Raw genomic sequence first — 144,179 nt, 5'->3', positions numbered from 1 at the left:
TATCCATTTGCATTAATTTTTATGAAAGGAGTAAGGTCTGTGTCTAGATACATTATTTTGCACGTGGATATCCTTTTGTTCTACTACCACTTGTTGAAAACACTGTCTTTAAATCAGTGTGTTGTCTGTGCTTCTTTATCAAAGATCAGTTGACTGTATTTATTTGGGTCTCTTTCTTGGCCCTCTGTTCTGTTCCATTGATCTGTCTATTCTTTCACAAATACCATACTGTCTTGATTAATGTAATCTTATTAAAAAGTCTTGAAGTCAGATTCTGTCAAACCTTTACTCTGTTTTTCTTCTGTAATACGTGTCGGCAATTCTGAGTCTTTTTTGCCTCTCCATATAAACAGTAACTTGCTGGGCTTTTGATTGGGATTTTTTTTACTCTAAAGATCAAACTCGGAAGAAATGACATCTTGGCAATATTGAGTCTTCCAATCCATAAACATGGAATATCTCTCCATTTAGTTTTAGTTTTTCTTTGATATCTTTTATCAAAGTTTTGTGATATCAGAGTTTTGTAGTTTTCCTCATGTAGATCTTTTTTATAGTTCATTATATCTAAGTATTTTATTTTTGGGGTGCTAAGGTAAATGGTATTGTGTTTTTAATTTCCAATTCACTTGTTCTTTGCTGGTATATAGAAAAATTACTTTTACCTTGTATCCTGCAATCTTGCTATAATTACTTGTTAGTTCAGGAGTATTCTTTGTTGATTTTTTTTTTATTATGTCTATAGATAATCATGTCATCTGAAAAGATAGTTTTGTTTCTTCTCAATCTATATACTTTATATCTCTTCTTATCCTATTACATTAGTTGAAACTCTCATGTGATATTGAAAAGGAATAGTAAGAGGGGACATAATTGTCTTATTCTTGATAGCAAGTGATTTTAAAATAAAATATTTCTGTTTTATTATGTTACTGTGATGAATTACATTGGCTAATTTTAAAATACTGAACCTGGTATAAACTTGAATATATGTGTGTGTGTGTGTGTGTGTGTGTATAATTTTATCATTTATCACCAGAATCTTCCTAAAGAGCAAAACACAGAGCATATTTAAGATGCTGAATCTTTCTAACGAGGTTCCACCTAGACTTAATCAATTTGCTGTTCTGAGTTTTAAGCTTAGAATTTAGACTTGTATCCATTTGTACTTTAGTAAAAATTGTATCTCACAAACTCAATTGATTTTAACATGAACCAAATCTCAGTCTCCAGTTTAACAAATATGTCATCCAGTCCTAAATGAGGTTACATGAATATTGGCTGGCTTGTACAAGTGAATTTAGATGAATTTAGATTCCCATTGCTCAAAGACAGAAGATTCCTAGATAGCTAGGATCTTAAAGGCTTGTGTTTTGGGCTTGGAAGTTAGAACGTCATGTGTTGGCAGTCTAGTAGCATTGCGTGTGATTTTGCTCAACTGGAAAACAAAAAAATTTTTTTTGAGAATTTTTTTTTTCTCCAACTACTTCTCTAAAAAGTTTCACATGATAGGTAATAACAACCCTATTTTTGGCACTAGAAAACAAGATATATTTCTCAGTTTTAAGAAAGGGGAGTCAGATTCCTCTCATCATTTTTATGCCTTTTTTTTCATTGTAACTGAAGTCTAATTTACACAAATCTATGATATTTAGTTTTGTGTTTGATAACATGCTAAGTTGAAAGCTTTAAAATATGTGCTGTGTGTACCAATGATAATTTACTCCATCAAGATTTTATTGTGTTTTTCAGTAACCTGGAGATACTGTTTTTAGGAAAAGTCCTAGGAACAGTCACTGCTCTTCCCGCTTTATTAATTATATAGTAGGAATTTGAAATGGAATATAGTAAATTTTGGTTGTATAAAGTGGAAATTAAGTTATTTACAAACATGGTTTTACCAGTTAACAAACAGAACAAAATCACTAATCTTGGAGGAACAATAAAATGCCATCCTCACTATGGTAGCATTAGATCCTGTGTTCTATCTATTATATCTGGTGGTCACTCTTTTGAAAAGCAGGTGCTTCAGATGTCTATTTGTTTGCACTTAAAGTAGACAGAACCCCAATCTCAACCAAGTGTTGACAGAGCCTGTACTAATTTTAGACTACTGGTTCAATTGGTATAACTGTAATAAAACTTGCACTGAATAATCACGGAAGACGAAGAGTCTGTTTTATTAACCACTTACTCATGGAGTTTTCACTGCTTTGGCATAAATTACAAAAAAACTTTTTTCCCCCAAATGTGAGATGACCTAGATCTCAACACTTCGTTTAAGTTGCAAAATGTGACATATATACAGAAAGATAGATTATTGTTAAAAGGTGGAAGAAATTGTATACATATTGTCAAATGTTCCTCTTTGAAAATTGAATCAAATTCCTTTCCTACCAGCAGTGCACGGAAGTGCCAGTGTCTTAAAAATTTGCATACTACTTAGCCCAAATTTCACTTCTAGGAATATATCCTTGGGAAATGAGCAAAGAAGTGTTTGTTTTAGGATGTACTTTGCTGTGTTTCATATAGAGATAAAAAATTGGAATTTCAAAAATATGGCATTATTAAAACAAATTCTGAGACATCCATGAAAACTAATATTATATAGCTAATCAAAATAATTTTCAACGTCTTTTCCTCTGTTTAATTCTGACATAGAAGGTACTCAGTCAATACTACTTGAATTAATATAAAGTAAATATATTCTCCATCTGTGTTTCCATTTTTTCTTTCCTCAAACCATACTCAATGCTATTTGAGTAAACTCAGTATCCTTAAGGCAGAAGCTGTAGAAGAGAAAAAAAATATGAATGATTTTTGTGTGACAAACAATTATTATTTAAATCCAAATAGTATGACAATGTAATTGCCTTACTGCAGATTGTTGGCAGACACAGATCTAGAACCCATTTTTATCCTTGTGATTTTACCAAAATAGTGTCTCTTTTCAACTCCAAAATTAAGGAGAAAAGATCCTTTCAAGTCTAGCAAATTGATGCACCACTAAAATTAGAGGCTATCCATATGTAAACAGTGGTCTAATCCCTCCTGGCACTGAGCTGATGGGAAAGATTTTGCTTCATACATAATTTGTTTAGTATTCCTGAGCCCCCTGTTTTTCTTTCCCAAGTGAGGGTGAGCAGATAATTCCTATTTTGCACATCTTTATTAATCAAGCAAAACTGGGGAACAGATGTGCGATTCTTTAGCAGTTATGGGGAAGACAGAAGGAGAGCCATAATTTTTAGGCTTGTCGCTTTAAATGATGCCCATGAGACACAGCATCAGAGACAGAGCCGTTGAGATGCAGAATCCAAATGGCAACCGTATATTTTAAAGGAAAAGTAAATAAGTTGTACTTCTTTGCTGATGTGCATTCATTATGAAGTAATGTATGTATATATTGCTGTTAGTTGTTGACTAGAAGCCAAAGGAACTTGCTCACAGGTTCTTCAGATATTCTGTTCCAATGGAGGGTGCAAAAAACACATACTTTAGCTGAAGAAAACCATCCTTTTAGATAGTTTTAAACAACTAGTATTATTCAAATATGGATCTAGAGTTTGGAGGGTCAGGATTAATTGGCCTCTAGAGCACATTTAAGTATATGGTACATTGATTCCTCAGTTACCAAATTGTGTTTTGCTTAATAATAATAGTTTTAAACCAATTATCTTATAAGAATAATTGTAGTTAACATAGCAATCTCAATCTTCAGTACTTAAACTTTCAAAGATTGAACTATTTAATTTTATGGAGCACCTTGAAACATTTTTATTATTTTCAATAAATATATTAAGGCTAGTAAATTTCTTGTACTAATAAGAAATACTTCAATCATGTTTAGTACTGAATGCAACATATATTTTATATACTGTAGGGGACAAAAATTAAATAATATATTTAATTTAAGGTTTCTACTTTTATGGAATTTGGAATATTTTCTTTAAATAAAATGATTAACCTCCTTTTTATTTAATGTAAATCCTTGCCCCCAGTATATTAAGTATATCACATCTCAATATTAAATCAAGATATAATAAGCACTCATAACTTAATATTTAAAATAATACTTTCTTTAGAAATCTGTATTAAAACTTTCTATGATCTATTGTATATGTTTTATAATTCAAAGTCAAGACTCTAGTTCCAAACATTTCTACCACCAAAAATTCTTTTTATTAATTTTCACTATATTTCTAAAGAGTCTGTTAGTTATATTATTATGTTATTTGCTTTCACTTTATTATTCCAAAACTACTATTAGTGAAAATTATAAATAGTTATCAGCATAACATAAAAGCCCTACTATGTGACTCACAATGCCTGGGTCCTGGGATTGCTTGTGAATAAGACAATTTTCACGTTCTCTAAAGTTTTTGACGTAGTCATTTTATGCCTGCCCCAAAATGTTGTACTCCAGGGGAATTCCTAGGGTATTTTGACTTTATAATTCTGCTAAATATAAACCCACACTCAAACAGGTTAATGATCTCTTGATGTTCTTCCACTTCCCATATGAAACATCCAAGGAGTTCATCTTCTTTCCAAAATAGCAATAGTTTTAATAGATTTAAATTTTGTAACTAGAGTAATGGAAATAAAAACAAAAATAAATGGGACCTAATGAAACTTAAAAGCTTTTGCATAGCAAAGGAAAACATAAACAAGACAAAAAGACAACCCTCAGAATGGGAGAAAATATTTGCAAACGAAACAATGGACAAAGGATTAATCTCCAAAATATATAAACAGCTCATGCAGCTCAATATTAAAAAAACAACCCAATCAAAAAATGGGCAGAAGACCTAAATAGACATTTCTCCAAAGAAGACACAGATGGCCAAGAGGCACATGAAAAGATGCTCAACATCACTAATCATTAGAGAAATGCAAATCAAAACTACAATGAAGTATCACCTCACACCAGTCAGAATGGCCATCATCAAAAAATCTACAAACAACAAATACTGGAGAGGGTGTGGAGAAAAGGGAACCCTCTTGCACTGTTGGTGGGAATGTAAATTGATACAGCCACTATGGAGAACAGTATGGAGGTTCCTCAAAAAACTAAAAATAGAATTACCATATGACCCAGCAATACCACTCCTGGGCGTATACCCAGAGAAAACCATAATTCAAAAAGACACATGCACCCCAGTGTTCATTGCAGCACTGTTTACAATAGCCAGGTCATGGAAGCAACGTAATTGCCCATCGACAGACAAATGGATAAAGAAGATGTGGTACATGTATACAATGGAATATTACTCAGCCATAAAAAAGAACGAAATTGGGTCATTTGTAGAGACATGGATGGACCTAGAGACTGTCATACAAAATGAAATAAGTCAGAAAGAGAAAAACAAATATCGTATATTAACACATATATGTGGAATCTAGAAAAATGATACAGATGAACTCGTTTGCAAGGTAGAGATAGAGACACAGATGTAGAGAACAAACGTATGGACACCAAGAGGGGGAAGGGAGGGGTGGGATGAACTGGGAGATTGGGACTGACATATATACACTAATATGTATAAAACAGATGACTAATCAGAACCTGCTGTATAGCACAGGGAACTCTACTTCACCTAACTGTACAGTAGAAACTAACAGCATTGTAAAACAACTATACCCCAATAAAAAATAAATAAATAAAATTAGTAAGAAGTGTTCTTTACTTTTTGGGGGTAATTAAAATGAAACATTTTTTGAAATTTGGAATCAGTAGTCAAATCTTTAGGATTTATGACTTTAATAAATCACAAAAACAACAGAAACAACAACAAATGCACTGGTCTTTCCTATATGGTGGGTGTATACATTTTATTTTTATTTATTTTTTTATTGGGGTATAGTTGCTTTATAATGTGTTAGTTTCTACTGTATAGCGAAATGGAGTTCCCTGTGCTATACAGCAGGTTCTTATTAGTTATCTATTTTATACATATTAGTGTATATATGTCAATCCCAATCTCCCAATTCATCCCAACCCCCTGCCCGATACACGTTTTAATTTTACAATTTGCTTTAAAACTTTTGGAAAAATATGGCACTGGAAAATATACTTTTGAATTTATTTATGTATTATTACACAAATATAAGATATATGATATAGTAAGTAAAATATATGATAGAAAATATAAAATAATAAATAAAAGAAGAAAAAAATAAAATTATCTCTCAATTTCTCTTTGTGAACAGGGCCACTGTTAACATTTAGGTAAATTAAATGATTTTCCTTGTAATTGCTTATTTTAATACAAGGTGTGATATGTATGTGGATATTCTTTATTTTTAATATATTATATCATGATATTCTTTCATTTAGCCATGTTACAATAATGATTAAAAACCAGTTACAGCAAAACTATTTCAAGAGTTTAACAGGCTAAAAAGTATTTCATATTACAATCTTTGTGAGCATTGCTATTGTGAGCATTGCTATTAATATAACTGTCTTGTCGAAACTTGGCCTCTGTTCACTGGTGCCAAATAGAAACAGAGAGACAGATTTTGGGGTGAAGTAGAAAGAGTAGCTTTTATTGCTTTGCCAGGCAAAGAGGGCCACAGCGGCTAATGCCGTCAAGACTGTGTGACACACCCTGGAGGGGGTAGTAAGGAGTCTTATAGTGTTAAAGGATCAGGGAGTGATCAGCTTGTGGATATTCTTCTTATTGGTTGGTGGTGAGGTAATTGGGAGTCAGCATCATCAACCTTTTGGTTCCAGCTGTTCTGGGGTCTACATGTTTGTAGGCACTAGACAGTTAACTTCTTCCACCTGGTGGGGGTTTCAGTGTCTGCAAAACAGCTCAAAGATGTGGCTCAGAATATTATCTATAGTCCTTGAGGAAGAACTAAAGGTCCTTGACTTCATTTAATGGCTACAGTATTATTATTTTGTGTTGCTTGACTGTTTTCCTTTCTTTCTGCATTGTCTCACTTCTCTGATTAAACTTATTCTTTGACTAAAGTTTTTCTGCATACAAAAGGCAAGTGGAGGACAGGGGGTGGGGAAGGCCTCATAGGGTCCTGCTCAGTTACATTATCATAGTTGAAACTAAAGAACAGAGAAATTTTTAGAAGTTAGATTTATTTAAACATGTTGAATGAATATCTCTGTGTGGTTGCGGTTGGTGAGTATGTGCTGTGTGACACATTTGGGGTATGTGTAGGTTTAATTCACTGTAAAATATGTATAGTTTGTCACATATAAAATTTTCTTGGGGTAGGGGAGCTGTACAGCACCTTAAGAAGAAGGCAGTGCTTCTTTTGAAGAGCAAAAACTAAATTCAAGAGCACCTCATGAATGCTGACCATAGAGAGAAGTACCATAATCATGAAGCCACCATAGAAAGAGAAGAGAAGGGCGGCTGCTTAAAATGATTGTTCCTGGTTATAATCCAGCTAGTTTTCACAGGAGCAACTCTACATAAAATAATCTAACCCAGTAGGAGCCAAACTTTTCATTTAATATGCTTAATGTGTGCTTATAGTAATAGTAACTATAATGATAGCTGACATTTGAGTATTCTAATCTAGCCCATATTTGCATGAATTAGCTCACTTAACACTCATAAGAACCTGTGAGATAGAAAATGTTATTTTAATTTGCATAATCATGTATAAGGTGTGTGTATACTGTTATGCAAATGAAATTACATATATGTGTGTACATACATATACACATACATATATATGTACACAGTTAGTTATTAGTTGCCAGATTATTTTTATTCTCTGTCTCTCTCCCCGCCATCAGTTTTTTGTTACTTTAAATTTAATTTTAAATATGTAAAGTATACATACCATAAAAATTCAAAAGATTCAGGGGGTGTGCAATGAAAAGTAAGTTTTCATCTCACAACTACCTTCTAGTCTCATTTACCCTTCTCAGGAATTCCCACAGTTGCCAATTCTTTTTCAAACATTGATGCATGGCTGTTAAGTGGAGCAAGAGAAACTATTCAGTTCAGGTTTATAGCAGTCATTGAAAATAATTTGAAGCAAGTCTAAGATCACACAAAGAGGAAGTGAAAGACCCATTGTTTGAACCCAGGTCTTCTGAATTTGTACACTGTTAATGTTAACTGGTCTTCCACCTGACCCTATTATAAGCTACTGAAAACCCCATGAAATGAAGAAAAGCCTCAATAAAATAGCAATTTCAAAATGCACATTATAAAATAAGATGTTTGTTTCATTAATCATTCAATATCTAGTGTACTGGGATCTAGTTCTTATTGTAAATAGTGCTCTGTTTAAAATTCAACACACAGGAACACATTCTGTTCCTTCTCCCTCTCTGTTGCAGAGAATTGTAATGTGCCTTAAAACTCATAAAAACATATTTCACTTACCAATACGATAAATGCATTTATATTTCTTTTACACAGTAAATCCAGGTACATTATTGAAAATTAGAAAAAGAAGTGACAAAAAGTCACCAGAATTCCTCCACCCAAAGATAACCACTGTTAATATTTCAATGTTTTTATTATTTATAGGCATATAATTTACATATAGACATACATGTCTTGCATATTTTTAAGTAAATTTATTTAAATATTATGGTGATTTTAAAACTTTGTAGCATGTACTTACTCACATGCTAATTTATTTTAAAGATATTTTCCAGTAACTAAGTATAGATCTTCATATTTATTTTAATGACTACACTAATCCATTGTATGAGTTACATATAAATGTAAACACCTAAGTTTATTTAGTTTGGCCCAGAATTTTTCTTTTACGTGGTGCCCATTTTTGATCTTGTGTTCAAAGAGATATTGGCTTCATACAAGGAATTGAGTAATGTTTTCTCTTTATTTCCTTGAAGACTTTGTATGACAGTTGCATATTTTTTTCCTTAAATGTTTTTATATTTTTATATAAAAATATCTAATCCTACTGGTGCTAGAAAAAAACAGATAAGCTTATTAGAGCCTTCTTTTCTCACAGATTATAACTGGAATTGCTGGACAAAACACAACTACTTGAAAATTCTGAATCAGGCATAGTTGGAAGGAAAGTCAAAATTTGGAGAAGCTCATGTAAAGTTTCCGATTTACTTTTTTAATGCATTTCTTTCAGTCCTTTGATCAGAGGTTGATCAGTATGTACACTGCTATTAGGCAATCTGGTCATCAATAATTCTGAGAGAAATCTCCATTTTTCTTGCAAGAGGACCAGGAAAGTGGGCCTTTGAAAGATGGAGGATGTAAAGGAGATCTCCATTTTTCTTCCTATCTTTTTATCCTTCTGTTATCTCTCCTGCCTGTGCCCTGAAGATAGAATCCAGGCCTAGAGCTGTGGCAGAGGCAGCAGGCAACTGAAACTCCAAGAAAAAACTCATCTTTCTAGCCAGAAGAAATGGCAGAAAAGGCCCCTGTGGACTAAATTATGTTGAAAGAATCCCCATTATTTTTTCTCTCTTTTTGTCTCATAGAATTGGTAAAAGTGCAGGCCCTATTTGTCAAGTTACAAATGTGGCACCAGTGCATTGTATAAGAAATCCTAGACAATTCAATAAAATAGTAAAAGTCATAGAGATTGCAAACTAAAACTTTAAAACTGTGTATCCAAAAATGAAATGATTTTTTTCTTTTTTTTTTGCGTAGGAAATCTCAAGGAATCTGTGAAAAAATTCTTAAAAATAGTGAGTTTAGCAAGGTTGTAAGATACAATGTCAGTATACACTAATCAATTTTATATCTGTAGGCTAACATGGAACAATTGCAGAGAATTTTTATATAAAATAACATTTACAATGGGCTCAAAGAAACATGAAATATGTGTGAATCTAACAAAATATGTGTGTGATCTATGCTAAAAGTTATAGAACAATGAATCAATCAGATTTATCTAGGTAAAGGAAACAATATAACATGTTCTTGAACTGGAAGGCTCAATAATATTACGAAGTCAAATCTCTCTGACTGATCTGTAGATTCAAAATACAGGAGACCTCTTATCTGTGGTTTCACTTTCCACAGTTTCAGGTACCCACAGTCAACTATGGTATGAAAACATTAAATAGAAAGTTCCAGAAACAGACAATTTATAAGTTTTAAATTTTGCACCATTCTGAGTAGCGTGATGAAATATTGTGTCATCAGGCTCCATCCTGCCCAGAACATGAATCATTCCTTTATCCAGTGTATCCCACCCTTTAATCAATTAGTAGCCATCTCACTTATCAGATCAACTCTCATGATTGTTGTAGGACTTGTGTTCAAGTAACCCTTACTTTATTTAATAATGGTCCCAAAGTGCAGGAGTGATGAAGCTGGCAATTCGGATATGCCAAAGGGAAGGTCTAAAGTGCTTCGTGAAATAGTGAAAGTTTTCAACTTAAGGAAAGAAAATTATATGCTGAGATTGCTAAGTTCTATGGTAAGAATGGATCTTCTATCCATGCAATTGTGAAGAAAGAAAAAGAAATTTGTGCTAGTTTTGCTATGGCACCTCAAACTGCAGAAGTTACTGCCACAGTGTGTTGTAAGTGCTTAATTAAGATGGAAAGCGTATTAAATTTGTACAATAACATATTTTGAGAGAGAGAGAGAGACCACATTCACATAACTTTTATTGCTGTATATTGTCAGACTGATCTGTTTTATTATTGTTATTAATCTCTTTGCCTAATTATAAATTAAACTTTATCCTAGATATGTATGTATAGGAAAAAAACAGTACACATAGGGTTTAGTATTATCCAAGATTTCAGTCATCCACTGGGGGTCTTGCAACATAAGTTTTAAGTTTTCCTTCCAATCCTTGCACATTACTACCCACAGATAATTATTGTTCTTCCCAGAAACCATGTACATGTTCATCATATAATCATGTCCCTGGGTGAATATCAGATACTAAGCATGATGGACAAAGGTTTATATACAGATTGGTTATGCCTTCTGTCTCAATCTATGGTGTATCTAACAGATGACACTGGCCTTGAGATCTTCTATTAGGAAATTCATTTCCCAAAGAAGATTGTGGTTTAGCCACTAAAAAATAAATGATTGTCAAGGAAAACATTACTCTGTCCTCTTTTTTCTTTCCCTTTTCTAGTAGAAACAAGTTTTAAAGCTCATATTTATAGCTTTAACTCTGAGGCATATTAACATGGTATTCACTTCTCATTTATTCTTTAAACATCTGGCTCTAATATTTGGTTTGAATTGGAGAGGAAACTGTGCTTTATGACAGTGGGACCTAAATGTGTGTGTGTGTGCATGTCCCATTTAGATTTCCCTACTTAATGATTGCTTTAACAAAAATATACTCCATTTACCACACTAGATAAGCCAAAATTGATTTCTGCCCCTTAAAATGTAAAGACTCATATAGTTAATGCAGTTTTGCTATTAGTAAAGAAGAGGCCACTATTCCCATTCAACAACTGAAACAAAAATTGAATTCATTTTGCTTCCAATGCAAAGGGATGGTGAAGTGTTAAGAAATAATTTCTCTGAAGCCTCAGACTGATAGTATAGTATAGGGTTAGAGCAGTCAGGAGTGCACGGATTACAGGACTTCAGAAGTGGCAGTTTTTTGTGATTTATTCACTTTTAACAACAGAATTAATTACTCCATTGTAGCTATTACTGTGTGGCTGACTTTCAATATGATAGGGTATTGGTTATTGACTGGCTTTCAGAAGCTTGTGTTCATTCTGATGAGAGGTTGACATTAATCAATTCTGGTGGGTTTATAGTCAGTTCTGGTGGTCATACATTCCTGTGACCAAAGAACCATCAGTATTTTCCTTTTTTGAATTTGGAGCATAAAAACTGTATAGAGTTTAGAGTACAGAAAACAGTTCAGACTTTCAGAGTCGATTAACAGAATCAGAAAATGGCCTGGTTCCTGGATTTGGCATTTGTGGATTAGGAAATTGAGGTGTAGCCAATTTTAAAAGATTATAAATTTACTAGTTAGAATAAATTTTTTAAAATGGTTATTATCTGCCCAGTACTCTGGACAGTTTTTCACCTAGTTCTGTTCAGTTCTATTCTCTTCTTAAGGAACCGCACTGACAGCAGGATGTATCCAGTATTGGGAGACCAGGTCCTCTGCTCAAAACATCTTCCCCTGCCAACTGTTTGCCTGCCTCAAACTTCGAAAAAATCTAGAAATGTTAAAGTCCACCACATCACAAATATTGTCCGTTTAAGTTTGTTAAGTGTTATGTTGGCTTAGCAAGTCAAGAGCATGGAGGAGAGAAACGGCATTTTGCTTTTGAAGAACTTGGGCAAAGGGAATTTTTGAGAACTTTTTCTGTTAAGATATCTCTATATCATTATTTTTAAAAATTATATATATATAAAAATATGGAAAGGGCTAGAATCAACATCTTGCGTGTTCTTAGAGCTTCAGTGTGGTATAGTTTTATACAATAAAGGCCGTCATTACCAATATATGCAGTCATCGACATTAAAATGTTTGTATACTATAAGAATTATTTTTACAAATACTTGTTTTTAATTTATAGCTCATTGTTCCATAAAAATGATGGTAGATTAATCTTTGGAATTGCAGACAGCAGCCAAAAAACCTTATTTGAACTCCAGTATACTTGAAGTGCTATTATAGCAATAGCATTATTTCATTTATTTATAACTGCTATTTTAAAATGGTTTCCATTTGGACCTGCATTTCGAGTTACATATCAAGAAGCCAGAAGCATTGTGCAATACGTAGAATTTAATAACAAGGAAAGCACTCCACTTCAAAATTTGTGTAATACCACTACAGCAGTACCTGGGAAAATGTGAAACCTTGAATACAGTTATCAAAACAAGAATGAGTGAAAACCAGTGAACTCCCACAACCACATGTGGTTGGTTGGAGCATGAATAATGTATAACTCTCCCCCTTTCTTTGGTAATGACCAGAGAGAGTAGGAAGGGCCTCCAATAAGCTAAGGAACTTGTTATAACAAAGTCCAAATTTTCTTTTCAGATTTCTATCCCAGTGGACCTTAGTCTTTAATGAGTTTACAAGTCATGTAAAGATGATTAAAGTATAGATTTCTCAGCTCTAATTTCTGGAGATACTGAATCTATTGTCTTAGGTTTGGTCTGTAATACTGCATTTTAGCAAACAATCTAGATGATTTGGACACAATTTTTATGAAATGATATCTCTACTTATATTACAATATATATTGATTGACTATCATTTCTATGATGCTCTGAATGGGGAAGAATAGAAGTTGGGATAATTGGTAAGGATTTTCATCTCAAAGCAAGATACACATTCTGATTTATTCCTAAATTGAGTATATTTTAGGCAGAAACTACTTACTGTTAAGTTTTTAATGTCTGTGTTTTTGACTTCCCAGGACTTAGGTGCAACAGATTTAGTAGATTTTTCAGAATTAGTGTGCCATTTTGTACCTTATCTAGACAACCTGATAATGAAGAAGTATTAAGGGAACAGATATTTTTACTGCCCCGTTTTCCAACAATTGTTAACATCAAGGATTAACAAAAGATCAATCCTGCCTTTGATCTTATATCTAAATTTCATCCAAATTCATATCTATTGATTCACCAAGTAATATTTCTCAAAGTAAGAGTTGCAATCATTTTGAATTATCTCAGGAATAATGTTAGCAGAAAGAATGAACATATCCCCATTAAATCAGAATACAAAGTAAGTTTTCTATATTGAATGTAAAAAATCTTTTAGACATCTGTTTGGAAAAAAAAAAGGTTTTGGAAAGATTTAATTTTATCTCTAAAGCCCAAAGAAAAAATAATTGGGCTAGATTCTAAAGGGCTTTTATTCCGTGTAAACAACTAACATTATCAGAGGTTGAAAATTTTATCCTTAAAGTGGCATTATACCATAAGACTCTGACTCTCAAGCTAGAGGCATGTAATTGAACATTAGATCAAAAATTATTAATAGCTTATCATTTGTCTGGAAGCCCCAAATTCGTTTTTTAAACCTCACTTCTGTAAGACATATCTATACAACAGTAACTAAAATGCTGCTTCTTGGAACATAAAGGAAAGTGCCTTCCTTACGGTCCAGTTTTTGAAAACTTACAGTTCAATAGGCTTTTGGAAGTATTCCATTTGAAGGTGTATAATGTTTATGAGATGAACATTATAGGAGTAGGTGCTCTATTGTTTAAATAATTTGAAATGGAATTGATCCAAATGATTCCAGCAAAGAAGTTTTAAGGAGGAGCCATTTAATTATCCTCCTGAGAAAACCTGAATTGCTTCAGAAATCTGTATTTTTGAAAATTTAGTGAGACATTGAGTTGTTTTGGGGAAGGTTTTTTTTTTTTTTTTTTTTTCTCCCTGCCCTATGAGGAATGCAAAGTGCTCTATCATCTAATTTCTGTTAGTTTATCAGCAGTGCTTTGGTGTTAAATCTATAGCCAAAAGTTGAAAAGAAACATTCATTCATAGTCGGAGCATATCCGAAACAAAGCAAGGTCAAAACACAGCTCTTTTGATATTTATTGTCTTTTTAAGGACACAGGTTAACGTTTCTATCCCAACTAATTTTTTTGTAATGATGAAAGATTTTTTAAAAAATAGTGATTTCTGTGTATGTTATTAATTGTAATTTTCAACTGGCGAAATTGGAGAACAGAGCATCACAATCTTCCCGTAATTACCCTGTGGCAGATGGAACAACAAGAACCATATCTTCTGCCAATTAACTATATTTTTCTTAAATTATGAGTGCTTGGTTGTTTCAATAAATGTCATGGTTCCTAAAAAAAAAAAAAAGGTAAAAAAAAAGGAGTAGAAGGTGTATAATGTTTATGAATACTTAGTAATACAAACTGAAGTTGGGGAATTTTTTTAGATGTATCTGATGAATTGAACATTACACTTCAAAGCATGAATATTAAAGAAAGGTCTTGGATTACTTTTCCATCTTGGAAAGATAGTTAAAAAGGGGTTTGACACTTGATGATACTCCAGAGTATGTATCTCAACCTCACTACACTTAACTCCTACCATTTTCCCTAACCACCAAGTGTAAATGCAAGTTTCTATTTATTGGGCTCTGACCCCTTGTTTTCTAAATATTCTAAAATCAATTTGATTTCTTACAATGAAGATTTGCACAGTTTTGATGAGATAATGTTGACTCCTGGAAATCATTTTTTTTAATTCTCGGTACACCATCTTGCAGCAATTATAACCAGGGTTTTCTCTTCAGTAGGACACTCAGATCCCATTAGTGGCAAACAATTTCTTGTGTGGTTATTTCTCCAGTCAAAGATAATTTGATTGTAGTTACTAGACTCAAGCTAATGGTGTTTACTAATCTGTTTGCTGCAAGTGATAAACCAAAGGAAATAATGCTGACAGAAAGATATCAGCACAGATTATGAGAAGCCAGTGTACCATACAGCCCAGCCTTATCTGTTTTTTCTTTCCTCTTAATAGCGGAGGGGAATGCACTAATACACAGAAAGCCACAGTTGATTTTTGAACATATTACAGAGTTTTAGTTCATCACACATCATGCACATTATATCGGATAACATTCATTGCCACTTCTTGAGGTGGATTAATATTTACACATGAATTAGCAATTAAAATTGTAGGGAGAGGAATGGAGTCTGAGACTAGCTTTCTGAGAACTACTCAACAGATAAGCTTTGCTGCACCTTTCTTAGTCATCCAGAAATATTGAGCCATAACAAGCAGAGCATCCAACGCTCTCCTCTTCTCCAGTTAGTTTTGGCCCTTTCTGATATGACTCATTTAAAAAAGGCTCAAATTGGCCTTATGCATTTTACATTGGTTATCGTAGCATATAAAACCTGATACATGTGTTATCAACCATACGGGAAATGGACATTAGTTTATCTATAACTAGTTTCTAAAAATAAATAAAAATAGATCTTCACATATTGTATTACTGTAAAACAAAATAGGTAATAATTCAGCTCACTACCAAACATGAAAATTACTTTCCAGTTACAGGCTTTGGAATTTAATTTATTCTTCCATTTTTGGAATGGAAGATGCGTCTATGATTATTAAGACTTAGATTGTATTTGAGGCAGTAAAAATACACATAGTCATGCAGCAACATTAGATTTATTTCTTTAGCCTCGTCCTAGGCAAAAGTTGCTACCTGGTTTCAGAGCAGCGATCTTTCCCCCAAAAGATGCTAGACCCATAGACTTGTGTTTAAAATGTGGCTCTGCTAAACCCATCATTTGACTTGGGGCAAATGTCATGTGGATTTTTTAAAACTCATGCTCTGGTGCCCATTTCCTCATCTCTTTCATCTTTCTCATGGCAAATTAAGGGCAATATCATGTATCTTACATCTTTACTATCTCGATATACCTAATTGGTAGGTGCTTATTTAGCGTCATGCCTAATACATAGGAGATACATATACATGATAATTTCTTCAATATTCCTTTGTCCTCCTTTCTCTATTACAATTTAACCTCCAAAAGTAAGTCAGAATAGTTCCTTAGACTTGGTTTAATTTATGGTATCTTTAAATTAAAATATTTTTCTGTTTCCCTAATAGTCAATGCCACCTTTCCCCAAAATAGTAACTATCCATAACTTGCTGAATGGTTAACTATCTATATTTCTTGTCATTTTAACAACTGTAGAATGTCATACTGTTTATTGAAATGAAGTTTTCCATTCAGTAGTGTAAGAACAATCATATATTCAGAGAGGGTTTTATTTCCCTGAATCTTAAGATAGTAAGAAGACTCTTAAGTCTAGCTACAGGTGGATGGTAAAAACAATATATCAGTATTTGCAATCAAAGTCTTTGTTTATGGAGACTAACATATAATATGAGGATTAATAAGCATATCATATTGATATAACATGTATTCATAATAACACCAGTATGAATGTTACAGAGCTTATGATGAGGATATGATCAATAATTACATTGACTCAATGTCTATAATGTGTTAGTTGCTGTGCTAGAGTCTCAAAATGTCTTATTTGATTCTCACAACTATCCTATGAGTTAGGCATTGCATCAATTTTAAATATGAGAAACCAGTTTTGGCAAGTTTATCTGATTTACATGACAATTAGAATAAGTGAAGAGTACAGGGATAAAAGGCAAGTCTGCCTCATCCCATTGGATGTGCTCTTTCCACTGAGCCACATGGCCTACTATTGATAGAAGGATCGTGCTTTCCTTAACTCTTTAAAGAAAGGGAGCTGTGTGTTACCACTGTTATATTCCCAGAACCTAGCATAATTTCAGGTATATATTAGATGTGTTCACTATCTTTTTTTGTTGTTATTGTTGGATGAGTGAGTAAATAAATGCACCATTTTATCTCTTGCATTTAGCATAAGGTCTTGTCTTAAATGATCAATAACTATGCTCTGAAATTTTACTCATAATAAAAATAAGTTCTTGATTCAGAACATCAGTTGGATATGGGTGGAAGTCATATGACAGTACTCATGAAAAAGCCTCCTGGCCAAGCTCTGGTCCAGTCTCCTTCCCCTTGCACACATGTCCCTCCACCATCTATGTCAGGTGGAAGTTTCAAGCAGAACCTACCTGCAAGCACAGTGACAACGAGCATGCTGCCTTCTGATGCTGAAGGGAAGGGTTTCCTCCTATTTGGAATATTTCTGTGACATATATCTCAAATATTAATCATCATAATGTCTCCTCTGAACTTATGAAAAATCTCATTTTCTTCGAAGAATGTTATGCAATAATTATGTTTATTTTATGTTTTAGATTTATCACATATTTCATAATTGTGTACCAATAAAAGTTTAAGTGCAGCTCACACTGAAATACGTTCCTCTCAGTATCTGTCTTGGCATATTTTACATTTTTAATAATATGATGTTTAGTAAAAATGTGCCACAGGACCTAAATTAATTTGAGTAAAATTGATCCATAGGCAACCATCAACTTAGAAGCACAGCAAATGTTTCTGCCATCCCTCCTTTTCAGTTTTTGAAGATCATTACTTAGGGCAAATACTTACAATAAAAATTAATTTTTTTTAAACATCTTTATTGAAGTATAATTGCTTTACAATGGTGTGTTACTTTCTGCTTTATAACAAAGTGAATCAGTTATACATATACATATGTTCCCATATCTCTTCCCTCTTGCATCTCCCTCCCTCCCACCCTCCTTATCCCACCCCTCTAGGTGGTCACAAAGCACTGAGCTGATCTCCCTGTGCTATGCGGCTGCTTCCCACTAGCTATCTATTTTACATTTGGTAGTGTATATATGTCCATGCCACTCTCTCACCCTGTCACATCTCACCCCTCCCCCTCCCCATATCCTCAAGTCCATTCCCTAGTAGGTCTGTGTCTTTATCCCCGTCTTGCCACTAGGTTCTTCATGACCTTCTTTTTTTTCCCTTAGATTCCATATATATGTGTTAGCATACTGTATTTCTTTTTCTCTTTCTGACTTACTTCACTCTATATGACAGACTCTAACTCCATCCACCTCATTACAAATACCTCCATTTCGTTTCTTTATATGGCTGAGTAATATTCCATTGTATATATGTGCCACATCTTCTTTATCCATTCATCCGATGATGGACACCTAGGTTGCTTCCATGTCCTGGCTATTGTAAACAGAGCTGCAATGAATATTTTGGTACATGACTCTTTCTGAATTATGGTTTTCTCAGGGTATATGCCCAGTAGTGGGATTGCTGGGTCGTATGGTAGTTCTATTTTTAGTTTTTTAAGGAACCTCCATACTGTTCTCCATAGTGGCTGTATCAATTTACATTCCCACCAACAGTGCAAGAGTGTTCCCTTTTCTCCACACCCTCTCCAGCATTTATTGTTTCTAGATTTTTTGATGATGGCCATTCTGACCGGTGTGAGATGATACCTCATTGTAGTTTTGATTTGCATTTCTCTAATGATTAATGATGTTGAGCATTCTTTCATGTGTCTGTTGGCAATCTGTATATCTTCTTTGGAGAAATGTCTATTTAGGTCTTCTGCCCATTTTTGGATTGGGTTGTTTGTTTTTTTGTTATTGAGCTGCATGAGCTGCTTGTAAATCTTGGAGATTAATCCTTTGTCAGTTGCTTCATTTGCAAATATTTTCTCCCATTCTGAGGGTTGTCTTTTGGTCTTGTTTATGGTTTCCTTTGCTGTGCAAAAGCTTTTAAGTTTTATTAGGTCCCATTTGCTTATTTTTGTTTTTATTTCCATTTCTCTAGGAGGTGGGTCAAAAAGGATCTTGCTGTGATTTATGTCATAGAGTGTTCTGCCTATGTTTTCCTCTAAGAGTTTTATAGTGTCTGACCTTACATTTAGGTCTATAATCTATTTGGAGATTATTTTGTGTATGGTGTTAAGGAGTGTTCTAATACTGTTCTTTTACATGTAGCTGTCCAGTTTTCCCAGCACCACTTATTGAAGAGGCTGTCTTTTCTCCATTGTATATTCTTACCTCCTTTATCAAAGATAAGGTGACCATAGGTGCGTGGGTTTATCTCTGGGCTTTCTATCCTGTTCCATTGATCTATATTTCTGTTTTTGTGCCACTACCATACTGTCTTGATTACTGTAGCTTTGTAGTATAGTCTGAAGTCAGGGAGGCTGATTCCTCCAGCTCTGTTTTTCTTTGTCAAGATTGCTTTGACTATTCAGGGTCTTTTGTGTTTCCATACAAATTGTGAAATTTTTTGTTCTAGTTCTGTGAAAAATGCCATTGGTAGTTTGATAGGGATTGCATTGAATCTGTAGATTGCTTTGGGTAATATAGTCATTTTCACAATCTTGATTCTTCCAATCCAAGAACATGCTTACCTTTGTTTATAATACAATTGTGCATTTATGTTATTTATTTTTAAGTTAATGTTTATGTTTAACCACCGGTTCACAGAATTTCTAATTATATAACGGTTGGCTCTTGCAAGTCTATACAGGCACACCTCATTATATCGCACTTCACGTTATTGTGCTTTTCACAAATTGAAGTTTTGTGACAACCCTGCATCAAGCAAGTTTATCAGCACGACAGTATTTGCTCACTTTGTGTCGCTGTGTCACATTTTGGTAATTTTCGCAATATTTCAAGCATTTTCATTATTATCATATTTATTATGGTGATTTGAGATCAGTGATCTTTGGTGTTACTACTGTGACTTGCTGAAAGCTCAGGTGATGGTTAGCATTTTTTAACAATAAAATACTTTTAAATTAAGGTACGTACATTGTTTTTTAGACATAATGCTATTGCACAGTTAAACGACTACACTGTAGTGTAAACATAATTTTATATGTGCGGGAAACTAGAAAAAAAAAGTGACTCCCTTTATTGCAGTATTTGCTTTATTGTGGTAGTCTGGAACCTACCCTGTTATCTCTGAGGTCTGCCTGTACAAGTCAGCTACAACATACCACTGGTACTATAAGAGTGTTTAAAAAGTAATTAAAAATAAATAAATAAATAAACAAACTCAGTGTAGATTCAGAATACATCTCAATAAAGCACTCCCTATTACCAGTGGATCAAATTTTCAAATAAGATGAAAAAGTGTTTTTCATCCTTGTCTGTGGAGTTATCTTTGACTTACATAAGCTATTTAACTTAAACTTTCTAACCTTATGAGGGAAGATTAAAACATGATAATGACAGAAATTTGGTAAATGTCACATAGCTAGTCAGTGGGAGACTCTACTTTTGAACCCAACTTTCCTTTATTTCAAGGGCTATGATTTTTAAATTTTTTTATTATTATTTTTTTTAATCCCACACTACCTTGAGACATAAGAACAAGGACATGAAGATGTACTTAGATGCAGAGCCATTTTCTAAAACACAGAATTAACTATGGCACAGTTAACTGTAAAAGCATGACATAATCAAATATGAAAAAAAGCTATGAATTTTCTAAAGTCTGGTAGTCACAAGCACAATCTCAACTCTTCAGTGATTTTAAAATAAGGGTAATATAGGTTGACTCATTAATTTTCAGAAAACATATTACCCTATCTGGGGAATTAGCTGGACAATTAAAGGGAAGGGAAAGCTAATGATCAATCTTTCTTTTCTCCCAAAGTTTAACATAATTTAAAAGAATAAACAGCTTTCCACTTCAGATCCTATTGCATTCCCTTTCTTGCAGCTAAGTAAGCAAAGTTTGTTCATCAACAGCTTTGCCAAATATCCTTTCTTCCAGTCCCCATGGAGTCGCAAGTTGGGTTCCCAGGAAAGCTAGCTCTAAGGTGGAATTTAGTTTGCAGGAAGTTTATATTAAGGAAAACTTGGGATCAATACCAGCAGAAGGGAGGAGAGAGCAGGAGTGGACAGAGGGAGAGGTCAAAATGTGATGCATTTGTAATAGCAGATGTGCCCAACTTCTTACCAAGTTTAGAACTAGAATGACCCTTCAGAATTGTCCCAAATTGAGGCAAGATGTTCAGATTTATGTTCCCTCGTTGATCTGTTGTGGTATGTGTGACTTTGATCAAGGTGGCTTTCTGCAGCAGAGGTAATTGCTGAAAGGGCTGAGAGCTGAAAGATGCCTGCTGACAGACACCAGCAGTGGGATTAACAGGTCCTTTAGTGAGGAGGGATCTGGGTGACATATCAGAGTGTCTACTATCTGTCATCATATTCCAGTCAGGCCTTACACTGGCTATTACTGCCTTTCATGGCCAAACGTATTTTCTATTTTTCCTCCAACAAAACCCTTTCTCTACCCTGCTGCTCTTGTTTTCACTGTCCCCTCATTTCTCCAGTCCTTTTTCTTCTGCCCAACTTTTCTTCATCTCATTTCCTGACCAAATACTAATCTCAAGACATGCAAGATTTGTCTGGCCCATTTTGATTTCTGAATCATCCCTGCAAAATCACATTCTGTAGTTTCAAAGATAGTCTCAATTGCAAGTAATTATACTTTTCCCCCCCATGAAAAGGTATTTTATTAAATATATAGCAATAAAACCTAATTTGCATTTCCTTATGAAAATTTTTTTATATGTATCAAATCAAAAATGATAGATTACTTTTAAGGCTATTTCATTGACTTTACCATTATGCAATATGCCCATTATAGTTCACACAATATTACCAATAAATAATTTCATATTCAGAACTAAGATAAATTTCACAACTATTGTCAGGTAAGCCTAGATTATAAACCATTCTCAGGAAAAATAAGATGTTGTCCTATACCTCCTTTGTGTCATAAGTAGCTCCTAGAACAATACTAGACTCACAGGAATAATTAAAACAATCTCTTTTTAAATTTATCAAGTTTCTGTTAGGACTATAAAGTGACACACAACTGAGATTCTTTCTGTTCACAAGAATGGACTCCCAAGCAGAAGAATCTGTAAGGGTGATTTTCTGATTGTTTTCTTAACAGTAAGTGCAGATCAGGAAAAATCACCTGATAGGCCACCTTCTGACTACTTTAAAGAGAGTATTTCTCAAAGAGAGAGTGTCAAGATGCATTTCATGTATATTAGTGCAGAGTCTTTTGAGAAGAAATAGACTTGTACTCTGGTGAATCCTGCATCAGTGACAGCCTTTGCTCCTAATGCTAGCAAGGGATTAAATGCCACTTTCCCATGAGAAGTGTCCTTGGTGTATTTCAATATGCAGCATATCCCGACCAAGAAGGTTTTAGGAAGATAACAGTGCTCTGCAGTAAGCTGACTCTCCTGCCCTCTTATAACACAGAACACATTCTGACAAAAGGTGAAAGAAAAAGAAAGAGCCTTAACAGTTTGTTCAGCTCCAGAGCTGAACGTATGTAATACCTCCATTATTTTCCTGACAGACCTGGGATGTGGACAATTATGAAGTCATTCAGTGTGATGAAGATGCACCAAAAGTGGCCTCTCTTCTTAAAATGGAATATTAAGAAAATGTAAAATAACTCTAATCCTGATAGAAGCTGTACTACCATTTTAAAAAGTTCTCTTTGTCATATTTTAAAAACTAGAATTCTCTACACCATAAAATACTATAATATTTTCCAGTTTATACTTCCTCTATATGGTTTATTTGCTTACTGTTTAGTATTCTTCGTGAGGGTTGAAGTTGAGCAAATATACAAGCTGAACTTTTGAATGTGTTCCAGCTCCTCCTTTTTTAAGGTATTTAAAAGTTGGTTTGTGCTTACAAAATTGTGGTAAGAATTGAAAGCCCTTTTCTTTGGGTTTTCTTGCCATGTCTTAAAAGTTTCAAATGTACCCTGGAGCTGCCACTGGAAATTGAATATTTCATGAGAAAGAGCAAAACAAAGTGAAAAGATTAAAATTAAGATACTTCCCAAAGTCCAATGTTGCAATTTCAAATGCAGTTTAATATGATAAACATGCATCTATATTGCAACACTTTTCTCCTCTCTATAGAATCTTAAATTGGTATCTTTGAGAAACCTTGGTTGAGAAGAATACATTTTTATTTAAATATATTATACCTAATATATTTTGCTACTCATCAGCATTCAAAAGGAATTTTTCTGTTGTGGGATAAATTGTAATTCAGATGATAAACTTTTGGATTTCTTGTTTTTATAACACCTAAATTATGCATATTTTTGTCAATACAATCCATCACATAGTGATATGTAACAAATAATGTTTCAATATATAGCCAAAAAAAATCATGTGTTCTGTCCAATTTGATTATGCAAGGAACTTGTGCTACTTAGGGGAACATTTTCCAGTATCAACTCAACAGTTTACTATTTAGTACTGAATTTGAAAGGTTTTATAGAAATGAAAAAATAAATATTTGTGCGTTTGTGCACGCATGTATGTGTGTTTGACCTTAATTCAGTAGATGGTTGGTCAAGTTTAAAATGTAGAGGCTAAATTTGGAGAAAGTCATTATTATTAAAATAGAGAAAACATTTATGTTCTCAACATAAACATAGGAAAAGTATATGAAGAATAAGTAAACCTAATTTGATTATGTATTCTACCCTTTGACGGAGAACAGCAAAGGCTTGTTAAAAGATAAATGTAGATTCCCTTTTTGTTGTTGTTGATTGTGTGTACCTCATATTAATGGTTTGAAAGATTTGAGTCACTGAAGTAAATGCATTTAAGTTTAGAACTCCGTTTCTTTCCTAGCTAGGAGAATTTAGAAAACAGAAATACGGAAAACCACATAAGATAGTTTGGAAATATTTAAGTTTTGATTTGTTTGAGGAAAGCAGAAGTAACCCAGAATTTTCCAGGCGTTTGCATCAAAACTATTCTGAAACCCAGAGGTTCCTACGTTATATTTTCAGTGATTAATCTATTGAGGCTTTGCCATGTATTAATTACTATTGTTGGATACTGAATAGTTTTGGTTACAAAAAGTAGACCCTACTCTGCTTTAAGGGAAAAGTGTATTATCAAAGGATATTAAATAATTTGTAGAACTTCTGGAATTCTCTACAAGTCAGACTTGGAAGCTATAAAGTAAAAACAAAAACAAAAACAAAAACAAAAAAAACCAATAAACCACAAGCAAGGAATTCTGGAAAGGAATTTAGTGATGAGGCTGAACTACAGCTTAACCACTCTTAGGTTGCTGCACTTTTGGTTATGTTGGCTGTTCCAGTATAACATAGAAGGATGGAGCTTTTTTTATGGAAAAATCAAAGTTTGATTAGACATAGATTCCAAGTACAAGTCTTGTGTATTTTGATATCAGACACATATCTGTTTACTGGATTCCTGAGGTTAGCTATGTATGATTCTTTTCTCAAATATATATAGAAATAAATCAGAAATAAGTATTATGAACTCCCAAAATATACTTTTTAAATAATAATTATCATAGTAATAGTAATAGTAGAAGCTACCAGTTACTGACTACTTACTGTATACCATTTGTTCTTGGTTGATTTGTGGGTCAATAATTAGTATTAGGTAAAAGTACAAAGTGAGAAAGATGATTTGAGCTTAAGCATAATGTATCATGTTTAATGAAATACACATAAGCTTGCTTCAAATACTTCTTGCTTTAGTGCCAAATATTGGCTTCAACATTTTTTACCTGTGAACTAAGTAAATCTTAGTTATTGTGCTGAACCTCAGTTTTCACAACTAATAAGGAAAACAATACCTGCCTTGTAGGAATTTTGTGATTGTATGGAATTTAATGTAAATGCTCAAAAGAATGTAACACAATGTTAGAAATGTTTATCATTAGTTATCATTATTCCAGAAGAAGGTCCAATGATTATAGCAGAAGAAAATGTCCAATATTAACCCAGTAAAATGTAGACATGTTTCCCTGTCTGAATTTTGATGATGAAATTAATATGCATGTCTGTGTACTGATTTTTGAGGTAATTTTCTACCCAGAATGGTAGGGAAAGTATAAAATAAATAAAAGGCCTATGCTGTGTAAACCTGTGCCAAGATAGATTGGTATGTAGTTAATATTTTAATAAGAAGGGCATGACTGGAAAAGCTGTAGGATTTAAATCACCTGGTATTTTTTGAGTAAGAATGAGAATAAGCGAGATGGAAAGATTATCGTTAGTGTACAGATAGATGAAGACTCTGAAGTTTAGGAGATGTTAATTGACTTTGCCAAAGTCATGCAACTAATACATGAAAGAACTTTGGCTAAAACTCCAGTCTATATAATTTAGCATCCAAACTCCTTACCTAACTGTGTGGGTCAAAGAATCTAAGGATATGCTCTAAGGAATAAAGGTGGGGGGCCCCAATTAGCAACATACTAAATGCACATCAGAGTTATATATTAGCTTTGTCTTAAGTTGGAATACTCCAGAATCAGATTGTGGGGCAAAGATGTAAATTTAAATAGTTTATTTGCAAGGTGTTCCCAGGAAGCACCCACAGGGAAATAGAGAAGTTAGGGAAATGAAGAAAACCAGTAAAGTGTGTGTTAACAGGCAGATTACCACTGTGGATAAATGAGGCTCAGTCCAGCTGGGGAAACTCTGCAAGATAGTATGAAACACACCTCAGAGTTCCACCACTCAAAGACTGAGGTGTATCTGCTATAGCTTTGATGTAAGACTTGTTCTTCATTTGATAGTAGTTGATAAATTTTTGATAAAAAATAAGACATTTCTATTTTTAGTTTTTTAAGCAACCTCTGTACTGTTCTCCATAATGGCTATACCAATTTACATTCCCACCAACAGTGTAGGAAGGTTCCCTTTTCTCCACGCCCTCTCCAGCATTTATCGTTTGTAGATTTGTTGATGGTGGCCATTCTGGCTGGCATGAGGTGATACCTCATTGTAGTTTTGATTTGCATTTCTTTAATAATTAATGATGTTGAGCACCTTTTCATGTGCTTTTTGACCATCTGTGTGTCTTCCTTGGAGAAATGTCTATTTAGATCTTTGCCCATTTTTTGATTGGGTTATTATTATTATTTTTTGATATTGAGCTGCATGAGCTATTTGTACATTTTGGAGATTAATCCCTTGTCATTTGCTTTGTTTCCAAATATTTTCTCCCATTCTGAGGGTTGTCTTTTTGTTTTGTTTATGGTTTCCTTTGCTGTGCAAAAGCTACCATATGACCCAGCAATCCCACTCCTGGGCATATACCCAGAGAAGATAAGATAAAGGATAAATGGATAAAGAAGATGTGGTACATATATACAATGGTACATATATAGTCAGCCATAATAAAGAACAAAATAATGCCATTTGCAGCAACATGAATGGATCTAGAGATTGTCATACTGAGTGAAGTAAGACACAGAAAGACAAATACCATATCACTTATATGTGGAATCTAAAAAAAAGGGCACAAATGAACTTTTTATAAAACAGAAGTAGAGTCATCAATGTAGAAAACAAACTTATGGTTACCAGGGGATAAGGGTGGGGGAGAGATAAATTGGGAGATTTGGACTGACATATACACACTACTATATAAAAAAAATAGGTAACTAATAAGAACCTGCTGTATAGCAGAGGGAACTCTACTCAGTACTCTGTAGTGGCCTATATGGGAAAAGAATATTAAAAAAAAAAAAAAGTGGATATATGTATATGTATAACTGGTTCACTTTGCTGTACACCTGAAGCTAATACTATGTTGTAAATCCACTATACGCCAATAAAAATCTTTAAAAAACTAAAGTTATTACAAAATAAAAAAATAAGATATTTCTAAAAATATACTTCGAAAACTATTGACATAACTGTGATCAGCATAGGCTGTTCATACACTAGACTCTTAATGTTAGTCAAATTAATGTTTGCCTATCTTATAATCAAAGGGGATCTAGAAACCAGTCTGTCCTGTGAGCCAGCTGATACCCTGTTGTGCTGAGGTTGGTGCTGAGTTTGGTTCTGGCTTCTGGACTCAACCAACTATTGGCTCTGACTTTTCGCTCTATCCCATCCTAATATCTGCTGCAAAAAGTATTCTAGAGGACACTGGCCTAAACTGGGAAGGTGTGAACTGGCTAGATTAGGGAGGGAGATAGGTGGCAGACTCCTCAAAGCCATGATGTCCTAAAACAGGAATGTCCTCAAACTGGACTGTAACCTCAAGGAAGGTGTTGGAGCAGTTGATGGCGTTGTGTGTGTGTGTTTGATATCTATAAGCACTTCCTTTGCTATCTTCCTACTGCGCGCCTTCTGTACCAAATCTCTCCCTATTTGCTCAGATATCATATTCCCCAACGAGTAATAGGCAAAAAGCAGGTAATCAGCTAAAGGGTCCTTTCAGAATCTACAGTTGGACTGAGTTTGGGGGGCTGACCTTCAGGAGTTGCAGGACCTGAGGGGGCTGGACCCAATTCACAAGCCACTTCAAGTCCACAGCTGAGACGGGCTTGACTCCTCCCAGGTCGCTTGGTATATGTTGCTGGTGACAGGACCAAGGCTAAACAGGGCCAAACAGTACAGAAGTGTTTCTGGGTCAGTACTTGGGTCCATGGTCGGCAAGTCAAGTGGGTGAGAGCCTGCCTTCTCCAGTAGCTTCTCTAAGTGTCTCTCCTTGGTCTTGGGCTGCACCGAGGTTTCACAAACTCCTACTTGTATCCTAAAGCTCCCACAGTACACTTTCATCTTTGCACTGATGCCAAATTATCGTTGTTGAGGGGCAATACAAGCGGGTGAGCAGGGGACTTCTCTGGTCATCTCGCTGATGTCACTCCTCTCACATGAAATACCTGATTGTTCCTTTAACGGGACAAGTATACTCCCAGCCCAGGTCTTTAAATTTTCTCCCTTTCTCTTTCTTCTTCCTGAAACAGCCCTCCCCAGATATCTGTAAGAAGCTTGTCCTCACTTCATTCAGGTCTCTGCCCAAACGTTATCAGAGAGAACTTCTGGATTAATCCATATAAAAGAGTACTCTGTCACTTTCTATGCCTTTACTCTGCTTTTTCTTCATATAATTTACTTATTTAATATTGATGGATTGAATTTCTTCCTATAGAAAATTTAAAATCTGTGAGTGTGGAATCTGTCTTGTTTTCTGCCATATTCTGCACATTGAATGAATGGATTTTTTGTGTGTGTGAGGAGTAAACAGAATAATCATGTAAAAATATTACCATGGTGCCAGTTGCCCCATTCAAATTGTGCCTCTTTTTTGTTTAAAGTAGGGGATAGCCTTATAGCTCGTGGGCAAAATCTGGCTCCTCACCTGTTTTTATAAATGAAGTTACTGTAATACAAGCACAGCTGTTTGTTTATGTTCTGTCTATGGCTACTTTCCTGTTACAATGGTACAGTCGAATCCCTGTGACAGAGACTATGTAGCCTGCAGAGACTAAGATATTTATCTATCTGCCTGTTTGTAATGAGATAATGATACTTATTATCTGCCCCTTTAAGAAAATGTTGGCTTTTTATCCACCAAGGAATGAAATGCAGGAGTGGACTGACTGAATGAAGGAAGTAAAAATGAACAAATGAATGAATGAATGCATGAATGAATAAGTGAATTAGTGACTCTCAGGCTTACATAGATAATGATGACAGCTATTAATGTGAATCCCTATTTGACTCTTTGGAATCGAGTTCAAAGTAAGCAGACTTCTCAATTTTAACAAAATGTGAAGTTTTATCCCTTGCACATTTAAAAATAAGACGTTATACTAGTTGAATTTTCAGGCCCTGAAGTTGAGAATTTGCCAAAAGTCACAGAGCAGGTCAGGTGCAGAACTGAGGCAAGGTCCAAGGTGTCTCCATATGTAGCCCATGTCTTTCTCAAATATATATCTGGGTGTCACTGACAAAAAATAAGCCATTTCAGCACTTATCCTAAAAGTCAGTTAAAACTTGCAAGGCTAGGATTGTCAAAATGTTGTTGGCAATACCCTTTTCAATTAGTAAAAGTGGATATTTTATTTTTTTTACAAATTTATTTATTTATTTATTTATTTTTGGCTGTGTTGGGTCTTCGTTGCTGTGGGCAGGCTTTCTCTAGTTGCGGCGAGCGGGGGCTACTCTTCCTTGAGGTGTGTGTGCTTCTCATTGCGGTGGCTTCTCGTTGCGGAGCACGGGCTCTAGGCACATGGGCTTCAGTAGTTGTGGTACGCAGGCTCAGTAGTTATGGCTTGCGGGCTCTAGAGCACAGGCTCAGTAGTTGTGGCACACAGGCTTAGTTGCTCCGTGGCATGTGGGATCTTCCCAGACCAGGACTGGAACCCATGTCCCCTGCATTGGCAGGCGGATTCTTAAACACTGCACCACCACAGAAGTTCTAAAACTGGATATTCTAAACAGAAGCTTAATTTTTAAATGTTTTCTTTGATGAGGTAAATGTGCTTTCATGACTAAGCTCTAGTAAATGAGAGTGGTATTTTTGTATCTTCTTGATAAATTGTACACACTGGAAAGCATTCCCTGCCCCTCCCTTTGAGTAGACTGATGTTTGGGCCATTTTCGTTACTTCTAGGCAAAAGAATGCAGATTTTTCCCTGTCTACCCAAGTGAGAAAATATCAATGTTACTCTATAGAAGAAATAAGTTTTTATTTAAAAAGGAGCATTGTGAGAGGAGTCAGGAAGCTGGATTCTATTCCTGGCTTTTCTGTAGTGATCTTAAACAACTGTTAAATATACTTTTTTTAAATAATTACCATATTTGTTTTTATTTTCAGTCAACATACAGTATAATCCCTGGTACACAGTTGATATTCATAAACACTTGTTGAGAGAATATATAGAAAACATAGAGTTTATGGTTAAAAAAAGAAAAAGAGGGGAAATTTTATGTACGAGATAGAAACTTGCATAATTAAGAGGAGGTTAATAAGCCTTACAAAACAGGTCAAATGTGTTTTGTTGTTACTGTGTTTTGTTATGTTTTGAGGTTTTAAAGGCATTTAGGTGGAGCTACAGCTGTCAACATTTGCTTACTGGGAATAGGATCAGGGCACATCCATGGGAACATATGGAAAATTCTCCGTTATTTAAACCATGGTAAAGAAGAGACTAAATATTACACCTGACCACCAGTCTAAAAATTACTCAAGTTACTGTGCATCTAAAACACCACTATTATATCCTCTGAAGTGGTGAATGAAGTCAGAGTACTTCTGTAGAGTGAAAGGAAGGAGGGTTTTGTTGGTCAGAATTCTTACAGTTGCTAGTGAGAGAAACCCAACTCGAAATAGAATAAGTGGAAAGAAGTGGGGGTGAGTTGAAGTTTACTGCCTTACGGAACTGAAAAATACAGATTTGTTCTTGTCTTCAGAACTGGATGAGCCCAGGTGCTCAAATAATTTGTCCGGGAAGCTCTGTTCCTTCCATAGCTTAGACCTACTTTACTTTGGGTTGACTTTATGCTTAGGGAGTTCTCTCTATGTGGTAGTTCCAGGCTCATTTAATCAAGGAGAACATGTCACACTCTCTTGTCCAATCATTCTTCCAGACGTGAGTGTCTGGCTAAGGCAGGAGTAGAGCAGATGCATCTATTTTCTTTGGGAATAAAAAAGCAGCTTCCTCGTGGAAAACTAACCCTCTTAGTTAATGTGATGATTCCTCTGGATATGTGGAACAAATATTCCAACAATTTTGATGGAATTTTCAGGACTTCCAGTTTCTGATCTGGTATGTAAGAAGCTTAGAAGCATAGACTAGAATGCCTCTCACTAGAGCCAGTGGCTCAAGTCATTCTCACAGAGCTACAGCCATATGATTTGAATGAAAAAAAAAAAAGACATTGGAGAGTAAATGAGCTTTTTTCTTTCCATTGGAGATTAAAAAATGTATCTATTTCCCCAGTCTGCATTCACACACTTTCTTGATGCCTTCTTCATTTTATTGTCATGTTCTTTAACTCTTTTTCAAAGCTGGATATCATAGTTCTTTTATCTTTTTATTTTACTGTTTCTGAAAACCAGGATTTTTTAACATGTCTTGTATTAAATTGAACAATCTGAGTAAAATTCAACATGCATGAAAAAAATATCCTAAATCTGAGGATGGAGAATTCAAAATAATGACTGAGGCTTTTTTCACTTTCATTAATTATCAGTGTGTTGAGGACCATTTTTCAACTATTGCTTCTTTAGTCATTGTTCTTAAAAGTAGTATTATCTTTAATTAAGGTGATTGACCTGAATTAATATTTTTATACATTTCACTAACATCACTCAGGAATAAGTAGCATAAATGTGGTATGATTTCTGTCTCAATCTCTTTTCCTTTTCTTCTGTTTTAAAATTGCTTTAATTTTCTATTTACATGCTGCATTAGTAGATATGGGTTAATTCTGTTGTTTTTTTCCTTGTCAATCACGCCATATCCCAGATTGATGATGTTAATTCCACAGGATAAAAGAAAGCACTGGACTGCAATTTGGGTTTTATAAAACACACACACACACACACACACATTCCACATGTGATGGAAGTAGGCCTGGGAATCTGGCAGGCTGTGTTATTGTTCTTGACATGTTTAGCATATTTGCAGATATCATGCATAATGCCATAATAAGGTGATCACATTTTCAGGTAACCAGGAAATGAGAGAAGTAACTAAGTTGAATGATAGAAATAAGATTCAAATGCTTCATTATAATCTGGAATGATGTGCCATATCCCTATGAATTTCATTTACATTTTAACTATTTAAGGCAGTGACAGTAAGCCCGGAAAAACAAAGCAAATATAGAGGATGGGGGAGATATCATTTAAGAGGTGACCCTGTGAAGAAGAGTTGAATGTACATCAGTGATTTGATGTGGCTACCAGGGAAGCTGAGTATGTCTCAGGCCACTGTTTTTAGATATTTTGGCTCTGATTGGGATGGAAAAATGCCTGACACCGTGTTTAGCTCCAAGAATCATTCCTTAAATAATAATCTGATAGAGTGAAACACTGGCAAAGGAAGGGCATTAATTAGTGAAGGAACGCAAAAATAACTTTCTTGGGTTTTTAAAAATTTGTTTAGAGAGAGGGCTCAGCAATAAGACTGCCTGAGGTCAATTCCCAGGTCAATCCCTTGGGGACTTTAGTTTAGTGAATGGGTCAGAATATATAAGAATCTTGGTGCTTCAGATAACCCACATACTCAGTTTTCCTCATCTGTGAAATGGGGAAGTTACGTTCCCCAGAGAGTGTTTGTTGGATGAAACATGAAAATGCATCACACATACCTAACAAGTTTGATATGGTCAGTGAAGGTTAGCTCCTATTGTGTGTTTTTTTTTTAATAAATTTATTTATTTTATTTTTTATTTATTTATTTTTGGCTGCACTGCGTCTTCGCTGCTGCACGTGGGCTTTCTCTAGTTGCAGCGAGCAGGGGCTACTCTTCGTTTTGGTGCGTGGGCTTCTCATTGTGGTGGCTTCTCTTGTTGCGGAGCATGGGCTCTAGGCACGCGGGCTTCAGTAGTTGTGGCACACGGGCTTAGTTGCTCCGTGGCATTTGGGATCTTCCCGGAACAGAGATCGAACCTGTGTCCCCTGCATTGGCAGGCGGACTCTTAACCATTGCGCCACCAGGGAAGTCCCCCTATTGTGTTTTTTCTTCTCATTATAATAATTATTGAAGGAAGTTAGGGAAAATGATTCTCCAAAATATAAACAGCCTCAGAAAGTTATGTGCCCCTCAAAAAATCATTTCAGCCCTTGAAATTGCCCACAGCAGCTAATAGCAGCTACACCAGTCTCACCCTTTAACCCAATATGCTGTACTCATGTAATTTTTTATGTATACTTTGACATGAAAAATGTTGGGAAGTGTTTTGAAGATAAGAAAAAAATGCTAAAAATAAGTTATTTTGAAATAACACTGTAGCATTCGTGTAAGGAATGATTTGGTTGGGGATGGTTAAGAGGAACATGGGTTAGGGTGGTGAGTTCTTAGTATAACTTCATGTCAATATTATTGTAATATTCAAAGTGGTGGTAAAGGTGATAGATATGGCAGGTTTGAAATTCTGTTGGTGGTGTTTGTATTATTCCACTACAGCTTTTACAAGTGGACTTCAGTTCTCCCAAACAGGGAAAAAAATCATATAATCCAGGATTAGGTATTTCAGCAACTTCTTAACTCTCAACAAGTTATTTAAGGCACATTCAAATGTAGAAAATACCTGTAATAGAATTGGCTTGTCAGCTTCAACTGAGTTTACTTATTCACTCTTTTTTTTTTTTTTCAGAATATGCGATCTTGCGGTCACTGCGTGTAGCATACCAGCCATATGTATTTAAGCAATTGAATGAGAAGGGGGAACTTAAAATGTCCCACTGCTAAGTACTAGGTGCTTTAGATGTGTGATCTGATTCAATAATCACAACAGCTGAGGAGTCAGACCTCTACTGTAGTGTGTTACTTACTCAGGGATCCCCAGTGAGTAGAATAAGGATTCAAATCCAGGGCTGTCTGTATGATTCCAAACTCCATGGTCTTTCCTTTAATCATGCTTCAACCTATGTTCAGTAAAACTTTACAGTTTTAGACTTTGTCACCCACTGTGCAATAACAGTTTTCCTGTGGGAAACACATTTATACCGTAAAGAGCGAAGAGGCATGTGCTTCTTTGTGCCTGTGAATGTGAGTTTGTGTGCGGTTACGTATGTGAATTTCATGTTTTCAGTGTGGAGTGGATCTGATAGAACGTTGGGCTCAATGAAATTCTTGAAATTATATCACCAAAGCATCCACCTCTCACAAGGGCAGCATCAGAGAAATACCTACAGAGGATAGCAATTAGCACTTTCTAAAATAGTCTAATTAGTTAAAAAAAAAAAAAAAAAAAAAAGCTATTTCACTAGCAACCAAAATAGGCTTTTCATTTTAACCCCTTATTAATAGTCCTATTTTATAAACACAGTCCCTCAGGATCGTTTCAAACTGAAGTGGAAATCAAAAAATCAAAATATTCATGATTCATTGAAACAGCTTCAGATGTTTAACCTTTCTAAAAGTTACTTCTAACATTCATCACCCAGCAACTGCAGCTGAGTGATAAGGAAACAAGGCAGAGACTGGAGAAAAGGAGATTATCAAGTGTGAACAGTTAATTTGAGTACTTCTCTCAAATAGAGTAGGCAACATATGTTGAGTTTACTGTCTTATACCTAAATGCCAAAAGAATATTTTTGAAAGGAGTACAGCCATCTCAAATTATTTTTTTCCTATAAATATATTGATTTTTTTAAAAAATATTTATTTAAAATTGAGTCTAAACTAGAAGCACCTTAGTCCCCCTGCTCTGGTTTCTTTTTTTTCTTTTCTTTTTTTTTTTTTTTATGGAATTCAAGGTTACTGTCTCCTTTCTCTTTAATATTATGGTCAGTCCCTCACCACACTCTGCTGGCTGCATAACGGTCTCCATGCTGCTCTCCTCCACAACCTCAGACATGAGGTCCACCTCTGACCACATGCAGTTCAGCAGACTCTAAAGAGCCAATCTTCCTGGGTCTACATTTTCATGACCTGAGACTTCAGTTTGTGTAATAGGTGCTTTGAGCTTTTTCAGGAAAGAGTCAGTCTTCTTGGTTCTCTTACTTGGAGAACCTAGGACTAGTCTGTGCAGTCGGGTACGCTTCGAAGGTCTAATCCTTTGGGAGATCTTACTTGAAGACCTTGAACTAGACCTCTCAAAATTTTGAGATAACCTAGACTACTTTTGCAGTAGAACTAAGGCTGGAGTTTTGTGGGGGAAAAACTGTATCCTCTGTCTACAGGGCTGTTCTGGCCTTTTCCCTTTTTCTCACCCGTAATGGCTCCATAGAAAGCTAAGGACCAGGAGAAGGATGATGTTGGGGTCAACTTATCCTTCCCACTTCCATGGTTATGGGAATGCCTTTTGGAAGTCGTGACTTTTTCCTTTATTTTTCTTTGGGATTCAGTATTGTGTTGGAAGACCATCTGGCTTTCATCCTGTTCACTCATATAAACTTTACTCTGCAAGGTGGAGTTGAGGGATCCCATTATAGAACTTTTAGCTGTTTCTACAATAGGCTTGCCCATCCCTTGCAAGTTGCTTTCTGGTGAGAGATTGGAAGTTTCTGTTGACATGCTTGAAGTATCCTCTGAGGGCAAGAATGTGTTTGTAGCACTTGCAACATACATGATAAGACTCTACTGTTGTGTTGGAAGCGCCTTGCCTGGCCATGTTGGTTCTGCTTCCTCCTGGATCCATGAAGGCTGATCCTGCCAGCACTCTGTTTATTTGTCCTGAGTCTGCATGTTGAGTTTCTTCCCCCACCAGCATTACCAAAAGAGGTAGCCTCAAAAAGGGACCATGTGAAGGCTCTTGATGTCGACCTGATCTTGATTTCCTTCTCCAGGAAGTTCCATAGCCTGGGCAGAGAGGCAGGAAAAACAAGCAAAGTAGAGAGGCAAGTGAAACCAAAAAGGTCTGGTCCTCTCGCCTCTGTAGCTGAAAAACTCAAAAGCTTATAATTAGAAGAACCTTTGAGATTATCAAGTGCAGTCTCCTGTTTATGCAGAAATTCCCTCTATAAAATCTGCACATAACAGTCTTGGGAGACAGATTATGGATCAAAGGAAGGACTTTCTAATAGTTAAAAATATCCCAGACTGCCTGAATTTGAGTAGTAAGTATTCGAAAATACTTTGGACGGTCAGGATGCTCTCTAGGGCATAACAACATTGGGCATGAGATTAGAGGAATTGACATCTGAGGAATCTCTGGAATTCAGCATGGAGGAACACTTTGGAGAAGTACAAGTAGCCTCTCTGATGTGACAAGTCCTCCAAATGGTGGTTTACATGGTCCTGAACACTTCTAAATGCAAACCATTTTGTAGTAAACCAAAGGCTTTGCAAGACTAGCTTTTAGCTGCTCTCCCAAAGCTCCTTGGTCTTGTCTTCTAGAACCTCTGCAAAGACTTACCACTGAGCTCTTGGCCTCTGTCTCAAACACAGGCTTGTCTGTTATGTTGTGTCTGCAGCTGGCATGGCCTGGGTGCTGCTGTAACTCTCCACTGATAGTATCAGAGGTGAATGAGGAGACTTTTCCATTAAATAGAAAGATCTTTTGTGTCTGAAGTGGGGCACAGCTGAAAGGCAAAAAAGAACAGCCAGTGGCAAACTTCAGCCAGAGCTGCTGCTTTCCAATATCAGGGACACATATTTTACAAACTTTAATGTATCAACCTGATTAGCTCTAAGGTCTTACTATGCTTGTGGCCTCTTGCCTGGATGTCACATCCATGTCTGGCATATTCTTCATAGCTTGTGGCTAATCTAGCCAGCATCATGGCAGTAGGTTGTGCAAGGCTATGGCTGGACAAGGTAAGACCTCGATGCCCACTGTCACCATTAGGACATGGCTGTGCATATCGATCACGTCTCTTTTGCTGATCTTGGTTACATTTGTTCTCAGATATTGGTGTTCTTGAATACAGTATATTCTCTTGTACAGTTGTCGCTGTAGCTTCCCTGTGGGGGTGTTAAGCATGTGCACTGCAGGGCTGCATCAGGGCTTGTAATATGGTAATAGGGATTTGCTGCTCAGGGCTATCTTTATGAGGACAGTTCCTCATGGCTCCTCTACACTTCCCTTACCACACCTCGCAGGGCTCCCATGTTCCTGCTTCTCTGGCAGATGGGGGAGCAGCATCCTCTGCTGTGGCTCTCAGCCTAAGAGCCCTGGAAGGGAGGGAGGCTCCTGAGTGACTGAGGATGATTTGACACCTTTCTGACTTGGACCCAGACCATGCTGCCTAGGGCTTGGAGACATGGGCACGCTCAGGAGGGGCTTCTGCGAGTCTGACGCCCCTAGTCATCATGTCTGCTTTAGATGCCTCCAAGGGAGCTGCTGCTGTTCTTCCTCAGGAGCCCCCAACTGGGCTTAGGCCAGCCCACGGGGCCCCTTTTATCCAGTCCTGCTCATTGTGACCTGTAATCACCACACATCTCTTTGTCCCTGCTCCCCAGCAGCAGCCCCTTCAGGACAGCGCCTCTGCCTCTGCGTGGCCAACTGGGAGAACCCACCTGCGGTGTGGATAGGGGGGTAAGCTGAGTGGCTAAGTTGGTCTTTATGAGGTATGGAAATGGGCTAGACAGCAGAGATACTAGCCAAACAGATAATTGAAGGTAATCTTACCCCACGTTTTCCTTTTGACATAAAAATGAAAGGCAGTAGGGGGTCAGGTCCTAGTATTAATTAATGATAGAAGATTGGCCTCTGCTCTCTATTTTATCTAGTTTTATGTATTCTATTAAAATCATAATAGTATAATTTTTATGTCCAACAGCAATGATTGTGTGTGCAGCAGTGGATGAAAGAAACTTATTTCTTTGCAGGTAGTCTCTGAAATTTGAAGAAAGCAAGCAGAAATCTCTGTGGAATATTTACTAAAACTAAGTCAGATGGGGCAGAATTTATTGTGGAATTGGAGACACTGAGCACATCAGATGGATAGAAGTTCAGTATCCAAGTGACTTACAGCTTATCAGCTATGTCAAGTACCATGAAGTTATCCCCACATAGCAGTGGGCTTCTCATTTCCCGTTATTTGGAGAGTGCAGAAATATCTACCAAGGGTGAGTGCATTCCTTTTGGTTATTTTGATTGCTATTCTTCAAGATGTTTATATTATTTTTCCTCCATGTGAAATATGTATGTTATACCTTAAATGACTTTAAATGACTTAAGGACCTTAAAATTGTGTGTGTGTGTGTATATATGTATGTATATATATGTGTGTGTGTGTGTGCATGTATATACATATATAAAACACTATCCATAAAGTTTGATGTTAACAAACTCAATTAAATATAGCTACTTCACAGTTGAACACTATGTGCTAAAATATAAAAATAATACCTTTCTTTCATTTTATGCTACTGTTTACACTTTTCCTCAACTGCTTCCATCAAGTGAATGATTTTGAGCAAATGATTGTCAGTGCAAAGAACCACGGGTTAAAGCAGACAAATGGTATATCTGGTGCCCTTCTTCCCACCTTGATCAACACAGTAGCATTGCCTAGTTATCAGAGCAAAGTTCTGAGACAGCCTGTACTCAAACCCCAGTTCTGTGCCTCCTAACTATGGGATATTAGGTAAGTTTCTTAAACTTTCATAGCTATATTTTCTTACCTGTAACATTGGCATAATGGCATCTGCTTTAGAGATGTAAAGTGAGAATTTAATAAGCTACTGCAGAGGAAGCTTTTAGTTTAGGGATTGATGTTTAATATGTTCTTACTAATGAGTTTCAAGTATACCTTACACATAGCCATCAATCTAGATAAAAAACAAAAATTTCTAATTAAACAGCTATTTCAGTCTATTTAGGGCATTAGATATTCTCATTACTTGCCCTGTGTAGACATAGGTAATATACAGAGGTACTGCCAACAAACTCCGTTCTATTGTGGAACAGAGATCCTGGGAAATAAGTAGCCCCTTTCTACTTAGTTTTGCCCTGACCTATGTGGCAGGTGATCTGTTGCTTCACTCTCAGGATTTCTGCCCACTTTTGGCTGAGGAGAGCATAGAACATAGCAGGCATTTTTATAAAAGCCCAACATCCCAAAACACACCACCGGACTCGGTCCTGCCCACCAGAAAGACAAGATCCAGCCTCATCCACCAGAACACAGGCACCAGTCCCCTCCCCCAGGAAGCCTACACAACCCACTGAACCAACCTTACCCACTGGGGTCAGACACCAAAAACAACAGGAACTATGAACCTGCAGCCTGCGAAAAGGAGACCCCAAACGCAGTAAGTTAAGCAAAATGAGAAGACAGAGAAATATGCAGCAGATGAAGAAGCAAGATAAAAACCCACCAGACCAAACAAATGAAGAGGAAATAGGCAGTCTACCTGAAAAAGAATTCAGAGTACTGATAGTAACGATGATCCAAAATCTTGGAAATAGAATGGAGAAAATACAAGAAACGTTGAACAAGGACTTAGAAGAACTAAAGAGCAAACAAACAATGATGAACAACACAATAAATGAAATGAAAAATTCTCTAGAAGGAATCAATAGCAGAATAACTGAGGCAGAAGAACGGATAAGCGACCTGGAAGATAAAATAGTGGAAATAACTACAACAGAGCAGAATAAAGAAAAAAGAATGAGAAGAATTGAGGACAATCTCAGAGACCTCTGGGACAACATTAAATGCACCAACATTCAAATTATAGGGGGTCCCAGAAGAAGGAGAGAAAAAGAAAGGGACTGAAAATATTTGAAGAGATTATAGTTGAAAACTTCCCTAATATGGGAAAGGATATAGTCAAGTCCAGGAAGCGCAGAGCGTACCATACAGGATAAATCCAAGGAGAAACATGCCAAGACATATTAATCAAACTATCACAAATTAAATACAAAGAAAAAATATTAAAAGCAGCAAGGGAAAAGCAACAAATAACATACAAGGGAATCCCCATAAGGTTCACAGCTGATCTTTCAGCAGAAACTCTGCAGGCCAGAAGGGAGTCGCAGGACATATTTAAAGTGATGAAAGGGAAAAACCTACAACCAAGATTACTCTACCCAGCAAGGATCTCAGACAGATTCAACAGAGAAATTAAAACCTTTACAGAGAAGCAAAAGTTAAGAGAATTCAGCACCACCAAACCAGCATTACAACAAATGCTAAAGGAACTTCTCTAGGCATGAAACACAAGAGAAGGAAAAGCCCTACAATAACAAACCCAAAACAATCAAGAAAATGGTAATAGGAATATACATATTGATAATTACCTTAAATGTAAATGGATTAAATGCTCCAACCAAAAGACATAGACTGGCTGAATGGATACAAAAACAAAACCCGTATATATGCTGTCTATAAGAGACCCACTTCAGACCTAGGGACACATACAGACTGAAAGTGAGGGGATGGGAAAAGATATTCCATGCAAATGGAAATCAAAAGAAAGCTGGAGTAGCAATACTCATATCAGACAAAATAGACTTTAAAATAAAGACTATTACAAGATACAAAGAGGGACACTACATAATGATCAAGGGATCAATCCAAGAAGAAGATATAGCAATTGTAAATACCTATGCATCCAACAACATAGGAGCACCTCAATACATCAGGCAAATGTTAACAGCCATAAAAGGGGAAATTGACAGTAACACAATGATAGTAGGGGACTTTAACACCGCACTTTCACCAGTGGACAGATTATCCAGAATGAAGATAAATAAGGAAACACAAGCTTTAAATGACACATTAAACAACATGGACTTAATTGATATTTATAGGACATTCCATCCAAAAACAACAGAATACACTTTCTTCTCAAGTGCTCATGGAACATTCTCCAGGATAGATCATATCTTGGGTCACAAATCAAGCTCTGATAAACTTAAGAAAATTGAAATCATATCAAGTATCTTTTCTGACAATAACGCTATGAGACTAGATATCAATTACAGGAAAAAAATTGTAAAAAATACAAACGCATGGAGGCTAAACCATACGCTGCTAAATAACCAAGAGATCACTGAGGAAATCAAAAAATACCTTGAAAAAAATGACAATGAAAACACAACGGCCCACAACCTATGGGATGCAGCTAAAGCAGTTCTAAGACGGAAGTTTATAGCAATACAATCCTGCCTCAAGAAACAAGAAACATCTCAAATAAACAACCTAACCTTACACCTAAAGCAATTAGAGAAAGAAGAACCAAAAAAACCCCAAAGTTAGCAGAAGGAAGGAAACCATAAACAACAGATCAGAAATAAATGAAAAAGAAATGAAGAAAATGATAGCAAAGATCAATAAAAGTGAAAGCTGGTTCTTTGAGAAGATAAACAAAATTGACAAACCATTAGCCAGACTCATCAAGGAAAAAAGGGAGAAGACTCAAATCAATCTAATTGGAAATGAAAAAGGAGAAGTAACAACTGACATTGCAGAAATACAAAGGCTCATGAGAGATTACTACAAGCAACTATATGCCAATAAAATGGACAACCTGGAGAAATGGACAAATTCTTAGAAAAGCACAACCTTCTGAAAATGAACCAGGAAGAAACAGAAAATATAAACAGACTAATCAGAATAACTGAAATTGAAACTGTGATTAAAAATCTTCCAACAGACAAAAGCCCAGGACCAGATGGATTCAGAGGTGAATTCTATCAAACATTTAGAGAAGAGCTAATACCTATCCTTCTCAAACTCTTCTAAAGTATAGCAGAGGGAGGAACACTCCCCAACTCATTCTATGAGGCCACCATCACCCTGATACCAAAACGAGACAAACATGTCACAAAAAAAGAAAACTATAGGCTAATATCACTGATGAACATAGATGCAAAAATCCTTAACAAAATACTAGCAAACAGAATCCAACAGCACATTAAAAGGATCACACACCATGATCAAGTGGGGTTTATCCCAGGAATGCAAAGATTATTCAATATATGCAAATCAATCCATGTGATATACCATATTAACAAACTGAGGGACAAAAACCATATGATCATGTCAATAGATGCAGAGAAAGCTTTCGACAAAATTCAGCACCCATTTATGATAAAAATCCTCCAGAATGTAGACATAGAGGGAACTTACCTCAACATAATAAAGGCCATATATGACAAACCCACAGCCAACATCGTTCTCAGCGGTGAAAAACTGAAACCATTTCCACTAAGATCAGGAACAAGACTAGGTTGCCCAGTCTCACCACTGTTATTCAACAGAGTTTTGGAAGCTTTAGCCAGAGCAATCAGAGACGAAAAAGAAATAAAAGGAATCCAAATTGGAAAAGAAGAAGTAAAACTGTCACTGTTTGCAGATGACATGATACTATACATAGAGAATCCTGCAGATGCTACCAGAAAACTACTAGAGCTAATCAATGAATTTGGTAAAGTAGCAGGATACAAAATTAATGCACAGAAACCTCTTGCATTCCTATACACTAATGATGAAATATCTGAAAGAGAAATTAAGGAGACACTCCCATTGACCACTGCAACAGAAAGAATAAAATACCTCAGAAAAAACCTACCAAAGGAGACAAAAGACCTGTATGCAGAAAACTATAAAACACTGATGAGAGAAATTAAAGATGATACAAACAGATGGAGAGATATACCATGTTCTTGAATTGGAAGAATCAACATTGTGAAAATGACTGTACTACCCAAAGCAATCTACAGATTCAATGCAATCCCTATCAAACTACCAATGGCATTTTTCAGAGAACTAGAACAAAAAATTTCACAATTTGTAGGGAAACACAAAAGACCCTGAATAGCCAAAGCAATCTTGAGAAAGAAAAACAGAGCTGGAGTAATCAGGCTCCAGACTTCAGACTCTACTACAAAGCTACAGTAATCAAGACAGTATGGTACTGGCAGAAAAACAGAAATATAGATCAATGGAACAGGATAGAAAGCCCAGAGATAAACCCATGCAGCTATGGTCACCTTATCTTTGATAAAGGAGGCAAGAATATACAGTGGAGAAAAGACAGCCTCTTCAATAAGTGGTGCTGCGAAAACTGGACAGCTACATGTAAAAGAATAGTATTAGGACACTCCCTAATACAGTACACAAAAATAAACTCAAAATGGATTGAAGACCTAAATGTAAGGTCAGACACTATAAAACTCTTAGAGGAAAACATAGGTAGAACACTCTATGACATAAATCACAGCAAGATCCTTTTTGACCCACCTCCTAGAGAAATGGAAATAAAAGCAAAAATAAACCAATGGGACCTAATGAAACTTAAAAGCTTTGCATAGCACAGGACACCATAAACAAGACGAAAGACAACCCTCAGAATGGGAGAAAATATTTGCAAACGATGCAACTGACAAAGGATTAATCTCCAAAATATATAAGCAGCTCATGTAGCTCAATATCAAAAAGACAGCCCAATCCAAAAATGGGCAGAAGACCTAAATAGACATTTCTCCAAAGAAGACATATAGATGGCCAAGAAGCACATGAAAAGCTGCTCAGCATCACTAATTATTAGAGAAATGCAAATCAAAACTACAATGAGGTATCACCTCACACCAGTTAGAATGGGCATGATCAGAAAATCTACAAACAACAAATGCTGTAGAGGTGTGGAGAAAAGGGAACCCTCTTGCACTGTTGGTGGGAATGTAAATTGATACAACCACTATGGAGAACAGTATGGAGGTTCCTTAAAAAACTAAGAATAGAACTACCATATGACCCAGCAGTCCCACTACTGCGCATATACCCTGAGAAAACCATAATTCAAAAAGAGACATGTAGCACAATGTTCATTGCAGCTCTATTTACAATAGCCAGGACATGGAAGCAACCTAAGTGTCCATCGACAGATAAATGGATAAAGAAGATGTGGCACATATATACAATGGAATATTACTCAGCCATAGAAAGAAATGAAATTGAGTTATTTGTAGTGAGGTGGCTGGACCTAGAGTCTGTCCTACAGAGTGAAGTAAGTCAGAAAGAGAAAAACAAATACCGTATGCTAACACATATATATGGAATCTAAAAAAAAAAAAAAGTTTCTGAAGAACCTAAGGACAGGACAGGAATAAAGATGCAGACGTAGAGAATGGCCTTGAGGACACGGTGAGGGGGAAGGTTAAGCTGGGAGGAAGTGAGAGAGTGGCATGGACATATATACACTACCAAATGTAAAATAGATCGCTAGTGGGAAGCAGCCACATAGCACAGGGAGATCAACGCGGGTGCTTTGAGACCACCTAGAAAGGTGGGATAGGGAGGGTGGGAGGGAGACACGAGAGGGAGGTGATATGGGGATATATGTGTACATATAGCTGATTTATTTTGTTATACAGCAGCAACTAACACAACAATGTAAAGCAATTATACTCCAATAAAGATGTTAAAAAAATTAAATTAAATTAAAAAAAAAAGAGGTGAACTCTGGCTTGAATGAGGACAATGGCCTGTGGCAGATATGGATTAAAGGAGGGAGAGGATTTTAGTGTCGTAAGGTCTGGAAAACTGGTAAAATACTGGACAGTAACCAGAGCCTGAAGAAAGAAAGTTATGAATGGGTTTTTGAAAGATGAGAGTGATGATCCAGTAACTGTGAAATTTGATCCCTTTATTCTATGACTATATCCCAAGATTTTTGAATGTTGAAAAAAGCAAATTCAATCCTTCATTCATTTATTTGTTCTTCCATTGAACCTACATTGAATAAACACTTCTTGCTGCAGAACCTGTGCTAAGGGTGGCAGATATGGGAATGATGCCAAACATCATGGCTTGAAACATCTCATTGTATTTTTCATATTGGAATAGACATATTACAGTGTTGTATAGGCAGGTCTATAATAGAGGTACACTCAAAGGGTGGTGTTATACTTGTTGTGTCCTCTTGAACAATGCCAGTGGAACTGGATGGCTTCATTCCATTACTGTAAAGAATCTAACCATCTAATCAAGTACTTGCAAACACAAAGTTTGGCAAGCAGTCAAACTCAGGTTCAGCTGTTCACTGCTCAAAAGCCAATACTCAAGAGGCAAGTGTTGGTAGAAAGGAAAGTTGTTTTGATCTGAAAATCCAGCAATCTGGGGAGAAGGTGGACTCGTGTCCCAAGACCAACTCTGAAGATTCTGCTCAGTCATGACAATCTTTAAAGGGAAAAAAAGGGGGAAGAATCCCAGTGAATCATCAAGGCAGGATATTGGATTCTGCATCAATCTCCATTGCACGCAGACTGGCTGACTCTTTCTTCAGGTGTTATCCCGCCCACTTGCAATCTGCCTGCCTGCAGGATTGCTAAGACGGCTGTTGTGGGGTAGAGAGCTAGTCATTCTTTACTAAATTCTTCATACTTACTTCTTTTAATCTAGGAAAATAATCAACAGGTTAGGCAAGGCATGGTGTGCATTCAAGAGAGCATAAGTCAGGAGTTAGGTTAAATTCCCTAGTGACCTCATTCGTATCATTAGTTTTTTTTAAGGTTAGAGGGGAACAAAAATGGGCAAACATGAAGAATCAAAAGATCTGCTTTCACAAACACAGATCAAAAAACAACATCAAAAAGAAATATGGAAAAACAAAACAAAACAAAACAAAGGGGCCAGTCTAAATAAAAGACAATAAGAGCAAAGGAAGATTTTCCTCCTGAGTGCCTCACTCCATTTTTTCTTTTCCTTTCCTTTCCCTTTTCCTTTCCCTTTCTTTTCTTTTCTGTCTCCTCTTTTTATTTTTCTTTATTTTATTTTTCTTCTTTTTCTCGCCTATATATTTTAAAAGTCCTCAGAATTTTCTGACACATTTACATTGAATCTCTCAAAAACTTCTTCTTGTGTATGAATAAGTATCTTATTGTCTCAATAATTTGTGGTTAATTTTGCATAAGATACAGGTCAAGTTACATAGGCTGTAGCTCTAAGGAAGCAGTGACAAATGAGTCTCAAAAAATATCTGTGATATATTAATACTATCATAATTTTTGTGCATTATCAATGATATAAAAGAGTGCAATTAATTTCCAGTTCCTTATTGGGTAGAATCTTAATTCATCCCCATGAATATTTAAATGGAAAAACTGCTCACTCTTTCTGACCCACCAAAAAAAAAAAAAAGTAATGGAGATATAATTACAGTTAGGTGACATAAGCTTTTGAAAATGGAACATAACAGATAGAGGTCTGACATTCACTCTTTGTGTAAACTTGTGATCTTGTATATCTTGCTTGACATTTCTGAACTTTGAATCCCTTCCTTCTAAGGAAAAATGTGAATTGGTAGCTCATAAGAGTATAATGAAATGCGTATATTACAGTTCATATAGTACAAAGCATAGTCTCTGGCATACAATATGTGCTCAGTAAATGGTAGCTATCATTATTTAATAATCTAGGCTGATTTTTTTCTGGAAAGCTTATCTGATGGAATGATTATAGGCTATAAAAAAGATTTCAAGAAAATCTAAGAAAATTATTTCTGTTTCCACAAATAATTTTAAGTGAAAACATCTTTGAAGTTTTACAAATTTACCTCTGTTATACTATCTGCAGGTTAATTCCAGTGAACAGAGAGAAAAATAATAACTTCAGGTTTGTGAAGCTCCCTAGTGACATAAAATCAATCAGTGAGTTTGTTGTACATCGTCTTTCTCCTGCTCATTATACCTACCAGTTGAGTGAGACAACTATTAGAATCTAACCTGATATTCCTCTTTAAACTAAAAGATATGTCCAGAATGAAGGCTAAAGAATATTTAAGAAAAAAGTTCAGTAGAGTTCATATGGTCAGTTTCCTTAGGTTTGCTGTTTCTCACCAGTAGAGATTTCTTTCTTTGACATGTTAAGCAGTGCCTCCAGGAGGGAAATAAATTAATTGCAACTTCCTCAGAGAAAGGCATGTTCTGAGTCTGAAGCTCCTCATTGTGGTTTAAATGTTCCTTAGGGTAATGTCCTCCAATTAAAAATAAGTTGTTTAGAGAGTTCATCTGAAACATTAAAAAAAAAAATTACCCAGTAGCAAGGACCTTCTGGGATTCTCAGACTGAATTTGAAGAAATGGATTTTAAGAAAGAGCTTATTACTGGTGAGTTGTGCTCTAATATCACTTGGTTAAATTTGTAGATTTTACCCATTTTCATTACCAACTGCCATATTATTCTGAGTCTTGACATAAGTGTGATTTTATGATAGATCATAATACAGCAGATTTGTATGATGCCTGTATTTCAAACTTAATTCAGAATTGTTCTGTGATGTCAGGCAATAAAGTTGTTGCGATAAATAATAAAAAGTAGAGTGGGAGAGGAATTGAGATAGATTATCAGGGAAATAAAAATATGTTTTCATTTGGAAATTGATGGGGGTGAGGTGCTGAAACATATACAGGGAGAGAGGTGTTCCTGGTAATAGGAGCAATAGAAAATAAAACCTTACGCTCACTGTGATAAAACAGCAGAGAGGATGGAAAAGGAATAGACTTCTCTTTGCTGGGTGGAAGTACAGAAGGTTGCCTGTAGGAAGCCTGTCCACACTTTTAGTTAGTCTCCCAAACAGTCAAGTGTGTATTTGGATCAAAGTAATAATTTTATTGCTCAGCAGTAAAAGAAAAAAAAAAAACTAAATATACTAAAAAATACTAAGTACTAAAAACTACACATGAATGAATTTCTTGGATGCTATGCTTAGCAAAAAAACCACACACATAAGAAAACATGTCTTTTGATTTCATTAGTGTGATTTTCAAGAATAGAGAAAATAAATTGATGATGATACAAGTCAGAATATTGGTTACATTTTGGGGGAGCAGAGCTCAGTTTACCTATTGGAAAGATGTGGATTGGAGCCTTCTGGACTGGTAGAAACTTTAAAAAGTCTTGATCTCTTAGTAGGTAAATGATTGTAGACATTTGCAGAGATGTATAGAGAGGTACATGGTACACTTTATTGTGTGTAAGATATATCTGAATTGGGAAAAACAAGAATAAAATTGTAGATTTAAAAAATCAATTTCTATATTTTGGTACACATTTTCTGCTTTGAGTATTCTTAGCACTGATGTAGTCTTTCAGTTTGAGCCTTACAACAAAGTATATGAATGTTTCATGACTACATAGGATCTTAGGTGTGTCTGTGTGTTTGTCATTTGTGGAGTTAAAGGAGAAAAACAAGTGAGCATCTATTTATTGTCAAGCAATTTATATTTATTATCACTTAATCACCATAACTACCCTATAAAGTTTGTGAGAGAGTAACCTCCACCCAGAATGAGTGAGGTTAAAAAGTAAAGCTAGAAAAATCATACAAAACAATCTCAATCCAGACTGAAACCCACAGTTTCTTCCACTGCTGCCTCTCTGTATAGAAGATGTCAGCCAAATAGTTTAATATTCTCAGTCTATGCATGGAGAGAGAGAATTTAATTCTGTTCTCTTCACAGATGGAAATATTACAGTATTTTAAAAGTTGACATGTTTACTCATTATTTGTTTACTTCACTTTCAAATCCCTGCTTGAGGCAAGCAGGGATTTCAAGAGAATTGGTTTGGATGGTTAGCCCTCTGGTAGCATGGGGTTATGGGTTTAGTAAGATGATTCTTTTTTTTTTGGTCAATATGATTAATGTCTCTCATTAGTTACATTTAACTTCTTGCTAAAACTCTTAAATAATTTTCAGCCTGGTGGGCATAGAAGCTCAAAGGCATGAAAGCCTGCATTTTTAGGGAAGATTACAGAAATTTCAGTGTGTACTTTATTTCGGTTTGGTCACAGGAAAAAAAGGGAAAGAATTTTTCTCAAATATTTGATAGACCCCTTGATTAAAGTAAAAGACAGACTAGGGGGTGATAGACAAGTCAGAATGGAATAAAAAGTGTTCCTCTGACAGACACCTCTTCCATTTTGAACCAAACATATTTTAACTTTATAACTTCTGCCTTCTGGGCCTAATTCCACTCCTCAAGAGAGCTCTTTATTTTTCCTTGAAGTCCATGAAAAACAAGGTAGTTTGTATCATCAGGGTGAACGATTCTGAGTACTCAGTCACCAGTAGTCTTAAAGCAGAGACTAGGGAATCCTTCTGCAGCGATTACCCAGCAGAGATTTAAGCAACTTGTGTAATTTGGTAAAAACCAACCAAACAAACAAACCAAAAAAACCTTGTGTGATATATTGCCTTACAAGGGAAAGAGTAAGAAGGTAAAAATCTCATATTTTAGTATTCCAATCCTTTCTGGAAGAATGTTCCTTGGGTAAAAATGGAGCTCCCTGGGTAAAAATATATAGCATAGTAAGGATTTGTTCATGCATTTTATAGCTTTACTCATACATAGCCATACATTTCTTAAGGAGAGTTTGAGCTATTCTCATCATCCTTCACTGACGCAATAAGACACTAAATTTAAAGTTGATCTCATTAGCTTCTTCCACAGTTTCCCATGATTCTGCAGTACCACAATTAAGCTTGTAACATCATATGTGCCTTCCTCTATTATGTAAAACATTCGTGCAATGGTGAGCACACTTTACCTTTTCTTCCCACCTTTCCCTTAGTGTATAGCATTTATGCAAAATTATGTTATTTGATTTGTCATGGCAGACACATGGGAGGGAGGGGTCATGTGATAGACTTGGTGCCAATATAGTATGACAGATGTTACAAGAACATTAATTAAGTGAAGATAAGGAATATCCCAAATGAAATGCATCAATTAAAAGTGAAGATGGCAATGGTTAAAGTAACCTTTATTTTCCCCACGATGACTTGGGCTACTATGGGTATGGGGATGGGAGTTCTTAAGAGTAGAGGCCTCATTAAAATATAGCAATACCTAAGGCTGTTTTCTCTTTGTTCTATTAACCTTATTCAGAGTGTATACTTTTTAGATAGGTTTGGGATATCCATATTGAAATTTCTGTGAGGTTCAGAGAGTATGGCATCAGTAAAACCTTGTAAAATTTTACAAGTCATATTACCCTAAGATTACAAAGGAGATGCTGGTATTAACAATAAAATGGAAATTGATTTAGATTTCTAATATGCAGTGACGTAAGAACATTATTTAAAAGCAACATGGGGAAGTATAAGCATTAAGTATAAAAAAGTACATGGCATTAATAAGAGCAATAATAATATCAAAATGATACCTCTTGATACTAAGTTTTAGATGATCTGGGTATTGTCATAATTACCATTATATTTCTGAAAATTACATTTTCTTGGCAAAAGAAGTAAAATAAGTCATAAGTATATACGTATTCAATTAATTTCAAACATCCTACCTCCCTCTTATAAACAGGGTGATGTGCTATCAAAGGAAATAAAAATTAGGAAAAAAAATGGCTTGGCATCACTGAGCTCACATAGCTACAGCTGCTCATTGAAAAGACAAATTACTTTACATTGAGTATTCTCACAGTTTGTATGCATGTGTTCTTATCTCTAGCACAAGGTATCAACAAAACTGACCTTATTTATTCTCCGTCAAAATTCAGAATCTGTATCCTGTCACATGAGTGTAAGCATTGTTAACACACACAGCGTTATTCCAACAACAAAAAAAATCAGCGAGATCAACAAAAGAAGCTTATTTTTCATTTAAAAGTGATTCTAGGGACTGAGTAATCAAAAAGGGTCACTGGGCAGCTGGACTGTGGGCTGTGGATTGCTTGTGGTCCACGCCCTGATGCATTCTTCCCTGCCTCTTGGGAGAGCCTACTCTCCAGCCAGACCACAAACCAGTTTGCAGGAGAGGCTGTGCCTGGAACATCTTGGCCAGGTTTCTTTTCTCTAGAGATAGAGAAGCTGGGAAAAAGGCTCCTTTGACCTACCTCCAGGATACTGGAAAACACTGAATAAGCTTTCAGTGGGACTCAGAGCTATTGACTAAAATTTACTCCATCATTGCACATGACCCATGGCCAGGATTGAGTTCTAATAAGGAAAAGAAAAGAAGATCATATCCAGTGTCTGAAGGACTTTATATTCGTTTATAGCCTTTAGCTTCTTAATTGTAAACTTACTGTGGAAAACACAGTTGAGTATGAATGGAAGCATTGGAAACATCTTAGAGAAGGAGAAGGTGCAGTATGTCTGCTATTCCTTTTATTTCAGTAGATTTGGTGGGGGGAGTATTTAATTTAAAGTGTTAAGGCTACATATGTTATTTATAACTACCATAAGCAGACCATGGTATTGGTGATGGCAGTGATCATTGTCTTTTTATTAGCATCCATGATCCTCTCAAAGTTTTTCTCTCAGGATGCTTTTGGATCTGTGCTGCCTATTTCATTCATACTTTCCTGGACTGAGATCTGGCTCATGGATTTCAAAGTCTTGACACAAGAAACAGAAGACGAGAACAGATCCCTGATGGTTCAGAATGCTTCAGGGAGAGTAACACCTAAATAACCTGCTGACTTTTAGGGTGGGTGGCTTCATTCTGCACCTGATCTTGAAGGAGGCTTCAAGAAGAAATTGAAGAAAAACAGGACACTGAGAGTTATGAGTGTTACTTTTGCTGAATGTGAAAACTCTACATTGAAGATCATTGAAAGTAAGAAAAAGGTCTGGGGAAGGTGTCTCTTTGTTGAAAAAAGAGAAAATTTAAAAAAGGAGATAAAAATGTTTCTAGGGACATATATCTAAAAGAATAAGGCTTTGCCCTAAATGGCTTAGTTGTAACAGCATCTACAGCAGAGGCCAGCACACTTTTTTAGCAGCAAGCCAGTTAGTACAGATTTTAGCCTTGTGGACCTAATAGACTGTCACCACTACTCAACACTGATGTAATGGCATGAAAGCAGCCATAGACAATATGCCAATGAATAGGTGTGATTGTGCACCAATAAAACCTTATTTATAAAAACAAAATTTCAATTGCATAAAATTTAGGTTTTCACATACAGAATAAGCTTTAAAAATTTTTTTTCAACTAGTTAAAAATATAAAAAGCATTTTTAGTTCATGGACTAAGACAGATGATAGGCTAGATTTATCCCATGGGCCCTTGTTTGCTCATTCCTGGTCTATAACTGTTTGAAAAGAATATTGCAAAGTAAAAGATATAAAATAAAATTGAAAATAAAGAGTAATTTTGGACCTAAATTTAAATTATCCTCATTTAGATGGTGTTGTCTTCAGAATTTCACATGTATTCTTTCAAGTAATATTTGACACCTTCAAAGTATTAACTTTCTCAGTTTTGACAAAGACTTGTTTAGGATGTTTTCAATATTTATACTTTTCTGCATTAAAGCCAGTATATTTATAACTCAGTAAATTGAATACTTAATCTATGCCAGGCATTGTGCTTGGGGTGGACATAGAGAAGTAAGGCCATATTTCCTGTCTTTTTTTTTTTTTAATTTTATTTTATATTGGAGTATAGTTGATTAACAATGTTGTGTTAGTTTCAGGTGTACATCAAAGTGATTCAGTAATACATGTACATGTATCTGTTCTTTTTCAAATTCATTTCTCATTTAGGTTATTACAGAATATTGAGCAGAGTTCCCTGTGCTATACAGTAGGTCCTTTTTGGTTATCTGTTTTAAATATAGCTGCATGTACATGTCAGTCCCAAACATGTAAGGACATATTTCCTGTCTTAAGAGAGCTTTTACAAAGTGCAATTTGGTGTATTGTGTCCCTACTTCCAATTATTCAGTGACTTCCAACTGTCTCAATCTAAAGTTCCTAATATGATTTACATTGCTCTTCCAAACCTGGCCCTTGCCCTCCTCTTCAGGTAAAACTTAGGCTACTGCCTATGTCTCAATCTATAGGAGGCTTTTTTTCAGCTTATTAAATACAATATTCTCCTTTTCTACCAGAAATCTTTCAGTGTGCTTCCTTCTAATTGCAATGTACTCCATCTGGCTAACAGCAATTAATCCTTAAGTCACAGTTTAAGTATTCCAGAGGGCTTCTGTGACCTCTAGATAAGATTAAATCTCTTTTCTGTATGTTTCTGTAGCACTCTGTACATTCTCTTTCAATTTCCATTTGTAATTAATGAGTTAATGTATATCTTCTTGCCCCCACTCTTATCCTAACACTGCAGGACAAGGACCTTGTCTGTCTCACTCAGGATTTTAGCCTTGAAGGTAGGACCCAGCATAGGATAGGGAACATGAGAACTGCTCAAAGGTATTTGTTGAATTGCGCAGTATTCAACTAAAGACGACCCCTCAGTTTAATGGTACAGACCACTAAGTAAACAAAATATATTCCTAGAAACAAGATGTTAACTGTGCAGTCTCAGAACAGTCTGCAATGTCGAAACCAGTCTTAAAGTCATCCTGATAGAGTGGCATTCATGGAATTGACAAGACTTGGTCAAGAATCAGTGTTACAAATTTTACTGCATTAAATAATGTCATAAGAATAATCATTTCAAATTATAAAATATTTAAAAATTATGAATTTTGTAAAATTATAGAGGTGTACTCTTACTCTTCTCTGACCAACATTTCAGATACCACTACCAAGTTATATGCATTGTTAAGCTTTTGTTGTGTATCATTGCAGACAAGTTCCCATGCATTTAGGAAGCTATTTTTAATGGCAATATAAAAGGTTGATAAGAATCAATTAACCTTCCTTTTAAGATGATGTCCATTTTAAGATAGAGAAATTTTTAGCACGGTAACTACTTTTTGTTACATTTTTAATATTTAACCTGAAAAGTTTCTGGCCTGATGATCGACTAGCTTGAAGGAACTAAGAACTGTTGAAAAGAATCACATTTATATGAATTGCAAAATTGGGAGGAAAGGACTAAAATGGCTTACCTGTTTTGTTTCAGATATGGCTGGCCTTTAAAAATGTAAAATCATTCTTTTGGAAACTTCTTTAGAGATAGTAGCATTTTGAATATATTTATAGTGCCTTTGAATAGTATTATATAGATTTTATGTAGTTTTCTTCATATCTGTAGGTTAAGAAAATGATTAGTATAGTTACTATGCCTTGCCACCATCCAATAATATTAAAAATAAATAAACTAATCATGTTGATATGTAGATTTTATTCATTTTAAGCCATTTACTTGATGCTCCAGTTTGTACATGTTTTTTGCTTATAAGGTTTTATTATTTACTCTTTGATTAAAAAAACTGATAACTTTAAATAAATGTGAGTGCATATAAACCCACATACTCAGAGAAGCCATGTATATACAAGTGCAGTTTGAGCAAATAAAATATATTTTTGATTATACCAATAAAATCATTGTCATTTAACATAGGATGATTTTAAGCTGAAGAAACATATCTGCATGCTCTCATCAAGAGTATTCAGTAGTTATAAAGAAAGTGAGGAAATTGAAACCATTTTGTTTACTTATAAAACCTCTAAAGTAGAAAGATTAATAAATGAAATCTCAGAATCCTCAAGACAACATTACCAGTAACTAACAATTATAGAGTTCTATTTCTTTTTCCTGATAAAGGATTAACTAGATGTCCATTTCTTATCTATTTATTTAAAAATACTTTAATTTCATTGTTCTCCTTAATATCCTGTAACAGTATATTAATCTATTAAATAATTGAAATTTGCAAAACTAACATTTACAGGTTTGACAATTTTCAAAAAAATATTATAGTAACAAATTAACTAATATATGGATATAAATCACAATGAAGTGGAAAGTAAGTGTTCCAGAGGGAGACACGACACTTAGTTAAGGAGCAATTCTCACTATATGTCCAGACTTCACAATTCAATATGCTTTATTTGTTTTTTGCTTATGTTTGTAAACACATTCCATGAAGGAAACTATATTATGCTGATATTTCAGAATTTGATGAGACCCAAATATCATTAGATAAATAGACTTCTGGTATTCATTTTGAAAAAAAAATATTTTAATTGTTTCCCTGATGAGAATACTGAAACACCATGCTTTAGTAATTTTCCCAAGGATAACATGTGGATGTCAGTGGTAGCTAAGCTATTTTGGCTTTCTTCCAAGCTTCATCTCCTCTTCCTAGTATAAGATCCTGATCTTTGGACACAAGTTTAGGCACGGGACAGAGTGTTGTGTAATCACAATATACCATACTCCTGGCAACAGTGATTGGTGCAAGAGATAGGCACATCACCTAAGCATGGAGAATGACTGTTCTTCCTTAAGGTCAATATGTGGATACTAGGAGAGAGTTTTCCATATCACTGGGATTTCTAAATTGTCCTATTTTCTATGTCCTATTTTTTACTATCTGGAGAAAATTTATAGAAGAGAAGAGAATTAGACTATCACTCAGAGAAATGGAGAGAATCATGTAGAAGAAACATGGGATGAAGGAGATAGAGTTTTACCTGGATGTTTTGAGTTTTCACAGTCTGTCTCTCAGACTCCTATTCCCATCTGTTTTTCTTTGATTTGTGTAAGCTATTCATTCCTATGATATTACTGGTTAATTGAGCCAGAGAATTCTTTAAGATTCAAATGAGGTTTGAAATGCACATTATCCTACTTCTTAAGTCCATGCTCTTTAAAAATTTTATATTTATTTTTTATTATTCTTTAAAGACTTTATTTTTTAGAGCAGTTTTATATTGACAGCGAAGTCGAGCAGAATGTAGTTTTCCCATGTATCTCCCCCGCCACATGCACAGCCTCCCCCACGATCAACACCTATGTTCTTTTTATACATTATAGTGATGCTAAGTTTTTTAATTTAAAAATTAGTAAGTTTTTTAAACCATAAGCATAAGCCATATTAATTCAGATTGGCCTTGTTCCTTTTCAGATACTGCCCTCTGTGTGATAGCTGTCTCTCAACTCTAGAAAACAAAGAGAAATTTGGATGCATCACATATTACTTTAAAGCTTTCTGTGGATATCAGAGCAGGTATATAGTCTGATATTGGAAAATAAGAGGCATAAAGCTGAAGACATTCTTGAGATTCCTTTGTAGCCAGGGAGTGGATGAATAAATTATAAAGGAGATGTAAAATAAGGGCTTGACAAATTAATGGAGGTGTAAGTGATCATACTAGCTGTGATCTGACATGGAATCATATATCAGAGGAGCAACAACCATTTGTGTCACCAGAAGGTGCCAGGCAACACTCTTTTTTGGTAACGCCACTTCAAAACACCCATATTTACAACTGTATATTAAGTGCATGAACATATACAAGGTAACATTTTTTAAAAACAAAGCTACTAGCTCATTAGTTTGATTAATTATAAAATGACTTTCTCCGCACTAAATTTATAACCTCCTGATATTCTTAGTACAAAAAACATCAGGAAAAATTCCCAGTGAAAATAAGTAAATGAAAATTTGTAGATATTCAGTGTTTGGTGATTCAAACAAAGCCCAGTACTAATCTTGATATTTTTCATGGAGAGCTCACAAGGGTTAGATGGTGCATTGGCATTGGAGTTCTCCTCAGCTCTCACTCCTCCAACAAATATGTCAATGAAATGAATGTTGAATTTTTATTTGAGCAAAGCAGAATGTCAATGCCATTCTGACATTGATGAGGAGACAGTATACTGATGATTAGCCAGCATGGAACAACTGTGGTGTAGGTGTATATATGCCTGCTGGTGTGTGCAGTGTGCATGCTACCTACAGAGTTCCTTCTTTTTCTAAGAATACTAAGTCTAAGATACTGATACCTGTGAATGGTATTTGAGCCAAATCAGGAGGATCGACTGTGAGTTAGGAATCTAGAGCCAGCTGTCTGGTGGTAAATAAAAATAGGTAGATATTAGAACTCTGAATATCAGGTCCAAGCTGGGTAAAATGAAAACTTAAGGGCCAAAATCTAGATTCAAAGCCAGGAAATCCTGGAATCTTGCAAATAAAATAAAACTGGGTTCCAAATGTTGAGCAGTAATCTGTATAGAGGCCACAAAGAACAAAGAGCTTTAATTTGGGTTCTTAGGAATTGCAATATGGGTGACACAGATTCAGGTAAGACCAAGAGTGTTCCAGGGAAGAGAAAGAGTCAGGGACTTATAAAGGCAACAGCCACAACGTTGTTAAAGTTGTCTTGCAAGAATCATGATTGACTTTGATACAAAAAGAAAATATTTGTCCTTAAGGGATAGGCTGTCACAAGTTACTTAGGATAATTGTCTGATAAGTAGATAGCCTATCATGAGTTATTTAGGGTAAGGATCCAATAAGTATCTTGAGTTTCTAGAATATGGTGCTGATGTTCTGGATGGCTGCATTAAGACAGTAAGTGGTCAAAAGTTCTGATTACATTCAGACTGAGACGTGTATAAGTCCCACTTCCTCAGTGGCCTCCCAGCTCCATTTCAGAAAGCTCTCTTAGCAATACCAACTGTATTTTGACATTCCTTTCACACAGAGGTCTAGAGTCAGGGAGTACATAAATAAGAAAGGTTAGCTGATTGTGGGTTAAAATTCAATCAATCGCTTTTTGTTTTGAGTCACAGCAGGATTAAAAACCTGAATGTACAAGTCATATTTGAGAAATGGAGAGTATGCAAAGTTTTATGATTAGGTGTGTTGGGGAAGGGAATATGCAGTAGATGAAATGAGTCTACAGTTGAATCTGTAAGTGGTCCACATGTCTGGTATTTAACTGTGGCAATATGAAAACAAAAAATGGGCAGGTCAGCTTCATCAACTTTTTTTATTCTTTTGATTTTACTAACACTGCCTCAGGAATGAAAAGAGAGCATGGAGTGCACAACTGTTTCCTTGCTCAAGCATTCTGTCAGTATTTTTTTTTTTTAATTTTATAAATTTACTTACTTACTTACTTATTTATTTAATTTTGGCTGCATTGGGTCTTCGTTGCTGCATGCAGGCTTTCTCTGGTTGCGGCGAGCGGGGGCTACTCTTTGTTGCGGTGCGCAGGCTTCTCATTGCAGTGGCTTCTCTTGTTGCGGAGCACGGGCTCTAGGTGTGCAGGCTACAGTAGTTGCGGCACATGGGCTCAATAGTTGTGGCTCGCGGGCTCTAGAATGCAGGCTCGGTAGTTGTGGCACACGGGCTTAGTCGCTCCACGGCATGTGGGATCTTCCCGGACCAGGGCTAGAACCTGTGTCCCCTGCATTGGCCGGCTGATTCTTAACCACTGCGCCACCAGGGAAGTCCATTCTATCAGCTTTTTTTTTTTTTTTTTTTAACATAAAGGAGTATTATTGCTTTACAATGGTGTGTTAGTTTCTGCAGTTCTGTCAGCTTTGATCATACTTTGATGTTGAAAATAAGTCCAGTCCATTTGTTTCTCTCATCTTTCTCTTGATTTCTAACTATTCCATTTTTGAGCTGTCTCGAATGAGAATTAATTTTTACTGTGCCTTCTCATGGGGAGAAAATGTCTTCATGCATGAAATTTCTGCATTTTTTTTTCAAAATCTAGACATTGTTGCTTCTCAGTACTCTTTCAGCACTTGAGTCTTTGAAGGAAGGAAGAAATGTTACAGAATAGGCACTGAGCATCAGGCAGGTAGCACTCTGGGTTATTGCATCTTCTTCTTTAGGAGAGAAAGAAAGAGGTGATTTTCGGTCCCTTGGTAAGATCAGGTGAGAAGTCTTTTCTCCTTTCCTCAGCCCCAAGTCCCAGAGAATGTGTAGATTATATAAAAAACATCTAAAAGAAAGTTCGACCAATTCAAATAAAGAATAATTCATTTTTATTTAATCTTGAAGGCAAGTTTTGCTGAAAGGTTTGACGAAGAGAGCAGCAACATTTTGTTCCTCAGCAAACATTTTAAAAAATGCATCTCCTGATACTCATGTACACTATGGCAATAGAAGAACAACGTTAAACAGGGAACTCAAAATATAATAGGTACCACCTTACCTGTTTATATAGCTTAAGTGGATCAAATGAGATAATGAAGATAAAAGTTCGTATATAATCTCCTATATAACAAGATTGGTGTCATTAACCTTCAGATGACTCAGTTTCTTAATCAGTCACATGGAGATAAAAGGCTTATGCAGAGTCACATCTCTGGTATATTAGCAATTTAGGGGATGAAAAATAATTTTGCTTCTACCCCTCTAGGTTCTTGGCTGAGACACCCCTGTAATAAAAAGACACATTAACAAAGGAAAACAAACAGAAGTTTAATAACGTGTATACTTTCTGTATATATGGGAGATATCAAGGAAAATTGAGTTAACTCCCAGAAGTGGCCCAAGCCACCACCTTAAATACCACCTCCAGCTAAAGATAGAAGAAGGTGTTGGGGGGAGGGGGAGCCAGTTATGGGAGGTTATCAGGAAACAAGGGTACCATTGTTATGTAGATTTAAGTCAGTGCCTTCTCCGTTGATAAGAGTTTCTTACTATTTAGAGCCATCCTAGTCTTCCTGGTAGAGAGAAAATACCCTTACGAATGGAGATTTCCTTTATAAATGTAAATTTATAGTAAAAGCATAACTTTTACTCTTATTTGGTTTATAGAGCTTCTATGTCTGCAGTTTCTTAAAAAATAATCAGCTCAAAATAATCCTTATGTCAAAGCATATTATGGGGTTGCAAATTCTGCTCCCCTTCAGCGACGTTGGATTAGAGCATATGGATTTTCACTCCCATTTTCATGCCTTTCATTAATGTGAAGCTCTAAGAGAGTGGTATATGTCAAAGAGCAAGGCAAAGACAGAGCATACTTGTAACAGAGAGTGGTGGTGCCTAAGGAAAGGCAAGTCAGAACTAATATATCGAGAAAGTAGACTCTGTCCAGTAGGTGTCTGTCAATGATGGTCTTGAAGCAGGAATCTGGCGTAACAGGTTTGTATTTTAGAAAGACCCTCCCCCTCCCCCTGTCATGTGCCACCAAAGGAGAGGGTAACTTATTTCAGGATTTATTTGGGAGAAACTCTCTAGCCTGAGTCTTATACTAGAGAGTCATCTGTACAAAAGTGGTGGCACAGGGTAGAAAAACTTATCTGGTGGAAGAAGTATAAGGATGGAAGCGTATGTCTCTTTTTCTTCACCTTTGAGGGGTTAGTGTCCTCTGGAAGCAGTAACCAAGGAAGAAGAGCAGCCTCAACAGTGTGCCTGCAAGGACAGAGAGGAGGAAGTATGCCATCTGTTCATAGCTGAGTTGGGAGGTGAGCTCTGAGTTGATTCTCTGAAGCAGGTCTTCTCAAAGTGTGGCCCTGGACCAATAGCATCAGCATCACCTGGGAGCTTTGAGAATCACTAGGACAGTGGCTCTTAAATGGGGGCAGTTTTGCTCTTAAGGGGACATTCGTCTGGAAATGTTACTTTTTTAAACTATTCTCTGTCTCTCTCAGACACACACACACACAAACTATTTGTGCAAGTAATTTTATCATTTTTCATCCAGTTTTAAGGCACAATAATGTTAATATCTCTCCAAAGTGCTTATTTGAACCTAGGTTCCACGACTAATTTTTAACATTCCTAGATGGTGAATTTCCCTTTCTCTTTTTTCATCCTTCTCTCCCTCTCAAAATTCTAGTGTTAATTGCAGTGTGTATTTGTATTTTAGTTAGGCTTTACTATACAAAGATGAATGATACAAGATTACTGTCTGTTAAGAACTTAATTTTGCCTTGGAGTAAGCATCATATTCTTTACTTTTTTGTGTTTGCAACTGTTGCAGTAAATGTTGCAGTTGTGTACAACTGTTGTAGAAAATGTTATCTAAAAAGTTTTAGTAGGAGGAAGAAATAGGGGAATTTCAGAAGTCTTCATAAAAGGTGATGTATTTCAGAGTGCCAAGAAAATAGGTTGGGAAGCAAGAATTAACAGAAGAATCACACAACTGAAGTGTTTTCTTTTTTACTTTATTCTTAAATTTTTAAAATCCCACAATAACCGATCAAGATGGATTCTAAAAATTTACAAATAAAGAAACCAAGGCTCAGAAAGATGAAGTATCTGAGGTCACACAGATAGTGAATGGGAGAGCTGGGATTTCACAGATATCTGACTCAAAGAAGATCATGCTAACAGACAATACAAATTCTCACGAGTAATGGCTTAGAGAGCTCTTTCATATGTTCATGTCTGAGGAACTGGGTTATGGGAAGAGGTGGTAGAGCTGGAATGGGAAGAAAGGAAAGAGAAAGAAATGGGATTGAAAAGAATGTCTGGATCAATAACTAATATTGTATGTGATCCCTCTACAAACAACAGGAGAATCCTTCTTACTGCAGTATTTCTCATTTTACCCTCTAATTAAACATCTGTGAATTCTCCTCACTGATAGAGCATAAACCTATTTGACATTGAAGCCCCTTTAAACATAAGGACTCAAACTAGCACCTCACATTCTGTTCCTACTGTGCCATGAAGAGTAATGCTCCAAAGACCACCTAACCCTCATTATTATTTCTTCAACTGTTGAACGCCCTGTATTACAATGATTCTAAAACTCTCTGAAAAGAAATAGTTTGTTTTTTTCTTCCTGCCACCCAATTTTTTAGATCAGTAATCTAGTAAAATAGATCATTAGAAAAATAAATTAAAAAGACATAAAATACACGTTGTCTTTTTCATTGTTAGAATCAATCAATATATCACTCTGTCAAGACAGCTATAAACGTTTCTGGATACTTAACCCTAATTTTTATACTTATCATATCATGAATTGGTAACAGAGGGCTGACACCAATTTCTGCATCAAACTTGATTAGCACAGCTCTAACTTACTGATGACCTATGCCACCTGAACGGCACCTCCTGGAGATATGAGCTCAGGCACTTTTGGGTCTTACTGTAGCTCTGTCTTTTATCTTGCTAGCTCCTCTGTATAAAACTTAACATTTAAATTTAAAACACATTTATTGAACATCAACTCTGTTCATATCATAGGAAAGACCACCATCACGAAAATGGTGGTCTTTCCTGTTGCAGGCAGGAAATATACACATTCCTAATAATGTAGTATTTTAAGAAGGATGAAAAGTTATTTTGGAATATAGAAGATGAAGGATCAGGAGTGAAGGAGGGATTAGGAAATGCTTCCAGATAAAGTGTTGTTTGTTGGTTTGTTTTTTTAAATAAATGTATGGGCCCAATGTTTTGAATTCCAGTTCCCCCCTACTCATACCCCTTGCATAGCACACAGTCTAGCTTAATGTAAGTTATCAATAAAAATGAATGATTACACTAATTGTTTACTTTAAAGTAGTCAATTTTATGTTATGTGAATTTTTACCTTAATGACAATAAAAAGAATGAATATAGAATTTTAAAAGTGTTTCATATAGGCTTTGTCTACAAAGTCAAGTGGTGTCAAGCAATTTTTCTAGATAGGTGACTTAGATAAAAATACCATTGAAGTTAAAAACATCCATAAACATCCAGACCAACATTTGCTAATAAGATTCACAGAATTATTTCTCAGAGTAAACTTTTCTTTGCCTCTAGACATGTGAATACTTCTTTTAAGGGCTTCTCTACTTAGAGCAATAAAACCAAACTTTAATATTGGGTATTTCAGTGTGATTTAATGTAAATAATGGAGCACCAGTCTTCCTCAAAGTATGAAATAGTGTATGGAATATTCTGTGTAAAATCAGGTGAATCAAGAGAAGAAAAACAACTAAAATATTTTTCACCCTTACTTTCAAAGTAAATATTAATAGACAAATAAATTAAAAAGTGTATAAATATATATACAATTTCATTGATTACATATATTATAAATTGTATATGTATATGTATGCATATAGATGTAAAAGAAAACTGAACAAGAAAGAAGAAACTTTCTGATGGTAATCAGAAAAGGTGGTCTTCAACTAAATTGGAAGGAATATTAAGTGATTTTAGAACTATGATTTTCATTCAATTATAAGATCAGTTTCTGCACAAATGTATGTGGAGTTTCTTTAAAATAAAACCAAAACAATCAAATCATAGTAAGTTATATGTATGAAGATTCTTATATGTTGTAGTTAAATGTTTCTATTGATAGATTGGGTGGAAGATAAGGGCATGAAGATCACTTTCTTTTTGCTCTGCCATTGTTGTAATTTTGAATTTTGCATCAGATATGTAAAAAGTCTATTTTAAAATTAAATAGATTAATATAAAGAAGAAGAGAGTAAATGGGGTTTAGGGGTCAGTAGTTCTGAGAATGACTCCCAACTCTACTATTGCATGTATAATTGCAAGTCTCTAAAAAGGTACAGATTATGCAACTGAGAAAACCAACAACAGTGAAAGTGTTGGGAAACAGAAAAAGGATAAGGTTGTGGCATACGCTGCTGGAGGCCATTGGGGAGGCAGTTTTGATGCAGCTCAATCAAAACCCCTGAAACTGCTTTGTTTCACTTTCCTTCATCATCCTCTTGTGATGTAATTAACTCCAGCCCTGGTTAAATCCAAAACTTCACCAACAGCATATTGCAACTTCATAGCTACAGATGGCTCAAATAAAACACTTAACGTTGACTGGTTCCTCTTTACATCCCTGATCCCAGCCCCCCCGCAGTGGGCTTCCTGGCAATCTTTTCCCTAATCCATTTATTACTCCACTATACAAGACAGTCATTTCACATCCTTTCCTCTTTGCTCAACCTTCCATCCTCACTCTCAGTTTATGACCTGGGTTCCTATTTCACTGAGACAAGTCAAGCAATTTGAAGATAACTTCCACATACTAGCAACTCCACAGTTGCTAATCCTGTGCATCTGTATCAGTATACACTGTTTTTGTTTTTCTTCCTGTTCCTTGAATAAAATCCTCATTGTCTTCAGCCAACCCCTTCATTTAATGCACAAATTCCCATCTCCCTCATTATTCAAGAACATAAAGAAGTCAACCCAGCAATTGCCCTGTCAATCCTTCCATCATCAATCCCTCCTCCTGTATTAGTTGATTCTCAGTGGCATACAAAGGAGCTATAATTTCTTCATTCTAAAATGAAAAATAATCTCTCTATATACATTGTCTCCCTCCAGCTACCACACTATTTATCTTCTCTTTTTGAATTTAAAACCATTAAAAATGTTTAACTTCTGATACAGAGTGACTCCCTCTTGCGAGAGCACAGGAATCACAACTAACTGCTGAACAATCATCGACAGGAAGACACTGGAACTCACCAAAAAAGATACCCCACATCCACAGACAAAGGAGAAGCCACAATGAGACAGTAGGAGGGGCACAATCACAATAAAAACAAATCCCGTAACTGCTGGGTGGGTGACTCACAAACTGGAGAACACTTATACCACAGAAGTCCACCCACTGGAGTGAAGGTTCTGAGCCCCACATCAGGCTTCTGAACCTGGGGGTCCGGCAACGGGAGGAGGAATTCCTAGAGAATCAGACTTTGAAGCCTAGTGGGAATTGGTTGCAGGACTTTGACAGGACTGGGGGAAACAGAGACTCCACTCTTGGAGGGCACACACAAAGTAGTGTGTGCATCGGGACCCAGGGGAAGGAGCAGTGACCCCAGGGGAGACTGAACCAGACCTACCTGCTAGTGTTGGAGGGTCTCCTGCAGAGGCGGGGGGTGGCTGTGTCTCACTGCGGGGACAAGGACACTGGCAGCAGAAGTTCTGGGAAGTACTCCTTGGCGTGAGCCCTCCCAGAGTGTGTTATTAGCTATGGTTACTGTAGAAGCAAGTCATGTGTCCCACACTTGCTTTCAAGAAGCTAACGGTCTGGTTGTTAGATCAACAGAGACATTATAATACAATAAGAATTGTGATCATGTATTAGTTTTCCTTTACTTCCATAACAAATACCAACATACCTAGCAGCATAAGCAGAACAAATTTATTACCTTACAGCTCTAAAGGTCATAAGTTTGCCACACATCTCACTTGGCTGAAATCAAGGTAATAAGAAGGCCACATTCCTTGCTGAAGGATATAGAGGAGAATATGGTACTATTAACATAGTGAAAACGTGCCTCGTTGCACTACAGAAATACCCTAGGGATATTGGCAACAATTATGTATGGAACTTTAATAAAGCTAGCACTATTTTGTTTGTTTTATAGACTACAATAAGACCTTCAATGTAATTTAGTACATTCTTAATATTTTCAATGACTAGGGACAGAATGATCAACCCAAGCTATGATCTCTGCACTCAGTTGGCTTATATAGCAGAGGGAAATAGAGGTAATTAAATGAAGACCATTACAGAGTAAGACGCTAGTGGAACACAGAACAAGAAAAAATAATGAAGACCGGGCTATGTTTCCAAAGAAAACAATATGAGGTAAAAGGAAGGAAAATGATACTCCAGATAGAGAGAGGAGGATCTGTGAAGGGTGGAAGGTGACAAAGTTTGTGTTTCTTCAAATGGAAATGAATAGCCAGTGTAGAAACTGCGTGATAGGGGAGGAGCATATCAGTAAATGTTGAGAAGTAGACTAAGGATAAAATAGTGTTAGGACTAAAGTTTACATGTATTATTTTGCCAGACATATATAGCCACTGAGTAACACTTATCAACCTAATCATTTTGCTAAAATATGGCCTACATTTCGTGTTGATCCCAATTCTGGGCTACTAAAGTCACTTAATTCAGTACCAACACTATAAGATATAATTACACACAGTACAGAACAAATTAAAATTTTACTTTTATCTTCAGTCTAAATGGAACTTATAATCAGGTAGACTTAATGGCGTCACCTATACCATCCATTCATTCATTCATTCACTTATTCATTCTTCAGATAGGCAAGGATGTTAAAATAATCAGAGACACTATCTTTCTCACCTCCCTTGAGGATATGATACGTCAAATAACCTACCATAAAGGTAGCAATGAGAAAATTCATGTAAAATCTTTAGCACAGAGCTTGACTCACAGTGAGCCTTTTTTTTTTTTTTTTTTTTTTTTTACAGCGTAAGAGAAATGATTGATAATTTGCTCATTTGGCGATGTAGAATGGAAATAAATATTAGAAATATAAGAGACATGGATTCAAATTGGAATACTAGATCAACCGTTTATTTCTGTGTGACCTTGGCCAATTCTGGCATTCCTTTTAAGTCTCAATTTTAAATGGGGACGATTATATTGATTTTTCACAACTGGTTTGAGATTTATAATCTAGATATACATATAGTAAAATATATTATTCCATTTAATTCATTTAAATTCAAATGTCAATATACGGCAGATTTTTTTTTTTTTAAACTGACCATTTAGCACATTTAAATTTATTTCCTCTTAATTCTTTTCAGTTCGGTCATCCACAGTATCAAACTTTATCATTTAAATGGATGATAGGCAAGGCTTTATAAGAGGTTATTACAGTCTTTTCAGATGCTTGCTTTCATAATGATGGATTATTACTATATAGAGGTTAAAATGAATGATGCAAGAAAGTTGGCTCCCTGTGGGAGTTCCCAAGAAACTGTAAGAATATATCCAGGACTGGTTTCATTTAGTACTAAAGATACATTACTACCTGTTCATGTATCTTCTTTTTATCTCATTTGATGGACCATTTATTTTATATAGGTTTTCATTTACTCACTAAAGTGGTATGCACCATTAGCTTGGACCTCTAAATAGATAGCAACATAATAAGCTACCTGCAGACAGTCTCTGGAGTCCTCCCACACATAGCCAGAATTCAGCCAGCAGAATTTCATATTCAGTATGGGGTCTTTTGATTATACACAAGTTATATTATTGTATTTTTGCCTGGGTCTAATAGTCTCTGTTGACAATCAGGATGACAGGAACTCTTGATGAAAAACATGCAAGAATTGTTTGTTCAATTACGTGTTTCCCCCTTTCCAACTTGTGCTTATTTGGCCTCAAAACATCCTATTAGTAATCTTTGTATTTAAAAATCATAAAATGTTCTGTGAAAATTCCACTGAAGAATGATATTTTTACAATAGATTTGTGAAAAATATTTAAATAAGAAAAGTAATGTGAGTCCATTTTGGGACTTTTGAAAGTTGCAGAAATATATAAAAGCAAAATAGTGCTCATTCTTTTTTCCCACTAGTATTACCATGTATTATTAAATAATTTACTCTATATTATTTTTAAATAATTTTGTATTATGGATATGTAGTATTATAACTTTGCAATCCACATTTTTGGGTTTTTGTTCAACAGAATTCGTGTTCCCATGGCAAAACAAAACAAAACCAACAAGCACACAAAACAATAACTCAACAACAAACCCCTTTTGGATAATATCATTCTGTACTCCCTCCCAGTCGAAGAAAACCAGAGCCGGACAGATACTATGGCTATGAAGGCAAATTTTATTCAGGACTCCTGCAATAGGGGAAAAGAAACCCCAGTATAGACCTGCGCTGCCATTCCCAATACAACAAATACAGTGGGAGTGTATAGCGAAGGAGAAGGTGGGTCTTTGGATGAAAAATTAGTAAAAGGAAACATCAAGTCTGGGGGAATTCTGGCTAAACTGACCTAACAGGATTCCTGTTGAAGGCAGACCAGGGTGATCAGATACCAAGAGTGGGGAGTGAGGAATTTTGATTAGATGTAGAGGGGGACCATATATCAAGGTTAGGGGATTCTTGATAAAATGACTTAGCAAGGTTCTTGCTAAAACTGGATTTTACAAGGACATAAACAGATGGGCCTAGGAGAAGGTTTGTGAGGAGAAGTTCGGTCAAGCCAAGAATCTTTGTCACCCGAAAGAGATCAAAGTCAAAGTAAAAATACAACACAAATACAATGTCACAATTGTCTATTGCTATCTTTTGCTACTATTACTATTACTTTTGAGTGCTGTGTGTCAATTACCTCTATATTTAAGTGCCTGATTGAAATATCTTGTTTTATTCTCCAATCAGCTCTATATATTCAGGTGTATTATAGTATTATCTTTCCCATTTTACAGTAAGGAGACTGTGTTTTGAGATGTTAAATAACTTCCCTGCTGCCACTCTGCTAGTAAGAGTAAGGAAAGTATGACTTTAGACTTCAGAGTCAACTGCTACAAGATCACACCTACTATATTGGGTAATTAAAATCATTATTGAAAAAAGATGACCAGCTATTTCTTAGGTTCTCCTCTACGATGAAACCTTTCCTGACAAATGGCAACCAAATGTACTAAGGTTGAGGGACTATAGGTTGGGGGCTTGTAAGGTAAGTCATTGACTCTGGAATCTTCTTCTTTTGACTGGCTCATATTGTAGTGTAGTTTGGTGAAGGACTGGAGTAGTGGTACTAAAAAGAGAAGCCCAGGGGAAGCAATGAGTGTAAAGTGCAGGAAAGGGCACTGTGACTTTCATTTGTCATTTCTCAGAAATCTGTTTTGAGCTGAGTGCTCTGTTAATCATCCTTTTGTTATAGCCCTTTACATTTGGGAAGAATCTTCATATTCATGACCCGATTTAATCACTACAACAAACCTCTAAAGAAAGTATGATGCTCCTCAAATTACTAATAAGAAATTGGATGCTCAGAAAATTAAATCACACTGTCTGCTGTCACAGTAAGGAAACTTTTATTTATCCAGCAGTTATTTAATTTAGCACCAACTAAGTGCCAGGCAGGCTCTGTGTTAAGATGCTGAAGGAGTTCCTGTTAAACTGAGAACTTACAGTCATGTTAGAGTCATGGGACTATCATTCAAATTATTTCATAATTACCTCAGTTATGGTGTTTCTGTTTTACAGAACTATTTATAGCAATCGCCATTTCAGTTAAATTGTGACATGACTGCTATTTTCCCCCCCAGGGACTTCATACAAGGTGTACACTTGTGAGGTTTAGAGAAAAACACTGATGGCATTAGCTGAGCATTATTTTAAAATTCTTTCAGAGGTGATCTGACTTTGGGTGTTTGAATTGAGAGCTGTTAGAGGCATATACATTAATGCTTTTAAGCTGTGTTGCAACTACCACAATAAACTCTATAGTTTTTCTCTTTAGGCTCTTTGTGGTCCCAGATGTGTAGCTTAGCAGCCACAATAATGTCAGTACCTAGAATTTTTCGTATGTAAGTGGTTCTTATTAATATTAGTGACTGAATGCAAATCAGGGACTTCATGGCACCTGAAATTTTTAATTCGAAAGCGGTATAGGTCGTTGGGTCTGAATTTCATCATCTGAAAATGGGAGCCAAACGTCAGCTAAAGGATGGGTCTAAGAACACCTAGATAATCAGTGGAGATATTGAATGCATCATCTTTTTCACCTCTCTAGTCATCTTTTCTAGTCCTATTAGGTGCTTTATATTCTGAGTGTCCCCTTCTTTCTTAAAAAAATGTTCACTCCAAATAAAAATGCACTATTTATCCTCAGCCTTTTTTTCTCTCCCAAAACCACATTTCACATGGCTTCCTAGCTGTTTGGTCCATTGAGAACCCTGGCAGACGATCAGATGGAGGTGGGAGAATAATGTTGAGTTACTGTTGTATAATAAAGAATTTGTTCTTTGTCTGGAGTTCTTAGGAGGAAACTTCTAAAACCTTGGACTTTTCATAGTGGTAGGAGTATCTTTGTTATTCACGGTAGGCCCTTGGGACCACCCCTGAGTTTATGCTAATAAAGTAACTCATGGTGGGCCCCTAGAAAGATGGACTTCTAGATAGTCAGGATGAGGGGTGACCTCACCTGAAAGATCAACCATGTGATTTGAGGGTTGGATCTTTGAGGTAAGTGATACGAGCCTGATCCTGTGACCTCCCTGGAGAGAGGGAGGGTTGGAGATTGAATTCAGTCATGTGGCCAGTAATTCAATGAATCATGCCTATGTAATGAAAGACCAATAAAAACCTTGGCCACCTGAAGCTTGGGAGAGCTTCCTGGTTGGTTCCTGTAGGGTAATGAGTCCTGGTTCCACGAGGATAGGATATAGTAGCTACATGTTTAGGACCCTCTCAGACTGCTCACTATGCATCTCTTTTTTTTTTGGCTGGTTCTGATTTGTATCTTTTTTAATAAAACTGTAAGCATAAGTGGAGCACTTGTGAGTCTTTGGGTCATTTTAGTGGATTGTCAAAGCTGAGCGTTAGGGGATTCCCCCCAATTTTCAGCCTGCTGGTCAGAGTGTGGGTGGCCTGAGAACACCAGAACTCATGGCTGTTGTCTGATGTGAAGGCACTGTGTTTTCACCCTTTAGAGTCTGCCCTAACTCTGGGTAGTTAATGTTAGAATTAAAATGCAGTATAGCAGATACTTAACTGTTATTCTTTGCCCAAATATGCATACATCCTTACACTGTTTGTGTGTGTCTATCCCTAGCTTATGTGTACTTTTAGTTTTAAGGGATGGCATCTATAACTTTCCTTGCAGGACTGTCTTAAGAATAATAGAGCTACCTTGACCTATATGATGGGTTGATTGTAACCCCCCAAAATTCATATATGGGAGCTCTCTCTACATTAGAATGTGACTGTTTCTGAATATAGGACCTTTAAAGAGGTGATTAAGTTAAAATGAGGCCACTAGTGTTGGCCTTAATTCAATCTGAATGGTGTCCTTATAAGAAGAGAACATTTTGACACACAAACACCAGGGATGCTAACACATAGAGGAAAGACCACGTGAGAACACAGCAAGAAAGCGGCTATCTGCAAGCCAAGGAGAGGGGTCTCAGAAAAAACCAAACCTGCCAACCCCTTACTCTTGGACTTCAGCCTCCAGAATTGTGAGAAAATACATTACTGTAATTTGAGTCTCCCGGTCTGTGGTATTTTGTTATGGCAGCCCTGGCAAACTCATACAACCATATGTGCTGAAAAGTGGGAAATGCTTAAGAATGTAGGTGCTTATGGTTGATACCTAACTAATGGTCAACTAGCACAGAAGTAGGAAAACCCAGTTATTTTGCTCTGAGACAGTACAAATTCTGAGGCATAATTTATACCCCATACTTCCCTGCAGGGTCTGCTGAAGCTGGAACTTTGCCTGAAATTGTACCCTTGTTTAACTTCTTTTCCCCACAACATTATTGCTTTCTTCTGGGAGCATTTTGTTAATAAATCACATCAATGTGAATCCTAGTTTCAAGATCTAAATTTTGGGTCATCCATTTTGAGAGAGAGTACTTATTCTGCTGTCTCCTTTCCTATGGGATCACGGTAGGCTGGCTGGCCCTTGATCAATATGTATGGCCCCCTCTCAAGGTAGTCACATTGTGTAACTCTTCCTTCTAGGTGCATTAGCCTCTCCTTCTAGCCATTCCTCTGAACCTAGAAGTGGTAACAGCTCTGTTGATGCAAGTTCCAGAGTGCAGCTCTATCCTCTGCGCTTTCCCTACACTGAGCTCACATTACGTCAGTAGAAAAATGGAAGGTTAGGGCTTCCCTGGTGGCGCAGTGGTTAGGAATCCTCCTGCCCGTGCGGGGGACACTGGTTCGATCCCTGGTCCAGGAAGATCCCACATGCCATGGAGTACCTGGGCCCGTGTGCCACAACTACTGAGCTTGCACTCTAGAGCCCGTGAGCCACAACTACTGAAGCCTGCGCTCCTAGAGCCCGTGCTCCGCAACAAGAGAAGCCACCACAATGAGAAGCCCGCGCACTGCAACAAAGAGTAGACCCTGCTCGCCGCAACCAGAGAAAAGCCCGCGCGCAGTAAGGAACACCCAGCGCAACCAAAAATAAAATAAATAAAATAAATAAATTTAAAAAAAAAATGGATGGTTAAGGTACATAGGAAAATCTTGGTATTTATAATCATCAACTCTAATTACAAAGTCTTACTTTTTAAATTTTTGTTTTTGCTATGTTTATGTCTTAGTTAAAAGAAGCATAGTAGTAAAGTAGGTAGTATATGGTTTCCAAAGCTCTGCCACCTGACAGGTAAATGACCAGAGATAAGTGCAAGATATTTCAGCACTCTGTATATCAACATCTTCATCTAACAAAAGGGATTATAATACTACCTATTTCATTTTTTTTCTTAAACTGAGTTAATATAACCAAAATATTCACACTGGTAAGGGCTCAGTAACTTAGAACTTCTTTTGTTATTACTGTCTATTGAAAGACTCTATTTCTAGATTATTAGAATGTGTTTAGTAGAGTATTTTAGAGTGTTAGAGTATTATTAGAGTATTATTAGAGTATTCTTGAAAGTATTGGTAGGAAAGGCCCTTTCCTCCTTCTAAACTTCTTTATATGTCCCAAAAAGTGAAAGCATGCATCTTCCCCCTTCTTTCTTCAAGAAGATGTCCGTTATTGATAAATCTAGGAAAATAAATCCTATAACGAAATTCTCAGAATAAGGTCAGGAGACAGACTTTACAGTATTATTCTTCCAGAGCAGAATATACTCTAGTATTTGGTCCTGTAGAAGCTTGCATTTTTCCAACACTTATTTGTATGTACGACATTGATCTACATTCTAGGAATATGCCAGTAAACAAGACAGATAAAGTCTAGTGTAATCATAACATACACAATACAAGGACACAGTGCAAAGTTTGTAAGACCGTCACTTTTTCATTTGAGAAGGTGACTGGGCTGGGAATTGTGGATTCTTTTCATATGAGAAGTCAGCAAAGGCCTCCAGGAATAAGTGGCATTTGAGAAAGGCCGTGACATCTAAAGAAAAGCTAGTCATGAAAAGGGACAGGGTGAAGGACTTTCCAGGTAGAAAACAGCAACTGCAATGACCCTGATGTAGGGAAGGAGAAAATAAATTTGTCAGGAAAATAAATAAATAAATAAATAAAATGATGAGAAAGCAATAAACCTTCAGAGTTTCCTGGCCCACATAAAAGAGTTCTCTTGACATATTCCTTATATACAAATAAAGCAATTCACTTTACATTAAAACAAGAGCAAACAAAAGCCGTTCTATAAAAAACTATTTGAAATTTTCCTCCAATGCTCTCTATGTAAAATGGGCTCATCAGATTACTGACAGAGAGAGCTATCCCCATAACTTGCAACAAATTTACTTATAAGTACCTAGAATTTCAGATATTTGGACATAATTGTTTAGAATAATGCTGAGTTCTCAGGAATACCAGAGAAGCACAAAGAAGCCAAAAAGGAAAATAAAATGTCAAATAGCTGCTCACATTGGCCGTGAAATAACTCCTAGACAGTAAGTTTTGAAATATACAGCAGCTCATTCAATCCACATTCCTCCTCAGATCTGTGTTCTTCTCCAGTTTTGTACAGATGAATTTAAAATTTTCCCAGATAAGATTTGGCTCTGAGCTTCTAAATGTTCCTCAAAGATAACATTGAAAAATTTAATTATGCTGCCTTTTTTTTTTTTTTTTTTTCAAAAGGAAGAAAACCTTGCGATAATCAGTGGAGCTATTTTTAAATTGCAGGAGGGCAGGAATGAAGGTACAAATTAATGAGCTGATGTCATATTAATGTAGTCTTTTTGATCTTGTAATCACGAGCTCTTTACAAATCATGTTTGGTTTCAGGATTGTGATTTGAGACTCCTTGTTGCAGACATATAATTTAAATACCATTAAAGGAAGCTGCAGATGTTTCAGGGGAAACATTTCTTATATTTAAGAATGAAACGACAGAAGACAATTTTGTCTAACTAGCTGTGTGCCCATGGACAATTTGCTTTACCTCTCAAGGCCTTAGATGCTTTATTTGGATTGATTGATTCCTAGGGCTTTCAGCTTTGGCATTATACGAAAATTGTCCATGATTGATAAATCTAAGAAAATAAATTTTTAAATGAAAGTCTCAGAATGTCAGGTGATAGACTTTGAAGTGTTACTTTTAAAAAAATTAGAAAGTCTAGGTTACACAATTTTTTGGGGAGGGGGGATGGTGTCTTGTCATTCTACTTTAAGGTTCTTGTTGCTTACATGCTATGTGTCCACAGAAACCAAACTTCAAAATGTAGGTTACACTGCTTTGTGATAAGGGTGCATTGGAAGTAGGACCTTTATTAGTTTTATGACAACTCTTTCTAAATCTTCAGGATCCCTTGACTAGGTAGGAAAGCTTTTACAACAAAAACAGTTTTGCTAAAAGTAGGGGGGAAAAAGTGCAACAAGGAAAAGAAAACAATCCAACAACAAAAATCTTGACATTTAAAAGTGATTTGAAAACAAAACAAAAATCTGAATTATAAAAAAGCCAGATCAAAATGATTGTGCAGTCAGAAATAATTCCTAAGAGAGAAGGCAAAATAACATTTTTAGTTTTTCAGAAATGAATGTTTTTGTTCTTCCCTGAATATTCTTCATTAGGTAGAGGCTATTTATTTATTGAAGGTCAAGAATTTTAGCTTAAATGCTAGAACAATTGGATGGAACTTGTAGTGTGATTTCTTCAAGGACTGCTCAGGGAATTGTTCCTCCTTTGTGGTTTAAACACTTTCAGCAGTATTTTTTTAACAGATGTGGTTATGAATATTTATAGTGTTGCCAAACATGAAAAATAAAATGTTTTGTTCCAGCGCTAGACTGAAATATATGTGATGCTTTTTGGAAGAAATAGGGAGAAATAGTAAATAATTATTTATCTTTGAAATTGAAATCTGGATTATTTTTGCCATGTAAGATATGCCATTGAGTGGTTTCATAGTGAGTAGGTTTATTAATTTTTTTTTAAATTTACACCTCTTCAGTTATTCTTGCTAAAAGTCATCTCCAGTAATGGAGTCCATTTTTTCACAATTAATTCCATTAAAAATTTTAGGCTTTCTCTTCTTAATTGAAAACAGAATTCTTGGGTGTCCAAAAAGCTGAGCAGACCACAGGTAGCTGAATACAAAGTATAAAAATTAGGTAAGATCTTAGACCAGATCATATTGCCTACATCTTTCATATTGCCTACATCTTTCAAATTCTGATGCTGTCTTTCACATATACTGTCATAGTTTTACTGGCCAAGAGGCCATATACTTTTCAAGTTATCAACCCCTTAAAAGACCAACACATAATGTTAGTTATAATCTGATCAAATGCCTATAGCACTTGGTTACAGGCACATGCCCACTTTATAGAGGACAGTATTTTTGCCTCAGGTTCTAATTTCTGGGTTTTCAAGGCTGAGTTGTAAGAGATGCTTTTCAAAGAAATTCAGTTTCATCTTAGGAAGCAGGTAGAAGAGTAATTATGGAAGGGAGGAGGAAAAAACAACATAAATTTGTGTAATAACGCTGGTCGCTCTAAGTAGGACTAATTGCTGGATCTCATGGATTATTCTACTGGGAGGGAGGAGGAATGGAGGAGAATGAATATACCAGCATTTATCTTCCATCTGTCAATGATTCTACCACAGAACATTATTAACTCCTGCCTCTGCTGCTGGGTTTTGTATATGTGGGAGCAAAATGGGTTTCCCCTGTACCCCACACATCAGCATCGATAAAGGAAGTCAGGATAGGGAGTGACAGGCACATGGGACCAGCATGCAGTTTGCATTTTTATGGATCTAATTGGAGCCCACATAGAACTGGCTCCAAAAGCAGTAGATAGAACAAGTGACAGGTTGGTGTTGAGTGAATGAGTTGTGCAGTCAACTCTGGCATTTTAAAATCCATATAAGAAGAAAGTTGTATGATGTGTGTTTTATTTCTAATTTTATTCTCTTTGAAACTGTTCAAATATAGCAATCCTTTCTCAGTTGTGGATTTCTAGGTCACATACATAAACTGCTTATACTTCTGCAACAGCCAGTGTCCTGGATTAACCATGCATAAGCAATTCCAAGTCAAAGTTTATGTGTTCCCAGTGCCGTGGCCATACTGTCTCATAAATACCACTTAGAGTTTGTGACCTTTCGAGTCTCTCATATCCATCTTCCAACTTTTGACTACTGCTCCCCATGAGATCAGTCTTACTCATAATTCCACAACAAATGTGTTAGTGCCATATAATTGTTCAGCTCTTAAACATCACCACTAAATAGCATGCCCACTCAGCAATTGTAAGATATTATTTCCAATTTAATATGTGTCAAATTACTTTAGTTAGTTATTTAATCAATTTAATGCAAAACCTCTATTTAAGGTGGCATGTAAATATGAGCACTGTCAAAAATTAAAATAGCTTGAAAAGTAAAGCTAAGGAATTGGGAGGAAGGGACTTAGAGTCAGAAAATAGAAAGCCAAAAGAAAATTAGTATGCCAGTTCATGTCTTCTTTTTTCCACTTCCTCTTTATTTCCTCCTTCTCCTTTTTTTTTCTTTTAGATAAATGTGAGTTATACTCCTTATTATCTTAATTATCACACTTTTAATATACTTTGATTGTAAAATATAAAAGGTTTCATGAGTAAATATGTAATGGAATAATTTCTGGCAGTGAAAACCAAACTCCCAAGCTTTTATTCAGTTAGCCCTGAATTTATGATGTACAATAAAAACTGTTGTGGGAATAACCCTGACTCAAAATATGCAATTCACAACTTAAAGTCCTGACCACGTAGCTAGAAATGTTACCTAAAATAAGGCAAAGAATGATGTTTACCTGAATTTATCTGAATGAATTCTTCCAAAGAAGTTGTTAAAATTAGTCATTGTTGGAATTTCAGTAGTGAAGTTTGGTTACCCAGTAGGAAATATTTTTAGCAATCTGGGATAGGTGGAGAGTGGCCATATCATTAGTAATGTATGATTTTTACCATTGGCACAATTTTTTTTTTTTAAGTGAAATTTGATGGGATAAAGGGAAAATGGAGGAATCCTGCCCTTATCTGGAATCATAATCAAGAAAACCACAGCATTATCAGTAGTTCCTAAAGTCTTGGCAAGGAGTTGCATCATGACTGAGATCCAGGCAAGGAGACCCTGTTATACATGTTGCATACCTCCAGTCTATTCCCTACATTATTGGAATACTATCTAACATCTTTTAGTAGTATTTGGTTTTAGTAATCTTAAACCGTACTCTTGCTCCTGTTATTCAAGTAAAATTTTGAAGTAGTTGAAATCTATCCAAATTTTTCTTATGTTACTTAGAGCCAGATACACATGAACTCTTCTATTTTTTTTTTTTTATCCCTTCCAGATTACTTTTATGCTGTTTTAAGAAAATATAAATAGGGGTATTGATGGGGTTCAGGACACACTACCCCAAAATATGGCATTTTGATTTATTAAACATTTTAAGCTGAGTTTGAGAAAATGGCAGAAGCAAGGATGGTCAGTTTGACCTTCCTATCCTTCTCCCCTGAAATAGGTCATAAAAGCCTCTTGTGAGAGGTGCCCTCTCTGTACCCATACCTCCTTATACCCCTGTATACCCAGTTTCCAATTACTTCATACTCCTCAACCTATCACATTCCTTCAGGACTGCCTGCTCTAAAAATACTCAAGTCTGTTAGAGTCTTTATTTCCTTATGAAGGCTCTTATATCATGTAAAACTTAAGTAAATTTGTATACTTTTCTCCTGTTAATCTGTCTTTGTCAGTTCAATTTTCAGACCCAGCCAGGGACCCTAAGAGAGTTGAGGAAAAGTTTTTCCTCCCCTCCAGCATCAATAAAACAATATTTTTGTGAAACCAATGGCTGATTATGTAAAAAGATTTAATACTCAAATGTCAGTGGTGTAACTATCCTGCATGAACCTTAATATAATGCCTACAGGTTACAGTCACTCTGAAACCATAAGTTTTGAAATGACTTTAAAATATTACTATTAGACCACAGAGCCTAGCCTGGAAAACTTACACTCATCTTTCACGTGGAGAAGTCTGAAGTTCATAAAACTTGTAAGTCTGACTTGCTTTAGCTTTTAAATTCCCTACTATTTATTCCTACACAATCTCATCATTTACCCCCTACTAAAATATGGGAAGAAAGGAATTGTTCTTCTTTTTTTTTTTTTTTTTGACAAAAAAAAAAAAACTAAACTGAATTTTAGGAGCAGTCTTTCCTCTAAAATTTTATACCTCATTTAACTCGGAAAATGGAAAATATATTATTGTGATTGTTCAAAACCTGCAGGCCATTTTATTAATTTTCATATTCATGTAATTCTCCTACCCTTAATTTAGAAATAAAGTTTCTCTTACATCAAGCACTTTTCCTCTTTTTTCTTCCCAGATTTCCAAAAATTAAAGTTTTGCTACTTTATTGCAGATATCAAAAAAGTAAAGATACTCTACTCAAATTCCTCTTGAAATTAAAAATATTTTCATTTATTATTCTATCAAAGATCTGGAGTAAAAAATTATTTTTTAAGGTTTATCAATCCATTAAGATAAACTCTTGCAAACACCAGTTTAGCATTTTTGAATATTGTGGGAAGATTGATGTAAAGGAGACACATTCTTTGTTCTTTTTTTCTTTTCTTAATAAGTAATAGTATACTGCTTAATACTTCAAGGAAATAGGAAAATTACTGTTTCTTAAAGGAATAAGCAAACATCATAACAAAATACATTTCCTTCACTCACTTGGTGGGGGATATTGGGGGAAATGAGAGAGAGGGGAGGGCATTCTTCTTCTCCCAGCCAATAGAGCTACTCTTAATCTCTTAAGAAAAGGTGACAGTGCAGAAAATGCTAGTTTTCAGTTGCCCCTTTCAGTTGGATAAGGGCTGTCCTCGTCTTCTCATGACAGAAGGCAAAGTTTAGATCTCAAGCGGAAAAAATTCAATGAAAACCCTCTTTATGAGGTTTTTCCTATGCAGATAATCCACAGTGTTCTATGGAAATTAAGACTCTGAATTGCATTAGAATTAAGACCAAATAATGCAGACTGCATTTGAATTTTAAATCTGCACATGGTTGCCTGCATTTATTGCTAAGCTTTAGCCTATAGACGAGCAGATGGTTCCCTGTGCTCCAGATCACATACTGTCAACTGCTTATTTGATCATCTGCATTGGGTTTTTGATTTAAATAATTGAGCTTTTGCAGTCAGTGCTTCTGAAATCTGACCTGCTTCTTGCGGCTTTTCCAATTGTGGAGACCATTTTTAGCTCTTGAGCAAGGCCCGTTTATACCAACTTATTGAATATAGCTAATCCATGAATGGGAATTTAAAAGAAAGTCCTTCAAAATATAGAGTCTTCCATATTCTGTTTCAAATAATTAACTAAATAACACTGTGCTTGACTTAATAAACCATTATTCACAAAGAAGGAAAAATGGATTAATTGGTTTCCTGGTTTGCTTCTATGGTAGATTATTTGCAAAAGTGGCCCAATCGTTCTCCTCTCTATATTTACTCCCTTTTGCTCTGTGACCCTGAAGCTTCTCCTCTAGAGAAGGAGAGTGTATTTCCTCACCCCCTGAATCTATTCTGGTCTCATTACTTGTTTTGATTAGATTCTACTGTGTGTGTTAGGGACATTGTGACAATTTTGGGCCCAGTGGATTATCCAGTTAAGATCAGTAGAGCCAAGTACCTGATCACAAACATTTGTGGGAACCCTTCATAAGAACAACATAACTGAGCACAGTCTAAATTGCCACTCCACAAAAAATAAAAGCTAAATAAATTGTTATTTTAAGCCATTAAGCTTTGGTGGTATTATATAACGGTAGCTAACTGATACAATCTCTATTTTATTTTCCACTGAGCATTTTTTCCCATATGGCTTAGGAGTTCAGTCATGGGCTTAAACCTAGCAGATCTTTACTTTTTGCTTAACTTGACATAAAAAAAATGTTTTTTAACCGTTGTGTGCCTCTACTCATTCATTCAGTGAACAGATATTTAAATAAGCTTCTACTATATGCCAGTCACTGTGCAAGGCACAGATAGAGTGGTGACTAAGGATAAAACCTATTATTTATGGTAATTTCATTCTATAAAGATAGAAATATCCATGTCTTACAATTGCTACAAGGAGTAAAGTAGGTGATGAATATATAACAACCAAGCATGTGAATGCCAGTTGTACCAAACCCTACCACTTCCCAGTCTCTTTCAGAAAAGACACATTCCCTAAGGAATGATCTCTGATACAGCTTTAGAAAAACTGCCATTCACCAGAAAAGAACAGAGTCAGACTAAGTGGGACTGAGGTCTTAATTCTACCATTATCATCTATTACTTAATCTCTCTAAATTCTGTTTGCTACTCAACAAAATAGAGCTAATACTTCTAAAATATATTTATTAGTATAAATCTGGACTCTTGTCCTCAGTTTATTTGTCATAGCATTCCATATTAACTCTGAATCTCTGCAATCACTACCATTTCTAATTAATATTCCAATAAACTGAATCAAAATCATAAAACATTGGTTAAGTTGTTGTTGACATATTTTTCTTCAAGGTGCCTAAAGGCTTGTGACAAGGGCCCCCTTTTGTTGGAAATGTAGTTGCTTCTGTGAGGACTGTTACGGAGCCAATCCCCACGTGAATTTCGCAGATTGCTTAGTTGAACTGAGAATATGATCAGAACATCCAGGAACTTCAGATCATGAGTCATTTCATGGAGGGGAAGCAGATGGCTTCCCTAGTAGAGGGGTTTTCACCTCCCACAGAATTTGGACACCCTTGCAGAAGTAGGCCTAATTGTTCAGAGAAGCATGTTTGAGTTACTTTCAACCCGCATTTGTAATTCTCCCTTTTCTCATGATGCATGTATGTATATATGAAAGGACTCCCAAAATAGAAGAACTATCACATTTATCCAAGCCAGTCATCATATGTATTGGGTAAGAGTGCAGTAGTATAAAGAGTGTCTAAATATGCTCTGTTCTCTGGAAGTATTCTAAAGGAAAGAAGTATGTATCATATACACAAACCATATAAACTAGTTTTTTTTTCATCCTTGGCACTATTGATATTTGGGACTGGATAATTGTTGTGAGGGGCTGTCTTGTACATTGCAAGGTATTTTAAAGCACCCCTAGTCTCTGCGTACTAGTTGCTAGTAATCCCCTCCACCAATTGTGAGGATGAAAAATGTCTCCAGACTTTCCAAATGTGCAATAATTGCCCTTGGTTAAGAACAATTGATATACAAGTATCAGAATATCATAAGGAGAAAGGAAATGCATTCATATTCAGCATGACTGAATGGAGGAGGGTGATAAAAGACGTGGAGTCCAATTTCATTTTCTATGTATTATTACAGATTCGTTATTCATTTAAAGATTCATTTATCTGTCTCTACATATGAGGCACAGAGCTAGAGGGAATGAGGAGAAGCAAAACCCTGGTCATTTTCTCCCTGTGAGAACAAAATCTACCAAAATATATCATCAAATATAATTCTATCATATTTGGCAGTGCACCACCACCAATAAAAATGGTGCAGAAAACAGGGCTTCCCTGGTGGTGCAGTGGTTAAGAATCCGCCTGCCAATGCAGAGGACACGGGTTCGATCCCTGGTCCGGGAAGATCCCACATGCTGCGGAGCAACTAAGCCCACGAGCCACAACTACTCAGCCTGCACTCTAGAGGCCGGGAGCCACAGCTACTGAAGCCCATGCGCGTAGAGCCTGTGCTCTGCAACAAGAGAAGCCACCGCTCACTGCAACTAGCGAAAGCCCGTGAGCAGCAACAAAGACCCAACGCAGCCAAAAATAAATAAACGAAATAAATAAATCTATTTAAAAAAAAAAAAATATATATATACAGAAAACAATAGTACTGGGTTTTAAAGAGAGTGTGAAGTTATGAACATCCCATAATGTTACCTCTCTAAGTTTCCATTTCCTTATTTATAACATAAGGGGCATAATATGTGCTTCATCGTTGATTGCTATGCAAATTAAATGCTGATAAATAGATAAGTAGAGTGTATTTTGTAAATAGGTAACTGTGCATTTTGTATATCACACTTGGCATAGTGTCTAAAATAAGTCTACAACAAAATTAACTATTATAATAATATTATAATTTCATTTTATTCTGGCTAAACAAAAAATATTAATGAGAAGGAGCCTTTGAGTAGAGCTGGAAAAGCAAATGCAGATGAGGAAGCATGCAATTCAAGGAGAAGGACAATAAAAGCAATATACAAAGGCACAGAAGTACATTTCAGAATTGAACAGTATGTCCTTCAGTCTAATATTCACACTTTTTTCTAGTATTATTGAGAACAGTTTTTAAAGATATGTCTTATACTTGACATGCTCCTTTAGTCTTGTTTCTCTCAGTTCCCCTCACTTCCAATCTGTAGGTGATTGCATTTCACCTGGAATATGGCAAGAATCTTTAGCAGTGAAAGTGGAGCTAGGCAGAAGCTTACTTGATGCGGATTTTTCCGTTCTTCCTAATGTATAAAACATTTCTTTGAGTCTGAATGTGAAAGTACGGGTGTAAACAATTGGACTAAGGAAGGCAGGAGAAAGATTCAGATTTGGGGAGCTTGATATCAGCCAGGCTAAGTTGGTGAGTTAGTCCACGTACAGGAGAATTTGCACTGTTAACCCCAGTCCCTCATACTACTCTTAGGGGAACAAAAAATGTAGTTGTTGAAAATATAGTAAGAATGTGATGCTGTTTCCTGTCCCTGACCTTGTTGACTGCCAGTAGGATGGTATAAAAGAACACTTACACGAGGAAGACTTGTTTAAGTAGCTGGTATCAAATGAGCCTGAAGTTTTATAGTTAAAATTCATCTCTGTATAGTCTCATCTATATAAACCTTCATACATGCTTGCATATATACATATATATTCTTCTATTTTTCAATCATAGTACCACATTAAATGAACATACATAAATCAATATCTAGAATATATCAAAAGGAAACTTTATATTATATTTATATATTAATAACATTATACAGAAGAAATATTTTTATGGAATGTAAGTCAAATTTCAATTTGATTTCTTTAAACTCTGAGACAAAGAGACATTATTTTCTCTACTAGACCAATATCCTCTTCTTTACAAGTCCTGTTTTATTGTCCCCATAATCTCTATTGCTTTTTAAAAGTTTGGTGATGTTGGTTGAGTCAATGTAATTCTTCAATTTAGATATGCTTAATATTGAATGTCAACCACAGCTATTCAAATACTCATATTACTTAAATTCCCTGATTCTTTTTTTTTAAAATTATTATTTATTTATTTATTTGGTTGCACCAGATCTTAGTTGTGGGAGTCAGGCTCCTTAGTTGTGACATACATGTGGGATCCACTTCCCTGACCAGGGATCGAACCGAGGCCCTCTGCATTGGGAGTGCAGAGTCCCATCCACTTTGCCACCAGGGAAGTCCCAAGTTCCCTGATTCTTAGTGTGTCTTTTCTTCTATACAAAGATGATAACATTTGGTCTCAAAGTTTCATTGTAAGGATTAAATTAAACAATAAATGCGTGAAGAACACCTAGTGAACCATCAGCTTCATAATAGGTGCAAGATACATGGTTCTCCCTATCTTCTTTACCCTTGGTGAAGAGGGAAATATAAATCAATGTCTAATGACATGTAGGAATAGAGAAAATTACATTTTCACATAAGCGAGTTTCCAATAATTTATTATAACTTAGGGACAATCCTGTTACGGAAACACATTTCAAATTATAATTTGACTTCATATAGCCTGGGAACACTAAACACATCATAAACCACAAAAACAAATATTTACAAAGATGGATGCACAAGAGCATTTCCATTACCACTGCATTTCCCCAGGGAACTCACCTGACCTGGAAAGGTTTCTATAAGTTTCTAAAATGAAATAAAGTATGTGAATTTCCTCCAGAAGGTATCAGAAAACATTTCCAAAATGCCTCACTGCAAGAAATAGAATCTAGTCCTTTGGTGCTTTTGTGGTACACACCATGTTGTGGTGAGGCCAATTTGTAGACACACAGACTTACTGCTCTGCTCTTACTTATAGAGAGAACTCAGAATCATTTTATAAAGTGAAGCCTAATAAACAATTGGAACAAACCAGTCATAAGTTTTAGTCAACTTTTGCCTCACTGTACTTTTGCATTTCTGTTTTCTCATCTTGTTCATCTAATTTTTGCATCTGTTAATTGAACGCCTGATTATTATAGTAAATATTTCTATAATTATGAACTAAATTTGACCTTGTTGTAATACTTACCCATCATGATCCCTACTCTGATGACTTTCACACACATAGACCTCTATGCACATGACACAACATGCTACCTTTCACTACAGTTCCTATTCATGTCTGTCTCAAATAGTAGGTTAGCAGTTTCTGCTAGATTTGGGGAATATTCTCATATTACTTTTTTGGCCATTTTATCCTTAGAATGCCTAAAATGTAGCAATTGAATATCTACACAGTAACCATCACTATAGTAGTTTATTGCATATATCCTTATTGAAACCACAGCAAAAGACATAGCTATTATTAGCACCATTTCAGAGTTGTAGAGCAAGGAAAATTAAGCATCAAGAAGGCAAATAACCTACTCAAATTCACAAAATTGATAAGAGAAGTTGTGCCTGACTCCAGTGTCTCTAATCTTTCCACCATTCCTAGCTCAGGGAGAAAAAGAGCAAATCAAAACCTGATGTATAGAACATATAACTGAATTTAGAAACTGAAGCTTTGCTGGCTGATAATTCCAGGTTCCATTATGAATGATGAGGAAGAAATGCCTTTAAATTCCCATCAAGTTTAAAATCTATATGTACAGCTGCATGGCAACAGCAAACTTTATTTTAATTTACTTTTATTTAGGTCCATCTCAAAGGATTTTGACATGAAAATAAATTCTCTAAAATTAAGCTGAAACAGTATTGAAATATAAATGAAGACACATTGGAAAAGAAATGGAAGTACAAAATTGATTTGTGCACTTCCATCTTTGGTTTCCCTTCATTAATTGTTCTGTCTACTCTTGTTTTTCACAGTATGCCCCACACCAAAAACTTTTCAGAATGTGCCTTGACAAAGATGACACTTTTAGTACAGACCTATTCAATTCATAATAATGTATCTCAAGATCAAACCTGGGGGAAGAGGATTGTGGAGGGATGAGGTCTAAAGAAGGTACTTTCAGGCTAAAGGGAGAACTGGATAGACAGAAAAAAAAGCCAGGTGCATTCAGCGTCAGGACAATGTATCAATGTGAAACAGATTTTTTTTTTTCTGTGATCTTAAACACAGTATTGTGTGTGAGTAACTAGGTCCAATTCAGTCAGGAAGCCATAATCAAAAAGAGAAGCTGGAAAATGCGAGCTGAGTACCAGTGAAAAATGTGAGCATGGAATGAGGGAGACACCAACAAAGGTGGTCTGATAAATTCTCTAGAAACTGCAAGTATAATCACGCTCTTTCAAGTTTACATGTCTTTGGTGGAGTACCACTGACAGCCTGCAGCTGAGACCCTTTCATCGTCGCTGACAGTATATTTGTGATCCTGCCATTGTCTCCCTGTCCAGACTCAGTTCTAACACAATCCTCCTTACACTTTATGCTGCAGCAAAATTGATCTGCTTAAAGTTCTCCAATGCATTTTCTTTTTCTCATTTTATGACTTTTGCATATGCTGCTTTTTCTGCCTCAAATTCATGTCTCCTACCTATCCTGTCTCTGCCTTCCAGGGTCAGTCAAAAGTTTCCTCTACTGGGAAACCTTCCTGAGAATCATTCAGGCAGATATGAAGACTTCTATTCTCTGCTCCTAAGATACCTTATATTAATTTCACATACAGCAGAGATGGCATTACGTTGTATCCGATGATGATATGACTGTGATGGGTCTACATCTGCCATATTCCTACCATACAAAGTATCATACTCTCTTGAAATAAATTTTTACCTGTTTGTCTATCCTCAGTTTATAGTTTAGTGTCAACTGACACTATGCTTCAACGCTCTCCTTCCTTTTCCTAGGACAGACATCACTAATCTATCTCAGCAGGTTTCTACTGAGACAGGAGACATGGTTTCTTAATCTTTCACAATCTAGCACTCAAGACAGGACTGTCAACCATAGTTGATGATCCTAACAGTCATCATAAATGTCCTACCAGTTAGGCCCAAACTACACTTTTTAATATTAACATATATTGTATACTTACTATGTCATTATGCTCTTTTATGTAAAGCTATTTGCTATACCTAGCCTAGAAAAAGGGCAAACACGATTTTGCATTTGACTTATTAAATCCTGTGGTGATTACATTATTGTTTAATCAATATCTAATCAATATATCTTTCCCAAAGTTCTTTTTAATTTCTCTTCTTCCTACTCTTCCCATAAGCACATTGATTCTTAACCAGTCATGTCTTAAAGGCACTCTCCATCACTTGCAAAATGGAAAGTTGCAAACATGTTTTAGACATGAGACATTACAATTTTCAACATTAATTTACTTATTAGTTGTATAGAATCTTTCTTCCAAGACCAGTGGGAAGACCATGGAGTTGCCAGAACATCAGAGCAGTAAAGAATCTTCTACGACAGCAGGGATGTGTTCAACTGACAGATTGCCTCCTTTCTATGGATACTGTGTGCATGCCATTTAAAAGTTTAGCATATTCCTAGATGGTAATCAAAACTCTTGTCCAGCCCCATGTCTAGATAGATGTTCTACCTAGCCAGCCTTAAGATGACATCTCTGAATCTGTGCATTTTAGAGTGAGTAGGTAAGGCCTGTGTATGTGATCTATATAAAAAGGGCTCCTCTGCTTATGGGCAGTCTTGATGTGGGGTTGGAATGCATTGTCCCTAGACCACGTGATTTTTCTTATTTCCACTCTTGGGGGTGAATTTGTCCATAACTCCATGTTTGTCCTATTTTATGATGGCTAACAACCACCAAATAGCTAAGAAATTCATTTGTGCTCAGACAATGACCACCAATAAGAGCTCTTCAGAGAACTGATTTTGAGTATAATGTAGGTCCATTGCTTGTATTAATCAGTGAACCAGTGATTCCTGTAATTCCCTCTGGTGTTTTAAAGACAAGGAAAAAAGATTACATTCACTACAGATGAGATATAAAATCTGGAGGCTGCACCTTGTGCAAAGTGGAGATTTATATTCTTAAAAAGAGAGAATATATATATTTAATCTGGATTAATAAAATTACCTATCTCTACTGAGTAAAACCACTACATAATTACCCAACATGTTATCCAAATAGTTTGGTTTTGTAGCTAAAAAATATATAATTTTATAAATAAAGAAGATGCAGTGTGGAAACAGATCATGTAAATTTCTGAAAATTTGAACTACGTGTTGAATTTCATATGTACTTTGAAGGGAGTGTGAATATTTTCTTTGAAAAGCAGAATTTTACTTTGGCCCATTGTGATTATCTTTTCCATTGATGTGCTCTCTAAAACTGTTTAATTATGTAGTTGTTAGAAGGTACATCCTGTTGCCTGGAGGAAAATGTAATTATTAGACAATAATGCAAAGACACGATTCAGAATACAATGCCAAAAGGTTTTTATTCCCCCCCCCCACTGGATTGCCAGTGGGGCCATTTAGACACCAACTCATATGATCATTACAGATTCCCTTTTGTCAGGACTGTCTCCCTTGTTTCTTCCAAGTTTCTTCCAAGTTTCTTCCTACTCCATCCAACACATACTTCTTGGTTTTCCTCACCTTACCCCTTTACCACGAGTTATTTTCAGCCACTTGGTTCTTTCTGTTTTTTTCCTTGATAGAGTCGAAAATGTTTTCTGTTCTTCAGTTTCCTCCAACATTATGTTTTTATAAGAAAATTTTTTCTTTTGCTAATATCCACGCCTTCTTATGGTATAAATCTGGTACAAGCATTCCTATAATCCAAGCTGTATATGATCCCAAAATTGGGGTGAGAGGAGAGAGAAGATAGGAATAAACACCTCAGAAAAATGTAAAACAACCCTAAACTTCTCCATCATAAAGTCTAGTAATAGCACTGATCACATGGAATGCATCCACTGTGATTAAGAAGCTATAGAACAGTTGTTTCTCCCTTATATCAATCATAGTATATTAATGTTTCTATGATTACAATATATTATTATTTCAACTACTTGAGAATATAGTAATATTAATCAGTTTCAAGGTAATTCAATATCCTCTGTGATAAAACCAGCAATTTAAAAGTAGCTAGTGTCCAATAGGCACCTCTCAAACCTTCTGACACAGAAGTTAGGCTCTGATGGAATGCCATCACTTGGCAGCAGGAAATAGAACATTGATTGACTCTGAATTGGTGTTTCTCCCTGCTCTTGAGGATTGGCCAGTGCTCAAGAATAAAGAAGGTGGATATTTGGAAGCTTGGAGAGTCTGAAGCAATATATTTTCTAGAGCAAAATAAACATTTATTTTTTAATTTAGTTCAACAGAGTCATTAAGCCAAACTAGACAAGCATTTAATTAAGTAAAAACCTAAAATAATATCTTTATAGGATTTTTATCATATCTAAAGATATAAAGAAATAAACAATAAACCATGTACTAGTCACATCAATTTTTTTAAACAAGGAAATAGAAGGGATAGAATGATTCACCTTATCTACACGGATAAGGAAAGTCTTCTTGAAAACAAAGGAACAAACTCATTGTCCGATGTATATATAGAAGTCAACTGGGTATACAAAGCAACAGAAGAGGAAGACATTTGCTAATTGCACGTCGTGGGGATAATAGGTTCCAAGGTATAGGTATGGGAAACATCAACTTGCACTGTGTGGATTCTGAATTATTTGAAAATGAAGTAAGGAATGGACAGCATATGGAAGTATTAGAAAATGTGTTGAAGGAAGGATTATGATGAGAGAGAGACAGAGACAGAGACAATATGGAAATTAGGTGGGAGTCAGGGTGGTATAAACTTTGGGCTTTATTCTTTATGCTGTTGTTGATGGTGATGATGATGATCATAATCATTGGTTGCTATAGAATTATTTGCCTAAAGAAATTCTTCCTGGAGAAACAACATGGTGGAGAAACAAGATGGTGGAGCTGTGATTGATGTTGAGTGGGGACTGTTACATCTCCTGTCTTAGACTTGACCACCAGTTCCTTCCCTCTCCAACATCACCGCCATGCAAAATCTCCCACTAACTATCCCAGAAGCATTTCCTCAGATCTGTTAAACTTCTGCAGAGCACAGTTTAAGACATCCTACAGAGTAAAAACATGTTCAGATTTTCAACTCACTGGAGAAAATGAGTTGAGGAAGGAAAAGAGAGAAACTAAAGGAATGTAAGTCCAGTTAATTTTTTAGAGAAGCCCCAAGGAAAGTTATTGATAATCTAAACAATAAAACCAGTGTGTCAGGGGTGGAAAGAAAAAGATGGATAATAAGCAACATGCATGGAATTTGTGATTTTTACTTTGGTGAAATTTTTGCAGTGGTGTATAAGAACTAAATAGAAGAATCTAGGCTATCTTTGAGGTTCCTGACTTGAGGTGACTGATAGTGTTACTAACTTACTTGTTTGCCCTGTAAGAGCTGAGCATTTCCTTTTGTTATTTTTTTGTTATTTTTCTGCCAAGAAAAATCAAAAATCACTTTACTGAATGCAACAAATTTTGCATATTGATTTATTTTATTTTATTGGAATACATTAAAAGACTTCTTTTTATTGAGCAGAAACTGTTGTTCACCACAGATTCTGAAAAGATTGCCAGGAGGCATTTGTGTATTTAATGTTCCTTCAGTTCAAATATACTTAATCATAATTAAACTCAGTTGAATGGCTTTTAAAAGAAGTTAGCTGTTAATGTGATTGGCAGTTTTCTGTGCCTTTGACAACATCTTATGAAATAATGCCTGGGTGGTGTGCAACACTGACAAATGCCAAAATTTATCTTCTGTGATCTCTACCTAATGTAATGTGATTATGTTGAATCCTCTGTTTTCAAGAAGGCATGTTATTACTTCCCATTACCTAAATAAGAATGATAAATGTTCAAGGTTTTCATTAAGTATAAACAATCTTGAAATTAGTATTCTTCAAATACTTTTGTTAAAAATGAGGGTGAATATTGTTTTGTAGGAGAAAATAAACAGAGACACATGATACATCATTTTTTCTTCAAAAGTGGTATTAAGTCATTATATAACAGATGTTTCAAATTCATAAAGAGGAGAAAGAAGATAGTGAGAAAGTGGTATGCAGACATTACTTTGGGGTCACAAGCCTGCAGCTTGCTTGTCACCACTAGATGACAACCTTGCATATTTGGTAGTCACTAGCTCTCTAGTTCTTTTCTGGTGGGATTTAGTATAATTCACCATATTTTCCAACATTTCCAAAAATAACATGAAAATATAAATACCTTTGAAAAAAGCTTGCATCACGGTTATTGGTTGTTCTCCATTATCAATGGTATTATTTATGTGAAGTAGAAATGTTTTCTCAGAATATTAGTACAAATAGATTTTTAATGTTCTCCACAGTTTTGAACAATTTGGTTTAATTTCTGATTTTTGTGTCTCAACAAACTTATTATGAACTTCCATGTGATTGCTTTTATAGGTAAGGTTACTTTCTGTGATGTTTTCAACTTTAATGCTTCTCAGCGTATACAGCCACAGCAGGTTGCTTTCTGCTTTGGGGAAAGAAATGTGACCAATAAGATGTTACTGAACCTACATAGCCACCTCTCTTACATTAGGCTTGAGTTCAAATGATGGGTAGTGATTAATTATGGAAATAATGACATTGCTTTTCTCATAACATCCAATGTAAAACCTGACCTAGGCTTTTTTTCATGCCTCATGCTGATTAGGCTTTGGATAAGAGAGAACTTAGAGGACACAGATAAGGCGCAAGTGGCCATGTTCTTTCTTTACAGCAGGGACACTAGCGTATACATTGATTTATTAATTCATCTACTTAGGAGGCCATTTTTCAGCAGCAGCCAAAAAAAAAAAAATCTTAAAGTCCTTGTGTATCAAAGGTCCTCAACTGGTGAGGGTTTGACCTTCTCCCCTCAAATCAAGGACATTTTTTGATCGTCACAACTGGAGAAGGATGGCAGCTAGTGGGTAAAGTCTGAGGATGCTGCTGAAAATCCTACAATTCACAGAACAGCCTCCCACAACAAATAATTATCCAACCCAACTGTCAAATAGAGCCATGACTGAGAAATCTGTTTCTATCTGCCTCAACTTTTCACTCCCAACGAAGACATGTTTGGCATGTTGTCTTTTAAATTCACTTGTTGCCATGGTCCTGTGTGCTTGCGTGTGTGTGTGTGTGTGTGTGTGTGTGTGTGTGTGAAATAGGGATAGTGTTTACTATATTTCTGGGTAGTTTTTGTGACTTTTAAATGATAAAAATATCCAAAGCATTTAGAAGAGTACTTGGCACATGTTTTATGTACTTCCCCTTCATATTTCATTTCAATTATTAAATCTTTTTTTTTTTTAAACAGAATATGCCTGTAGCTTAGGCCGTGTATTTTCTTTTTAATTAATTAATTAATTAATTAATTAATTTATTTATTTATTTTTGGCTGTGTTGGGTCTTCGTTTCTGTGCGAGGGCTTTCTCCAGTTGCGGCAAGCGGGGGCCACTCTTCATCGCGGTGCGGGGGCCTCTCACTGTCGCAGCCTCTCTTGTTGCGGAGCACAGGCTCCAGACGCGCAGGCTCAGTAGTTGTGGCTCACGGGCCTAGTTGCTCTGCGGCATGTGGGATCTTCCCAGACCAGGGCTCGAACCCATGTCCCCTGCATTGGCAGGCAGATTCTCAACCACTGCGCCACCAGGGAAGCCCTATTTTGCAGATTTTGTGTCGAGAGATGGAATTTATTTCCCCGTGCCTTGAATATGAGCTGGTCTTAGGATTTGCTTTGACTAATAGAATGTGGTAGAAATGATATAATTAGACTTTCAGAGCCAGAGCTGAAGATGCATTACAGCTGTGGCTTCTGTCTCTTTGAACCATGACCGTAATGCTGCAAATAAAACTGGGATGAAAGACCACGTGGAGAGGGAGGCCAGGTAATCTCAGCCATTCTGGCTGTCCCAGCTGAGATCCCACGCATGTGATAGAGGCCACCTCAGAACATCCAGCTCCAGCCAAGCCACCAGCTGGTTGAATACACATGAATGTGTCCAGGTGAGACCAGCAAGAGAATTGCCCAGTCAACTCACAGAATCACGAAAAATTGTTGTTGTTTTAACACAATTAGTTTTGAGATAGATTTTACACAACAATAGATAACTGAAAATTATTTTCAAAATTAACCTACTTAATAAATGAAATATTTTAAAATATGGACAAGATAGAAGGGTATTTTAGAAAGGTACTTTGAAGATAAAAATACTAATGACCCCTGGTTTTATAAGCCTCTTTCTTTATAGGGTAGAAAAGAGAAAAAAAAAAGTACGTCATCAAAATGCAACTTGAGACAAGATTTTGACAGAAAGGCTTGGATTAAAAATGAAATGTACAATCATACTATACATGCATATTTATATGCTTGTCACGACATAAATGCATATAGATAGCTATTTTCTAACATATATATATACATATAGGGTGTTTTGACAGATGTGACAGATATGTATACTTATATATCTATTGCTATTAGTGTTTTTTAAAACTAGTGTGATGGATGCTTATTTTCTGCATTTCATTATGTTTTAGTCATAGTATACCTGAAGAACAACTGCATCATTTTTTTAAAATAAGCAAGCCGTTTTAATTTCCTGTTAACCTCTGACAGTGCAAAGTAAAATGATTCATTAAATACATGCTTTATGATTATTTATGACATGCTAATTAGATGTGTGATGTGCTAATTATTAAGAAAATGCACATCAGAGAATCTCCAGGTGTCTTTCTGCTGCCTCCTTTTCCCCCCAGGTGTAGTTGTTCTCCCCGTGGAAGAATGCTGGGGAACTACACCGTTTCTTCACTGCACTAAAAGAAGTTCAAGAATAAAATTCAAAAAACCATTATACGTTTTAGTTAAAATAGATAGCAAAAAGAATAAGAAAGTAAAACTAAAAGAAGGTTTAATGTAATGGGGAATTTAATATTCGTAACATTTTTTAAATGAAAAAAATGCATTTGTAATTTTTTTACACAATACAAAGAATATAACCATAATGTTGCAAAAAGATAAAAGAAAAAAACCCTGCAAAAAGATAAGACAATGATATATCAACATATACCTGTAGCATAACACTTATTTAATTTATCTTTCTCTTCATTTGGTTATTTTTCCAAATTTAAACATAAATAGGTATGTTTAATTAAAAACATTACTAGTTTGTGAGTTGAGAAAAATGTAAAATAGATTTTTTAAAAAGCTTTTTACAAAAATATGCGTTACTTTAATATTGATAATAGTAGCAATAGAAACAGATAACGTTGATCATTTATATGTGCCTGGGACTCGGCTAAAATCTTTATCATCTCACATGGTTATCTGAATTCTATGAGTTTGGTGAACTATTTTAATGATTTCCTAACCAGTTCACCTACATCCACCCTTAACCCTCTCCAATCATTTTCATGTTTAAGTGATCTTTCTGACACAAAGTTCTAATCATGTCAGTCCCTATCTTTGCTTAAAAAGCTTGTATTGCTTCCCATTATTCTCAGAATCAGGGCAAAACCCCTAGAAGTAGCCTCCAGAGTTAGATTTGGTCTGGCTTCTTCATAGCTCCTCAGTCTTACCTTTTTCAGTGTCCTCCCTTGCTTTCTGCATCACAACCATCCTGGTTTCCTTCAATCCTTGAGACTTGTCAGACATCCTCCTGCCCCATGGTATACTTTCACCTATTTCCCTCCACTGGAATTTTCTTTCTGTATCTTTGTCTAACTAATGCCTTCAGATCTCAACTAAAATATCATTTTCCCAAATGAACAAACCTAGATTTTCCTGACTTTCTAAAATTCCTATTATGTATACTCTTACATTCTTATAGGCCCTTATAATTCTATTTTTAATATTAATAATTTTAGAAATTTTAAATTTATTTTTCTGATTACTTAATTAATGTTTGTCCACTGCAATGACTATAAGCTTCATGAAGCAAGACATTGTTTGCTATTATTCATGATCTTTTCCCCAATGGCTAGCAAAATATTTGGAAGATGATAAAGAATGAACAAATATTTCTTCAGTAAATACATACCTAAGTAAAAGAATGAATTAAATAATGAACACTTTTCTGTGGTTGGCTAGTAGTATATTTGAATCAAGTGTTATAAGTATTCTAACCCTTGTTTCTTCTCAAAGTAGAATTTAAATAGCATCTAATTGCAAGTGATATCAACTAAAGATTTTTGTTTTGTTTTAAAGATGGAGGAATTTTACAAAATATTGGTTCAGAAAGTTAGTGAGGGTCCTGGTAGAAGTATGGATGGTAAATTCAGATTAAAACAAAAAAGGAATAGTCAATCCATGTTTTATGGATTTTTTCTTAAATTTCAGGGGAACCAGAGCTTAGGTTTTTCTAGGTAATGAGATATAAAACAAAGGAGGTTTTGGAGTAAAAATTCAAGGCTAGTTTATTGGCAACAGGTTTCATTAAGGAATGCAGCCCTTTGGAGTCAAGAATCTATCATTCTCTGATAAATATGAGATATTGTCCAGTTAATATGGAGTAGGAGTCCTAGTAAGATTGTAAAAGAGAAATTGAAAACCAAAGTCATGGATAGAACATAAAATACCAATGTTCCCTGTTTCTTGGATTCTCAGAATATTTTGATGAAGCCTTTCAGGAAAACAAGATGAATCACTGCACCATCTATGATTGTGCTTACAAACTTCCCTATTTCATTGGTTTGATTGGTCACTAGCTAGTGGCTTGACTGAATCAACCCATTGTTTGATAGTAGAGACCTGTCAGTTTAGTAAACTATTAAACAAATTAGAGCATGTATTTCTGTAGCAGCATATTTCCTGGCCAAATAGAGGCTAGAAAAATTTGGGATGGAGAAAAAACTGGAAAATATTCATCATTGGCTTTAAAAAGCAGCAAAATCTAGGAAAAAGTAAAGTTTTTTCAAGCCTTTCATGCTTAATTTCCCCTTCATCTTTGCCCTTGATGGTCTTAAATAGGTTGCTTTGCTGCTTTACCATTAAAAGTCTAGGTCAACTGAGAAATAACAAAGATAATAATAACTGACTGTCATCGTTACCTAAGAGAATATGGGTCCACCATGGGTGGTATCCAGGAGAAAAAGAAGGTGAGGTTTAAGATAATAATTGAATGTTTGAAACATGTAAGCCAATGGAGATAATGTCATTATTTTAAAAAGAGAAAATACTAGAAGTCAAGTCTAGTAGATAGAAAAGTATTTGCAAAAGTGAATATTTGAAGATGCTGTGGCTGATTCCCAAAGGAGTATACATTTGGTGAGCATGAAAGATTGACAGTTGTAATTAGGCATGGACTCTGAGAGAAGAATGGCAAGTTACAGGAAAGAGATACTCTTCCAGGGAAAGGAAGAGTCAATATTTGATAAACTTCATTGATCTTAGATTGCCAGGCAGATGCATTGATAGCAATTCCCAGCTGGAATTTGAAAACATGAAATGTGAGATCAAAATGTTGACTCAAGTTCCACTATTCCCTATCCATATTGCCTTGGGCAATTATTAAACCTCTCTTTGTTTCGGTTTCCTCATCTGTAAAATAGAGATGAGAGTATATAGTAATGCTTAACTCATAGAGTTCTTGCTAAGGATATATTAGATAATGTTTGTAAAGTATGTACACATGCTTATCATAGTTTATGTCTATAGCAGAAGCTGTTCAATTTCATTTATCTACACTTGGCCCTTGCTGTTCCTGAACACACCAGCGTGCAGGAAACTCTATTGCCTTTTTCTGTTCCCAGGAAAATGATTGGCTCTGAGGAGCAGTCCTCACCTAATAACTTGATAGGAATTTATGGTTAAGTACCCCATTTCATGGGGTAAATTAACTAGCAAATTTATGGCTCGGAGAAGGAGCTGATTTTTTATTGTCCTCATTCTCTACTGGACTTTGTGATATGGCTCAGAAGTAAACCAATTAGATATGCAACCTTCATATTTTTTCCAGGGAATTTTTTCTTAAATTTTTTTTGTTGTTGTTCTTGTCTTAGCCTGAGATCCCACTAAAAAAGGCTCTGAACTGTTCTGAAGGGTTGCTGGTCATTTAACTAAGTAGATTATATTTTTCCTTTCTGCATGATCCTCCACTGTACTTAGTGGACATGAAAATTTCCCCAAACGATTCAGACAGATAAGGCTTACTTGGAACACTCACTTACTGGGTGCCTCTAGAGGTGCAGTTAAAGCATGTAGAATCAGGAATACATAATGACCAGGAATCCAGGTATTATCATTTACCTTATTGCTTGTCTAAACAGGGAAACAGGTCTAATGTTGTTACGTTAAAAAAACTTTGGGGGCTCACAAGGGATAAGAACCTCTGACTAGGGGGTACTGAAGGAACAGGGAAAATAAGTGTTAATGATTGGATAGAAATTTGTCAAGAAGGGAAGTTTAAGAAGTAAGACACCACATGGACATATATACACTATCAAATGTACAATAGATAGCTAGTGGGAAGCAGCCGCATAGCACAGGGAGATCAGCTCGGTGCTTTGTGACCACCTAGAGGGGTGGGATGGGGAGGGTGGGAGGGAGGGAGATGCAAGAGGGAAGAGATATGGGAACATATGTATATGTATAACTGATTCACTTTGTTATAAAGCAGAAACTAACACACCGTTGTAAAGCAATTATACTTCAATAAAGATGTTTTAAAAAAAAAGAAGACACCAAAAGAATTGATAGCATATACAAAAGGCCGGGGTTTTTGAAAGTTTGTGTAGAATCCAGTGGGACTAGAACACAAGCACATGTGTTAAAAAGTAGAAAGAGATCAGGCTGGAGAGATGGATAAATTTGTCCTAAGTTCATACTAAGGGAGTGGATCTCAAACATTAGCACACATAAGAAACACCACTTGGAGGGATGTTCATTGCAGTGTTATTCACAATAGCCAAGACATGGAAACAACCTAAGTGTCCATCCTCAGATGAGTAGATAAAGAAAATGTCACACACACATACACACACAACTGAATATTATTCAGCTCTAAAAAGGAAGGAGATCCTACCATTTGGGACAACGTGGATGAACTTTGAGAGCATTGTGCTAAGGAAATAAGTCAGAGAAAAACAAATACTGTAGTATCTCACTTATACATGGAATCGGAAGAAGTCGAACTCAGAAACAGTGGATTTGTTGTTACCAGGGGCTGGTTGGGGGCAGGGGGTGCAGGGAAATGAAAAGATGTTCATCAAAGGGTACAAATTTCCCGTTATAAGACAAATAAATTCCAGCGATCTAATGTACAGCTTGGTGACAATAGTTGTCAATACTGTATTGAATACTTGAAAGTTGCTGAGAGTGCATCTTAAATGTTCTCACCACTGCCAATCAGCACAACAAAAAGTAGTAACTATTGAGGTGATGGATGTGTTTACTAACCATATTTTGTAGTAATCATTTTGCAATATATTTACCTGTATCCAGTCATTATGTTGGGCACCTTAAAGTTACACAATGTTGTATGTCAGTTATATCTCAATAAAGCCAGAAAAAAAATTTAAAAAGAAACAAGTCCTGGAGGGTTTGTTAGAACACAGATTGCTGAGTTCTACTCCCAGAGATTCTGATTCAGTAAATTGAGAATTTGCATTTTTAACAAATCCCTGATTGATACTGGTGCTCCTGATCTAGGGGCAAGACTTTGAGAACCACAGTGCTAAAGCAATATTTGCATTTTATCCTGAAGATATTGATACTGACAGATGTTAATTTTAATCATGCTCTCCAGAAGCATATGGATTATTTCTAATCCCTCTTTTACCATATCTTCAAGATTTCAAAACTGTTTTTATGTGACAGCTAAGTCCACTTTCATCCAGGATAAATTTAGCTTGTTCTGTGAAATATTCTTAGAGCCCACAGCTATCAGAACACTTACTATCCTGAGAATGCCCTAGTTTATTTTAAAATATGACTAAATAGAGTGCCAAAAACGTAACCTGCTATTTTGCATGTGATATGGCCAGGAAAGATTGTGAGGATATGAAGTTTGCCTTTAGACAGACCATATGCTCTTACTGATGTTGCCTAAATGTGTATTATCTGATTTAGCAAGAACAAACTACTATTTAACATCATACTTGTTTCCACAAAATCTCTGGGGATTTCCCTCTGCAGGGGATTACTTGATGGCAATTAGGAGGTGAAAAAGTAGCTTTTATATTTATGATAACAAATGGTTTTGTTTACATCTATATTTCCAACATCTAGAGAAATGCTTGGTGCGTGGAAGATGCTCAAGAAATATTTGCTCAGTGAATTATTGAATGAATAACATCTCACATGTTTGCAAATTTCAGCATGGCATTTAAACAGTATATAAAAATTAGATTTTTACCCCTAAGCATTGCTCTAAGAAATGGCTTCATTGAAAGCCCCACTGCATCCATACCCCTTTCTCATTCTACTCATACAGATTCTTACACCAAGTATATTCAAAGATTCTGTCTCCTTGCTTCTTAGATGATAATCATAAAAATAATAGAATTTGGCAGCCATCTCAAGTATTCTGTTAGATATATTAAAATGTTGATGATTTAGGTCAGTGATCTGGCATCTCTGTATCTTTCTCCTTGGTCCTAAATATAGACCCTAAGTAAAACGAGTATGTTAAGAAAGTGAAAGTAAAGGAACCAGCATTATGTGTGTTTGTCTTATATCAGGCAGATTTAAAAATTCTTATTTCTCACAAGAATATGTGAAAAATATTTCTAGTCCCAACATATTAATAAGGAAACTGAGATTGAGAGACATTAGGTAGATTAGTCACAGTAATATAACTATGAAGGAGAGGATTTGAGTGGAAAGAATAAGTAGATTAAAGATGCATTCCTGTCATCTGTGTCTTAACTAGTATGGATAGCCCATCTCTCCAACAGGTTATGAATGGCTATAAAAATAAAAATGAAAATAAGAATACTGTATTAAATAAATGAGCCTGTTGGTGGAAAACCCTCTGTCTTTATTATAAATACTCTATGAGTAGAGACAGTTGTTAAAATTTGGGGAACAATATTTTGTAAACCTTATTACAGCTTGGTGCTCTACTAGAGACTCAAAAAAGGAAGATGAGTACAATGTGTTTAAATAGGTGAATGGAGAGACCTACACATAAAATAATTAGATGTTGTAAATAAAATAAAAAGCAGAAATGAAACTGGAAGAGGTAAGGGTTGGAGGGGAATTAACAATTATAAATCTTAGAAATTATTTTATATGTATTATATATTGTATATAACAATATAATTGATTATATAATTGTATGTAACGAGTAACTCTGAATAGTTAATGAGAAAATTAGTGATTTTAAAGAGCGTAGTGAAAGGTGAACTTATTTGCAAAGCAGAAATAGAGACACAGATGTAGAGAACAAACATATGGATACCAAAGGGGGGGGGTGGGATGAATTGGGAGATTGGGATTGACATATAGACACTACTATGTATAAAATAGATAACTAATGAGAACCTACTGTATAGCGCAGGAAACTCTGCTCAATGTTCTTTGGTGACTTAAATGGGGAGGAAATCCAAAAAAGAGGGGATATAAAGAGAGTAGTGAAGAATTCGTCCAGAACTCAACTTAAAAAGGCAAAGAAATATTTTAAAAATCTGAATGAGAAGTTTAGAGCAATGGAGGACAGATTGCAAATTCCAAATCTATCTGTTAAGTGTTTCAAAAAGAGGAAACGGAAGGAAGTATATAAAAACAACATTTAAGAAGAGATATAAATTTGTGTTTCCACAATTGAAGGAAGGCATTGGTCTTTAGCTCACAGAAACTGACTGAATACAATGCAGCATAAATAAGAATAAATTGTAGCCTAGACACATCCTAGTGAAACCACAGATTAGTGACAATCTTAAAATCCACAGGAAATTTGGGGCAGATTATTATAAAGTTAAGTAGACTGACAACAAAATTCTCATCAACAGTAAAAGATGCCAGAAGATAACAGGGTTATATCTTTAGAGCTGGGGAAAAATAAGATACAGATTAGCTAGTTTACCCTTAATTTTGAAAGATAAAGGCATTTTCAGAGTTATATAAAAGACATCCGTCCAGAAATCCTTACATAAAGAATATTAAATCATACACTTGAACAGGAATAAAAGGGAATCTAGAAGAAAATCAGAGAAGTTTGGATAGAGCTAAGCAGAGCTAAATACATTATTTTTTTTTATGTTTAAAAAAAGGTTAAACTAAAGTTTTAGATAACAGTAACAAGCTGGAAATTTCCCGGTGATGGAAATATGCTAAAATATGTGTCATGTTGTAATCAAGCTTAGAAATAATAAAAAGCTAGGTTTGTTAGAAAGATTTATAAATAATTATATGTATATTTTTAATGTAAGTTATTCGTTAAAGAATAGAAATTTAAACTTTAGATGGAAATACAGAAGAATACTGAAAATTTTAAATGAACAAAGATGTAGGAGAAAAAATGGGAAAAAACTATGCAAACACTAAACAAATACAACTACTATGACAATATTAATGTCATAATGATTGAATTTTAGAAAAAAGCATTAAATAGAGATGAAAGAGGTGAAACTCCTATGTTCACTAATGGTAAATTTTTAAGTTGTATATTTATAAACTGGAAATACTGTTAAGGAGTTAAAATGAATAAAATATATCAACATGGATAATAATCCCATATAATGCCGTGCATTTAAAAAGGTAGCAAAATACTACACACAGTATTTTATAAAGTTAAAAGCATTCAGAATACCAAGAGTATGTGTGTACATGCTTGAGAATGATAAACGCCAAATTTAGAGCAATGGTTACTCTGCAAACAGGGACTCTTGTAAAATTTTAATTACAAAAGATTCAAAAATACTCTTATAAACCCTTAGAAATTAATATATAGAAATAAAAGTCTAATAGAGCAGATGGAGATAAAATAATAAAATCTATTTTAAGAACGAACACCTTGTGAATATGGGAGTGTGCGTGTGTGTGTGTGTGTGTGTGTATGTTGTGGATGGGGTAAGGGGACATTTGCTATTTGAATCTTCAGCTCATGTCTCGCCTGAGATTAGGACACCAACCCATAATTAGCAATCCAGGCCACTAGGCAGACGAATGAGGACATTGATATGCGAAACTCCTTTCTTTAGAGGTTTCGGCTCTCAGAGGCAATGACTTGAGCTTTGTCGGGCTTGTTCAGCCCTTTCCTAACCCTCCTTCTGCTCTGATTATTCTCTGCAGCTCAATCCCATCAGTCACCCTCCTCACGGAGCTCCCCGGCGATCACACAAACCCAGTTTGCATCTGTCAGGCTCTGCCTGAAAAAGTCTGAATTCATGCAAATGTCGCTTCTCAGCCTGTAAAACCCAGAGAGGGGCTCTCTCATTCAACAGATGGGCCACAGGCAAATCGTGAGAGAAGTGGCCCTGGCCTTTTCCCGTTTCAGTAAAAGGAAATTTTAGTAAGTCACTCTTACCTCCAAAAGCTTTTTTAAAAAAAATTTTCAGTGGCACTTACTAACTCAGATGGTTTATATATAGAACAATGGCAGCCTTATTCAGATGATATCAGTAGAGAAGTAACATGGTAGTTAGAAAAAGCTCAGACTTCGGCACCGAATCAGTCACTTGACGGTGGATTTGGGAGAGATGGCTTACCTCCTAAACTGCCTGCTCTTCAAATCTTACTGGTCCTGCCCAGATTGACTTTGTTCCACCCCCTAGGCACATCTTGCTTCAGACTCCCCCCTCATTTTGTTTCCCAGCCACAGTGGCTTACATTCCCTTTTTTGCTGTTTCTTTCCACAGTGTCTTGCACAAGCTTGAGGCTCTGCCTGGAATGAGTCCAATCCTAAACCCCACTCCACTTCACTGTGTTAATCTCTACTCTTTCTTCAGATTACACTCACTCATCACTTTCTCAGAGGTGCCTCACTAACAAGTTAAATTTCCTCTGTAATATATCCTCAGAGCAACATATGCATCTAACAATATTGCAAAATTACTTTTATTTCTGTGCTTATTTTATTAAAGCGTCTACCACATAATGATGTAAAGCTGGAGTGTAGGGACTATGTTTATTTTGTGCTTCCAGCACCTCATTGCTCTCTAGAACCTCTGGAGTTCCTCACTCAAAACTCCACTGTTACTTGAAGCCCCAGTATGCTGTCAGGCTTCTGCCAGTCCTACCAGGCTGAGAGCATGGGAGTAGTAGAGGACCAAGAATAAAGGACTATTCTGTTTCCACATAGCAGAATGACTCCACAGATAAACAATAGCTTGAATTCTTTCACTATGGACATCCCTGATTATGTTTTTTTTTAAATAAACTTAAAACAATGTTTAGAATAGTTTTAGATTTATGCCAAAGTGCAAAGATAGTATAAAGTTCCCATAAACTGCACTCAGTTTCTTCTATTATGAAAATCTTACAATGGTACGGCCTATTTGTTATAGCTAATAAAACAATATTGACATGTTATTGTTAGTTGAAGTCTGCGCCTTGTTAATATTTCTTTAGTTTTTATCTAATGTCATTTTTCTGTTCCAAGACCCCATCCAAGATACCTCATTACAGTTAGTCATAATGTCTTCTAAGTATCCAGTAGCTGTGAAGATTTCTCAGTTTTTGTTTTTCATAACATTGATAGTGTCGAGGAGTAGTGGTTAGGTATTTTATATAATGGCTTTCAATCTGGGTTCATATGATGGGTTTCTTACAATTACACTGCAGTTATGGGTTTTGGGGAGGAAGACCATAGAGATGAAGTGCAATCTTGTATCATATCAAGGATACATGCTGTCAAGATGACTTACCACTGTTGATGTTGATGAAACTGAGGTTTTCCTGTACGGTTACTCTTTCTCTCCCTTTTCTGTACAATGCGTTTTAGAAGGAATCACTATGTGCCATCCCTACTTAAGGGGTAGGGAGTTAAGCTTCACCTACTTGAGGACTGAATATATAAATAATTTGAAATTCTTCTGCATGGGAGATCTATCTCTTTTTCCTTATGTATTTATTTATTCAATCATTTTTTATATTGGTATGGACTCATGGATTCTCATTTGTTTTCACTATGGAAAACTGGTTATTTTTTACTAAGGTGTGTAGCTCAGAAGAGCTAACAGGGACATTCTTATGTGTCCTCAAGACTAACATTCCAAATAACTCCCAGGTCCACAGTATCATAGCACCTCAACTCTGTTCAATATAACTTCACTCCATAGCACATGAGAACATATCAAGACATGCTGACCTCACTTCATAAAATATGTATAATTCATTTCCCCATAATGGACAGAGGAGTTTTTAGCCCCTTCTTTTCCTTTTCTTTGATTTTCCATTGCTGCATTAACAAACTGCCCCCAAACTTAGTGACATACATCAACCATTTATTGTGCTCCTGAATTCTGTAGATGGAATTTCACTAGGGCACAGAAGAGGTGAATTGATTCTGCTCTTCTACACCTGTGATCTCAGTTGGAAGATTCAAAGGCTGGGTGGGGGTAACTCCATATTGATGGGTTGGAATCACCGGAAGACTTGTTTGCTTACATGTCTAACAGTTTATACTGATTGCTAGCTGTGAACTTAACTGAGTTTGTCATTCAGAACAGCTACATGTTGCTTCTTCATGTAGTCTGGGATTTCTCATAATAGTGACTGAATTACAAAGATGAGTTTATCAGAGAGACAGACGGAAGTGGTGCCACCTTTCATGACCTAGCCACAGCTGTTGCAGTGTCATTTATTTCTATGATACCCTACCAGTTGACACAGTATCAAATGTACACCCAGCTTCTAGAGGAGGGAACATAGATTTAATTTCTTGATGGGCATGGGAAGGTTCTGGAGAAGCATGTTGGATTATTAATAGTCTTGCACTCATTTTTGAAAAATAAAATCTGCTACCCTCTCCTAGGATCACTTACTAGGACCACTTGGGATTACCAGGTGCTATAATTTTGAGTTTATGGTGGCTATTGGCCAAAATGTCTCCAATTGCTTAACTCTCTTTAAACAACTGGTCACTAAGCTTGGGCCATTATGTTTAATGCACTCCCACACCTTACTAATTATGGCTCCTCTAAGTGCTCATTCACTTTTAATATCTACTGCTCCATTTCCTTCGAGCCCTAGAGTTTTTTATCTAAGGACACAGGCAAAACAAACAAACAAACAAAAAAGAGGCATTACCAATAATTTTTAATGATGGTCCAAAAGAAATGGGAAAATAGAGATTTTTCAAGAAGTTTTTAATTGGAAAAATACAGCCAGTGTATGGAAAACAAATGTCTCTGACCAGAGAAGTACAATAGACACGTCAGATTGGAGAATGATAAGGAGAATTTAGCTGACCTTCACCTAGAGAATCTTCCTGTGAGCAAATTAGCTTATTGTCAAGAAGAAGCAAATCTTGATTTATAATATAGTATTAATGACTGTGTGAAATAAAATTGGAGTGAAACTGTGAACATAAATAATCCAGGCTAGTGAATCAATGCCAGTAAAATGGTTAGAATGCAAATATCCAGTTTCTTATAACCCAACCAGGACTTATTTCATATAGAGAATTAATAGTAAACTGCTTATATAAATCAGAAGAAATGTAGCACTTTCTAAATGGAGACTAGCTGTATGGATATTCCTTTTGCCTCACAAACCCTTGTTCCTTTGCTTCCTACTGATACTGAAAACACATGAAGAGCCGTATACTTCAGCAGTGATGTTTCATACTATTAATGTTCCTATTAAAGTCAATTTTAAGAATTTCCAAATGCTGAATCTGCGCACTTCTTGAATTAGTGCACATACATGAATTGGAAATGAGCAGTGGTGCCCGGTTTGTACAATAAAGGCTGTCCTTCTTAGTTTAGAGTCACCTTACTTGCCTGAGACCACTTAGGATTGCTTTTCCTAGGTATACTTATTCTGCATTTTTGTAAGAGTTATTTCTTCACAGTGTTTACCAAAATTTTGAATTGTATATTCGTATATTTAGGCATTTAATAATTGTTTTTTCCAAAAGACTGTGGCCTTAAAACTCCACCATGAAATACACAATATGTGCTTTTGTGTGTGTGTGCATAAAACGCACTCTCTGTACACATATGCATACAAATAAACAGTACACACATGTATTTGTGTGTGTATGTATTTGAGAGAGAGAGAGAGAGAGAGAGACAGAGAAGGTGAAGAGAAGAATGGAGTACCAGGTAAAAGTAAGAGGATTTTTTTCTAGTTTTCTTTTGTTTTATAGTTCATAGAAATCATTCACAATATAGGCATATATATTGCCAACAAATTAAGATATTTATTCCCAGAATGTAATATTTATTGCCTTATGTGGATAAAGAATCCCTTTTAATAAAATGTAATGCCAAACCTCTTATAAGTGAGAATGATATATTAGTACCATAGATATAGGAGAAGTTTCAAGTTTGGTTATCATATTGTTGCAAAAATTTTTTGAGTTAATTTTCATATAATTGGTTTGAGATTCATTGTCAATATATTATCTCAGATTATTCAATAAAAAGTATTTTATGTTGAAAATACAGAGATCAGCCATCTGGAATGTTTTATTCAGTAACACCCAAACACCTTATTATTATCCAATGAGTAAAATTCTTAAGTAACAGCTTTAAAATTAATAAAGTCTATATTTTATAATCATTGATAGACTGCTTTTAACATATTAAGATAATAATATCTAATTTCAAATTTTCTCAAATATATAAAAACAATCTTTTTTACAGTATTGTAATGATATATGTACATATTTTAAAACATCCATATGTATTAATATATGTATTATCTTTCAGAATGGATTGTATAAGAAATATTTAGTTAAGACTGAACATATCTAGTTAGGACCAAAAATGCATTGCATTTGGTATTTGTATTAATACAGAATATTTTTAAAATATTTACCCCTGAAATACTTTTATGAAAAACAAATGGAGCTTTTACAGAGTTCTCAGTCTGCTGAACATTTTCCGTTCTCCAGGGATCATTTTAATTTAATGTATTTAAAATTTTAGTCCAGTGACAGTGCCACAACATGAGCAATTTTATTGAAATAGAAAGCAAAGAACAAAAATATTCAATAATTATTTTATTGATGTGAAGGGAATGAATTATTCATGATTTCAAAGTATCTGTGAATAATTCTAATTACCTGCTTTTAAAGGATATGAGACCCACTGAAAGTATATTAACAATTTTGATTGAACACCTGCTATCCAGTAGTATGTAGCAGGCATCAGAACCGAAATCCTCTGTGTGTGTGTGTATGTGTTTGTGTGTGTTTCTGATTTTCTAGGTGATCATTATATACTGTGCTTTGTTGTCCTCTGATATAATGCTTTGATAGTTGTAAAACTAGATCATACGAGGTAATAAAGCCAAAGCATTCCTAACTCGAATGCATTATGCATTTTCTAACAATCTGTATTCATTTACAGCTATGAGACACATTTTGAAACATTGTAAATGCTTCCTGAGAAGGTTTTCTAGGATAGGGACTCACTTATATACCTCTACATTCTCTTCAGTGACTGGTGGATAAAAGCAGTGTTATGCCTGCCACTAACCAGCTGTTTGGACCCAGGCTTTTTGGATTTACCATCCCCACCCCCATCTGCACCTGTGATTCGCCTGCTAATATAGTGATAGCACCATCATCTACCTAGTTAATTGGCCAAACTATTTAACTCAAAAATTTGAGTGTCAAACTTGACTTAAGGAAGCAGGCAACATCTAATCAGGCAGGAGTTCTGGGCTATTCTGTTGCCTTTATCATTTTAAAAATTTCTCTACTTTTCTATCCCTCTGCTACTTGCTTAATTCATCAGCATTTTCACCTGGAATTACACTGAAATTACAGCCAGTCTTTTTAATTATATCTCTCTTCTATCACCTCTTTTAACAGCATTTTCCATATCATATTCAGGGTGTAAATTCAGTATAGTAGATACTAATCATTCCACATTCCTTTCTGAATCGTTCACATTATATACCACTGGCTTGAGGAAAGTCTCTCAATGTATGTCTTAACAATGTCTACAATTTCTTCTCTAAGCTGGGCTTTTTCTATCTGTCTGCATTTGTTGCTTAACATCTTTCCCCTCAAATTCTATGATCCCATTTTATTAAACACCTTTCAGTTTTCCCAGAGTACCATACTTTCTTCCAGATGCGTACACTTGTTACTTCTTTTACTGTGAATGCCCAACAGATAATACTGCACTCTCTCACTGGTGAAGAAATATGCTTGGGAACTTTTTCCAATATTTCAACAATAGTGCTTCAGCAACAAAAATCTAATCCTAGCATTGGTCAAACATCTCATCTGTACCAGATAATGTAGACGTTTTATATTTTTGTCTCTAATTTTCACAACCATTTGGCAGTTAGGAATTTTATCCCCTTTTCCAGTCTGAGTCTTAGTTTAATTAAATCCCCAAATCTGGGGTAGAACCTGGATACAGACCTAATACATTTCTTTTTTTCCCCTATTGCTCTACACTGCCTTCTACTTAACTGACCACATTACAAGATGTTTATGTGTATGTATATTACACATATATATCTTGTACTGTGTATATATATATATACACGCATATATTGTATTTATATTATATAATATAATTATATATTATAATCCTGCCAAGGACATGAAGCATCCATTGTCCAGCGTATCCTGTGCATCAGTCACTTAGTAGCCATCTCTGTTATCAGAGCCACTGTCTAGCTATGTCAGTGCTTGTGTTTAATCAACCCTTATTTTAACTAATAATGGCCCCAAAGTGCAAGAGTAGTGATGCTGGCAATCTGGATATGCCAGAGGGAATCTGTAAAGTGCTTTCTTTAAGTGAAAAGGTCAAAGTTCTTGACTTAATAAGGAAAGAAATATGGTAAGAACAAGTCTTCTATCCGTGAAATTGTGAAGAAGGAAGAAAAAATTTGTACTAATTTTGCTCTTGCACCTCAAACTGCAAAAGCTATGGCTATGGTGCATGCCTAGTTAATATGGAAAAGGCAGTAAATTTGCAAATTAATATATTTTGAGAGAGAGAAACAGAGGCACCACATTCACACAACTTTTATTATTCTTATTGTTACAATTGTTCTATTTTTAGTTATTGTTAATCTCTTTCTGTGCCTAATTTATAAATTAAATTTTATCATAGGTATGTATGTATAGGAAAAAGCATAATACATACAGGGTTTGGTATTATCCATGGTTTCAGGCATCCAGTGAGGATCGTAGAATATATTCCCCACAGATAAGGGGAGACCACTGTATACAAAACTTGTGCTGAAATATTCAGAGGCAGTAACTAGACATCAAAAATATCCCTTTGAAACAATCAATGTGCAGTTGAAAAAGGTAACAAATTATTTGTTCATCATATCCCATTTTAATATATTATACGGCTACAATCCAGTTAAATAAGTAGTTGGCAAATTTTGATGAACTGTTGGGTTTTCCTAATGTCAGAGGACAGGTATTTGAGTATTCAGTAGTTCCATTAATAGCCCTGCTCAGGTTCATCAATATAGATATATATCTAGCTGTTTCCTATGTTTATTGTGGATTTACTGAACTAAATGGGACTAAATAACTCCTAGATAGGCAAAAAGAGAGTCAAATTTAATTATAGCCTCTCATAATAGATAGAAAATTAACACTGGGCTTCTCTCAAAATTATCAGAATAAGAAAATCTCAGCTTTAGGAATGCATTTGTGTGACCATGTGTAAATAATTTAAACTTTTTGATCTCATTTTTTTATCTTTTAAAATGAAAGACTCTAAATAAGGGAGTGGTTAAGTAAATTATGGCCTACCCATACATTAATATACTAAGCACATTTTGTACTTAGGCTAATGAAGTTTGTAGAAATTCCTGAATATATAATATTATGCTTAAAACAATATAGATATATACATACATTAATTGACAAATAATATTACAAATTGTTAATTATTATGTCTTTGAGTGATGGGCTTATAGACAATTTTTCTTTTTATTATATTTTATATCTTCTATGTGGAATATTTAGTAAATATTCTATTTATGGTTGAGAAATAATATTTCATTAATTAAATTTAAAAATTAAAGATTTTCAGTTAAGATTTGAGAGTGTGAGGGCTTGATAAGGAAAATTTATTGTTCTGTGTTTCTGATAGTCATAAAAATTAATATTAACACAATTTTAAGATTCATTATAGAAGGATATCTTTATCCATCTTATCATAATAACCATTGTAATTTCCTGAAATTATAAGCTATCTCATGGAGGATTTGGCCCCAGAGTTAAAACTCTTAGTCTTCAGGCTCCGAAACAGTTAGTAATGAGTATCAAGACAGTCAGAGGAAGCCAAGGAGATCTTTTAATGAAAGTAATTAAAAACCCAGTTAATGAACAGATATCTATTACAAGAACATGGGGGAAAAAAGATGATATTGTCACTATATTTTCTTCATTCTGTCTCTTTGAAGCAGAAAAATGTTAGAAAATGCGTTCCTTATCACCTCAGATCTGTGGAATATAGCTTCTCCACCCCTTGCGGAAGAGGAGATGGATAATATATTATAATTGTGCACAAATAGCTAGAGTTTTTCATTATTAACCTTTACAATAAAATCTTTTCTGTATAGAAGAGAATTCTAAGTATAAAACAGACTTTTAATTTCATTTTAAATGTTTTAATTATGAGACATTTTAAATAAAAATATCTATAGCTGAGATGACCAATAGAAATATGCACATCATATATGTGATTTCACATTTTCTCAGAGTCACATATTAAAAAAGAAAAAAGAATCATGCGAAACTTTTGCAATATTGCAAATAATGCAATATTTTATTGAATCCAGTGTACTAAAAATATCATTTTAACATGTAATCAATGTAGAATTTTTGAGATATCTTACATGTGTGAGGATTTTTGGTACTGTCTTTGAAATCCAATGTACCTTTTATACATTTAACTCATTCATTTTAGACTAGTATCATTTTATGTACTCAAAACAGCTAGTGGGAAGCTGCAGCATAGTACAGGGAGATCAGCTCGGTGCTTTGTGATGACCTAGAGAGGTGGGATAGGGAGGGTGGGAGGGAGGCTCAAGAGGGAGGGGATATGGGGATATATGTATGCATACAGCTGATTCACTTTGTTGTACAACAGAAACGAACACAGTATTGTGAAGCAATTATACTCCAATAAAGATCTATTAAAAAAAAATAGCCACATGTGGTTCAGGACTATCGTATTAGACAACACAGAATGATAAAATAACTCACAGTCATGTGTCCATCACCCAGATTTAAAATATTTTGGTTCTTTAAAGAAAAATATGTGGAGAACAAGGTGGCAGAATATTAACACATTACAGATAAAACTGAAGCCTTCAATCACCTGCTTCTGCCAGATACAAATTGCCTTTTAATTTCAACCTCCATGGAGTTGATCAGTACCTTAACGTTCATGTATCCTTTTATTCTTGTTATATTTAGGGTTTTTGTTTGCTTGTTTGTTTAAAATTTTAAACAACATTGACATTGTTGTTTTTGTGGCTATTCCAGTAAGAATGATTTCAACTACTAGAAGCAGGAAGCTCACCCTTACTTGGCTATATCAATAAGGGGACTCTGCCCTGAAAAGACGTTGCTCACATAGCTTGAAGTCCTAAGTATGGCAAGTGTAAGTTGGTTCATTTAGCAGCTCATGTTTGTGATGAAGGCCAGTTTGTTCTCTGTTCATTGAAGTCTAAAATGTTGACTCAAGTCTAAAATATTGTTGGTTACAGTCTGAGCAAAACATGGTTTTCGGTAGCGGCTGGGCCTACAACAGTCCCTGCTAAGGTCCAACAGTGGCTTCCTGGGAATTTCCCTGGCAGTGAACATGAACTCTTCCAGAACACTTCAGCATGCCTTGTCCCATTTCCTTTGCAATGATTTGTTCACATCCCCTTCCTGAACATACCATTGCCAAGGAGGAAGATTATACCCTTAGTCCAGTGAGATCCTTTTTGAGGCTGAGTCAGTCATTAGAACTGGGTTGCTGGCCATTAATTGGGAGAGTGATGACAGTAATTCGAAGGAGTGAACCATGATGCCACCACAATGTTTGTAATAAGTCTGGACTTTCTATTTGCCAGCCACTCCCACCCAAACGGTGGTCATATCCCTTCTCTAGTTATTAAAACAACATAAATAAACATTGTTTTTAGCTAACTCTCAGAAAAGAGAGCACCAATTCTCTGTGAATCTATTCTATAATTTTGAAGTAATCAGTATTCTAGGTAGTAGCAATTTAACATTTTGGTTATCACATGTGATTAGGTAAAAAAAAAAAAAAAAGGCATTTAAACAATGGACACTAAACTGCACGGTCTTCCACAATTTATCTTTTGAATCCTTTTGTCTGTATCTATAAACTTCCATCTTCATGCCTTTGTTCATACTATTTTTACCTCAATATCCATTCCTGTTGTGTTTTATCAGAATTCTGTAAGTATTTTGAGATCCAGGTAAAATAACAGCTCCCAGTGAAGGCTTTTTCAGTTGTAAACAATGACATCTTCCTCACAGAACACATTATTAATACTTCTTTTATAGTTCTTAACTATAATTTTGGGCAGAATGTGAAGTTGGGCACTTGAACATCTATTTTCTCAAGTTGCTGATTGTGAATTATTCATTTTTCTGTCCCACATGTTTACTTGAACATGGTAAAATTCTACTAAATATCTTCCGAATAAATAGGGTTCAGCATGAAGATATTATGATCAATGCAAATATTTGTCTTATCTTTCTATCTTTGATAAATGAGAAGTGATCAAGTTAAAGTCATGATGCCTACCCAGACATGGACTGAGAGTTATAGTTGCATTTGAATTTGGTGATGTTTCCTGTGGATTATTTACAAGAATGACTGAAGTTATGAGATTCCAGAAAATGCATGGGTCAGGTAATAAAAATAACTCAATATTACTTTCAAGAAGGCTTGTGCATGTTTTTTTGTCTTCTATTTTTTTAATTAAAAAAATTTTAGAGTATAGTTGATTTACAATGTTACATTAATTACTGCTGTACAGTAAAGTGATTCAGTAATACATATATATATATAAATTTTAAAATTCTTTTCCATTATGGTTTATCATAGGATATTGTGCATCATTTTTAAACTGGCCATAATCAGTGAATGAGTGTGCTTGACTTGGGAACCAGTGGTAGAGTGGTGATAACTGATTGTTTGAAAACCCAACTTTGAAATTGTGATTTATTACATTGTTCAAAATGGCAACCAATACAACTCAAGAAGAGAGTAATGTGTTACTACCCATTTTTAACCTGACAGGCTTTCAAAGTGAATGTAGGAAATGGTGTATAAATACTCTGTGGTCTGGGCTTTTCATCCTCTGAAAGTACAGTTTACATAAAGCACTTCATTAATTAAGATTGTGATGAAAAAAAGTTTGTGTGTTTGTTTTTAAGCAATAGTATAATCTTGTTCTCTGGTTACAGAAGTTACAAAATAGTATTTTGTTTAAACAACACCACCTAAGTTGCTGTTATTTCATCAAGTGATTATCACAATAAAATATGATTTCACAGAAAAAATGAAATTTGGATAATGCAATTTTAAAAAACAATTATAGCATACTTTAAAAAAACCATGATATACATTTTTACAATAATGCCTAGGCTTTGAATAAGCTTATGGACAAAATCAAAGACCAATGGGAAGTAGGTGACCAGCCTTGAACCTTCCTTTTGGTCTACACCTAGAACAGGCATGCTGTGCTAGGGCTTTGTATGAAAAAGAGAGCAAATATTGCTGGCTTCTATCCAAACCCCTCTGTCTCTGTTCATATTCTTATCTTTCCCACCCTCCCATTGTCAAGATCCACCATTTTTTTTGCCACAGTCTGTGATTAGTATGTTCATTTTGACACCTGCTTGACATTTTCCAGTGGCCAGGACCACCAGAAACTCCCCAGAATAATGAAAAGTTGTTCTTCGTTACCCTGCCTAGATACAGCACAATGAATACATGGCTTGGCAGAGATACAGTATATTTGTGCAAATGAGATATCAGACTCTCCTTTCTCTAGGTGAGCCTAGACTTGCTCTAGACCCTACTTGCCCCATTGCCAGTGGCCCTGAGATAATAAACAATCTGCACACCTGTATGTGGCAATCATACCACTTCCTGACCCTTATCACTAGTCTCCTCACTTTACAATGTTAGTTTTCCTCTTCTGAAAAGATGCTTTTGTTTGAAAAGTCTTCATGATTACTGCCCTACTACAGGCCATGTATGCATGTTTTGATTTTTTTCCTCAACAATTTGCTCAAACTTGTCTCTCACAGAGTCGTTTCCTGACCTACATTCTACCATCTGCAAGATTTTAATCCTTGAATTTTTTTTTCAGAAGTATCAGTACATTTATTGTGAGAACACAAAGATTGAGAAGAAGGTTGAGGAGAGTTGATGTTGGAGAAAGAAGGAAGAAGTTAGATTGTAGAAGCCAGTATACTGAGTTGTCCCACAGTAGGGCCTCAGATTATATATTTATATTTTTATTAATTTATTTTTTATAGAAGTATAGTTGATTTACAATGTTGTGGTAATTTCTGCTGTACAGCAGAGTGACTCGTTAATATACATATAGACATTCTTTTTTATATTCTTTTCCATTGTGGTTTATTCAAGGATATTGAGTATAGTTCCCTGTGCTCTACAGGAGGACCTTGTTGTTTACCCATTCTATATGAAATAGTTTGCATCTACTAACCCCAAATTCCCAGTCCATCCCCCACCCCCTCCACCTTGGTAACCACCAGTCTGTTCTCTATGTCTGTGAGTTTGTTTCTGTTTAGTAGGTAGGTTCATTTGTGCCATATTTTAGATTCCACATATAAGTGATATCATATGGTATTTGTCTTTCTCTTTCTGACTTCACTTAGTATGATAATCTCTAGTTGTATCCATGTTGCTGCAAATGGCATTATTCCATCCTTTTTTATGGCTGAGTGGTATTCCATTGTATATATGTACCACATCTTCTTTATCCATTCGTCTGTCAATGGACATCGAGGTCTAAATTTCTATATTTGCCCCATCCATTGGTTAACTCAGAATATTTTCTATTGATGTCTTAATGCAAAAAAAAAAAAGCATGAAAACATTTATACCAAAATGCTTAGTGTTACTCTAGTTGACGATTTTTCTCTCCTTTTTAAATTCTTTTTCAGTTTTTCTACAATAAGCATGCATAAATTAGGTAATGCATTTAGAAAAACAACTTCAGTTTCTAAAAATAAATAAGTAATAATCATTCTTTTGTTTTTTAATGCCTGCAACTTTCTTTACACTCCAAGCAAGAGGTTGTTTTTTTTTGGTTTTCTTTTTCGTTTTTCTTTTTTCTGTTTTAATTGTGAGATGACACAATTTAAAGGTGGGGGTACAAGTGTTAAAGTTACAGGTATGATCCCAAGTCACATCCACCTGGCCATAGAGTTGAAGTGTGTTACAGTGGAGGCATGGAAAAGGAGGTTTAGAAACAAATCGTAATTCCAGTGGGCAGGGAAGAGTCAGGTGACTTGACAGGATTCTCCAGTTTCTCACACTCTGTGAAGGAACCTCTTTCCTCCACAGAGTTTCTTCCTTCATCTTGGTATTTTCCAAGCGACTTCCAGTTAGCTGTAACCCAGGATTTCAACATTTAAGTTTAAGGTCTTTATCTCTCGCTCATCCTGCCTAACTTTCCCTAAAATGTCAAAAACTCCTCAACAGTTGTCTTCATGTCCTAATATGCTTGGGCACTTTTCATGAGGACATATTTTCAGTTATGAAGCCGATTAGTTAATGTTTACCTAATACCAAAAGCAAAAACAGTCAATTAAGAATTAAGAAAGAAGAAGAATAAGAGGAAGAGAAAGAGAAGGCGGAAGAAGAAGGAGAAGAAAAGAATTTGTTTTTGGTTTTGGCAGAGAATATATGTCTGCTGAAGTAATCGTCCATTATCCAGACTTCCACTCTGGTATTACACTGGACAAAAGTTAACTAAAGTAGTTTTCTTATTACAATATTATGTTGGAAAAAAATTACCCTCTTTTATCCCTCGCACTCATTTGCATTCTTTTCCTTCAATGGCTCCTAAAAATTGGAGATTGAAGGAGGAAGAATCCTGAGAGATAGGTCTCATTTTTAATCAGAGTAAAATCTTGGGAGCAGGTTCAAATGAACTCTTTTCATGATTAATGTGATGTAGCATGCAACTGCTTCATCTAAGACTTTTATTATACTTAATACCATATGGTCCTTTACCTTAAGACACCATTTATTGAGTACCTATTGTTCACAGAATAATAGGGTGACTGAGATTTCTGGAGGACCTTATAGGATAGTGGAGAAACAGGTATGCAAATATGTCAATCATATTAAACACAATAAATGTCATGGCAGAGAACTGGATAGGGCACATTGGGAGTCCAGAGAATGGAAGTCACAGTTCTTTCCTTAATACCGCTTAAGGACTTGTGCAGGAGATGGGGATTAGACACATGAAAGCACAATCAGCCTTTGCATCTTTTGTGCTGAGATTATACTGTGATGCCATTATTTCTTTGTATCTTCATCCAGAGGCTTGTGGCTAATTTATATGCTTGATTGAAAGGCAGTAAGAGCCTGTGCATGCATGCAGTGGATAAAAGCCTAGTCCTGCCAAAAACAAAACAAACCAAATAAAATTTTAAAAAGAAAAAGAAATGAAGAAAGAAACCTGAGCCCTACAGTGGGGCACAAAAGCTTAGCTCTGCAAGAATGTTAAACCCTATTTTATTTCTCTGCCACTGAATTTAAAATGAGATTCGAGAAGGACTGTGAGTGTTAGGAGGAGTGAAGCAATTTCAAATGACAGAGTTCAAAGGAGGTGGTTATGCATTTCTAAATGGGGACTGAATCTCTTTTAGAGATATTTTGCACTTAGAAATATAGAGTTCAGTGGAGACCGTCACCTAACTTTCTGGAGAAAATGGCCTATGCAAATAGACCATATCTTTTACTGAAAGCCACAGTCATAGTAATTCTAGGCTTCATTCATTTGACATTCCACAAATATTTATTGAATGCCTACAGTTGGCTAGGAGCTGGGAAAACAAAGCATAATATTTCAGAGGGATCTGTGTGTACTTTATAACCCCAAATGGCATTTGTTACCAAATCTTCAACTATAGGCAAAAAAAAGCTAATTCTGACTTTGGCTATAATTTGAAAAAAACCTCAGATAAAAGAATAGCCATATGGGCTTCCCTGGTGGCGCAGTGGTTAAGAATCTGCCTGTCAATGCAGGGGACACGGGTTCGAGCCCTGGCCCGGGAAGATCCCGCATGCTGCGGAGCAACTAAGCCCGTGAGCCACAACTACTGAGCCCACGAGCCAGAACTACTGAAGCCCACGCGCCTAGAGCCCGTGCTCCGCAACAAGAGAAGCCACTGCAATGAGAAGCCCATGCACCACAACAAAGAGTAGCCCCCACTCGCTGCAACTAGAGAAAGCCCGCGTGCAACAACGAAGACCCAACACAGCCAAAAAAAAAAAAAGAAAAAAGAATAGCCATATACCTTCATAAGTAATTATTGCTTAAAGCAAATAATGGCACAAATATAATTTATATTTATTAATAGAGGGGTATCTAAAGGGAAGCATGTATTTTTTTGCAGATACTCCAGAAGAGATGCTGCTCTATACTATGGCTTGATCAACTGTTTAATAAAAATGTGAGATGTTTATACAAAAAATATACCATAACTATGGAAATAGATATACAGAATAAGACTACGTTTTCAATCAGTAGTCTCATCAGAAGTTTTTGTCAGCTGTAGTCTGTTAAATTTTGCTTTCATTTTACTTTTAAAATATTATAGAGGACAGGCAGAGTAAGCACTGTTATCAATATTGTACATAAATCCTGCGTTTGCGATGATACAAATAGGACATATGTATCATTATTTCTAACTGGCATCCTGACTCTTTGGACTGGTAAGAAGATCCTCAGTTTTGCTTTGGGAAGTCATCCCTACATCTCTCCCCTCCTCTCTCCCTTCCCTCTTTCATTATCTCCTTCCGAATGGTCCTTGTTAAACTATCTTGTATCAATTTCTGACCCACCTCACTCCTTCCTGTGGTCATTTACTCAGTTGAATAGTAAAAATACTTCATCCCCTGGCAGTAATGATTGTGTCAGAGATGGGCACATAATCCTAATCGGACCACTCACAATGTTCCATAACATTTGTTACAGAAAAGCTAACAGACAGGGCTTTCTTTCCAAAATTGCAAGCTCTATAAGAACAATTAAGTCAAAAGCTGCCTATGGGACACAATATCTGCAAAATGAATTTGTATCAGCTGCAAGTTACACAACTGGTACTCTTTGAAACAGAGGGAGATAATGCTTGCAAGTGATCGGAACATGATATGAGAACCCAATTTTGTACTCTTCGTTTCTTACCTCTGCTATTCTTTGTATTGGATATATTGTCCAGCAACTCCCCATCCCCCCACTCCTTCCTTGGAGGCAAAAATCTGTTATCAGCTCTGCACTTTTATGCTGTTTCCTCAGCATCCCTAAAAGAAAGAGCATGCATCCTTTTTACAGTTTCTAGGTAGTTCTCATAATTTAATATCATAGTCCTGTCTTTGGAAATATTTTTATTCCAGAACCAATCACGGTGGCTAGAGGGCTGGAAAAATTCACAGATTAGCCACATTTACATTATGTGTGCAGTTCTGATTCTGGGGCTTGAGATCAAGCTCACTCGCACCATGTGGATAAAGATCAGGGAAGTGGTAATTTCCTAAAGGTAAAGAAGGTGCTCTTCCCAGAAAGGGAAAGGCATAGTGAATAGCAAACATAACATCAGTTCATGTTAGAATCCAGCACAGAAGGAAAAAAAAGGAGAGAGAGAATCTGATGTTTGGAAACTAAGACCCCGGATTCAACTATGTTTGAAACTGTTTATGGATATCAATCAATTTTACTTTGTTTGAACTAGATTTTTATTATTTGAAATTGGGAGTCTTGTTTGATATAAGGCTGAAAAGACACATACTGATAAATTTTCTGAGGTTTAGAGAAATAACTTATTTGTTCTTAGTCATACAGAAGATCTATGCTCTGATTAGTCTTAGTTTTGCTGTTTACATACTTGCTGAGTCAAATGTGCATCATGCTGCTACTCCTAATTTCAACTATTTTTATTTTTCAAATAACATACTATTATATATATTTAGTTTTTAATTACATGAACTTTCATGGTTTACTCTTGTCTTTTTCTTTGGAATGGTATCAGAAGATGTCTACTCCCCAAAATTAACATTTCTATTCCCTCTGACTCATTTGGAAGAACCACTTCAAATCAAATATTGAAAAATGGAGATGGTGAAGGAAAAGAGAGATTAATAAAGCACTTTATTTTATTACATCAGAATTGCTGTGTGGAAGGAGTTGTGTTATTCTATTTATTGTATATCCTTTTGGTGGGTCTTAATAAGGTTCCTCAGAAGAAGACACTGAGAAAGAATTAGTGCAAAAGGGATTTGTTAAGAAAATGCTCCCTAAAAAGACAAGTGAAAAAAGTGATGAAGCAAGACAGGGAAGGAAAAGAAGTCAAGAAGGGATATAATTCAGGCAAAGTCCCAGACTCAGCCTGATCCTCCTGGGAAGTTCAAAAGGATAAATTGCTTCTGGGTTATCCCAACTTGAAGAAAGGGAGCTGAGCTTCAATACTGCTACACTAGTCATTGGGTAAGGTGCATATTTCACTGGAATGTTGTGTGATATGTAAAATTCTAGACACTTCTCCCTCTGTAGTTCAGGAGGAAAAAGTGACTCCAGTAGTTACAGGGCAACTCTCCCAGTAGTCACAGATGCAGCCATCAGAAACAAAAGCACCCATAAGCTAGAGGAGTGTTTCGCAAAAACAGTAAAGATATCTGAGCACAGCTAGAGAGAATACTGACAGTGTCTCTAAATAATAATGATGTAGGAAAAAGCAAAAACAGTAAAGGTATCTGAGCACAACTAGAGAGAATACTGACAGTGTCTCTAAATAATAATGATGTAGGAAAAAACAAAAACACTGTCTGTATGTAAATCTATACCATGTATACATTTGTGAATAATTCTTTTAATTTAGTATGAGTTTTAATGGGTGATACTAAAAAAAAAAAACTGCAAGTGGTGCTTATTTCTTCAGTTTATATTGTTAAAGAAATCTGTTGATAACTAACAAATTCAGACTTTGGCATTAACTCGGTGCACGGCATCAGAAGATAGCAGAAGTCTTTTTCTTGCTTTGTTCAAGGTGCTAAGCATTTGGCTGTATTTGTAAGATGTGAGCATTTGTAAGATAGTCACATGTCCCAGAGGGAGTGTTGGTGAAGGATGTTCTTAAACAAAGGCATTTTGGAACCTCAGTAAATTTGGTGTTTCTACTGAGCTCAGCTATTAAGAGCTCCCTGGGTGGTTGTGGTCCCTGGGAGGTTGTCATGGGACAACTCCACTTCCTGTCTTCTGAAGTCTCTTGGAATACATCTTCCTGTGGCTTCAAATTGAGAGCCAACTGTAGTGTCTTCATAATCCAGAAAATGAATGTAGAACTCTGTTTTTAAAAACACAGAAATATGACCTGGTGTAATTTTAGTTTTTTTCTTATTGTAATCTTCTCCCTGCACCCCCAACTTCATCCTCTACCTTCTAAATCTTCTTTTTTTAATATTAAAATTGTCCTCGAACTTCAATTTGACTTCTTTTCCTGTGGGTCTTCCAAGAGCCTCTAAATTCTGTGTGGTACTTTTTATAATATATCACTTACATGTATTTAGATAGTTTTCTATATTTTGTATATTTAAAATGGTATATTTTATCAAATGATAAAGAAATAGTTGTCATTTCCAAGACTGATATAAATGAGGAAAATGCATATCAAATCCAGACTCGTGAGGGGAGCAAAAATTGGGTAAAGGAGATGACCCTAGAATTTTGGCTTACTAGTATCTGTGTACAGGGTAATCAGATTGAATTTTATTTGCAGGTGCTCTGTAGTAATATTCCCATATTCACCCACTGCATGCCCATCTCCCATTTTGCTGTATCTAAGATTCTTAAAACCTAGGTTTCTTAGAACAGTAGCTACAAATTTAGATTTAACGTGACTAATTATGAGCTAAAAGTGGTCATGTATGGTTAAAAGAGAGTTTTAATATATTTATTTGGCTTAGAAAAATTAAAAGTTGGCACCAACCATCAAACCAAAAATTTATCTGAGAGGTGACACAATTGCCTTGATATGCAATTCTTCCTGATTACCATTTTTCCTTTCAAATAAAATGAAATAAGATAAAAGAAAAATGTAAGCGATTGTTTTTTCTTTTGATCTGAACAAAACCGTCTGATGAATTTCATTCTGATCATTTTACAGAGGAAAATTGGAAGTTGACATCACTGCCCTTGGCAGCAAGGCAGCATCTTTACCTAATAAACCACCTTTTCACATAGGTATGAATAACACTATATTTTACTAGCCCGAAACCTTGGTTTTGAAAAACAACAGACTTGAGTTCAGTGTAGAAAATTCAGAATTGGTCTCAGCTGCTCCAGCCAGAGTCATTTTATCTCATAATGGGAATGGCACAATGTTACAGGAGAATCAGAACATAATTATTCACTATGAAGTGGTTTGGCCTATGATTAAAATAAAGGCTTTACCCAGAAAACTTAGAAGCAACAAGCAGTGTAGCTCAGATTACAGAGTTTTTGTAAGGGAAAAGCTGATTCATCCCTGGTATCCAGGCAATAGAGTGACTCGCTCTATGAAGCCATATTTGGTCCAGAAATTTTGAGCACTGTGTTTTAAAACTTTTCATGATAATAATTTCACCTACTGTTCAGTTTCTACAGAATGCCGGGCACCATGTGAAGGCATTTCTATTTATTATTTCTAGTAATCATTAAAATTCTGTAAAATAACTAAAGGTATTAAGTACAGATCATCAGATGTTCCTATCTTAGGTATTTACCCAAGAGAAATGAAAACATTTTTACACAAAGACTTGTAGGTAAATATCTGTAGCAACTTCATTCACAACAGCTAGAACCTGGGGTAGGTAGAGAGAATATAAACATCTATCTATAGGTAAATGGATAAACATAATAAAGTATATCCTTACAGTGTTATGCTACTCAACAATAAAAAGCACAAATAGAAAACCAGAACTAGTGACACAGACAAAATAGGAATAGGTTTAAAGAATCTTTATGCTGAGTGAAAGAAGCCAGGCACAGAACTTCCCATTTAAGTGAAATATGAACTAATCCATGATGTCAAAATGTCAACCAGTGGTTGCCTGTGGCGGAAGGCAGAGGAGGGATGGATGGCAAAGGGACATGAAAGCACTGTTGGTGCTGGAAATGTTCTGTATCTTGATTTTGGTGGAGGCAATGAAAGCAATGCACTTTAAATGGATGTAGTTTATTATAAATAAATTATTTCTCATAAAGTAATGAAGGAAACAAAAGAGATGAAGAAACCAAAGTTGAGAGATTTTTCTAAAGTTACAGTACTACTAAGCAGCAGGGAAAGTGATAGGATTCTTTTTCAGTTCTTTCTGGCCCTAAGTCTTTGGCTCTTTCTACCCCATCAGATGTAAAAAGGTAATAATTCCTGAAGAAGCTTTCTTCTTGTTTCCAAAATTGTAACCATTTCATATGTTAGCATTTATTATGCTGTTAAGTTACTATTCAGAAGTGTTTGAAGTTACTTATAGTATTATAACTTTTAGGTACAAGATATAAAAATAAGACATTTTGATAACTCATCTGTGACAGGAAGTCTAGAAATTTTATACGTGAATTTTTAGAAGAAACTAGTTGAAGAGGGTCACATTATATAAATAAAATATGTGTTTTCCTTCGTGTTTTGTTGCTAGAAATATGTTGAATACGGTATATATCTTTAGGCTATTAAAATAAGTGTTTTGAAATTAAATACATAGTTTTCCTGTTTAGTTAGCTCCATGGTGAATATGAACATTCTTTGATCCTTTTGTAATACGTGCGCACATATAGAGATTCAGAGTGTCCTTCTAATCCTTCTCTCTTATTGAATAGATACAGACACTGAGAATACACAATTTTTGGCAATATGTGCAATGACAAATATGAAGCATTCAATAATGTTTAAGCTACAAATAAGTGAATGAATATGGAAACAATTTTTTGGAAATTTCCTTTAATCAATAGGAAATTATTAACTAATCATTGTCATATAAATGGGACGTGGTTTTGAGACGACCTTTATGCTTTTAGTAATTCCTTCCAATTTGCATTTATTTTGTATAGATGAGATAGTTCATTTTATCACTTTATACTTATATGATGAACTAATGCATGGGTAACTTTGGTTTCCTACTAAGGCATTCTTGCAACCCTGAGGAACAGTGAATAGCTAAATAACATAGGGTTGTTAAAAGCAGATAAAAATGGCTGAAAGAGAGTTGTGAATGGGATCAAATTGGAAGGCAGTACTGACTATCAAAGCAAAGATTCACCCCAAGATGACCTGTTTGCCACAGTGTAAAATTCTATCATACTTTTTTATTCCACTCAAATGCAAAAGAAGTTGGCATCAAAAAATAGGTGTTTTTATATTTTGTTTTAGTATTAACAAAACCATCTGCTGAATTTAATCTTGATCATACAAATGCAAATTAAGGAATGCAGGCCCAGACTTTGGAGTGAGGTGACAAATTTGCCAAAACACACACACACACAGACACATACACACACATATGCGCGCCCGCACGCGCGCGCACACACACACAATAACAATGAAAACAGTTTTCATGCAGGTGTGACTAACCCATGTATTAGCATATGCTTTTTTTGTTCAGTTATAAGATTTTTAATATACGTCCCCCACACCCAATTTGCAATACAGGTAAAAGCTGTTCCCCTCTTTCCATCAAAGTACATCTATTGTTTCCTATTAATATAAGCAAATTCTAATAATATGTTAAGGCTATGATATTAGAGAATTCTCTCATCACTCAGTTATAAAGCTATTGAAGTAATAGTTTATATCACTGTCTCAAATGCTGACTCAATAGTGAGAATGCTGATTCTTAGAACAGTTTTGTTCAGGCCTGCTGACATTGCTAGACACGTGATGGAAATTAACAGAGAGTGTTTTTTCCCATCCCCAAGCTTTTCAATGTCATTAATGTTTAGGTTACCTTGTACTTTATGTATATTGGGCTTAGCATGCCTTTGATGGCAGTTATAGAATTAGCACCTTGAAGTATACAGTGAAGTTAGTGTAAAAGAAATGTAACAGCGTTCATCTGACATATCTGTTGCCTTCCCCCAGCCTAGAAAAACACCACATCAGAGCGGAGGAGTCTACATTTAGAGCTACCATCACAATGTAAATTGAGGATAAGAGACAACTGAGCTTAGAAGGGAAGAGTGAGCTTTGGAATCAGATGGACTTCCTTTTAAACTTCAGGTTATACTCTTACTAGCTGTAAATCATTAGAGTCAGTGTAGGTAACTATTGATATAATATGAGACTATTTTCTCCTTTATTCATTGTCAATACTAATGGTACCTAGCTTCCTGAATTGTTGCAAACGGATCCTGTTAGCTGTACCAGGGGCAGTGAAATGCATTTATGATATAGCTTTCAGATCCTTTATTTACTGCCGATAAATTTACTGTTTACTTAAAACGTTTATATTAACAACTATTATTAACACCACTAGTGATAATGATATCCGGTATTTCTCTGATGCTTTGTAGTTAAAACAAACATCTGAAAACAGCTTTCAGATGTTCTTTAAGCCCAAAAGAACTTTGATATTATAGTAATCTTAGGCTTGAAAATATCGAGGACTAGAGAACATAGCCTGATTTACCTAACAATGAATAGCTACTAAATGGTGGGTTTGCATCTTAACACGGAATTTCTCACTTCAAAGTGATTGTGGTTCCACTGTCCTCACAGTCTAACACCCAGATTTCAGCCCATAACTATGCTGTTGCCTTGATTCCCATCAGATCTGGGACTCAAATTCAAGTCTGACTGACACTTACTGGCATGTGACACTGGACAGTAATTAAACACTCTAAGCTTACTTTCCACATTTGTAAAATTGGGTACCTATATCATATGCGTGTTACAAGTATCAAATGGTCTAAAATCTATGCAACTGACAGGAATTGTTGCAGGACCCATGATGCAGCATCTCCTTATTCTTCTGAAGTGAATTAAATTTAAATATAAGTTTCCATTTGCCAAAACTGACAAGAAACTTAATAGTAGTAATTGTGTGGCCCTTCCTACCTTCCTTAAGTTGTATCTGGAAACTGAGGAAGTCATCATTCTTGGCCCTTGTTCAGATTCTCTACCACAAGATGGGTAGCCTTCCAATCGATGGTATTCCCTCTCTAGCAGCAAGGTCACAGCGACTCCAGTGCTCTAAAAGTCAGCACAGTCAGTGTCCACTTGTGCAGGCGTTTGTGCAGCGCCAGCCCTTCCCGACCCCAGCACGCACACACACACACACACACACATACACACACACACACACACACACACACACACAGACACACCCCTACCATGAATCTATGGCCCTGCAACCGTGGACATACAAAACCACATTATCAGGGAACACTTCTCTCTCTTCAGTGTTAAAGAACACAGCCTCCATCCTTCCTTTCTTCCCACTGTAATCTTTCTTTGGGTCTATTGCTGAGGCCACAGACTAGAAGACCTGTGGGCCAGACACAGCATGAAGACTGGTTTTCTGAGAGTCACAAAATGTTGGCTCATACTGTGATTAAAAATAATAATGTGTTCCCAATCATTAAAGGGCAGAAAATTTCACAATTTCACATTTCTTCTTGAAAAAAACATGGGCTCTGGCATCACTAGGCTGGTATTCTGGCAAAGCAGCCACTGACTGAAGCTGTGTAATGGCTTTGCTTCCCCCTTCCATTTGCTGAAGCCCCATCATTGTCCTCTTGACACTGAGGCTGTAGTTCAGTGACTATTTATCATCTTGATTTCCCCCTTTTGCATTTTTTAACATTCTTTCTTGCTCTTTTAACTCATTTGACTTAACAGTCTACCCTCAGGGATCTGTTTGTAAACACTGAGCTTTAAAAATTAAAGCAAAATAACACTGCTCTAATAATAATAAGCTGTCTCTTATTCTTTTATAACCCTTATCATCATACATTTATAATTGTTATTCTCTCCAACCAGATCATAGCTTCTAAAGGTGCAGACTCTGCCTTATTTTACTCATTTTTTGCTCCTAGAATGGTGATTGGGGCATAGAAGGTCCTCCATAACTATTTGAATGAATGAATGAAATAAGACCCTATAACTCTTCTTTGGAAGTAAGGATACAAATTGTTAACATCACTTGGCTCTTTAATGATAAAGAAATTAACATAAAATTTAAAATCAGGTTATCCTACACCAAAAAAAAATTCAGTAAGTAACCCTGTTTAACATGCTACATTGAGGTTGTTTATTATTTTTATCAGTATTATTATAGAGTTCCCTACTTACACAGTTAACATAGATAAATCAGGTATAATGTGTTGGAACAACAATAATAAACTTCCCCGCCAAAAAAGACAAAAAACTTTAATAGTACAATTTAACCCATTGTTTGCTCTCAGAGAATTTGCGCCCTAGAGTGAAGAAGAAATGGGATGTTTAATCCACAGTTTCCACAGTCAGATCTCATCCCCATGTGCCCCTCATAGTATGAGCAGCTCACTTTGCTTATGAGAATCTATCTAGTATTTAAAAATACAAAATTATTTTAAACAATTAACATTTTATAAAACAGCCCCAAATTCAAGCTATTTAATCGAGTAGTAGCAGTGGTACAAGATGTAGTAATGGTGGTGATGGTAGTGGTGGTGGTATTATAATAATAATAATCATCATCATCATCATCACCATCATCATCATGTTGAAATAAATTTCTGGACCCAAATGGAGCTGCTTCCACCCTGGGTGCTATATTAACAAACAAAACTTAGGTAACTTTGGTGTCCCTGGAAAGACTCTGCTTGACCAGAAACAAAGTATATCCGCTCAGTCAATCCCCAAATGCTAAGCCAACTCTGGGCTCTATACTTACATGCTTGGTCCTTATTCATTTTCTATGTGTCTCTTCTTTGTTCGTGTAAAAGCTCTCTGCCTTCTGCCCCATTCCGCAGTTCTCTGGATCCTTGGGAATGGAGACTGCCCGCTTCATGAAGTATTAAATTATGTTTATATCACCTAAGTGGTCTTCTTTAATCATTTTTAATAATAATAATGTGTCGCAAGAAAAACAGGTGGCTTGGGTTATTCTATACTTACATAGACATAGTCCCTGCTCTTAAAGAGCTCACAACCTAGAGATGAATGATAAATATATAAACAACCAACCATAATACAACATGAGGGGTGGTAGTCTGCTAAAAACAAAGGATTCTTGGGAGCACCAGAGCAATCCTGATTAATTCTACCTAGAGGTTGGGAAAAGTTTCAGAGCAAATAAACATTATAATTACACAGATATAGATGTATAATCCCCTAAATATTCAAATACATATATGTATATGCATATTTATAATTACCACAAGCCATTGTGAAACACAGTATGTTGATGCCACATTTATTTTCACTATATATGGCCGAACACTGGGTTGCTATGACAACATAAATTAATAAAGGGCCTTTCTATCACAAATCTTAACTTCTCAGGGTGTGGATACTTGTCATCCTCTAATTGTACATTTTATCTTGAGAAATAAAATCGTATCATGTGCTGAATTATGTGTACAGTTCTCTTTATCTTCATTTACAACTAAGATACACTTCTGTTTTAAGAAACCCTTCTTCCTTGGTATCATCTTCTTTCTCATAATATACAAAGAGAATAAATCATTAGGATATTTTTTTTCAGAATAAACAAAGGGACAAATGGCATATTCCTGTAAATAAATGATGATGCTTTACTCCTTATTTGTCAGTACAAATCCTCTGGTTATTATTGCGTCATTAAGGGAACTTAAAAATATTTATTTTTTCTTCTTTGTAGTTACAATTGTTAGTTTTAATTAAAGATGGAAGAGTTGAAAAACTGCTGGTCAGAGAAACAGTGTTTCCAATGTTAATATTTCCACCATCTTCCTTGATGAATTTTAAATCTATGTAAGATTATATTGGATTTTGAAATTGCTGTAACATATATTTTCCTCTAGTGCATCATGCACAATGTCTACCAGTATAACATAGCCCTAGACACTTCATTATACACTGATCAAATCATTTGTAAACTGTACAAATGATCATTGAAATATCAACTTTATGGGCACTCATGCACAAATAATTTTTCTTGTGACATAACAGCATTTTCTTCTTTATTAGAAAATGAATAAGATTTATTCCTGATTCTTAACCTGCAGCCTATCATCAGTGTCCACTCTAATCACCAAACAAGTATTTATCCCTACTGCATTTCTTTTGGAGCTACCGCTCAACATACTCGGCAGCATGATAAGGCCTCTTTCTTCAGAGAGCTTGTATTTGTTTGTTTGGGTTTCCCTGAAAACAGAGACTGAAGTGTGAACTTGGATGTGGGTAATTTATTCAGAGGTACTCCAAGAACATAAACTGAGGGGGGTAGGTTACTGATACAGGGGCAGAAAACAGTTAGTAAAGGGTTAATTATTGAACGAATTATTCTTTGGGTTTTAGGAGCTCAGTCCCACTGGGGCCTCTCTCAAGAAATTTATAGAATACATGTTGAAATTGTCCTTCCAAAGTATAGGGAGATGCAGGACATACCTTTGGATTCCTGTCCCTGTTAGTTGAGTATTACATCTGGTGGAGGCTTGGTTTCAGAGAAAACCGAGAGGCAGAAACTCCTGAAAGAGGCAGAGACTCCTTCAGGTGGGAACTTGGGCTGAGTGCAGGGAGCTGCCCACCGTAAGTTGGCAAAGTGAGGAGAGGCTATCCAGCTTTTAGCGCAAGTGTTATATACTTTTCTACGACACCAAATAGAGCACTCTTTATGTCAAACACCTTTATAAATAGAGTGATATTGTTTTTTTGATGATGAAGAGATCAGGTACAGCTGAGGTATGGTGGGAGTTTCTAGGAATGCACACAAGATAAATCTGAGTCTGAACTCCCCTGCTTAGAAACTCTACAGCAAGGTAATAGTCAAACTCACAAAATTGCATCACAGGTCTTCAACAACTGTCTCCTACGCATCTCTTCTAAATCTTCAGTCCCTGCTGCCTTCTCCTAGACATATGTCTTATTCTAGGAATATCAAACTATTTCCCTGAACATATAAACCCTGAACGTATCATATTGTTTGCAAAAGCTGTTCTCTTTTCCCAGAAAGACCTTCTCTAAAGGGTTTTATGGACAAAATTTACATGATTTTTTTTTAACATCTTTATTGGAGTATAATTGCTTTACAATGGTGTGTTAGTTTCTGCTTTATAACAAAGTGAATCAGCTATACATATACATATATCCCCATATCTCCTCCCTCTTGCGTCTCCCTCCCACCCTCCCTATCCCACGCCTCTAGGTGGACACAAAGCACTGAGCAGATCTCCCTGTGCTACGTGGCTGCTTCCCACTAGCTATCTATTTTACGTTTGGTTGTGTATATAAGTCCATACCACTCTCTCACTTCATCCCAGCTTACCCTTCCCCCACCCTGTGTCCTCAAGTCCATTCTCTACGTCTGCGTCTTTATTCCTGTCCTGCCCCTAGGTTCATCTGAACCAATTTTTTTTTTTTTTTTTTTTTTTTTTTAGATTCCATATATATGTGTTAGTGTACGGTATTTGTTTTTCTCTTTCTGGCTTACTTCACTCTGTATGACAGACTCTAGGTCCATCCACCTCACTACAGATAACTCAATTTCGTTTCTTTTTATGGCTGAGTAATATTCCATTGCATGTATGTGCCACATCTTCTTTATCCATTCATCTGTCGATGGACACTTAGGTTGTTTCCATGTCCTGGCTATTGTAAATAGAGCTGCAATGAACATAGTGGTACATGACTTTTTTTGAATTATAGTTTTCTCAGGGTATATGCCAGGAAGTGGGATTGCTGGGTCGTATGGTAGTTCTATTTTTAGTTTTTTAAGGAACCTCCATACTGTTCTCCATAGTGGCTGTATCAATTTACATTCCCACCAACAGTGCAAGAGGGTTCCCTTTTCTCCACACCCTCTCCAGCATTTATTGTTTAATTTACATGATTTTTAAGACCCAACTCAAGTGCCACCTCTACTTTTAATGCTCCTAGTGACCCACCAAAGTAGGTGAATCTCCCCTCCTCCTCCCCATTCACTTGGCACCATCATGGGAACAGGTACATGCATTTGCAGCATTTGAAGGTTATTACAATATTTATTAATGTGTGTGTCTCCTTTAAACTCTTAAGGACTATAGCAATGCCTCGTATTCTGTATCCTATGGGTCTAACGTGGTACATTATACATAGTAAGCAATTTACACTGAATGGATAAGTAACACATGCAGCCATTTAAGATTATATAACTTGTTGTGTAATCTGTCAGTCTGTAATTGCTCTTTGTATTGCAGAATATATTGCAGAGATGTGTATTTTACTCTAGTTTGATTTTTTCCAGGATTTATTCACCATACTTCTTAAATAAAATGTAAAAATATCAATAAGGATGCAGAGAGTCACTTCTGTAAGTTTGATCTCTGTTAGCATACATGTCTGAAAATTGTTTTTCTATAATATTTTTCTTCAGAGGGTTATGGCCAGTTTCCTGGAATGGTCTAGGAGCATTGCTCCACATCTTTGAAATTCTTTGATCTCTGGAACTTCTCTGAATATTAACAAGCATAAGAACAATCATAGAAACAGAGACTGACTTACAATTCATGCATCTGATGTTCTTATTTGAGTGCTCTTTTAAAATGTCCATCTGTTTACTTTTTGACATCTCAAAGATACACTAATACAGAGCATTGATGTATTTATATACAGGGCAATGGGGTTTGGTTCATTAGGATACTAGTAGGATAAAGGGCTGGTTTAATCTCTGTGAGAGTGACAGTTGACTAGCTTCACTTAAAAAAAGGCCATCACCAATTTGACTAAAACACTATTATTCTCTTATGATTCTTTACTGAATTTCATCTGTGTCATTGGCAAACCCAGGCTACTATATTGATTATCTGCAATGGAGCATTGAAGGAAAATTGTGTTGTTAGTGGAACTGGATCAGGACTTAGTGCCAAATGTAGATCTGGGTCACAGAACATGAAAACATTATGTGTCCATAGACAAATCTTTGGACTTCAGCATCTTTGTGTGATAAATATGAATGGTGGAACTAAATTAATTGTATATTTGATGAGGTGGTCAATAGGCCCTTATTAGAATTTCCAAAGAGGTATCCTGTAACCTGCATTAAAATGGGCAGTTTATTCCTGCTTAAAATCTATCACCTCAGGATATCGACAAAATTAAATATGAATTTGACTACATTTAGAGATCAGTGCAGATTTTTATGGTAAATTCTCTTGAAATTAAAACATATGGGGATGTACTGAATACAGAAAGATATTATAATAATCCTCTTGGTTCTGATAATTTTCCCCCTCCTTGCTGCTCTTCCTTTATTTTCTTGGTTCTCTGGTCTTTCTCTATTTCATTCTCAAGAAGAGAAATTTGGTTCTTCTCAGATTTGCTATTCTTCTCTCTACCCTACACCCCAGCCAGCGCAACTAAGGTCTGGTAACTGACAGAGAAGCTGCAGAATTCTACCTCCTTAGAATTTTGTGAAGAGGGAAGACAGTTATTCCTTATTATTCATTTGTTTTATTTCATCTTAGTTGCATACATGCATGTGCGTGTGTGCATACACGCACACACACACAACTTAGTGATCGATGTCAAGGAATTCATACATTCTGCGAAGTTCACAAATGAATTGCCTGCTCAGTAACAAACCATGGAAGTATTCCAGCAAAGTAGCTTCTATGGGATGAATTCTAATTCAGATATTTTTAATTCTCTATCATAGAATTGTGAGAAAATTTTCAGATCGGCATCTATCTGCTGTACTAGATTTTGCATAGATTCAAATATCCTGGAAAAACTAAGAATAAGTTACTTGTTCTTTTTGAGAACTATAAATCCTTTTTTTGTAGTCTTTGAAATAAGTTTAACATACTTATAGTCTAAAAGGCTGTTTTAGTAAAGTTAAGACTAAATGTGGAGATTTCAAACATCTCATTCTCATACTATTAGCATGGGGCTAAGGGAAAAGTATGTGTCTAATAAATACTAATGCCAGATGTAAATGATAATGTTCCATAGGACACTGATGTGGTGAAGAGAAAATGGTATTTAAAGTAAAACAGAAGGACTTTCTCATGTTACACGCTGCTGTGTGAACTTGTTTAAATTGTTTTGCCTATTTAAACTGGAGATAACACTTATTTCACACAACTGTGCAAGGCAGGGATAGGAAAATTAAAAAAAATGATCTAAGTGAATGTTACAGCATAATGCATATCACGTAATAGACATTAAAAATATATTATTCCTCCTGTTTTCAAGAGCTTTGCTTTTAAAGATCCAAGGTTTGAAAACTTCATTCTAATAATAATAAAAGGTAACATTTATCATCTACACAAGATTGTATTTTAGCATCTAATTGCTTTATGCATGAAGGACAAAATGAAGACCAATTCACTTCAGAGACTGCAGTCTATTATTTTGAGTGTTTTGGGAGAAACAGCTTTAGTTCCCTGAGGAAGACATGACTTTTGGAAATGAAGACTAGCCATGGGGTGCCATGTCTGTAGAACTGATGGATGATCAATCTGGGTCCTACAAATTTGAAGGAAAAAGTAATGAAACTCATCTCAGAGTGAAGTTCCAGAAATATTTGGAGCAAAGTTAAGAGCCATTTGAAAACAAGTGTAGTCTCCCAAACTGATGATAGCAGCTATAATCACACTGTCTCTCTTCTGATCTCCTGTTTTAAAAATAATTGACACATTACATATGCTGCACCTCAGGTATTTTTTTTATTACTTCTGGAAGCACTGCCCTTTCCCCAATAACTATTTTTTCTTTGGACCCTGCAGTTTGACAAAGGTCCAATGCATTTGGTCATATTTTCTTGCTGGTGTAGAGTTTTGACCAATCTGCTCTGTTTTTTTAAGGAGAGGAATCACATACCCTCATTTCAAAGCTCATATCTCACTTTCAGCCATATCAGAGTTCAATTATGTGTTCCCAAGCAGAGCTAAATCCCAAGGATCCCGCTGACACCAGGAGGGCTGGCCCAGGACCAATTGAAGCCTTTTCTATCCCATAGATCCAGAGCCACTGCCCCTTTTCCTTCCCAATAGACTGTACACATTTTCTTCTAATATCTCAAAATTGAAAAGATTAGATCATGCTCCTTTACTCCGACAGTGTAATATTGGCCTTCCTTCTATAGGAGTGTGCTTCTAGGGTTTCCAAGTGCCTTTACAACCCCTTTAAAGAAGGTACTCTAAATTATTCCAATGTGATTTATGTTCCTCCTTATGCAGTGAAGTGTTTACTTCTTACACTACACTTTTTATTTCCCTTTTTTTGTTCATTTAAACAAACAAACCCCAAAGCAATCTTCAGTGGGTTGCTCTCTTTGATCTAATGTAAACAGAGAAGCCAAATGCACATGTGTATGTGGGGATATTTTTGTCTTGCAGTTTGCATCTTGTAATCATGGGGCAATTTTTTTCTGCCATCCAGCCTGCATTTGCAAGTCATCCCTCAGCCTCCCATGATCTACATCAAGACACAAATGTTGGGTTCAGACAGATACCTGTTCTGCCATCATGAGTAAATAAGAACTAAATACAAAATAGGTGAAAGTTAAAGAATTCCTAGTTTGAGAATGTAGTCTCCAATCACAAAAGAAATCTATGCTAAAATGCAGTGCAAACTTAGGCTGAAGGATAAAACTTCTCTTCCTTGCAAGTGTTATGGTAAGGAGGGGTAGAATGAAAGGGGGTTCTTCTTGAGCTACTTGTTCAGAAAGTCTCACATTCCATTTGAGTTTTTTTCTTTGAATATCTACTCCCATATATTTAGACTGAATTCCTGAAGGCAAAAAAAAGGCCTAAATTGCCTCTGTCAGTTACCTAAGTAATCGGGTACAACATGTACATTTCTTCATACAATAGTAACATGGTGCCTGCCCCATATTCATGGTCAGAAAATACCATTTGTTCTTAATTTCAGGCAGTGTCAGTTCTCTCTAGGCATTATACTGGGTCAAATTTAGAGGAAAAAAAAAAAGTGTTGGAGAAACACCTCTATAATGCTTTAAAGTAAGCAGCAATATGGCAGAGATGCCCAGACTATAAAATCACAAAGAAGGACAAAAATAGCTGTTTATTTCATCCCCTCTCCCCCAGTGATGTTTCTCATTGTCCAGAACTTTTTACCTACTAAGTATTTATTGAAGGAATTAAAATGATTTGAATCCTAATCCTGCACTAACTAGCTGTGTGGGTGAGCGTTAAAATTTTAGAGACACAACTTCCTTCCAGGTTAAAATGTGTTTATGACACACACCTCCCAAAGCTGGTGTTATAATTAAGTTATTTTATGTAAATTACCTAACAATATCAAGGAATTCAAGTGGTCAAAAAACTTTAGTCAACTTTTTTGCCACTTAATAAGCAGTTTGGAAAAGGTTTGACTTTAGAATACAAAGACTATAGCAAAAGTGACATTTCAGGTCTAGCCTAGAAATAGCATCTCCCTTTTAAATCAAGATAAATGATGACGGAGTTTGGCTATCCCAGCGCACATAGCAAATATTTCTGAGTCAACAACTAAGCAGGGATATGCCATTGTGTGGTAAAGGGTAAAAATAAGTGCATTCACTGGTCTATGTCCCTCCCTGCTGAGAAGGACAAATGATTTTCTTGGACAATGTTAGTCCAATATCCAATATAAAGTTAAATCAACCTCCTCAGGTCATGTTGATGGAATATAGTGCCACTGTCACCTGTCTTTAGAAGGAATTTGAGTATGATGCCATCAAGAACTGAATTTAACAGCTAAAGGATGAGCAGTTATAAGACTATTCTCACTTCTAACCCTTGTGTAACTTGGATTTTTTTAAAATGATGATTGACCTTTTAACAGAAAACCAATGATTAACACTGAAAAACAAGCATTCAGTAAAGTTTCAGAGGTAGATAGATATTGATCCATATTTATATCTACCTATAGATATAGATATTGATATTGATACTTATCTATCTTGTTTATAATAAAATATTAGAAAAAAACCTAAATATCTTACAGTGGAGGAATAGTTATCAGCCACGGCCCATACGTCTGATTGAATATGATGCATTCATTAAGAATAATAAAATCAAGTACCTCTAGCAACATTGGGATTACATAAGAGAAAATATTAAGTGAAAAAAATCATGTTAAAAATAGTTTTCCTAGCACAGGGAGATCAGCTTGGTGCTTTGTGACCACCTAGAGGGGTGGGATAGGGAGGGTGGGAGGGAGACGCAAGAGGGAGGAGATAAGGGGATATATGTATATGTATAGCTGATTCACTTTGTTATAAAGCAGAAACTAACACACCATTGTAAAGCAATTATACTCCAATAAAGATGTTAAAAAAAAATAGTTTTCCTCATAAGCATAGCCATGTGAAAAAAACAGAAAGTCTGTAAGAGAATATGCAAAATTAATAATAGCTCTGTTAGAAGATTGCTGTTTTCTGGATATCATTATTATGGTATATTGCTGTTATAATTCAAAATTAAAAATTACGACACCATCAACCCTCAAAAGTAAAAACAACTCTTCTGAAAAACGAATCATAGCTTGTAAATCTATGTATTTTACAATGGTATATATCACAGTGTTTTTTGTACTAATGAAAAATTGGGAACGATCTTCAACATCCAAAAATATCTGATTAGTTTAACAAATTAATACATATTCAATAGAAGGAGTAAAATAGAGGAATAGAAAGAATACTGGGGAGACATTAAAGACCATTGTTTTCAAAGATTATTTAATTACAGTAGGAAAGAATAAGGATAAAAAGGCAGATGTGGGATTATAAAGTGCATCATTATATGCACCTATAATGGAAAATTACTGGAAGTATATAACATATACCCAAGCATTAGCAGAAGTTATCTATGCCAGTTTATATTGTTCCTTACTCATTTCCATATTTAGTTTTCTTTACAATAAGAATTTTAATCCCTTTAAAAATAATAGCAGGAGGAAGCACTCTCTGAAGAGCTTACACACTTCAGTAATGTGTTTCTTAGGTTAGTCCAATGTCAGTTACAATACATTCCCATCCCCCCGACCCATGATTCTTTTATAATCCATTTCAATGCCTCAGGTTGTGGCAGACATATAATAGAGGCCAAGAATCATTTTCTTTTGGTTGGTTCTTAAGTAACTCAAGGGAGGGGATGTTAGTCTCTTAGAACTAGCAACCCCATGCCTTTGTGAGATCATTTTGATGATTTTATAAGTGACTCGAATACATTTATCTGTCTCAGTCTTCCCTGTCTCCTATTTCTCATTTGTCCAAGTTCATCTCAAAGGGAGTTCACTCCCTGAAATTTAGGATGCGCCCACTGTCTCCTTCAGCAGTGGCTTGGGATGCCAGATCCCAAGCTTCATGTTGTAGCATTTCATTCAACAACAGAAGTGGTGGGAGAGGCCAGAATCCTAGGATATTTGGCTATCCAGCTTTGTTGCAAAGAAGCAGCTGAAGGAGTGGGTACCCCTGTCTCAGACTGAATCAGCCTCAAGTAGAGGAACAATCTTCTGCGGGCCTGGTGATCATGGCACGAAGCAGATCAGAGGAGGAATATAGGAAGTGTCTAATACATATCCTATGAAGATAGAGACCATGTAGAGAAGATAAAGGCCATGCCTGGAAGAGGTGTTGTCTTGGGTTAGGTTCTCCCAAAAGCAAACTGTGAGACAAATATTTGAATGCAAACACTTTGTTGAAAGGGGGTTGCAGGAAGCACCTGTGAGAGAATTGAGAAATGAGACAGAAGGATAAAATCCATAAGGGTGCATTATTTGCCTGATATTTGTGTTAGCAAGTAGAGCTGTTTAGATAAACTGGCTGTTATCTAGGACATGAGGAACTGGGTTGTTTATCAACTGACTTTCATCTGTGATTGATTGGAGGTTGCTTGCTGGCACTTCCCAACCTGCCAAGCATGTGGGCTGAGCAGCCACTGACAGAGGAAGTCCCTTTTAAAAAAGTGACCTGTGCTTGCAGTTGGAAGCCAATGAGTGAGCATACATACTACTGTACTGGTGAGCAGTGAGGAAATGTGGGACATACCAAGAGTACATACTTCAAGAAGAACTGTAAGCAAGGATCAGAACATGCAAATCAAATTATGATAGATCCCCAAATCAAGTGGAAGTAAAAAGGAAGCATTATAAATTCTTGAGTAATATATCATCAAGATTAATCTAAAGACAGTGTCTAGAATGGATAGCAGGGAAAATCATAGAATTAGGTAGACCATCTCTAAATAAAGTAAAAAATGTAAATGCCCCGATTGCCTACATGAAATAACTACTCTGCCTTCCCCGCAACAACAAAAGAATCAGAAGGGTTAAAAACATAAAGGCAAACAAAAATTTCCTGAATGAACTGATCAGCAGGGGGAATAATTCTGTTTAATGCAAAATGGCACTGAAACTTTATATTGAAAAAATCTTCTGTACATAAAAATCACCAAAATAATATGCAAAACAATTAGGAAACATACATTTTCCATATAAAGGACAAGGTTGATAGCACCACAATCTATAAAACTCCTTCATTAGAATGTAGGGCTTAGTCAAACATCCTGGGTTAGAATCTTGCCTTCACCATTTAATTGGGATGGGACCTTAAGGTAATTACTGAAATAAGTCTCTTTCAGAATCAGTTTAGGTTTTTTTTGTTGTTGTTGGTAATTGGCTTCAGTCGTGCCTACCGCATAGGATTGTGTGGGCACTAAATACGCTTCTACATGTGAAGAGTTTAGCACATGGTGAGCTCTGAGTAAATGTTAGCTCTCATTACCTACTACTATTATTTTTACCACCAGCACTAAACACCACCACTCTTCCCACTACTATCATTATTATCATAGTTACTGAAATGACTGCAATCACAGAAAGGCGAATGCTTAGTAAAATCTTATTCTCCCATTCCCTCTCGTTTCTCTTCTCTCTCACACACACACAACCAGAAACAAATGACCCCAAAATATTTTTGAAAACTAATTAGAATTTTTTTAAATGACGAATTATATAAACAAGATACTAATCCTTAACTATCAAATTTTTAAAAAAAAAATAATACCATATTATAACATCTAGGGGGAGAAGTATGTTTATCGTTTTGGGGGGAGGTTATTGACTCTTTAATTTTGTAATTTAGCACTACATATCAGTTGAAAAAGTATCCTAAAAGAAAAAAAACTACAAAACAGTTACAGACATTTATTTCTAAGATAATTCATCACAGCAGTAAATATGACAGTCCCAAATTGGAAGCTGCATAAATACTTACCAAGAAATGTTTGGTTAAAATTATATGTCCATATGATGTAATACTAAGCAACCATTAAAATGACATTTGGGAAAGATATTTAAAGACATGAAAAAATCTTCACAGTGTGTTGTAGGTAGGAAACTTGATGGATAAAAAATATCCAACCTCCATATAAAAAGTCTATATAATAATCAAGAATGATAATAATATTTTAAATGTGTTATGTGTGTTAACTTATTTAATTCCCATAAAATAATCTATGGAACAAACACTCTTACCTTCTGTGTTATATAGTGACTTCTGTAGCCAAGACAACAAAGGTTATACAATTAGTAAGTTACATATAAAAAAATGAAAAGGCATACCCACGATCATAATGAATATTCAAGGTGGTGATAGTGGTGGTGGTCGTGTGTGTTTGTGTGTGTGTGTGTGTGTGTGTGTGTGTGTGTGACAGAGAGAGAAAGAGAGAAATTTTATATATATGATTATAATAGGAGTCTGATCATTTTTTACATTATCAGAATTTCTCCAAAATAATATATGTTGTTTTGCTATTCATAGTTGTTAGATTATAAAGCTCTTAGATAGAAAGGCAGTAGAAGAAATAAAGTGGAACTTGACAGTCCAAGAAACAGTCTCTGTTTTTGATAAATATTATAGTAGGTTTTTAGCTGAATGACAACGGTTGTATTACCATTATAGATTTTTGTTTCCTTTTAATATCTGAAATGTGATGAATTAGCATACGGAATGTGCTTAATACCTAGCACAGATTATAAATAAGAAAAATTCTGTGCTTTCAGTGAGCTTCTGGACTAGTAGACATGTTTTGTTTCTTCAAGTTGTAGAAATGTAGAGAAGAAGGTTAGCATTTAATCTGGGAATTCATGAAGATTTCATGGGGAAAGGAATACTGGGAGTGGGTTGTGGAAGATTTGGATAGATCACCAATAGCTTTAAGATAGAAACATAATTTTACAAGCTGAACTGATTTTAATATCATGAAGAGTTCTAAATTTGTCTTACTACTAATATTAGTAGACCTCATTTCTTTAAGAATTCAACTTCCAAATTTTATTCCATGTATTAAATAAAACGAGCCTTACAATTCTGGTTCTTCTAAGTACTGATAACCCTGGGTAGTGGTGTCCTACTGTCCTACTGCCGTGGAGAATTAGGATCTGTCAAGGTACTCATTGGCATTCATAGCTCTACTCATTATTTTTATACATTTATTGAGCTCCTGTATAATGTATTTGTATATATTGAGCTTTATGTTCAAAACACTATGTTAGGTACTGTAGCATACTAATAAACAAGACAGACGCAAATCAAGAACCAAGTTTCTCCTCTTGTAGAATTTCAATCCATCAATTTATGAAGTTGGTTCCAATGGCAGTAAATTATAGGAAATATTCAAGTTTGAAAAACAGTGCATGTTTTCTGTGCAGCACCAACCTAAGCTTTTATTAAAGGACATACAAACAGAACTGAACTCATGACTCAAAAGTGAACATCTAACTGCTAACAGTATGAAAGATGAAGTTAAAGTAGAGAACAACATATTGTATGTTGCACAAAATATTGCAGAATAAAGAATAGGGCATTCTTTTTCAATTTTAAATGTATATGATTTTGCAAAGCACATTCCTAGATACAACTATTAGTGTTTCCTTTTATTCTAGTTGCAGGTAGCAGAGAACGTAGAACACTTGAAAAAAAAAATCTATCTCACACATTTATCCTCAAAGATACTCTACAATTGTCTTAACTCTCAAGATGAAAGAGGGGGAAATATTGTATTTTGATGACATATGCAAGGCTTCAGCGGACCACACAATATAGCACAGGCTGTTATAGAATTCTGAATATCATACTCAAGGTGACTGGAGAAATAACGAACGCTGCATTGCATTTTGTTGACAAAAAACCAATGCCTTTTAAATTTTACAGAATAAGTTCAGAAATATACATATGTGTGTATGTATATATATATTTTGTGTGTGTATATGTGTATATACATCATATACACATAAACATCGCAATACAAAACTTTCCCGTAGAAGCTGTATGTTGTTTAAAAACCAGCCTATTTGTGAGGGGCAGGTTCAAGATGGTGGAGTAGAAGGATGTGCTCTCACTCCCTCTTGCGAGAACACCAGAATCACAACTAACTGCTGAACAATCATCGACAGGAAGACATTGGAATTCACCAAAAAAGATACCCCATATCCAAAGACAAAGGAGAAGCCACAATGAGACAGTAGGAGGGGCTTAATCACAATAACATCAAATATAATAACTGCTGGGTGGGTGACTCACAAACTGGAGAACACTTATACCACAGAAGTCCACCCACTGGAGAGAAGGTTCTGAGCCCCACGTCAGGCTTCTGAACCTGGGGGTCCGGCAACGGGAGGAGGAATTCCTAGAGAATCAGACTTTGAAGGCTAGTGGGATTTGATTGCAGGACTTCAACAGGACTGGGGGAAACAGAGAGTCCACTCTTGGAGGGCACACACAAAGTAGTGTGCACATTGGGACCCACGGGAAGGAGCAGTGACCCCATAGGAGTATGAACCAGACCTACCTGCTAGTGTTGGAGGGTCTTCTGCAGAGGCGGGAGGTGTCTCTGTCTCACCGTGAGGACAAGGACACTGGCATCAGAAGTTCTGGGAAGTAGTCCTAGGCGTGAGCCCTCCTGGAGTCTGCCATTAGCCCCACCGAAGAGCCCCGGTAGGCTCCAGTGTTGGGTCGCCTCAGGCCAAACAACCAACAGGGAGGGAACACAGCCCCACCCATCAGCAGACAAGCAGATTAAAGTCCTACTGAGCTCTGCGCACCAGAGCAACAGCCAGCTCTACCCACCACCAATCCCTTCCATCAGGAAACTTGCACAAGCCTCTTAGATAGCCTCATCCACCACAGGGAAGACAGCAGAAGCAAGAAGAACTACAATCCTGCAGCCTGTGGAACAAAAACCACATTCACAGAAAGATAGACAAGATGAAAAGGCAGAGAGCTGTGTACCAGATGAAGTGACAAGATAAAACCCAAGAAGCACAACTAAATGAAGTGGAGATAGGCAACCTTCCAGAAAAAGAATTCAGAATAATGAGAGTGAAGATGATCCAGGACCTTGGAAAAAGAATGGAGGCAAAGATCGAGAAGATGCAAGAAATGTTTAACAAAGATCTGAAAGATTAAAGAACAAACAAAGATGCACATTACAATAACTGAAATGAAAACTACACTAGAAGGAATCAATAGCAGAATAACTGAGGCAGAAGAACGGATAAGTGACCTGGAAGACAGAATGGTGGAATTCACTGCTGCGGAACAGAATAAAAAAAAAAGCATGAAAAGAAATGAAGACAGCCTAAGAGACCTTAGGGACAACATTAAACGCAGGAACATTCACATTATTGGGGTCCCAGAAGGAGAAGAGAGAGAGAAAGGACCCGAGAAAATATTTCAAGAGATTATAGTAGAAAACTTCCCTAACATGGGAAAGGAAATAGCCACCCAAGTCCAGGAAGCGCAGAGAGTCCCATACAGGATAAACCCAAGGAGAAATATGCCGAGACACATAGTAATTAAATTGGCAAAAATTAAAGACAAAGAAAAATTACTGAAAGCAGCAAGGGAAAAATGACAAATAACATACAAGGGAACTCCCATAAGGTTAACAGCTGATTTCTCAGCAGAAACTCTACAAGCCAGAAGGCAGTGGCATGATATACTTAAAGGGATGAAAGGGAAGAACCTACAACCAAGATTACTCTACCTGGCAAGAATCTCATTTGGATTTGATGGAGAAATCAAAAGCTTTACAGACAAGGAAAAACTAAGAGAATTCGGCACCCCCAAACCAGCTCTACAACAAATGCTAAAGGAACTTCTCTAAGTGAGAAACACGAGAGAAGAAAAGGACCTACAAAAACAAACCCAAAGCAATTAAGAAGATGGTAATAGGAACATACCTATTAATAGTTACCTGAAACGTGAATGGATTAAATGTTCCAACCAAAAGACACAGGCTTCCTGAATGGATACAAAAACAAGACCCATCAATATGTTGTCTACAAGAGACCCACTTGAGACCTAGGGACACATACAGACTGAAAGTGAGGGGATGGAAAAAGATATTCCATGCAAATGGAAATCAAAAGAAAGCTGCAGTAGCAATACTCATATCAGATGAAATAGACTTTAAAATAAAGAATGTTACAAGAGACAGGGAAGGACACTACATAATGATCAAGGGATCAATCCAAGAAGATATAACAATTATAAGTATGTATGCACCCAACATAGGAACACCTCAATACATAAGGCAACTGCTAACAGCTATAAAAGAGGAAATCAACAGTAACACAATAATAGTGGGGGACTTTAACACCTCACTTACACCAATGGACAGATCATCCAAACAGAAGATTAATAAGGACACGCACGCTTTAAATGGCACAATGTACCAGATAGATTTCATCGATATTTATAGGACATTCCATCCAAAAACAGCAGATTACACTTTCTTCTCAAGTGCGCACGGAACATTCTCCAGGATAGATCACATCTTTGGTCACAAATCACGCCTCAGTACATTTAAGAAAATTGACATCATATCAAGCATCCTTTCTGACCGCAACAATATGAGATCATAAATCAATTACAGGGAAAAAAATGTAAAAAACACAAACACATGGAGGCTAAACAATACGTTGCTAAATAACCAAGAGATCACTGAAGAAATCAAAGAGGAAATCACAAAATACCTAGAGACAAATGACAACAAGAACACGATGATCCAAAACCTATGGGATGCAGCAAAAGCAGTTCTAAGAGGGAAGTTTATAGCTATACAAGCCTACCTCGAGAAACAAGAAAAATCTCAAATAAACAATCTAACCTTACACCTAAAGGAACTAGAGAAAGAAGAAGAAACAAAACCCAAAGTTAACAGAAGGAAAGAAATCATAAAGATCAGATCAGATATAAATGAAATAGAAACAGAAAACAATAGCAAAAATCAATAAAACTAAAAGCTGGTTCTCTAAGAAGATAAACAAAATTGATAAGCCATTAGCCAGACTCATCAAGAAAAAGAGGGAGAGGACTCAAATCAATAAAATTAGAAATGAAAAAGGGGAAGTTAAAACAGACACCGCAGAAATACAGAGCATCCTAAGAGACTACTACAAGCAACTCTATGCCAATAAAATGGACAACCTGGAAGAAATGGACAAATTCTTAGAAAGGTATAACCCTCCAAGATTGAACCAAGAAAAAATAGAAAATATGAACAGACCAATCACAAGTAATGAAATTGAAATTGTGATTAAAAATCTTCCAACAAACAAAAGTCCAGGACCAGATGGCTTCACAGGTGAATTCTGTCAAACATTCAGAGAAGAGCTAACACCCATCCTTCTCAAACTCTTCCAAAAAATTGCAGAGGAAGGAACACTCCCAAACTCTTTCTATGAGGCCACCATCATCCTGATACCAAAACCAGACAAAGATACTACAAAAAAAAAAAAATTACAGACCAATATCACTGATGAATATAGATGCAAAAATCCTCAACAAAATACTAGCAAACAGAATCCAACAACACATTAAAAGGATCATACACCACGATCAAGTGGGATTTTTCCCAGGGATGCAAGGATTCTTCAATATATGCAAATCAATCAATGTGATACACCATATTAACAAATTGAAAAATAAAAACCATATGATCATCTCAATAGATGCAGAGAAAGCTTTTGACAAAATTCAACACCCATTTATGATAAAAACTCTCCAGAAAGTGGGCATAGAGGGAACCTACCTCAACATAATAAAGGCCACATACGACAAACCCACAGCAAACATCATGCTCAATGGTGAAAAACTGAAAGCATTTCCTCTAAGATCAGGAACAAGACAAGGATGTCCACTCTCACCAGTATTATTCAACATAGTTTCGGAAGTCCTAGCCACGACAATCAGAGAAGAAAAAGAAATAAAGGGAATACAAATTGGAAAAGAAGAAGTAAAACTGTCACTGTTTGCAGATGACATGATACTACATATAGTGAATCCTAAAGATGCCACCAGAAAACTACTAGAGCTAATCAATGAATTTGGTAAAGTTGCAGGATACAAAGTTAATGCACAGAAATCTCTTGCATTCCTATACACTAATGATGAAAAATCTGAAAGAGAAATTAAGGAAGCACTCCCATTTACCATTGCAACAAAATGAATAAAATACCTAGGAATAAACCTACCTAAGGAGACAAAAGACCTGTATGCAGAAAACTATAAGACACTGATGAAAGAAATTAAAGATGATACCAACAAATGGAGAGATATACCATGTTCTTGGATTGGAAGAATCAATATTGAGAAAATGACTATACTACCCAAAGCAATCTATAGATTCAGTGCAATCCCTATCAAATTACCAATGGAATTTTTTACAGAAGTTGAACAAAAAATCTTAAAATTTGAATGGAGACACAAAAGACCCCGAATAGCCAAAGCAGTCTTGAGGGTAAAAAACGGACCTGGAGGAATCAGACTCCCTGACTTCAGTCTATACTACAAAGCTACAGTAATCAAGACAATATGGTACTGGCACCAAAACAGAAATACAGATCAATGGAACAAGATAGGAAGCCCAGAGATAAACCCAGGCACCTATGGTCAACTAATCTATGATAAAGGAGGCAAGGATATACAATGCAGAAGAGACAGTCTCTTCAATAAATGGTGCTGGGAAAACTGGACAGCTACATGTAAAAGAATGAAATTAGAACAGTCCCTAGCACCATACACAAAAATAAACTCAAAATGGA

This window comes from Eubalaena glacialis, chromosome 18 (assembly GCF_028564815.1).
Source record: "Eubalaena glacialis isolate mEubGla1 chromosome 18, mEubGla1.1.hap2.+ XY, whole genome shotgun sequence".
Lineage (NCBI taxonomy): Eukaryota > Metazoa > Chordata > Mammalia > Artiodactyla > Balaenidae > Eubalaena > Eubalaena glacialis.
Note: the sequence above shows the minus strand (reverse complement) of the source record.